The sequence below is a fragment of the Lithobates pipiens genome, unplaced genomic scaffold (genome assembly GCF_037356315.1).
Source record: "Lithobates pipiens isolate NorthernLeopardFrog02 unplaced genomic scaffold, aLitPip1_a1.2 Scaffold_13, whole genome shotgun sequence".
Classification (NCBI taxonomy): Eukaryota; Metazoa; Chordata; class Amphibia; order Anura; family Ranidae; genus Lithobates; species Lithobates pipiens.
In genome coordinates, this window is record NW_027507718.1 from 223,127,268 (window position 1) to 223,271,446 (window position 144,179).

At 45.6% G+C, this 144,179-nt stretch overlaps 2 protein-coding genes across 3 annotated transcripts; one reads left to right on the forward strand and one right to left on the reverse strand.

Annotated features, from left to right (window-relative positions):
* Positions 1-2,920: 2,920 nt before the first annotated feature.
* On the reverse strand, positions 2,921-58,676 carry APTX (aprataxin). 2 transcript variants are annotated; one of them, XM_077476260.1, is made up of 8 exons: positions 58,538-58,676; positions 47,208-47,342; positions 40,236-40,282; positions 26,217-26,522; positions 25,996-26,055; positions 19,356-19,582; positions 19,154-19,257; positions 2,921-3,414 (listed from the first exon to the last, which is right to left on the reverse strand). In XM_077476260.1, exons 2-8 carry the CDS (start codon positions 47,335-47,337, stop codon positions 3,263-3,265), a joined length of 1,026 nt encoding a protein of 341 aa, XP_077332386.1. In that variant the 5' UTR covers positions 47,338-47,342; positions 58,538-58,676; the 3' UTR covers positions 2,921-3,262. The 2 variants fall into 2 exon arrangements, with proteins under 2 accessions (XP_077332386.1, XP_077332387.1); XM_077476261.1 differs by lacking the exon at positions 2,921-3,414 and adding an exon at positions 14,081-14,864.
* Positions 58,677-58,692: 16 nt separating this feature from the next.
* On the forward strand, positions 58,693-83,746 carry DNAJA1 (DnaJ heat shock protein family (Hsp40) member A1). Its single transcript, XM_077476259.1, has 9 exons — positions 58,693-58,840; positions 66,400-66,572; positions 68,131-68,311; positions 69,005-69,109; positions 69,251-69,478; positions 72,861-72,975; positions 73,763-73,878; positions 74,072-74,172; positions 82,829-83,746. The coding sequence occupies exons 2-9, from the start codon at positions 66,441-66,443 to the stop codon at positions 83,054-83,056; spliced, it is 1,206 nt and encodes a 401-aa protein (XP_077332385.1). The 5' UTR covers positions 58,693-58,840; positions 66,400-66,440; the 3' UTR covers positions 83,057-83,746.
* Positions 83,747-144,179: the final 60,433 nt, after the last annotated feature.

Consider the following 144,179-nt stretch of genomic DNA (forward strand, 5'->3'; position numbering starts at 1 on the left):
CAGTAGAAATCGCATCAGAAGTAGAATTTAACCTAAACATAACAGCTGCTGGTATATCCACAGACAAAAGATCATGAGCACTCATGGCAAAATAGAGAGCCTGAGTATGGCACATATAAATCCACTGGAGTGACAACAAAATAGTACAATATAGTCATACATGCAGCAGATTTTAAACTCAATATCCCTTGATACAGTAGTCACCCAGCTAGCCCAGATTTGCAAAAAAATTCTGGACAACCTCTAGAAATATAGATCAATTTATACATAGCTAAGACCGTAGTTACTAAATTAATCCACCTGTGCAAACTAGGAGACATCTATTAGGGGTACAAATGTTAGGTAAGGCTATTTTCTCTTTCATAAAATCAGTGATGGACCAGAAATGGCCCACACTGGGACAAAGCCCATATCACCAGTAGCTGCATGGCATCTAATATTCCGCTGTCTTCATACTTTAATCCAATATGTTCTTCTTTCCATTCACCAGCCTAATGTCACAGAGAATTCCATTAGTAAGGTCACTTTTGTACATTTTTTTTCCCCCTAAAGTCCAGCTCCCCTATACACCAATATGGCATTCATGTACTTTTTTTGCAAAAATATCAATGCTTTCCATTAAATCTAGAATCGCTTACTTTTCTTGTGCTCATCCATGAATCCAGATATTGCGATTAGTAATGTCCGTCTTCCTCGCAGACTATAGGTCATGATACTGGAAGGAGTTGACCAGCTGACCTCATTAGCCCACACCCTGCATCATCCACCCTCCCATTCCCAGCTGCACGTTTTTTAAATGAAATAAAACCAATCAGTGATCAACCTTCTCACTAAATACACAATATACAATCAGATCGCATTGTGTATGGCAGGGATATGCAATTAGTGGACCTCCAGCTGTTGCAAAACTACAAGTTCCATCATGCCTCTGGGTGTCATGCTTGTGGCTGTCAGTCTTGCTATGCCTCATGGGACTTTTAGTTCTGCAACAGCTGGAGGTCCGCTAATTGCATATCCCTGGTGTATGGTCATCTTTATACAAGTACATAGAAGGCAGTGGACAGAAACACTCCAGCTGTCAAATACCAGTCACATCTGCATAGCAGGAGCTCGCATTATACACCTAAAATTACTAGCAAATACAAATCAGAAATACACTATAATCCTGAACCCAGCACTCAAATGGAACAGAGTTGAATGTACTTCCAGCTGCTCTTATAAAATAAAAACAAATATGCCCAATTTTAAATCCAGCATTAACAGCACTTCTTATGAATCTAGAATATCCACCAATATAGTATCTCATATAGTGCAACAGTCAAGACTCCTTAGAGCTTGCTTATTCAAAATAAAAACAGGACCCGACTCCTACTAGAACTGTCCATCAGTCCATCTATATATTTAGAGGAAGAGAGTAAGACATGAAAAGACTCCTCTCCTCCTGTTGGCAGTTCAATCTAATAAAATGCATAGAAGAGGAAGAAAGCTTCAAATCAACCAGTGATTAAAGTGCATTTAAAGTGATTAATTAAGCAAGCTATAAGGGGTTTTGACTATTGCACTATTTGAGATACTATATTGGTGGATATTCTGGATTCATAAGAAGCGCTGTTAATGCTTGATTTTAAATTAGGCATTATATAGATACATACACACGTTGCGCTTTCAGTGGCATTAATTGTTAACGGCGCACCAAACAGAAGCAAACACACATTTTGCCATACGAAATGACGATGGGCAAATGCTGCAAAAACGATAAAAACATGCAACCCACAAAATGCCAATATGTCCCATTAACCACATGTAACCAACAGGCTGCCCTATGCGTTTCACAGGAAACATGAGACACAAAATGTGCGCTCCCACTATGCTCAATGTTAATGGGGCCTGAAAGCGAAATTGGTGCGGTAACACAGAAATGCACTGCACCTAAAATCATAGTAAAAACGCACCAAGCTCTGCTCTAAAAAATAGCCCTGAAGCTTCTTTGGGGCAATTGCTGTGTGTGGGGCACCATTTAGGAGGATGGGCTGCCCTATGTGTGATGAGTGTGAAAATGCTCCAACCCCCCACCCCCAAAAACAAAACAAAAAAACGCATGTGGGAATAAGAGTTCTCGCTACGCAGAGATGTGAGCGGAGTTTGACAGCTGAGTGTTTCTGTCCCTGTATTTGTATACAGATGGCCATTCACTATGCAATCTGATTGTATATTGTGTATTTAGTGAGAAGGGTGATCACTGATTGAATCTCATTTAAAAAATGAGCAGCTGGGAGTGGGTGGATAATGCAGGGTGCGTGCTAATGAGGTCATCTGGTCAACTCCTTCCTGTGTCATGATCTCTAGTCTGTAAGGAAGAAAGGTATTACTAATGGAAACACCTGGATTCATGGATGAGCACAAGAAAAGTGACTGTAGATTTAATGGAAAATGTTGATATTTTTGCAAAAAAAAGTACATGAATTGTATATTGGTGCATAGGGGAGCTGGAATTTAGAAGAAAAAAAAAAGTGTACAAAAGGTGACCTTGCCCCTTAACCACTTCCCGCCTGGCCTATAGAAGATTGATGGCCAGGAAGTGGTTCTGTTATCCTGACTGGGCCTCATAGGACGTCCAGCAGGATAACCATGCTGGCGCGTGCCACGCCGAACGGCGGCTCTCCCTGTCGGGAGGGGGTTGGTTCTGTGCGGATAATCGGCACAGCCCATCAAATGTGCCACCACAGCTGCCAACATATAGCAACTATCATAAGATTTAATATTGTTACGGAGACTGCTCAAGCACCCATGACCGTGTCATTATTTCTATCATATACTGTCACTTTTGCTGGACAGTTTGGCCTGTATGGAAACCTGCAAAAATCTTATAATAAATGCTATCATTACATGTAGTAACTGCAAACAATCACAATACAATATGTTTCAGTATATTGTTTCTTATTGTTTAGGGCATAAGTTAAAAGTACAGTTAAGTCTCGTTCACACGAGGCAACCTAATATTTACACAGATGTGAAATTGGGAACAGAATCATAACTACGCGCACAAGGATGCAAGAACGCCTATGCATCCTCGTGTGGGTTAACTCCATGTGCAAAAGACGTTACAAAGATGCAGAAGCTTAGTAGAATAACTACAGATCATTATATGTTAACATACATGCATAAAACATTGTTTTTAAATTCACAACACTGATATTAGAAAAGGCTGGCAAACAAAACTTGCAATATGTACAGTCTGTGTGATATGTATTCTGTTGTGATGTTAAGTCCAGTGCTTCTTGAGGTGTTCCTTTAACTGAGGTATAGTGGCTTGCTGAACTTTGCACACATTACACTGAAGAGAAGATTTAAGGAGCTCGGATGCTCCATCTTTAACCTCCACTCTTCCTTTTATTTTTATCATGTCAATTACATCTATAAAAAAAAAAAACACACAATAATTAAGAAAACAAAAGTTTAGACTTAAAACGGATAAAATAAGTATTGAATAGGTCACCCTTTTTTTTTTTTTTTAGGTAAATGTATTTTTAAAGGTGCTATTGACATGAAATTTTCACCACGTTGGTAACCACCCATGCAATCCACACATACAAAGAAACCAAAACAAATAACTTAATTTCTGAACTTATGTGTAATAAAATGGAATGACACGGGGGGGAAAAAAAAAAAGTATTAAACACATGAAGAAAGGGAGGTGCAAAAAGGAATGTAATGCCAAGACATCAGCTGAAATCTATCAGTAATTAGAAAGCAATCCTGCCCATTATCAATGGAAATATCAGCTGGTTCAGGCTTAACTGATGTCTGATGAAACATCTTATGATGGGTAAAAGAAAATAGCACTCTCAAGACCTTTGCAACCTTACTGTTGCAAAACATACTGATGGCATTGGTTACAGGAGGTTTTTAAAACTCCTGAATGTTCCAGTGAGCGCTGTTGGGGCCATAATCTGGAAGTGGAAAGAACATACTTTCACCCTAAACTGGCCACGACCAGGTGCTCCTTGCAAGATTTCTGACAGGAGTAAAAAGAATTATCAGAAGCATTGTCCAAGAGCCAAGGACCACCTGCGGAGTGCTTCAGAAATACCTGGAATTGGCAAGAAAAAAAAAAAAACCAAGTAAATGCATTCAACCGCCATGGCCTGTACGCACGCTCACGATGCAAGACTCCATTGCTGAAGAAATAGCATGTTGAAGCTAGTTCATTTATTTAGACAAGCCTGTGGAATACTGGGAGAATATAGTCTGGTCAGATGAGACCAAAATTTAACTCTTTGGATGCCATAATACACACCATGTTTAGAGGTCAAACGGCACTGAACATCACCCCAAAAACACCATACCAACAATGAAGTTTGAAGGTGGGAACTTCATGTTGTGAGGCTTTTTTTTCAGCATACTGTGTCAGTCAGTGAACTTCAGAGAAAAGGATTTTACAGCGAGTACAAAAATCCTATTTTCTCTTTCGTTCACTGACTCGCACAGCTCCATTATTCTTGACCATAGGGACGTCCCTAAGCAGTGTCATAACGAAGGATGGGAACAGCATAAAAAAAAAAAAAACTTCACCCACAACCAGAAGTGTTCCCTAACAGGGGAGTTACCACCTTATCTAGCTGCATCAGAACTTGCGGTCAACAATGCAACAGTGCATTATATTCAAAAGTAACTATTTTCTTTAAAAAATAGAAAAAAAAAAAAAAAAAAGAGGAGTGCAGAATTGCAACACTACACGGCCGCCTGCAAAACTTTGCGGCCAAAGCAGGCATCCTATGATGCGCTTACATCCACTTTGTAGAATTTGGTAAAATTGTGAACGGACAACCAAGTCGGAGCCTTACACACTTGAGCGACTGACGCTTGATGTCAGAAAGCCCAAGAGGTTCCAATTGCCCTGGTGGAATGGGTCATGACAGGAAAGCGGGGCACCTGCCCCTTCAAGGCGTAGGCCTGTACCACAATCTGTCTGATCCACCTAGAAATGGTGGCAGACGAGACCGTAATTGTTCGTTTCGGTAGCTGGTCCAAAAAAAGCGGAGTCTGACTTCCGAAAGGGAGCCGTGACAGACAAATACACCATTAGAGCCCGGATCACGTCCAGGGAATCATTGATTGATGTGGAATGCTGAAACCACCTTCAGCAGAAAAGAAGATTGTGGACGCAATACCACCTTATCCTTCTGGATAACCAGATAGGGTGACTTGCAAGACAAAGCCGCCAGTTCCGAAACCCTCCTGGCCAATGTTATGGCCACTAGAAAGACCACTTTCTGGGAAAGTCAACAATGGAATTTCCCTGATGTTCTCAAACGGCAGTTTCTGAAGCGCCGATAACACCAGGTTCAGATCCCACGGGGGTAAAGGTGGACACACCAGAGGAACTACACGCTGGACCCCTTGAATAAAAGTTCTCACTAGAGAATGAGCCGCCAGGGGTCGTTGGAAAAAAAGACAGCCAAGGCTTAAAGCCAATTTCTGGTCTACTCGCTGTAGAAACCGCAGGATCCTGGAAATGGAATAGGTGTGCGGACGCCACCCTTTCTCTTCACACATGGAGATGTAGGCCTTCCAGGTACGATGGTATATCTTCCGAGAAGAAGATTTATGTGCCCTCAACATAGTTGAAATCAGAGTCTGATGGGCCTCAGTTCCTTATCACCTGGCTCTTAACAGCCATGCCATTAAAACCAGTGATGGTAAAGCAGGATGGAGAATTGGACCTTGACAGAGAAGGTCTTCTCACATCGGTAGGCCCCAGGGAGCGTCCGCAACCAGGCGTACTAGGTCAGCATACCAGGGGCGTGGAGGCCAATCTGGGGCAATCAATATTACTGGAATCCTCTCGGTCTCCACTCTGCGGAGCAAATGTGGTAGTAGCTTTAGCGGAGGAAAGGCGTAGATCAGTCGATACTGAACCCACAGAGCCGCTGACGTGGCTTCCCAAGGATCTATTGTCCCATTGCAGGCACAGTAGCCTGAACACCTCCGGATGCAGCGCCCATTCTACTGGGTCCAGCATCTGGCTACTTGGGTAGTCCGCCTGCCAGTTTTCCACTCCCGGGATGTAAATGGCCGATAGGGCTGGTACATGTCACTCTGCCCACTGAAGGATGTGAGCGACCTCCCCTGCTGCAGTAAAGCTTCTTGTTCCTCCTTGATGGTTGACATATGCCACCGCTGTGGCGTTGTCTGACTGGATTCTGATTGGACACCCTCGTAGTCTCAAAAAAAAAAAAAAAAACGCGCTACAGGGGTGCAGGAAAAATCACAAACAAAATGTTTTGTTTGTGATGTCTGTATCCTTTTAGTTTTGTTTGTGATTTTTCCTGCACCCCTGTAGTGTGTTTATTTTTTATTTTTTTTTAGCACTTTATAGATTTTGATTTATAAATTTGCACTACATAGTGCTTAAAGTATATTTATGCACGCTTAGTCTTTTCATTATTTGGTATCACCCCTGCGAGTGGCTTTACTATTAACCACCTTCAGACCGGACCATTTTGCTGGTAAATGACCAGAGGTCTTTTTACAATTTGGCACTGCGCTGCTTTAACTGGTAATTGCGCGGTCATGCAATGTTGTACCCAAACAAAATTTGCGTCCTTTTCTTCCCACAAATAGAGCTTTCTTTTGATGGTATTTGATTGCCTTTGCGATTTTTATTTTTTGCGATATAAACGTAAAAAGACCGCAAATTTTGAAAAAAAATGATATTTTCTACTTTTTGTTATTAGAAAAATCCAATAAACTCAATTTTAGTCATACATTTAGGCCAAAATGTATTCAGCCACATGTCTTTGGTAAAAAAAAAAGTCAATAATTGTATATTTATTGGTTTGCGCAAAAGTTGTCACATCTACAAACTAAGGTACGTTTTCTGGAATTTACGCAGCTTTTAGTTTACGACTGCCTATCTCATTTCTTGAGGTGCTAAAATGGCAGGGCAGTACAAAACCCCCCCAAATGACCCCATTTTGGAAAGTAGACACCCTAAGGAAATTGATAAGTGGCATGTTGAGCCCATTGAATATTTTATTTTTTTGCCTCAAGCGATTGAATAATAAAAAAAAAAATTTTTTTTTTTTTTACACAAAGTTGTCACTAAATGATATATTGCTCACACATGCTATGGGCATATGTGAAATGACACCCCAAAATAAATTCTGCTGCTTCTCCTGAGTACGGGGATACCACATATGTGGGACTTTTTGGGAGCCTAGCCGCGTACGGGGCCCCGAAAACCAAGAACCGCCTTCAGGTTTTCTAAGGGCGTAAATATTTGACTTCACTCCTCACTACCTATTACAGTTTTGAAGGCCATAAAATGCCAAGATGGCACAAAACCCCCACAAATGACCCCATTTTAGAAAGTAGACACCCCAAGCTATTTGCTGAGAGGCATGTGGAGTCCATGGAATATTTTATATTTTGCCACAAGTTGCGGGAAAATTACAAACTTTTTTTTTTTTTTTTTTCACAAAGTTGTCACTAAATGATATATTGCTCACGCATGCCATGGGCATATGTGAAATGACACCCCAAAATAAATTCTGCTGCTTCTCCTGAGTACGGGGATACCACATATGTGGGACTTTTTGGGAGCCTAGTCGCGTACGGGGCCCCGAAAACCAAGCACCGCCTTCAGGCTTTCTAAGGGCGTTACAGTTTTGAAGGCCATAAAATGCCAAGATGGCACAAACCCCCCCCCAAATGACCCCATTTTGGAAAGTAGACACCCCTAAATTTAGGGGTACACTAGTGAGACTAGGTAATAAATGGCGGGTGCCCTGAAACTATAAAAAAAATAACTAACCAACCAGCGTCACCTGTAACAGTTATATGGTGATCACTGGTGAAAGGGTTAACTAGGGGGCAATCAGGGGGCTTTATGCGGTAGTATATGGGGGTCCCTAGCGCTATAAAAAGCTGCGGCGAACCTAAATACCTGAAAAAAGAGAGGAGAAAAAGGGGCGGGACTTCGTATGGAGTAAGAAATAGTTGTAAAGTTAATTGGTGAGTATATAGGAACCTAAATACCTACCTGCCTAACTAGCGTCACCTGTGACACTAATACAGTGATCAGAAAAACGATCGCTTATTAGGCTGGGTTCACACTGGAGCGATGCGGGAATGCCACGAATCCGCGGCGGGTTCCCGCATCACATGCCTCCCGGCGGCAGTTCACACTGCCCTATGCGAACTGCTGGGAGTGTCAGTGAAATGTTAATGACACCCCCAGATCAGTTCGCATATCGCAGTGTGATCTGCAAACTCGGATCGCATGGTGTGAACACCCATGCGATCCGATTCTGCTGCGGACCAAAAAAAGGGTCCCGTGCGAGTTTGCGGCGGGTGCGACACGAATTCAGCCATACTATCTGTATGGCTGAACTCGAATTGCACAGAGATCGGATGTGATTTGCACTGCAGTGCGGTGCGAATCACATCCGTTCTCATAAACCGCTGCAATGTGAACCCAGCCTTAGTGACACTGGCGACGGGGGGTGATCACGGGGTTAAACCTTTATTGGGGGGGTTAGGGGGGTACCTTAGAACTAAAGGGGGCTAACCCTAACTGCCCTAATAGTTATTACAGTCACAAATGACACCCGCCGGGTGATCAGGGGGTTAAACCTTTATTAGGTAATAAATGGCGGGTGCCCTGAAACTATAAAAAAATAACTAACCAACCAGCGTCACCTGTAAGTTATATGGTGATCACTGGTGAAAGGGTTAACTAGGGGGCAATCAGGGGGCTTTATGCGGTAGTGTATGGGGGTCCCTGGCGCTATAAAAAGCTGCGGCGAACCTAAATACCTACCTGCCTAACTAGCGTCACCTGTGACACTAATACAGCGATCAGAAAAACGATCGCTTATTAGGCTGGGTTCACACTGGAGCGATGCGGGAACGCCATGAATCCGCATCGCATGCCTCCCGGCGGCAGTTCACACTGCCCTATGCGAACTGCTGGGAGTGTCAGTGAAATGTTAATGACACCCCCAGATCAGTTCGCATATCGCAGTGCGATCTGCAAACTCGGATCGCATGGTGTGAACACCCATGTGATCCGATTCTGCTGCGGGCCAAAAAAAGGGTCCCGTGCAAATTTGCGGCGGGTGCGACACAAATTCAGCCATACTATCTGTATGGCTGAACTCGAATCGCACAGAGATCGGATGTGATTTGCACTGCAGTGCGGTGCGAATCACATTCGTTCTCATAAACCGCTGCAATGTGAACCCAGCCTTAGTGACACTGGCGACGGGGGGGTGATCACGGGGTTAAACCTTTATTGGGGGGGTTAGAGGGGCACATTAGAACTAAAGGGGGCTAACCCTAACTGCCCTAACAGTTATTACAGTCACAAATGACACCAATGCAAAAAAAAAAAAAAAAGCAATTGGTGTCACTGTGACTGGGGGGGCAGGGGTAATTGGGGGGTGATCGGGGGGTAAAGGGGGGGTGTGAGTGTGCCTGCCATGTTCTACTGTATGTGTGGTGTGTTGGTGCAACTCACCGAACCTCTCTCCTCGGTGCCGGAACGAAAAATACCGACACGGAGGAGAGAATACATCACTTCCTCTCCTGTGTTTACATTACAGGAGAGGAAATGATGTCACGGGACATTTTCATTCGTCGGGAGCGATCGCGAGGGGGTGGCCATGAATGAATGGCCGTCCCCTCATCCGGGATCGCTCCCGAACAAATACCGACCGCCGCAGGCACCGGGCGGGGGCCCGATCGGGCCCCCGACCAGCGGGCAGGCAAGGACGTACATGTAAGCCCTTATGCCTGCCCGTGCCATTCTGTCGACGTACATCGTCGTGCGGCGGTCGGCAAGTGGTTAAGCTCTCACCAGACACTTGTTTTCAGACATTGAGCACTTGGCACTTTCATTGTTTCACCACTGGTTTATGATTCTACATCGATTTTGGATGAATTTATATTGCACACGGTGATTACAATATATTTATGTGGAGTGATTTTCAGCTACACTAACTTATTAATTTTTAGCTACACTAGCCTACATTTTAGTGATCAATTGACTTATTACTTATTTATTGATTTGTTAGAAATCACTCTTGGATATTGGCCTAGTCTGGTTACTCTTGTAGACCTTTAGAGTTGAGAATTAGACACACTCCCTACATTGTAAATAGAGCGAGGGATCAGCGCGACACCAACATACCCCCCTTCTCTGCCAACTGACAAAACCAGCCTGAATTTTATTTTGTGGGAGGTTGTTATAAATAGATCAGCAGAGAGAGATGAACTATTCAGGAAACAGCCTGCAAGTCTCTGCCTATGTGGAGTGGGAGTGTGTACTTTTTCTCCAATCACCTGTCTTGGCTGTATGCCCAGACTTCACTTCCAGTGCTGAACAGGAAGAAAAAACCTGTAACACAATATGCACTAAAGAATATATAAAGCTTATGTAGGGAGATTTGTTTCATCTCTGTGTATCATCTGAGGCTGTTCACTGAGTATATGTGAGGGTTTACATCCACTTTAACCTTCCACTGTTCACGCCAGGTAAAATAAGCCTTCCAGGTACAGTAATAGACCTTGGGAGAGGTCGATTTTCTGGCACTCAAGTGTAGGGAAACCAAATTAAGCAGACCCCTATCTCTCAAGACTTTGGTTACAGCCAGGCTGACAAAGAGGCGAATGAGAAGCTACATGAAACACCGGACCCCGAGACAGCAGATCAGGGAGGTCTGGTAAGAAGGGGGATGTCTGAGTACCACCTTCTTCTGGGCCAATTTGTGGCAATTAGCACCACAAGGATTCCCTCAATCCAGTGAAGCAAGCGTGAAATATTTTCATGAGGAAAAGCATGTATCAGGGAGAAATTATCCCAAGGGGTCACCAGAGCGTCCACTGCAAAAACCCTCAGGTCCTGTGACCGAGACATGAATCTTTCCAATTTGTGGTTGAATCTGGACTCTCCCCAGGTATCCTCCATCTCCTACAAATGACCTGAAACGCCTCTGGGTGCTGGGTCCATTCTCCCAAGTCTAGCTGCACTGGTTGAGGAAGTTGACCTGTCAATTTTACACACCTATAATGTGCACAGGAGAGGTGTATGAAGCACCGCAAAGATGCTGCTTGAATGACACTTTTTGATGTCCTGCCACAGCACCACTCCAGTGTGAAAGCTGTTGGGCTTTCACGTTGGAGTGACTGGAGAGGCACTTTATAGGCGCCATTTTAAGCGCTAGATCCTCTTTAAAGCGCCTCAGGGGTCTAGAGAAGGCCTTGTTTTATACTGTGTTGGGTGTGGATGGTATCTGGCAATTAGGAGGTAATATCAGGCACACGGCTAGCAGAGCAGAACTTTTCACACCACAATCAAACTGCTCAGCGGATAATAATGTGAACATGGCTACAGATGGAGTTAAAACAGCAGTGACAAATGATATATATATATATATATATATATATTTTTTTTGTAAAAATGTTAACAAGCACCAAACATTTTGTTATAGAAATCAGCTTGCTGTATTGCTTACAGCAACTCTTTCCTGATACTATAGCAATTTTTCTGGTTTTGGAAAACAAGTTGTTTTTTTTATTTAGAACCATAGACATATTTGGTCACAGCTACTATTGAGTAGTATCAGAATCCCAGGGTAAGGCCTGATGCAAAGAAAACTAAAATAATTCCTAACATCTGTGTGAGTGCCAATCCTATCTCTGCAATTAACAGAAGGGATATTGTTCTATTACCTAGGATCATTTCCCTTCTTAGAGATGCCTTTTTCTTGATCAGCTGTGAATATAAAAAGCTCACCTTTCCTGCAAACCTATCAAGATAATTATAGGAATGAAATGCTAGGTCATGTCTAATATTTGTGTACCAATTTTAAAGGGTAAATATTAGCCATTTTATACGTCTAAGCCCTTGTACACACGGTCGGACATTTCTGATGGACAATGTCCGATAGGACCATGTTGTCGGATAATCCGTCTGTGTGTGGGCTCCATCGGACTGTTTCTGTCGAAGTATCTGACGGACCAACTTTTCCAACTTGCCGGTAAAATTTTCCGACAACATGCTCCGATCGGACACAGTCCAATCATGTGTAGCCTACTCCGACGGACAAGGTGCCACGCATGCTCACAATCAAAGTCGGACGCGGAAGCGCTCGCTCAGGTAAAACTACCGCTCGTAATCGATATAGCACGTTCGTCACGCTGCAATGTTAAAAATTCTTTCATGCAGGGCATTCTCTTGTTCTTTACAATGCTGCAAGAACGAACTTGTTTTGATGCTCATATTCACAAACACTTCTCCCTTTACATATTTCTTTATTCTTTTTAATCATTTCAGCAATACAATATTTTAAATCGTCACATCTACCCAATTTTTTTTTTTTTGTCTAATTTTGTTTAATTCTCCTTTTTTGACAGTTTGCTCATCTTTGCATTTTTTGGGTGTGTTGTGTGTCAACTTACCACAACACCATTATTATCTTTTTAATTTTGTTTATCTTTTTTAATCTACAGGAGGTTGTTTGGTGTTGGTGCCCCTTGTTATTAATTTCACTTTGTATTTTTGAAATGTACCTGCCTACTAACAAATAAACCGTCTTTTTTTTAAGTAAAACACATACACTAGTATTTCTTCAAACAAAAAAAACCTTTATTTAGGTGTCAGTAACAGATAAAGAGGGAGGCAGCGCTGGACAAACTGGGGAGATTAGCGAAGCCTTTGGCCCCAGGGCACACATCAACTATTTAAACACAAAAATTGGTGGCCTGAGGAGTACATGTCTGAGGGAGAGAAGTCTGGTCCTGAAGTCCAAGAAACCTGGAACAGTAGCAGAGGAGGGAGGAGGGAGGAGGGAGGAGGCCACAGCTTACGGTAAGCTAATCAATGTATGTTGGCATATTTATAATACATGGTGTGTTTATTTTAGTTTTTTTTAGGTGATGTGGAAGAAGAATCACATTTTACCAGTGAAAGTGCCCAGATCCTGCGCAATTTAGAAATTATACAGAAAAACATCAATGATGTTCAATATAAAATGAAGATCATCATTTATGTTTTGGGGAGAGTTTGAAACACCCCAAACTAGCTCAGGGTTTTTTTTTTTTCAAACAACTTTTGTATTTTACTAAGGGCCAAATTTGGAAGATGCATGCAGTGTGTCAACATGTGCTATCTCCCATCATGGGGGGTCAATGTACGTGTTTTGTGGAAAGTGGCTCAGATGAAGGGGTTGCACCCCCAAAACATGTACATTGATCCCCCATGATGGGAGATAGCACATGTTGACACACTGTGTGCATCTTCCAAATTTGGCTTTTACAGGGGTGACACCCCATGTTATGAAGGCAATATCAGCCCAGTTTGTACATACTCATGTCTGATATTGTCTTCACTTTTCAAAGTTGAACTTTGTAAGTTTCTGTGTTCTGTATGTTATGCTTTGATACATGCCTGTTTACACAAAAACGCCAAGTTACAAAAAAAGTTACCGAAAATAATGTTTTCAATACACTCAATATGTTGGTTTGTTGTAAAACCCTTTTCTAAATGCACATGTGAATGTGCTTTGATTAAAAAGTTAAATTATCAACAATGTGTGGCTTCCTTTTTCAATGCACAAAAGCTTGATTTGTAGTAAAGTTGTTGTTTTCTGTGACAATGGGTGTTATTTACTAAAGGCAAATCCACTTTGCACTCCAAGTGCAGTTTCAGGTGCACTTTTGCAGTGCACTTGTAGTGCATAGTGGATGTGCCTTCAGTAAATAACACCCACAGTGATGTGTAAATTTCCCCAATCACCCCATTTTCCTGACCCCACATATTTCTGCCATGGTGCTGAAAATAAGCAATATTTTTGTCAGTAATACACTACATACATTAACAAAAACAAGGGGTGTGTGTAGCAGACCCACAACATAATAAGATTATCTGAAGAAGAGACTGTCACCTCATCTCGCTCAGAACTTGGGTTTGCACTGTTGTAGAAAAAGGCCCAACAAAAAAAAGCAAATATACCTAGGAGACACCTAAAACCAAACCAAGCAGTAAATGAAAAAACAAAGATTATTGTAGTTTCAAAGAAAATTTTATTTAAAAAATACCTCTCAGACATTGTCTGGCATATCAATGGCCCCCATACCCACAAAGTACTCCATATATTGGGTTCTGACCTCGCGGGTGCTTTGGGGGAGCAAGCCAGGACGAGCAGCTTCAAGGGCTGTGAGGTTGTCATTTTCAGGCAAGTCTGCATCTGGGCCAACCGAGACCACATAGTTTGCTGAATGTCTTTTCAAGAAATTGTGCAGAACACAGCAGGCAAGCACTATGTTATTGAGTTTATATTCCGCCGTGTGGATTGGCGTCAAAAATAGGCGGAACCGGCTGGCCAGTATTCCAAAAGTGTTCTCCACGACTCTTCTGGCTCTGGCCAGCCGGAAATTAAAGATCCTCTGATCCGGGGTGAGGGTCCTCATCAGGAAAGGCCACATCAGGTGGTTTGCCAGGGCAAACGCCTCATCCGCAACGAATACGAACGGAAGTTCTTGTACATTTTCCTCTGGGGTGGCAAGCCCAGACTGCCACTCTGGATACGCCAGTAGAATTCCATCCGTAAGAACACTCCACCATCCGACATCCGGCCATTTTGCCCCACGTCCACATAAAGGAAGTTATAGGTCGCTGACACCACCGCCAACATCACGATACTATTAAACCCCTTGTAATAATAATAGTACGACCCCAAGTTGGGGGGTGGGACGATGCAGACGTGTTTCCCATCAATTGCACCTCCACAATTGGGAAAGTCCCAATGGCTGGCAAAGTGGGAGGCCACAGTCTGCCATTCCTGTGGCGTTGAAGGAAACTATGGAGTGAAACAAAACAAAAAATTTGTAATTTGGCACATCAACATTGCAAGCAGATTAGACACAAACATTTTTGGTCAAGATCAGTATAACATTTTGTGAAATGAGTATTTAAAGCCTAAAGTATAAGGTCCCCTTATCAGAGTCATCACCCCCCCATCCTCCCCATCTGATGGGCCCTTGCAAAAAATGAGGGGGGGGGATGTTTTGGACAAGTAACCCTCTCCACTTCATTGAGAGCTGAATGCATAGTGTTTGATACTTTGGCCAGCCCCTCCTTACTTACACTATTGGCAGCCCACCGGACAGGTAAGAAGTGTTATAATACCAACAAAAAAAAAATGGAAGCACATTTTGAAATTCTGCTATTACCTATCAAGATAATAAGAGAAAAAAAAATAAACTGTAGCATTTGAAAGTATTGAGGCAGGCCCTTGCGCTTTGGTGAATTTGTCCATAAATCTGACCAGAAAAAAATAAAAAAAAAATAAAAAAAGGTAGGTAGAGTGTGTATTGGGTTTGGCAAAGTCAGCAGATAGAGGATTGCTATCAGCTGACCTAGCAGTTGGGGGGAGGGGGGTTCCTAATGAGTTTGGCCCAACAAAAATAAAACTAAAAATGGCACTCTGCATGAATTTAAGCACACACATAATATTTGTAGACATTTTAGGGGGTGTTTAGGGGAAAGCAATACTATGCTTACAAAAGCTGACAAAAGACATTGCTAAGTGACTAAACTATAGGGTTATGGGCCCAGAAGAGCATGGTGGGGAAGTTAGTGAAGGCAAATATGCATGAAGGACAAAAAGAACTTGAAAAGCTTCCAGCATGCATGAGGACAAAGGGGCAGAGCATATCAATTAGAGCATATTGCAATCATGGTAATTGGGGAATGAGGAAAGAAATACAAGACATTAGCAATCATTAAATACATAGAATGTGATGTTAAAGGATAAAACTTACCTTCATATAGTCCTTCTGTAGGACCTGAATGATGGCAGAACAGGTCTCTGGAATAATGATCCCCAGAGCCTAGGGGGAAAAGCCTGTGGAGAACTTGAGGTCCTGAAGGCTTCTCCCTGTTGCCAAGTAGCGCAACGTGACGATGAGCCTCTGCTCCGGAGTGATGGCTTGCCGCATGCAGGTATCCTGCCTGCTGATATAAGGGGACAGCAAAGCCAGCAGACGGTGAAAAACGGGGTCCGTCATCCGGAGATAATTCCTGAAATCATCAGGCTTATTCTCCCGGATCTCATGGAGCAAAGGCATGTGCAAGAACTGGCAGCCAATTCTTGGTCCGCAAATGCCTCCTCACCCTGTTCATAGACCGGGCTTGTGTGAAAGCTAAAAGGCCAACACCAAGCCCCTGCACAGCACAAACTCTACGACGAGTACGTACACGAAACATGGTTTAAAACGGTCGGCTAGTGTTGGAATTGAACATGAATTAATGTTATATTTCTAAAGTTTCTACACATCTGTTTGTACAACCAAGCTCAGCCATATTGACACTTGCAGTCCCACACGTTTAAAAGGTATAGAGGAATGTGGCACCAAACAGAATCAGCATAGCAAAAGGAGTTATCTTCAGCCCACCTGGTGTGCACGAAGCTTCAAATAGATTGATGCTGAAGACGGCCCAGGGCACATAGACTGCAATACTGTCCCCAGAAGCCAGGTATGGCAGGACAGTCAGTATTATAAGGAGGACTGTCACATGAACACTGGTCCAAAGCAAATGGGATTGGCAGTAGGATGTGGTTTGGATGGTGTGTGATTGTAAAAAAGGGATTGTTACAAGGAGCTCTCTCTGTTCGCTGCACAGAGCCTCTCACGAGGCTGTGTTTCTGCTGACCTGATGATTCGGCCATCTTGAGGCCTACTCTGGGTGATGGCTCCGGCCTAAACCTCATGAAGGCCCTCTCCTGGTCTGAGCCTAGCCGATGCAGCAAAGCCTCACGGAGGACCATGTGATAAGTATCTTTCATATTCTTGTATTATATGTTCTGATTGTAAGCTTTGTGATATTGTAATGTCTTTTTAATACTTTGTTAGCTTTCCTTATTTCCTTGGGAAATAAATAAGATAGTGTTTTCTAGCAGCAGTGTGTGTGTTTTCATAAGTAACCTTATATCAGTGTGCTTAGTAGGGTTTTATAAACTAGATAACTATGGGAAGAGACAAGGTAATAGTAGCGTGTAGAGTACTTAATGTCCTTCAGCTAGTCAGAACGGACAACAGAAAGCACCGATAAACAGCAATGCCTGAAAGAACGACCTGAAAAGCAGAAGCAAGCAGATAATAAGCAATGCATATCAAAGCGTACTATACCAAGATATAGTCCACAATGAGAAACAAATGCTTACTGACTACACGCACTGATAATCAGATACGCACCCACAAGCACAAACTGAAGAGCAGTAACGAACTGAAGAACAAATCTGAAAAGAACGAATCGTCTCTCACCAAACGTCTACTATCAGTTTTGCTGTGTTTGAAAAAATAGGCAAAAATGAAAAACGCCTGTAAACAAAAGGAGGCTAAACGTGAGTTACCACATTTAGAAGCATTTGGCACTTGAAATGCCTCTAAACTCAGCGTTTGCTTTCGAAAAAAAAGCCTCTAAACTCAACTGCCTAGAAACTACTATAAAGGACCCTGTGTACATGTACTGATAAGATAGCATAGAGAAGAGTCCAGGAGCAGTTGAGAAAAATGCCCAACTGCTCCTAAACGTCCATTTAGCAGCAGCAGTGTACATGAGGCCAATAAGTTACCGTATTTTCTGCACCATAAGATGCACTTTTTTTTCCCCCAGAAATATGGGGGAAAGGTCTCTGCATCTTATGGAGCGAATGCATGTTAGGCACCGCCCCCCCCCCGCGCCGATGGCAACGCCCTCCGCCATCACCACCAAAAGAGAGGCAGGAGAGCGGAGGACAGACCTCTGAAGCCCCTGTGAGAAGGGCCGGACTGTCCTACCTGTGACTGCAGTGCTCTCCTCCCTCTGTCCTCCAGCGCTCGTATGTCATGGAGCTGGGTCTGTGTGCAAGGTCCCGCCCCCCTAGACCGGCTTGTGTGATAATAGATTGAATCAGTATTATACCTAACACATGAGCCGGTCTAGGGGGGTGGGACCTTTCACACAGACAAAGCTCCGTGACATACGAGCGCCGGAGGACAGAGGGAGGAGAGCGCTGTGTTATCCAAGGAATGACCGTGGGCACAGAGGCTGCAATTGGTGGGCAAAGATGCTGCAGTGGGGGCACATAGAGGCTGCATTTATGTGCAATGGTCAGGTCGCATTTCATGGGCACTGGTAAATATTTTAGGACACCATTTGGTTCAGAATATTTTTTTTTCTTGTTTTCCTCCTCTAAAACCTAGGTGCGCCTTATGGTCATGTGCGTCTTATGGAGCGAAAAGTACAGTAAAGTCCTGCCTTACAGCGGATACCACAAGACACTGCTATTAGCCAGACAATCCTGCTTTTTTACAGCCCAACTTCAGAACTAAGCCATGCAAACTGGAATTCCACAACCCAAAAAGAGGGCTTAAAGTGTTACTAAACCCAGGATCCTGCATTCACTCTGGTCTCCCACAGTACACACAACATGGAAATGCAATCATTTTAGTAAATATAAATGGCTAAATACATTTTCTCAGCAGTATAGAGAAGTCTTGTGAAGATTTTTCATTCTGCTCTCACTGTCCTATCAGCAGATAGACTGGGGACTGCGGAAGAAGGGGAGGAACAGGGAAGACAGGATCAAACAGCCTTTACATAATGCAGAGGATTAACCCTGTATGTTCTACAGTGAGTACAACAAGCATGCTTTACTGCATATACAGACTGATTTTACTGTTTGGGATTTAGTAACACTAAGTAGTTAATAAGTGTATGTTCATTGGGTAGGAGAATGACAGATAACATGGATTAGCTTTGAAGTCATAAAGTAAAGCTGGCACCGCAGAGGATCACAGAGAGGAGTTTTCTATGGTGCCTGTTTAAAGTAACAACTTTTAATTTTAAATGTTAAAAAAAAGGCTTACTTTATTGCATCCTGCATTTGCAAAAGCAAAGCAACTTAATCTTCAGACATTTTTACAATCGAAACGTTCATACTGAATTCCAAAAATATTTATGATCAGCTGGTATACAAGGTGATTAGGGATTTGTTGTTAAGAGTCATCAGGTAAAATGCAACAGTAGTAGCAACTGCCATTAACTTAAAAATAAAAGAAAAAATAGAATGTTATATTATTCCTTGAAAAAGGCAACTCTTACCTTTAGAATCTAAAAAATATTCTGTAGTGAAAGAATTCCAGTGTTTCTTGTTTTTCAAGCAAGGAGAATCAAAATCTTGACTTATGACATGTAAATGAATATGACTATGTAGAGGAAAAAATAAACTATTACTTGCATACCGTAGGAAAATGACTGGAAATAATATTTCAGGTTACCCACACAAAAATGCAAAATATCTTACCTCATGCTTGGAATAGCATGGTACCCAAGCCTAAACTTTGCTCTACTCAGAGATGAATGTTCCTGTATAATATTCTCCCCAACTTCATACATGTGCTGTAACAAATTTAAATGTTCTGATCTAAGTGCTTTTAGACTGGAAATGGATTGCCATGGTAAAACAAGCCAGTGGTAGCGTGCCTTGGGGTACTTGTCCTTGATTACCACTACTTTATCATTTTTGAAGACCTTTATCAAAACAAGAAGAATATTCAACAATACTCAAACAAGGTGATTTTTAGCAACATAAAGCTCTTTATTCCAATTGACAAAATGCACTTATTAGTTATGTACAGTGATATCAAAAAGAACACCCTGAAAAAGGATACAGCTTTAGACAATACAGTAGATAATATGAAAGGAACCATACAGTGTACCCCAACAGAGAAAACATAGGATTTTGGTACTCACCGTAAAATCCTTTTCTCTGAAGTTCATTGACAGACACAGCTCCATTAAATCTTGACCATAGGGTTATTACGCCACCTTCAGGAGAGGACTAGGCAGAACATGCAATACATGTGAAAACAACAGAACTGTACAGTTACGCCCAGGGGGCGGTCCCTCTGGCTATAACCCCTCAGCCTGCTTCCTGCAGCTCAGTACATCAACAAGCAGTATAACATAAAATAGGAGGGGTGGGTGCTGTGTCCGTCAATGAACTTCAGAGAAAAGGATTTTACGGTGAGTACAGACATTGACAGACACAGCTCCATTAAATCTCGACCGTAGGGACATCCCCAAGCAGTGTCAGAACGAGGGGTGGAAACAGCAAACATAACTTCACCCACAACCAAAGGTGCTCCTCAACAAAGGAGTCACCATCTGAACCGACCACATCAGAACCTGCAGTCAACATATGCATCAGAATGCATTGAGAACCAAAACTCACTCTAACAAGAAAAAAACAATGTAAATTGCAACGATTACACGGCCGCCTGCAAAACCTTGCAGCCAAAGCAAGCATCTGAAGATGCGCTTACATCAACTTTGTAGAACTTTGTGAAAGCGTGAACGGACAACCAAGTCGCCGCCTTACACACCTGGGAGACAGATGCTTGATGTCGGAAAGCCGAAGAGGTCCCAATTGCCCTGATGGAATGGGCCATGAAAGGAAAGGGGGGCACCGGCCCCCTTCAAGGCGTAAGCCTGGACCACGATCTGTCTGATCCACCGTGAAATGGTGGTCGATGAGACCGCCAGCCCTTTTTTCGGAGCAGCTACCGAAACAAACAGAGAATCCGACTTCCGGAAGGGAGCCGTGGCCGACAGATATAGGCCCAGACCAGGTCCAGGGAATGGAGGGCCACCTCCCTAGGGTGTGTCGGCTTAGGACACAGAGATGGTAACACAATTTCCTTATTGAGATGGAAGGCCGAAACCACCTTCTGAAGAAAAGAAGGTTGTGGACGCAACACCGCCTTATCCTTGTGGAAAACCAGATAGGGCGACTTGCATGACAAGGCCGCCAACTCAGAAACCCTCCTGGCAGATGTAATAACCACTAGAAAGACCACTTTCTGAGCGTCAACAAGGGAATTTCCCTGATGTTCTCAAACAGCGGTTTTTGAAGCGCCGATAGCACCAGGTTCAGATCCCACAGAGGTAGGGGTGGTCGCAGGTGCTTACCAGGTGCTTAAAGGTGCTTACCAATAAGTGAGACGCAAGGGGTCATTGGAAAAGGACAGCCAAGGCTGATAACTGTCCCTCGATGGTGCTTAAAGCCAGTTTCTGGTCCACTCCTCGCTGTAAGAACAGCAGGATTCTGGTAACGGAATAGGTGCGGACGCCACCTCATCTCCTCACACATGGAGATATAAGCTTTCCATGTATGATGGTATATCTTCCGAGAAGAAGATTTTCGTGCCATCAGCATAGTGGAGATTACCGAGTCCGACGGACCTTGGTTCCTTAGCACCTGGCTTTCAACAGCCATGCCGTTAAAACCAGTGGTGGTAAAGCAGGATGGAGTATTGGACCTTGTGATAGGAGGTCTTCTCGCATCCGCCAGGGAGTATCCTTCACCAGGCATACTATGTCGGTGTACCAGGGACACAAGGCCAATCTGGAGCAATCAGCATCACTGGAATCCCCTCGGCCTCCACTCTGCGAAGCAGACGAGGCAACAGTTTGAGCAGAGGGAAGGTGTAAATCAGCTGGTACCTCTCCCATGGAGCCACCAACGCGTCTGACAAGTCTGCCCAAGGATCTCTTGACCTGGACACAAACCTCTGCACCTTTCGATTGATCCAAGAGGCCAGAAGGTCCACATCTGGTGTGCCCCACCCCAGGCAAAGAAGCCTGAACACCTCTGGATGCAATGACCATTCTCCTGGGTCCAGCATCTGTTGACTTAGATAGTCCGCTTGCCAGTTTTCTACTCTCAGGATGTGGGCTGGCATGTGTCGCTCTGCCCACCGAAGGATGTGAGCGACCTCTCGTGCTGCAGCAGAGCTCCTCGTTTCTCCTTGATTGTTGACATATGCCACCGCCGAAGGGCCGGAGACCTTCGCAAACGGAGCCACTGACTAACTGGCTCACCCGAATCTGCCGATCCAGGGATAATGGAGATTTGTCCCATTTGGACAATTCTTCCTCTGCAAGACTCTGTTGTGAAATTGGGAATACGGTACCGCCTCAAAGGAGGCTACCATGAGGCCCAGAACTCGCATGCAGAAACGCATCGACGACCACCTGCGGTTCATCAACCGCTTCACAACAGCTGTGAAAGTCTGCAGTTTGTCTTCCACGGAGTCCAGCAGTAAGCCTAGGTACTCCAGGCGCTGAGTCGGCACTAGTACCGACTTTGAGGTTCAACACCCACCCAAACTCCTGTAGAGTTTGCATGGTGATCGCCACATCCTCCCTCAATTCTGAGATGGAAGCTTCTCTCAGAAGGAGATCGTCTAGGTAACCCACGATTGCGATCCCTCGTTGTCACAACGCCAAAATTGGAGCCAATACTTTGGCCTGGCTTCAGCACCCAGAGTCTTTATCAAAGGGCAGAGCCACAAACTGGTAGTGCTCTTCCCCCACGGCATATGGGTATATGCAAGTACACGTCCCGGATGTCCAAAGACGCCAGGGAGTCGCCCTGATTGAGTGCAGCGACTACAGAGCGAACTGATTCCATTCTGAACCTTTGTACTTTCACAAAGCAATTGAGGGCTTTTAGGTCCAGGATTGGACATACCCCATCCTTTTGGGGGCTACAGATTGGAGTAGAATCCCTGAAACCTTACCAGTTTTTGAACAGGCACTTGCTGCCCCAAACAGGGCCTCCCGGCGAGCCGGGTGTAAAGGTATGCTGGAGGGAAAAAAAAAAAATCTTTTTGGTGGCCAAGAGAGGAACTCTATCTTGTAGCCCGATTAAATCAGTTTGCAGACCTATTGGTTGGACAGCCGAGAGGCCCAACGAGCTGCAAACTCCCGAAGGCGACCCCCCACCCGTGTGTTGGGCGGGGGTAAACCATCATGCAGTAGTACTTTTGCTCGCAGGCTTGCGAGACCAGGGGCGCTTTTGTCCCTCAGCAGTCGCTCTGTCGGACAGAGCGCTTACCTGAAGTCCTGGGTGGACAAAAAAGCGGAAAAGGAGGGCCCTTGGCTGCGGCGTGGCTCCTTACCCTTCTTGGACTGTGGGAGCAATGTGCTCTTCCCACCTGTGACATTCTTAATAATGTCATCCAAAGCTCCAAATAGCCGCTCACCAAGGAAGGGCAAATCCGTCAAAGCTTTTTTAGATGCCTAGTCCGCAGACCAGCATTTTAGCCAAATCAGGCGCCGCAGCACCACTGCTGATACTGATGTTCTGGAGAGCAGGGGAAGTGTATACAGGGCTGGATCACAGACATACTTAAAGTGGTTGTAAACCCTTACAAACCACTTTGACCTACAGGTAAGCCTAGATTAAGGCTTACCTGTAGGTCCAAGCAATATCTCCTAAACCTATATGGTTTAGGAGATATTTGCCCGAAAACAAGCACCGCTGTCTACGGCGCATGCGCTGTAGACAGCTGCGCGCCGTAGACAGCGGCGCGCAGGCGCACTGAGCACGGCATTCTCAGCGACGGAGCTGCCGCGCGTGTCGGCTCCCGTGCGCATGCGCGGGAGTGACGTCATCGCGGCTTCGCCGAATGACAGCGGCGGAGCTGCGAGACCCCACCAACAAGATGGATGCGGCGGACTACAGGGGACAGCGGCGACTTCGCTGGCTCCTGTGTCAGGTAAGTGACACATAATGGGCTACTATGCGATGCATAGTAGTCCATTATGCTTTGCCTTTGCAGGGAATGAAAGAGGAAGTAAACTCATCAGGGTTTACTTCCTCTTTAAGGCTGTGCACCAACTGGTCTGCTAGTTCTACACAGACTGGAGGAGACTGCTGCTTCTCCAATTCACGGTGCAATAGTTTTGCCCACTCAGTATGGGTCTGCGACACTAATGCCATAGCCAGTACCAGTCATAGCGCTGACCCCACTACCATAAACATGGACTAGGCCACTGCCTCGGCCCTCCTGTCGGTAGGGTCCTTAAATGCAGGAGCCCCTTCTACCAGAATTGTGGTTACTTTATTTAACCTGGATACTGGGGAGTCAACGGCCGGGGGAGCCGACCATTTTTTTAAGGAAGCTCTCTTCAAAGGGGTAACGCACTGCCATTCTTTTTGGGACCAAAAAGGTCCATTGTGGGCTTCCCAATTCTTTGTATATGAACTTATCAAAATAAGCTGGATACAGAAACACCTTAGGTGTACGGGCTTGCTTGCGGGACCCAAAAGGGACCACCACCTCAGCAGAGGATCCTGCTGCATCCTCTATTTTCAGGGTATCCTGCACAGCGGTGGTAAGTTGTCCAACTAGCGAGGATGGGGGGGGCAGGGGCCATTTTTTACCCCCCTTGCGCCCGCACCCCGCTTCCACCCTGGCAATGAACGTTTCAAGGACCGCCGACAGAGTCCAAAGGCACTGCATTATTTGCAGGCAAGCCAGTTGCAATTGCAGGGAGATCTGGGGCAGAAATGCCAGCTTCTGACGCCATGACACCAAGTGCTGCGCTGTGCTGTCGGTGATCACTGTATCAGCTCACAAGTGTCCAGGAGTAAAAACCACGCTGTTCTGAGGCACAGGAATCAGAGCTGGGGAGAAAAACCGCGCTAAGGCTACAAGAAAATGGCCACCAGCCGTTCTTGTATAGAAACAGGAAAATGGCCACCGGACTCCGAGAAAATGGCAGACAACCATGCTGCTCACAGAGACGAACAGAAAATGGCAGAGGACCATGCTGTACACAGAAATGGCGGCGGTCAGCGATATGGCGGTAGGAAATGCAGAGCCCACAGACACCAGCAGAGAGACAGATGACAGCACATGGACACAGCCAGTGCAGCCCCCAGCCAAGGCCAGAGCCCCCCAGAGGACCCCCAGCCCAGGTACATACACCGCACCACAGCCCAGCCATACAGCATCCCCCACAGGGGGGGGGATACAGGGACAGGGAGAGAGGAAAGGCAGAAAAGGGACCCCCTAATCGAACTCCCAGGGAATGCCCAGCTGTACTTACCGTCCGGACAAGCTGAAGGCATCCCATCAGACCCACACTCGAGCAGTATGGGGTGGCTGCTGGCCACGGCACACTGTGACAAAGACATCCGTAGTCCGGTCATATGTGTGCCCCGGAGTATGTAGCTCACCGGCCGCCCCTGGCTCCTGAGGGGCATGTTGTGGCCAACCCAGCACGTAGCTAGGGCCTGCACATGCTCGATGGCCAGGCTGGGGAGACTACGAGGATCTACATTATCCAGCCTGTCATCCAGCTGGCTGTTGATAGCAGATCACAGGATCAATATCTTGCGCAAAAGGCAAATTCCAGAAAAAAATCCCGCCTAGGTCCTTCTCCTTCACTAGGCAGAAAAAAACTGAGCTGCAGGAAGCAGGCTGAGGGGTTGTAGCCAGAGGAAACACACCCTGTACAGTTCTGTTTTCACATGCAATTCATGTTCTGCCTAGTCCTCTCCTGAAGGTGGCGTAATAACCCTACGGTCAAGATTTAATGGAGCTGTGTCCGTCAATGAACGAAAGAGAGAATACCCTCATCTCCCCAGTCATGTCTGATCTCCAACCCAGACTTTTTTTCTGATCGAGTAGGAATGCTGAGGCATGTTACATTGGGAAAATGGTGAATGTGCATTTTTTTTAATGCATTGTGTTAATGTGAATGGGCCTTTAAAGTTGCAAGTTCTAAGGGTTTTTCTGCTCTTTTTATTCAGGTAGAATTACCTCCTTTCACTGGAAAACACTGACGAGTGGTGACACCACTGACTGAAAAAAAAAACACTGAGCTGTCCTGCAGCTCTAAAGTCAATGCTTCACCAATTTTTGGGTCATATACCATCTTTATTGTAAGGAAGAATGTATACTGTGACATGTCATTCTATGAAAAAGCACTTCTTTAAATGCCTCCCTAAGAAAACAAAATCGGCACGCCTTTGCTCTGATGTCATACTTTGCTTCAGATTTAATGTGTCATCCACTAATGCACTTGTCTTTTCACTAATAGATTAGGGTTAGTCAATAAAAATAAATGATAGGTTTCTCTTTATATACCTGCATCTTGGGATCCTGCATAGAAACCTTTAGCCCTTGACTCCAGTGTCCTACTGCAGACTACAGAGAGGGAAAAAAAAAAAAAGTATAGAACAATCTTTAAGTACAAACATAAATTATACATGAAGAAAGCACACAAGGCAAAGTAAAGTACAATGATGGTACCAGAGTAACAGCACAGTAACCGTAAAGAGACAAGTTTTATGAAAAAAAAAAGGTACCTGAGAAGCATGTTGTTGCTGCTCAGCTGACGTATCATCTGCACTCTTGTTAACATCCAGCACGTCGTTAGATTGCATTTTTGAGCACTTTGTTTCTACGCTTTTATTTTGAGAATTCTCATGTGGCCTCTTGCTGGCGCCTTTCTTCTGTTGGTCTCTGGAATCAGACTGGCCTGATTCTCTTACAAATTCTACAGTGTAAGGATACAGCTTATTTACCACATATAAGACATGGCCAGGCTTCAGCTTTACTCCTTGATCTTTCTTAATGTCCACATTGTCAATACTAGTTGGGTTAGTTCCTATCTAGAAAGAAAAATAAAAAAACAGCCTAAAATAAGCTATATGAATCAGGAACTTGTCATATTAAAAGTTTGTGATTAGTATATACAGGCATTGGCAGATTTTTTTCATTTCTCCAATGTCATTATTCCCCTCATCCATAACACAAGAAAGCATGTTATGATACATTTTCTCCTAACCTGTTGTATGTGTAAGCAACTACTGCAACGAAAACCTTACAAAACTGCAGACAAACAAGCGCTCTTAATATAAAATACAATGCAATATCAGAGTAAAGGCTCATTCACACTAGTGTGGTAACGGCTTTTTCCCCCACTGGGAAAACATGAAGTCACTTCTAGGGCACATAGAAAACAATTGGTGTTCAATGTGCCCCTTTCACACTGCAACACAGCCCAGAGGTGCAGTGAGCTGCGATAAAAATACAGGCTTGGTTATTACTGGAAGGCACGGCATATCACCGTACAGCAGAATGTCACTTTGTGCACTTGGAATAAAGTTGCCAAGTAAATAAAAACGAGCATTACACCAGCCCTCACTGCACCCAAAAGGTTGTTCATACAAGAGCTTGATTGAATACCCAGTGTACGGTCAGCTTTAGAGTAGTAAAGAATGTCTGCTTGAACAACTATTCATTTATACAGTAACCAAAGCTACACAAACTAGGTGTTTATATGGGAAGGAGGTTGAATTTAACAGCAATACTGCCCTGTGGCAGCAGTGCAGCACTCAACAGCTACTACCCACTATAAAAAATATAAAAGTCAAATAGGCTACCTGCCATGCTGATTGTGTCTATGTCAAAGTGGAATACAGGCAAATGGCTATGTATACAAGTGTACAGTTTAACAGCCAAGGGATTTTGCATTTTTTTGTGCAGCAGCCAATCCTATGATATACACGGTGTAGCCAATCCTTTCATTTACTCCCACTTGTCACACTGTGCAGCCAGAAAGGTCAAACTACTACATTCTGGTTTTGCTTTATTACTTCCCAGTTCAATTTAATGGCTTTCTGGATTTTATCCCTGCTAATTGGTTAGTAGAAGATGCTGATGCATCGTTTACTAAGCAGTGTGGCGGGAACATAAACTGCATGGCTGAAACAGTTGTGCATGTTCTACTGTGTAGCAGATGTGTTATTCACAATTTTGGCTGTACAGAATTACAAAACCTTGAGCAAATAAAACAAAGATGTATAAAGATCTGCTTCAACAGCTAGAAAAGGTCACTAATAGTTGGGAGGTCTGAATTGCCCCCCCAAAATGTCTTCTTGCAATGGAAGTATACATCCAAAAAAACTGTTTGAAAAACACACACTGTAAAAAGTGAGCCAGACCCCCCATAAAAAAAAAAAAAAAAAAAAAACACATTCTGAAAGACAATACGTCATGGGTTAGGGTCAGAGACCAGTAGCTATAACAGAGAGGTTGTGACCAACCAGCAGGATAAGTACACAAACCGGTCACCCTGGCAGATGACATGGACTCACCCAAGGCACGGGGTCTAAGCCCTAACCGATCTTCACCAGAGCGGATGGTGGAGATGGGTTTTGCTGTGTGCTAATGCCAGGTTGCTGTCCTCAGGATCGCTCCATCAGAAGGTGAGCAGGCCAGGGTCTGGTAGCAGGTAGGGATCAAAGAGAAGCGTAGACAAGGAACAAGCCAAAGGTCAGTACCAGATGGTTGCAGGTTGAGATCAAGCAGAAGAATAGTTGAGAAACGAGCCAAAGGCCAATAACAAATGGTTGCAGCTTGGGATTAAGCAGAAGTGTCTTTCAGAAACAAGCCAAAATTTGACGAGTGGCAGCGAAGATATATCGATGGCAGCAGGAGTGAAAGGAGCAAGATATTGGCTGGAGAATAGCACAGTAATCTGGCAAAGAGGAAGTGCTGAGATGTGGCTTCAATCTGATGTTCTTGGGAGGAGCAAATAGTTAAAAATTCATCAGAAGGTACAAGGCGAGACTGTACTTCTCAGGTGGCACAGCGAGAAAAGCTACAGCCAGACACCGCAGAAGTTGCAGGTTCAGATGCAGACCCTGACAGTACTCCCCTCCTTCCAAGACGGCCCCTGGAAACCTCTGGTGGAACTCTTGTCAGTCTGGGAGCATGAGCATTCTGCTCAGGTTCCCAAGAATGTGTACATGTAGTGCTCTTCATGGTTGTATGTGAATAAAGCCATTTGGATCTCAATTTGGTGTGCAGCCATCCAGATTTTCCTTTAATTATTGCTTCAGCTGTGACTGAGCGAGCACCCTGCAGTGAGGAAATTATGCTGTTGGAGCTGGCTCACCTGTGAGCAGCATAGTGGACCTTTTGTAGATTTATAAAGAGAACGAGCAGCGCCAATCTAAGTCCAGCAGTATTAAGATAAGTTTAATGAAATGGTAGGCACATCTTAAATTGTCAGATGGATGACAAGAATCCAAAGAACGAACATCCAGACAGCGCTTCAGGGTCTTGCTCAGCGGTGCCAGTGGTTTCCAGTGTTCCGAGCTTTGACTGCAGAGCCCAGGAGGAAGTCATCACTCGAGGAGTTCCTAGTCTCAATGGGATCGTGCTGGTGACATGCACACGTTCAGAGCATGATATATAAATAGGGACCCAGGCGCTACCTCAGAAATATGTGTTCTAGGGTACACCCTTATCATATAGAGGTGTTCTGAGGTCTCTCTGCTATGTTGAGCCAATGGCCCGCCTAAGACAGGAAGAAGTTAGAGTCCTCCACATTATAAGAAGTACATTGATATCTAGAACAGGACTATATAGTCCAAAAGAGACTTAGGAAATTCTATGTACTTTTCCGTAACTTAGGTGTATGGTGATTACCACAGGGAGTAATCCGAGAGACCCCCCCCTTTTTTCTATACGCACCTACTAAATATATGAAGGTATTGTGTAATAGGGATAATTTAGGCTGGTGAGGTATATTACATCATTACTGCATAATTAAAACAGAGAACATTTTGAAAAATTAAAAAGAAGCAATAAGGTTAAAGGGACAGTATTATCCTATGTAAATCAGTGTAACTTCACACCTCAATGTCTCTATATAGTTCATTCAATCCGCATTAGGAATCTCCAAAAAAGTGTAACTGGTGTCTCAATCAAATCCACTGTAATGATTGGATACTGAATAGAGTCCACAAAAAATGTGCAAAATTGCAAAAATATCCAAAGTGTGCAAAAAATACAAGAAAAAAGTGTATATATGTACATAAGAATAAAAATAAAGAATGAATGAATAGATAAACCTGTGCAAAACCAAAGTGCAGTAGGAGCTGTGTTCAAAATTCCTTATAGTCTAATGTGCAAAATCTGCAAAATATCATTAAAAATTCCATAGGAGAAAGTTCTATATGTAGCGCATCTTCATACGACTAGACGATAAGGTGACTTTAGTCCTCATTCAAAGAAAAATCGGTGACTTCTGTGCTCGCCCCTCAGGTCCCCACTAACGGATCCCTGTACCCCCAGGGGGTTATGTGCATATAGTATCTCAATCTCCAGGCACTTGTCAGCCAGATCCTCTGCCTTGTTTCACTTCTTAATTCTGCCGGTGCTCCTTCATCAGGCATCAGACACCGGAAACCACTGGTGCCGCCAAGCAAGACCCTGAAGCACTGTCTGGATGTTTCTTCTTTGGATTCCTGTCATCCATCTGACAATATAAGATGTGCCTGTTTTTACCTTACCTTGAGTAAGTGCATTACCATTTGATTAAACGTATCTTAAAGTGGTTGTAAAGGGATTTTTTTTTTTTAAACAACAAACATGTTATACTTACCTCCACTGTGCAGCTCGTTGTGCACAGAGTGGCCCCGAACCTGGTCTTCTGGGGTCCTTCGACGGCTGTCTCGGCTTCCCCCAGCAAGTACTTCTCACCTTCATGCGAGCTCCCTCGCATGGTGAGAAGTACTTGCGGGCGCTCTCCCGAGATACAGTGAGCAGCTATAGACGCTGGCTGTATCACTCGGCCCCGGGTCATTGGATGTGATTGACAGCAGCACGAGCCAATGGCTGTGCTGCTTTCAATCCATCCACTCTAGCCAATCAGTGGCCAGGCTGAGCGGCGAAGAGGATGTCGGAGGCGAGCGTGGGACTTTCGAAGGGTCAGGTAAGTAAAACGGGGGGGCTGGCACTGTCAGATGATAAGTGTACTACCGCCCAAACTGGAAGGGTGGTGTAGAAGGAACCAATGTGCGTGTTTTGTGAGGGAATGGTAAGAGACCCTCACTACTATAACATAATAGTGTTTGGAATAAGCATCAAGTGAATATAAGGGCATAAACGAGAAAAGATCTAATAGTTAAACCTAGTGATTCTCAATGCGATTTTTTAGAATTGGCATAATCGTATAAAGTGATAGTGCTGAACAATGAGTGGGTCCGTGTAAATGTCTCCTACATCATAACGTGAATTAAATAATATACATAAAGCAATCAACAAAATATATAGTGGTAATTGATGCGATTTGTTAAGATTAACAAAATCGCATAAAAAGTGCCAGTGCTAGACAGTAAATAGGTCTGTGGAAATATCTACTACACCATAAAAAACAATATACATAAAACAGTCACTAACTCAATGAATCAATTTTGTGCAGAGAGTGGTTGATTGTGACTGACAAAAATCGCATAAGGTGCCAGTGCTAGGAAGAGGTTATAAAATAAATACGTGTGGGTGTCTTACTACCATATAATAAATAATATAAGTACAGTGAAGCAAATCCAATCGTGCAAAATTGGCAGAAGATAAATAATAAAAAACGCCTAAACAATATTAATGTTAGAGAAAGGAGAAAAAAAATATAAAATCTCTCTAGAAATAATCCAAAAAGGTTGTGCACAATAATTGAAAACTATATAAACAAATATAAAAAATTATATAGATTGCACAATGACATATCAAAATGTGTCCATTCAAACTTGTGCGACAACCGGTAGCGATTATATCGAAAATCGCATATGACAAGGAAATCGCATACGGTGCTGGTGTTTAGATTTATGTGCACTATAAAGTAGCGATGTAATCGGTGGTGGTAGTGGTGATGGTGAATATATCCCACGTGGTCCTGTGTACTCGAGATATGGGTGTCCCCTTACCTTACAGCTGTAAGGTAACAGCATGTAACATATGTATCCTCAGGATTCCTGGTAATCTTTATCCCTCGAGGTCTTGTTCCTGTGTCCCCAAATCCTGACGTCTCCTGCCTATTGCGCCGTGTTGGTCTCTTTAAATGGTCGCTCAGCAGTACTCAGCATGGGGGGGTACCTCGGCGGTTGGGTGTTATGTAAGGGGTTAAACAGATAAGGAGGAAGGGAGCCCCATAGCGTAGTAATTTTGAACAATATTGAAGTTTATTCAGATAAATGGTTAAAATACTCACAAACATAAATCTCATGTGTGGGGTATAAACGAGCCTCGAGCTCGATTGCGTCACTTCCGGTAGCGTCCCGACGCGTGTTCGTCACGGTCATGATTGTTATGCGATTTTGTTAATCTTAACAAATCGCATCAATTACCACTATATATTTTGTTGATTGCTTTATGTATATTATTTAATTCACGTTATGATGTAGGAGACATTTACACGGACCCACTCATTGTTCAGCACTATCACTTTATACGATTATGCCAATTCTAAAAAAATCGCATTGAGAATCACTAGGTTTAACTATTAGATCTTTTCTCGTTTATGCCCTTATATTCACTTGATGCTTATTCCAAACGCTATTATGTTATAGTAGTGAGGGTCTCTTACCATTCCCTCACAAAACACGCACATTGGTTCCTTATACACCACCCTTCCAGTTTGGGCGGTAGTACACTTATCACCTAATAACCTTGGTGCCTATAGAATCTATTAGCCTTTCAGGCTAAATTTCCCAATTTAGTACTGCGCATCACTACTTCTTGCCTTTTTTATCCTGTAATTGGGGTTCAAGTACCCCATTTTCAGTGTGTGCAGCGGTACAAAAACTAGATTTCATCCTGATTAGGCGCAGGAATAACTCCTTTTTATACTGGCACTGTCAGATGTTTTTTCACCTTAATGCATAGAATGCATTAAAGTGAAAAACTTACCTTTACAACCCCTTTAATACTGCTGCACTTAGATTGGCGCTGCTTGTTCTCTTTATATTTCTCCCAGAGGTTCTTCTACCCTTCAGCATGCTGCCTTCACAGTGCCAGCTACACTCCCTGTGGTAAACCACCCATGCTATGGACCCCCCTAAAAAAACAAAAAACGTTATTTTTATTCAATTACTGACCTTCTGCTATTCACCCTTCTGGCATTTTGGACTATATATTCATAATTCAGATATTTTAGCTCTTCCCTCATCTTGCAGTTGATATACCCTTGCATGGTAGAAAACACCTTAGTGCAACAATTATTGTGTTTTTTACCTTTTGTAGATTGCACTTTGTTTCTAAAGACCATCAAGAATTCTTTCAATCATAAATTCTTCTTCACCCTGTACCTTAACAGGTTGAGGAGGAGGTGGAAGAATTCTTCCATAAAAATATTTTCATGAAACGGTTTATATGTGAAAACTGGGTAAATCTTCATACTGTCAGGAAGTATTTTTTTTTGATAAAAAGGTGAGCTTATCCTTTAATTCAGGTTCTGACAGATTAAAAAGGTGACCAGAAGGTATTTCTGTCCCTGGGAGCAGTTCAATGGGATAATCATACAGGTGATGAGGAGGTAATTGGTCGGCATTCTTTTTATCACAGACATTTTGAAACCTATTGTATTGCGGAGGCAGGCTGTAATAACTGGGTAGTGACCACATCATTTGTGATTCCTTGATTGGTGGAGAACTCATTCAACAAGGTTTGCTACAATGTTCCTTGCAATGGGGGAGGGGGGGGGGAGATGTAAAATGTATAGTCCATGCCCCCGCAGTGAATGGGGAGATTATGGGTAGAAAACCAAGGAATGCCCAGAATGACAGGAAATTTTGGTCACAATCAGCTGAAAGTCTCACAATGGTCTCAAATTGGGATACCAGAGGAACCGTTTCATGGGTAACAGGTCCTGATGACAAAAGTGAACTATGAACTCCAAATTAACCAGCTCCCAACCAGCGCACGCCAATGTATGTCAGCAGAATGGCACGGGCAGGCATATTGGCGTACAGGTACATTTAATCTTTAATGCTGCCCTGCCATCGCGAGTGCCCTGCCATCGCGTACTGGTCGGGACCCCCGTGAGTCTGGTCGCGGGTCCCGCGGACTCGATCGCCGCGGGCATACCCGCGATCGTCTCACGGGGAGGCTGAACGGAGAGATGCCGTTGTAAACAGCATCTCCCCGTTCTGCCTAGCAACTAGTGACGTTGATCTCTGCTCCATGTGATTGGAGCAGAGATCAGTGTTCACGAAATGAAAGCCCAGCCCCCAACAGTTAGTAACACACCCCTAGGAACACTTAACCCCTACACTGGCACCCACTGGTTAACCCCTTCACTGCCAGTGTCATTTACACAGGAATCACTGCATTTATATAGCAGTGATTGCTGTATAAATGACAATGGTCCCAAAAATGTGTTATAAATGTCCGATGTGTCCGCCATGTCGCAGTCACAATAAAAATCACTGATCGCCGCAATTACTAGTAAAAAAAAATATTAATAAAAATGCCATAAAACTATCCCCTATTTTCTAAACGCTATAACTTTTGCGCAAACCAATCGCTTATTGCGATTTTTTTTTTTTACCAAAAATATGTAGAAGAATACGTATTGGCCTAAACTGAGGGGAAAAACGTTTTTTTTAAATATATTTTTGGGGGATATTTATTATAACAAAAAGTAAAAAATAATGCGTTTTCAAAATTGTCGCTCTATTTTTGTTTATAGCGCAAAAAATAAACACGGCAGGGGTGGTCAAATACCATCAAAAGAAAGCTCTATTTGTGGGAAAAAAATACGTCAATTTTATTTGGGATCCACGTCGCATGACCGCGCAATTGTCAGTTAAAGCGAAGCAGTGCCGAATCGCAAAAAGTGGTCTGGTCTTTGGCCAGCAAAATGGTCCGGGGCTGAAGTGGTTAATAGGGGAGGATTTTTCTTATTTGAATATTATTGCTGTGGGTGAGTTCTATTTCCATAAAGTAGAGAGTAAAGTAGAGTAGCAGAGCAAGGAGTTTCACAGCTGTCGGTGATGAGTTTGTTTGTGATGACAAAGTGGGATAGCAGAGAATAAAAACTTTGCTTCATGAATCAAAGCCTGAGTAATGGAGTTTATTTGTTCAAGCACTAGAACATCAGTCGCAGCAATTATTCTTTTGACTTTGATAGGATAATTAACTGTGTAATGCCCAGTGTCCCTACAATATAGACAGAAGTTTTTCTGAACATCTTCGCTTTCTCCTAAGTACATGCTAGTGGATCTTTTTAATAGCATCAACCTACATAGGTTCAGGAGTGTTAGAATCCAAAGAAACGTTTTTGAGCCTTCCTCCCTCCCCCTGTAAGAAAACTGCTGGCTGATGGCATTTTCAAAATGTACCTGTAAAGTGAAATTGAGGAATATTGACTTGCTTGTAAATCCCATATCTTGAAGTCCATTACAGGACACAAGCAAAGTATTCACAGACCCTTGGTTATAGGCTCATATCATTGGATACTGGCAAGCTTTTGAAAGCCTCCTGGGCACATCCCCTATAACCCTACCTCAGTCTGAGAGTCCTTAGTTTTGTAGCAAACAATGCAGAGTAATTACAGAATGGAAGGGAGGGTGACTTGTGTCCTGTACAGTACTGCAAGATACGGAGTCACAGGTACAGTGCCCTGCAAAAGTATTCACCATCTTGGCTTTTTACCTATTTTGTTACATTACAGCTTTTAGTTAATTTTTTTTTTTTAATCTGAATTATATGTGATGGATCAGAACGCGATAGTCTAAGTTGGTAAACTTATCCAAATCTTTGATGATCCCTAGGAGCACCATCAAATCCATCATAACCAAATGGAAAGAACATGGCACAACAGCAAACCTGCCAAGATATGGCCGCACACCAAAACTCGTGGAGCAGGCAAGGAGGGCATTAATCAGAGAAGCAGCACAGAGACCTAAGGTAACCCTGGAGGAGCTACAGAGTTCCACAGCAGAGACTGGAGTATTTGTACATAGGACGACAATAAGCCGTACGCTCCATAGAGTTGGGCTTTATGGCAGAGTGGCCAGAAGAAAGCCATTACTTTCAGCAAAAAACAAAATAGCATGTTTTGAGTTTGCGAAAAGGCACGTGGGAGACTCCCAAAATGTATGGAGGAAGGTGCTCTGGTCTGATGAGACTAAAATTTTACTTTTTGGCCAGAGAAAGCACTATGTCTGGCGCAAACCCAACACATCACCCAAAGAACACCATCATGCTGTGGGGATGTTTTTCAGCAGTCAGGACTGGGAAACTGGTCGAGTTGAGGGAAAGATGAATGGTGCTAAATACAGGGATATTCTTAAGCAAAACCTGTACCACTCTGTGTGTGATTTGATGTTAGGATGGAGGTTCACCTTCCAGCACGACAATGACCCCAAACACACTGCTAAAGCAACACTTAAGTGGTTTAAGGGGAAACATGTAAATGCATTGGAATGGCTTAGTCAACGCTCAGACCTCAATCCAATAGAAAATCTGTGGTCAGACCCAAAGATTGCTGTTCACAAGCACAAACCATCCAACTTTAAGGAACTGGAGCAGTTTTGCAAGGAGAAATGGACAAAAATCCCAGTGGTAAGATGTGGCAAGCTCATAGAGCCTTTTTCAAAGCTATTCGGCACTGCGTTGCTTTAACTGACAATTGCGCGGTCGTGCGACATGGCTCCCAAACAAAATTGGCGTCCTTTTTTTTCCCACAAATAGCGCTTTCTTTTGGTGGTATTTGATTACCTCTTCGGTTTTTATTTTTTGCGCTATAAACAAAAATAGATCGACAATTAAAAAAAAAAAAAAATGCAATACTTTTTACTTTTTGCTATAATAAAGATCCCCAAAAATATATAAAAAAAAAAAACCTTTTCTTCCTCAGTTTAGGCCGATACGTATTCTTCTACATATTTTTGGTAAAAGAAATCACAATTGGTGATTGATTGGTTTGCGCAAAAGTTATAGCGTTTACAAAATAGGGGATAGTTTTATAGCATTTAATAATTTTTTTTTTTTACTAGTAATGGCGGCGATCAGCGATTTTTATTGAGACTGCAACATTATGGCAGACAGACATTTTTGACACATTTTTGGGACCATTGTCATTTATACAGCAATCAGTGCTATTTAAATGCACTGATTCCTGTATAAATGACACTGGCAGTGAAGGAGTTAACCACTAGGGGGCGAGGAGGGGTTAAGTGTGATGTGTGTTTTTTTTACTGTTGGGGGGGCGGGGCTTGGCATGTGACATCACTGATCGTCTTTCCCTATAACAGGTAACAGACGATCAGTGACAGCCACACTAGGAAGCACGGGGAGAGGTTTGTTTAGACAAACCTCTCCTCGTTCTTCAGCTCCGTGTAAACCAATCAATATACACTTATTGCATTTTTTTCAAAATTGTCGCTCTATTTTTGTTTATAGCGCAAAAAAAAAAAAAACGCAGAGGTGATCAAATACCACCAAAAGAAAGCTCTATTTGTGGGGGGAAAAAAAAGGACGCCAATTTTGTTTAGGAGCCATGTCGCATGACCGTGCAATTGTCAGTTAAAGCGATGCAGTGCCGAATCGCAAAAAGGGGCCTGGTCATTTGGCTGCAAAATTGGTCCGGGGCTTAAGTGGTTAAGGGGGAAAAAAACTTCTGGTCCTTAAGTGGTTAAAAAATAAAGAAGAATTATTATGTTTTTTTTTTCCTGTCTGGGGATCTACACTTCTAGGAATGAAGAGAGTAAAAGTTGCAAAGTAGCACAAACGTTTTTAAATATATACACACACACACACACACACACACACACACACACACGCTCTACACTTCCATGCTTATTTAATTTAAATTGCAAATTGTATGTAGACCTAATACGTATTACATTATACAAATTTATTATTTAGCCTGCAGTAAAATAGATTTATGGTTTCTTGAACTTCAGCGAACTGAAACTGATACACTATAGGAGGCATGTCCAAAGTCTGGCCCATGGGACAATTGTGGCCTGCGTTCCAATTTAATATGGCCCCACTGTTAATTTGGATATTTATCTCTTTTGTGGCCCCCCAACGAATCCCCAAGGCCACAAAGATATACAGTGGGGCAAAAAAGTATTTAGTCAGCCATCAATTGTGCAAATTCTCCCACTTAAAAAGATGAGAGGCCTGTAATTGTCATCATAGGTATACCTCAACTATGAGAGACAAAATGTGGAAACAAATCTAGACACTCACATTGTCTGGTTTTTTAAAGAAATTATTTGCAAATTATGGTGGAAAATAAATATTTTGTCAATATCAAAAGTTCATCTCAATACTTTGTTATATATCCTTTGTTGGCATAAAATGGCCACGATTTTTCTGCGTTTTTTACCATGATTTTGTGGCATTTTGCCGTGATTTTGTGCAGGGCAAAAGGTCACCAATGTAAAAAGAAGAAAAACGCCCAAATCTGCCCGATTCAATCGACAAAAAAGGGTCCAGAACTTGTTTGAGCTTCAGGCGTTCGGCTTCAGGTGAGTGGAGATGTGAATTATCTCCATTGAGAATATATTTTTTCCCCTCCAGCGTTTTGTAGCTTCAGGCTTCAAGCTACAAAACCCTCAGGTGTGAATGGGGCCTAAGTCTTCACAAGGTTGTCACACACTGTTGCTGGTATGTTGGCCCATTCCTTCATGCAGATCTCCTCTAGAGCAGTGATGTTTTGGGACTGTCGCTGGGCAACATGGACTTTCAACTCCCTCCAAAGGTTTTCTATGGGGTTGATATCTGGAGACTGGCTAGGCCACTCCAGGATCTTAAAATGCTTCTTACGTAGCCACTCCTTCGTTGCCCAGGCAGTGTGTTTGGGATCATTGTCATGCTGAAAGACCCAGCTACGTTTCATCTTCAATGCCCTTGCTGATGGGAGGAGGTTTGCACTCAAAATCTCACGATACATGGCCCCATTCATTCTTTCATGTACACAGATCAGTCGTCCTGTTCCCTTTGCAGAGAAACAGCATCAAAGCATGTTGCCGCCACCCCCATGCTTCACAGTAGGTATGGTGTTCTTTGGTTGCAACTCAGCATTCTCTCTCCTCAAAACACGGCAAGTTGTGTTTTTACCAAACAGTTCTACTTTGGTTTCATCTGACCATATGACATTCTCCCAATCCTCTTCTGGATCATCTAAATGCTCTCTAGCAAACCTCAGACAGGCCTGGACATGTACTGGCTTAAGCAGGGGGACACGTCTGGCATTGCAGGATCTAGTGTGTTACTCATGGTAGCCTTTGTTACGTTGGTCCCAGCTCTCTGCAGGTCATTCACTAGTTCCCCCCTCGTGGTTCTGGTATTTTTGCTTACCGTTCTTGTGATCATTTTGACCCCACGGGGTGAAATCTTGCGTGGAGCCCCAGACTGAGGGAGATTATCAGTGGTCTTGTATGTCTTCCATTTTCTAATTATTGCTCCCACAGTTGATTTCTTCACACCAAGCTGCTTGCCTATTGCAGATTCAGTCTCCCCAGCCTGGTGCAGGTCTACAATTTTGTTTCTGGTGTCCTTCGACAGCTCTTTGGTCTTCACCATGGTGGAATTTGGAGTGTGACTGTTTGAGGTTGTGGACAGGTGTCTTATGCTGATAAGTTAAAACAGGTGCCATTAATACAGGTAATGAGTGGAGGACAGAGGAGCCTCTTAAAGAAGAAGATACAGGTCTGTGAGAGCCAGAAATCTTGCTTGTTTGTAGGTGGCCAAATACTTATTTTCCACCATAATTTGCAAATTCTTTCAAAAATTAGACAATGTGATTGTCTGGATTTGTTTCCACATTTTGCCTCTCATAGTTGAGGTATACCTCATATAATTGGTGGCTAACTAAATACTTTTTTGCCCCACTGTATACCGCATTTATTGTGCAGTTCTGGAGGGGACGGGACGAATGCAGTCAGATTACATACAGGAGAATCTCTTGTTTACTCTGCGGCCTCTGTAATAGGAAGGCCTGACGCCTGGGCTGGCATTGGACAACTGTTCTGACTATCATAGGAGGCGGGACTTTGTATTAAAGAGGCCATCGAGTAAACAGGAGATTCTCCTGTATGTAATCTGTCAGCGCTTGTCCCGCCCCCCTGCCTGTTCCCTCCAAGGCTGCAGATGGGCATGGATCAGGCTGCACTCGTGGCAATGGTGAGGCTGCATTGATGGGCACTGACCCTTATTTTGCTTCACAATTCTTTATTTAAAAAAGTATTTTTCCTGAAAACATCCATCTTAAAGTGAAGGTGCGCATTATACTCCTGTGCGCGTTATACGCCTGTGCGTATTATATGCCAATTAATACGGTATATCCAAATAACATGCCCAAGCTTATCCTTAGACTCTTCACTCAGGCAATAGTTGTTGGGCAGTGTATTAGGTAATTTGCATTTTAATGGTTCAACAAATGTCAAACAAAATGGTCGGCCTTCACACATGTTCACTTCATCAAATCTGGCCATCTTTGAAAAAACTTTGAACACCCCTGCATTATAGTAAGTTAAAATAATTTTTGGAATTATAGCCTCAGGAGAAAAGTACACAATTACCTGCTTGACCTTCACATAACCTTTGTTGCAATCTGATGTCAGCTGCACTGCAAAAAAAATTAAAAAAAATAAATTTGAAAAAAAAACATATGTTAGGATAATGAATCATTTTGAACTAGGATCCTCTAGTACTACCAAAAATTCACACTTCTCTTCCTTACAACCTTGGCAATAAAATGATGTATTATATATATATCAAACATACCAAAATTCCAATCCCTAGCTCATGTGATTGGATCACTGCTTATACTAGATGTCCACCCAGAGCATAAAGACAGATTTTAGGCATCACCCTGCTAAAGTCGTTTCAGCTTTTGAATTTTGGGGTGGCAGCTTTTCTGAAAATTTGATTAGGTGGTTAGAGTGTAAACAAAGTTCCTCCCTTAGCAATGTGTTTTAGAAATTGCTTGCAAAACCTACAAAAATATCTATAGTAGGGGCGGATCCAGAGGGGGGGGGGGGGTAACGGAGCAATTGCGTGAGCAGACCAGTCAGCGGGCCCGCGGACAGACCACTCAGCGGGTCGGAGGCTGGGGGCAGGCCAGTCAGCGGGCGGGGGATCAGAAAGATGACATCTCTCACCACCTGCCCTGCATCACCGCAGTTCCGCCCTCGCTGTGCAGCTGCAGGCAGCAGAGAGATTACATCATCTCTCTGCTGCCTGCCTTCACTCTGGGACACAGCACGTGACAATCCACACCTTAGCAGGCAAGTGACAATCAGCAACTTATGGCAGGTGACGTATGACAATTTGCATCTGTTGGTGGGTGAAATGACAAGTGACAATCCCCATCTGGTGGCAAGCAAGTGACATGGCAAGTAACAATTTGCATCTGGTGGCAAGTGACAATCCTAAAACTTGTGGCAAGTGACGTGGCAAGGGACAATCCACAACTTCTGGCAGGTGACGTGGCAAGTAACAATCCGCATCTGGTGGCAAGTGACAAGCCGCAACCTATGGTAAGTGGCTTGGCAAGTAACAATCAGCATCTGGTGGCAGGCGACGTGGCAAATGACAATCCCCATCTGGTGGCAGGCAAATAACTATTTGCATCTGGTGGCAAGTGACAATCCACAACTTGTGGCAAGTGACTTTGCAAGTAAAAATCTGCATCTGGTGGAAGGCGACATGGCAAGTGACACACTCGGGGCTCCCACTGATTCTGCTTTATGGCGAGTTGAACTATTTCATTTTATATAACAATGTAATAGAAATAATGTGCTGAAATCATCCCGATAAGACGTGATGATTGAAGCCCCAACATCAGCCACTGCCCTGATAAACTGCCTGCAAAAAAAAAAAAAAAAAAACAAATGTATTTTCTGCGGGCAATTTGGATCCGCCCCTGATCTACAGAAGTAAGCAAGGATACAAATTGCTATATAGATAAGGTGCAAGAGACTCTTTCCTCAACAAAACTGGAAATTACTGAGGGAAAAGGGTAATCGTTCTCAAGTTATATACACATATTCAAAGATTTTTTACAAACTTTATTGCGCCCTTACTTTTTCTGTACATAAGAAAAGCCATCCCAGTGAGCCAAGTCAACAGTTTGTTTGCTATAATCATATTCAGACTTAATATTGCGAAAAGCAGCAATACATTCATACAGCTAACCATTCACAAGTGTAAGAAACTGGACAACAGAACTCCACATGCACAAACACACAAATTAATATTAATAAATTTGTGTTAAGTGACAGATGCCTAGTACTGGTGGTAGCACACAATGTAAAAGCCACCACTGATGTAAGCTTTACTTCGGTGGCAATAAAATGGTTAAGGGTTGGTTTTACGGGGTGGTTTAGTGATGCTGAGCAAGAATTATTTGTTACGTACTTGTTTTTTGGGGGATGGGTGGGGGAAGGGTCAGAACTTTTTTTCAGAAAGTTTTTATTGCAGTCTAAGTCCCCATTGGCAATATTCGTCACTGTTTGTACTGGTGAACATGGTCACCAAAACAAAAAAGTTAAGGGAGGGTGGTTCTGATTAGCGACACTAATTATTATAGTTAGCCTTATAAAAAAGAAAGATCATTTTTTTTATATTATAAGGAACCTCTGATCATTAGAATTGTAATACTGGGTCTAGAGTGGGCTTCACATACCTCCATATTTTTTGCAGTATGTCCTAGTAGCCCTAAGACTTGGGGTTCTAACTATGTTAGTCTCTAAATGAGCTCATGCCGGACCCCTCCAGTGCTTCGCTTTTTATCATTGAAGCTGCTTTACTTTTCTTATCGTACATCACAGGACACAGAGCCATAGTAGTTACTATGTGGGTAATAGATCACCTTCAGGTGATGGACACTGGCACACCCTAAGACAAAAAGTGCACTTCCCTATATAACCCCTCCCACTACTGGGATTACCTAATTTTTTCGCCAGTGTCTAAGGTATTGGTCACAAGTAAAGATGTGCTGTGCTGAGCTCCACTGAAGCAATCCTTGCTGGGGCTAGCCATGCAGGCGGATCCATTCACAGTGTCTTTTAAGGCCGAATTGAAGGTACCCGGGCCTCGCGTCCGAAGAAACAAGGTCTTGCCTGTAAACGCTTCTCTTTTAGAGAGCTGGACCCCAGGATCCAGTACTTTTGGTAGTAAGGCCATAAAGTTTTACTGGCAGTAGTGCTATTACAGGTCCAGTATTGTGGGGATCCCCAGCTCCTGAAGGTTTAATGGAACCCACTGTGAAGGGTGAAGATTGGGTCTGTTGGTTTTAACACAGAAAACCCTGCGGCGGGAAAGGTAAGTGGAATTTTCTAAGAAATTTTTCACATTTTCTTATGAATATCTCCTTTAAATGTAGTGAATGTTGTCGTGCTATGTATCACCACGGGGGTTGTAGGGCTGTAGAGCACTTACCATCTCATGCTTCTCTGAGAGCCCACGATGTGTCCAGGAACCACAGTTTCCTTTCCTCAAGCCAGCAGCGGACCTCCAGTAAGTTTGGGGGGGGGGGGGGTTCCTCCCCACCAGACGCCCCCCGTGCTGTTTTTCTCCCCCTCTTCACGGGGCAGAAGAGCCAAAAATGGCACGCCTCCTTAATCGGCGGCTCCCAGACCCTCTTTCGCCATTTTCTTTCCCCTCACTGCTGATCCCATAGGATCGGAAGCCCACGCTCACGCGGAAAAAGCTCTTTTTCAAAAGGAGAGGGGTTGTAGGCGATGGGGTGTGGGGCTTAGTGTGACATTGGTGTCCTCCAACGCCCAGAGCGGGAAAAGGCGCTTAAAAAGGCACCATTGTTACTGCTGCAAGCTGCGGAGGGACACAAGAGCAAAATTGAAAGAGGTTTGGTGACACAGGCGTTCCTTTTGAAACATTTACTACTGCATCAGGCTGATAGCAGTGACAGGGCTGGACTATTTCTCAAGCAGTGGATGCATTCCTTCTGGTAGTACCTCTGCTTTGCGCATCGGGCTATGGTCGGGGGGGTAAAAACACCTAAAGAAAGGGCTCTAGAAAGTCTTCTAAAGTCAAACGGAAGCCTAGAACCATCTAAAAAAAAAAATGGCATTCTGCCCTGAGTGTAATAAGGCTGGTCAGAGTGAGCCATCAGGAGTGACGAGTGTTGCAGCTGCACTTAACACTGCAGCCCCTGTATATATTACTAAGGAGGTTTTTTATTCAACCATTTTAGGCTTAGAGCAAAAAATTGATGCTTTAATTGCATCCCAGATTGGGGCTAAGCGTAACAGGTCTCTGTCCATTGCTCAGGACCCTCCTGCTGAGGAACAAGCTTCCGAAGAACCTAATACGGAAGGATCAGGTTCGCAAGAAAGATTGTTGGTACAGTCTCTCAGTGAATTGGTCCTCTCCACTTTTTTGCTGCCAGTAGCGGAGTCAGTCGATGAGCCCACTTCTGGTTTGGGTTCACTAAAGCCTCCCCATGCTTTTCCTATCCATTCATGGCTAAAAACGCCTATGTATTCTGAGTGGGAGCATGCAGATAAACAGTTTTTTCCTCCAAAAAAAGTTAACACTTTATCCTATGGAGGAAGAGTTTAACAAGAAATGGGGGATTCCAGCAATTGACGCTGCTATATCCTCTGAATAAAAACCTGACTTGTCCAGTAGACAATGCTCAAATTCTGAAGGATCCAACATCAATCATCCAAAAGATTCCTTTTAGAAAACTATATTTCGCTCGCAGGTTCAGTGTTTCAGCCTGCACTGGCAGCAATCGGGGTATCTCGGTCCTTAAAGGACCAGTTTATAGAGGTACTCAAGGTTATTCCTGATCAGCAGGCCCAAAATTTGGCTGGGATATCAGAGGCATTGTGTTTTACAGTAGACGCTATGAAAGATTATATTCTCCAGGCCTCACGGCTTATGCTAGTGCTGGTGCATGTGCGTAGAATCTTATGGTTGAAAAATTGGTCAGCGGAAGCGTCACGCAAAAAGCGCTTGGCCAGCTTCCCATTTCACGGTGAACGGTTATTTCGAGACGATCTGGATAAATACATACAAAGAATTTCTAATGGTAAAAGTTCCCTTTTACCGGTTAAGCATTTTTCTTTTAGACAAGCTGCTTCTCCAGTGCCAGGAGCATCAGCCTCCAGGCAGTCACCATGGCCTCCACCGTCAGGTTCAAGAAGTAAACCTCAGGTTCAGTCCCAGGGTCAAAAGAAGCCCTGGGGGAGGAAACCCACAAAACAAAAAATACTAAAACCTCCTTGTAAAGGGGTGCCCCCGCTTGCTTGAGTGTGGGGGGGGGGGGGTTGTGACTTCTGCAGTTTTCCTGGGTCTGGTAGGAACAATGTCAAGACAGATGGGCGTCTTACTCAATATCGCTAGGTTACAAACTAGAGTTCCAAGAATTCTCGTCTCCTCGTTTTCTCAGATCAAACGTTCCCAGAGATCCAGTAAAAAAAAAAAAGAATTCTCCCTTTCTAGCTTTGCATCATCTCAAAGACTGATATCGGTCCACTTGGAAGAACGAGGATTAGGGTTTATTCAAACGTTTTCACGGTACCAAAACCAAATGGGGATGTCAGACCCATTTTAGAGTTCAAAGATCTAAACAGTTTTTTGAATACCTGCTCTTTTTGCATGGAGTCAATCCGATCAGTAGTCTCCATCCTACAAGGTGGAGAACTTCTGGAGTCAACTGACATCAAGGATGCTTATCTCCATGTGCTAATTTTCCCCGCTCACTAGAAATATTTACGCTTCGCGGTAGAAAATCTTCATTTTCAGTTTGTAGCTCTGCCCTTCGGTCTAGCTACTGCACCTCGAGTGTTTACAAAAGTCCTCGCTCCTCCTTTAGCCAGATTAAGGGCTCAAGGTATAACGATACTAGCTTACTTGGACAATCTACTCTTGACAGATCAATCGGTAGCCCGCATAAACCAAAGTTTGCCCCGGGAAAGGATCAGTTCCATAAGGGAACGGATTCAGTTGGTCAAAACAAAGAAGAATCCTTCTATTCGACTTTGCATGAAATTGTTGAATTGAATTTGCATGAACCTTGTTCTGTGGAAAAAAGGCCACTACATTCTCTTGATGTGGGTAGAGCAGTCAAGGTCTATTTGAAGGTGACCGCTTAGATTCGTAAAACAGATGTTTTGTTTGTGTTGCCAGACGGTCCTAAAAGAGGACAGGCAGCATTGAAATCTACTATTTCTAAATGGATTTGTCAAGTGATTGTTCAAGCTTATGGTTTAAAAAGGAAAATTACACCTTTTCATATTAAAGCGCCCTCCACATGATCGGAATTCTCATCGGAAAAAGCTCTGATGGTTTTCCCGACGGAATTCCGACAGAATTCAGCTCAAGTTGTCTTGCCTACACACAGTCACATCAAATTCCGATCACTTATAACGCGGTGACGTACAACGTGACTAGAAAAAGGAAGTTGAATAGCCAGTAGCTTCTGTCTCGTAATTTAATCTGAGCATGTGTGATTTTTGGCGTGTCGGAATTGCATACACCCGATCGGAATTACCGATAGAAAGTTTATGCATCGGGAAAATTGAGAACATGCTATAAATTTTTGGCTAGCGGAAATTCGGACAGCTAAATTCCGATGGAGCATACACACGGTCGCATTTTCCGATGAAAAGCTCTCATCGGTCTTTCTGGCTGGAATTCCGATCATGTGTACGTGGCATTAGTGATGCACTGCCCAAGAAGCACTAAGCCTCCATGGCTCAGATCTGCAAGGCTGCAACTTGGTCTTCAGTCCATACATTTACCAGATTCTATCAAGTAGATGTAAAAGGTCATGAGGACATTGCATTCTAGTCTCTTAGACTTCTGTTGGGTCTCCCTCCCTTCAGTTGGCATTGCTAGGAGACATCTCACATAGTAGCTACAATGGCCCTGTGTCCTGTTATGTACGATAAGAAATTAGGATTTTTAAAACAGCTTACCTGTAAAATCCTTTTCTTTGAAGTACATCACAGGACACAGACAAAACTGAGGTATTCCCAGTAGTGGGAGGGGTTATATAGGGAGGGCACATTTTGTCTTGGGGCGTGCCAGTGGCCATCACCTGAAGGTGGCCTATAACCCACATAGTAACTACTATGGCTCTGTGTCCCGTGATGTACTTCAAAGAGAAGGATTTTACAGGCAAGCTGTTTTAAATACACTATTATTTAGTATACAAGTTCACTTGAAGTTACAAGTGGGCAACAGTTGGGTGTATATGGTGAAAATTTCAGGATTTTCTTGATGAACCAGCCAAAATTTGCCATCAGCCCTATCGCCACCTTTCCATCTGACTAATATGGATTGAAAAAGTCAGGTGGAAAATTGTCAGCAGAAGAAAAAACTGCATCCACTTAGATGCAAGCACTGCTGGGGTATTTTGTGAGTGGAAGATTTGGCCATCCATGCTGTGTAGCAGATTTGCTGAAAAAATATGCAGGCTGAAGGGAAAAAAAAAAAATCTATACGTGTATGGCCTACTTAACCTGTTCTACAGTATATCTTGGCACCATACTATTCTGAAAATGTTAGCATGTTACCTTGCTGTCTGGAACATTTTTTGTCCACAATCTGAGTCTCCGGTCCTCGTCCAATAACCACTGGCACAGCATGTGGTAGTTTGATTCTACTACAGGTCTTTTCCATACCCACTAGCCAGCATTCCAACATTTTCACTGTTAAAAAATTATAATGTTGATCATTGAAATAAAATTTATAATAAATAAAAAAACAACAAAAAAGCATATATTAAACATTTAGAACATGTTTGAGAAAGTATGTATTCTTCTTTTTGGCAATTGTTTTTTTCTGTTATGGATGGATGCTGTTGACTTGAGTAGATTCTGTCTCTAAGGAGGTTAATAGTAGCATTCCGGTTCCACCCCATGTCCCTCATATCACTTGCCTTAGGGCTCAATTCACTAAGAGTTAAATATTGCACGATTATTTGCATTAAAATAACTCATGCAGCATTTATCTCAGGAACGTGCGATTCACAAATATAAGACATGTTAAATACCACATGAGTTCATTTTTTATTTTGTTGTATTTGCACGTTATTTTACTGCAGACAAGTTGCAGCGGGAACTGAAACATTTAGTGGTATTCTTACCACTGTTAAATGTGGCAGTTCAGCTCAGGGCTGCTGGTTGTGAAGGAGTCACCATCTTAACAACCATGACTCATCCCTGCTGTCAGCGGGGATCTCCCGCTGACAGTAAAAAATGAAGACAAAAAACACATGTGGTTCCTTCACAATCTATACCAGGCCCTCAGGCTCTCCCCATTTAAAGATTTGCCCTTTATTCATGTTCTGGTGTCAAATCAATTTTAGATCTTTCCACAAAAAAATAAAAATTAAAAAAAATAACCTGATAGAGGTTTTAAACTTTCCCTACTTCGTCCACAGTTCAAAAAAATAAATACATAAAAAAAGTAAAAATATGCACCGGATAACCTTCATTGCACAGTAAGGTCACAAATGAGCTCTTTAGTGCAGTGATGGCGAACCTTGGCACCCCAGATGTTTTGGAACTACATTTCCCATGATGCTCGTGCACTCTGCTGTGTAGTGGAGCATCATGGGAAATGTAGTTCCAAAACATCTGGAGTGCCAAGGTTTGCCATCACTGCTTTAGTGCATGCAGCATGCTGGAAAAATATCAGGTGAATTTGCAGAGTGCCAAAAACTGAGTGTAAATGCATGCCTCGTGCACAGAGCCAGTTTCATTTACTGGCCGCGAGATCCTGTGTAAAAGGTATCCATAGTGCATCTGGACTTCCATGGGAAACTGCTTATGTCTGTAAGAGCTGAGAATTATACATTCTGTGGAAAAACGGCTCCTCATGGTGTAGTATAAAGCAGTAGTTTTATTAAAACAAAGGTAGACTTGCATTTAAAAATGTAGCAGTACGAATAATCACAAAAACATCTGGTCACACATCAGTGAGACGCCAGATGACATCACTTCTGGTTACAGCCGAAACTGGAAGTTCTATTCAAGTGTCTCGCTGATGTGTAGGTTTGTGTGATTATTAATACATCTACGTATTTAAATGCAAGTCTACCTTTGTTCAAATAAGACTACTGCTTTACGCCTGGTTCACAACTATGCAGGTTGCAGTTTGCATAGTCCAGGTGCATTTTGCGTTTTTTTAAATACACGTTTTTGATCCACTGAAGTCTATGGAACCAAAAACCAGAAAAAAGTCCCTGGCCCTTTACACAGATGTGAACTACATCCATAGGAAACCATGTTAAATGGATTATGTGTTTCTGCAAAAATGCAGGTGTGAACCACGCCTAATACTACACCTTGAGGAGCTGTTTTTCTTGTTACATGTGCGATGACCAATGACGGAGAATAGTATATGGAGATTGCTTTGGCAGTTTGATGCGCATTACCTCTGAGCAGCCATTGGGATCTTTCCGTTAAGCACTCACCATCTTATTGAAGGACTACACATTATTGCTGTTGACATTTTTTGCATTGGACTTTGATTTATTTTGTTTTGAAAGAAAAAAAAAAAAAAAAAAAAGACGTTACTTAAGTTACTGGTAATGTCTTTTCCAAGAGTCTTTCAGGATAGCCACCTCTAAGAGACCACGGCTCCTCCCTTCTCAGGAAACACTGCCTCCACAAGAGCTTTAAGCCACTCATCCCCTCCAGCCCATCAGTTTTTCCACGAGAACCTCCAGCCAGTCTAGGGAGAGACAAGAACACATCATACCAACCTTAATTTTCCTGATGCTCGCATGTCCTAGTGGCGAATTGTTATTTGGGTGGGTAACGATGCTGTCCTGAAAGACTCTTGAAAGATGTTACCGGTAAGTAACTTCGATTTTCCCCCTTTCGTCTTTCAGGGCAGCCACCTTTGAGAGGATAAGCGAGCACGTACCCTAGGGTGGGACTACTGCTTGCAGTACTTTATGCCCGAAGGCCTGGTCCTGGGCAGATAATAAATCCAGCCTATAGTGCTTAACGAAGGTCTTAAAACTTGACCATGTCGCAGCTCTACAGATCTGTTCAGGTGTAGCATCAGCCCACTCTGCCTGTGATGTTGCCATGGCCCTGGTGCAATGAGCCCTGATATCTTCCAGGAACTCCACCCCTTTTGCCATATATGCCTGACTAATGGCCAACCTCAGCCATCTGGCTATTGTATGCCTAGAGGCTTTGGATCCCTTCCTAGCCTCTGAAAAGGAAACAAAAAAGGAATTGGACTTTCTAAATTGTTCCATACTATCCAAGTACCTTAAGACGCATCTCGTACTGTCTAGGCTGTGAAAAAATGCTCCTGTTCCCTCACAGGATTTGAGCAGAAAGTAGGCAAACAGATTTCCTGGCTCCTGTGAAATTGGAAGCCATTTTTGGCAAAAAGGTCGGATCAGTTTAAAAACTACCCCATCCAGAAAAATTTGAAAAAACTTTCCCCGAGAGGCCTTCCAGCTCACTAACCCTCCTTGTAGTAGTGATTGCTACAAAAAAAAAACAGACTTGAGAGTTAGCAATTTCACTACACAAGACTCTATAGGCTCAAAGGGTTCCCCTGTAAGAGCCTGCAGCACCAGAGAGATGCCACATGGAAAAGGGGTAGGGGCTAACTGGTCTTTGCCTACTTAAGGCTTTAAAGAACATAGATATCCAGGGGTTCACTGCTAGCTGTTCCAAAAAAAAAAAAAAAAACACTTAGAGCAGAAACCTGGCCCTTAAGAGAGCTGAGAGCCAGCCCCTTGTCTGCCCCATTTTGAAGGAACTCCAGTACTGCTACTGGGCTGTGAGCGCTAAAGGAGCTCTCTGCACACCAAGAATTGAACTTTTTTCTACAACTTAGCCCCTGTACACACGGTCGGTGATTTCGACAAACAATTCCGTCGGATCTTGTCCGAAACTGTTGCATACACACGGTCGGACTAAGTTGCCGAAAAATCCGATCATTCAGAACGTGATGACGTAATTTCGTTACGATGGGACTACGTTCAGGCTAGTAGCCAATAGCTTTGATGTAGGAATTTGATCTGAGCATGCGTGGCACTGGGTCAGATAAAAATTCTCTACACATGATCGGAGTATGTCCGATCGAACCAGTTGGTCGGGAAATATTTTCAACAAGTTGGAAAATTGGGTCCGACGGATATTCCGACGGAATCAGTCCGATGCATACCACACACAGTCGGATTATCCGACAACACGGTCCGATAGGACACATTCCGACGGATTCTTCGACCGTGTGTACAAGGGCTTAGAAGGGTTCGCCAATCATTCGGAGAACCCCTTACTACTCATTTCCTCCTCAGTAGCCAGGCAGTAACCTGGGACAGCAGATTGGACCTTGAGAAAAAGAGGTCTTCCCGGATCGGCAATATCCAAGGAGGTTCCACCGCCAGATCTTTTAGGACAGAAAACCATGGCATCCTGGGCCAGCGTGATGCTATTAGGATCAGGATCATGTCCTCCGTCTGGACTTTCCTCAAGACTGCGGACAACAGTGCAGAAGGAGGAAAGGCATAGCACTTGGTAAAACACCAGCTCTGAGAGAGCACCTCCACCCCTATTGCCCCATCCCACTGGTTCAGAGTGAGGAGTTTTTGCATCCTCCCTACATGGGGCCCCCCCAATTTTGGGTAATCATCCTGTAAGTGTTCTGACTCAGGACCTAGTCGCTCCCTCAGCGTCCTCCTGCTGAGGAAGTCTGCCAGCTAGTTTAACTCCCTTTTTAGATCTACTGCTGAGAGGGACAACACTGAATTTGGCCCATTTGAAAATTGTTTCCATCAGTGCCCCCCTGGTGGAACCAACGATACTACTTCCTGCTGTTCAGTTCTTCCAGGGAAGAAAGCAGCGCCACCGCCTTCTCAGCACACCTTGGCAGGTCTGTAACGAGAAGCCCAAGCCCGTGTGGCCCGCGTGGTGTGTGTGGTGTGGGGGGGCTTGAAAATTCCAGTCTGTACCCACTCCTTACAATTTCTAGGATGAATTGACTGGAGGTGAATGACTCCCACTGTGGGAGGAAAGATCCCAGTCTTCCTCCCTCCGAGGCTGGGCTGTTCAGGAGGGTGAGAAATCTCTCCCCCACGCCCTCTGCCCTTGTTGGTTCAAACTTTTTTCTGAGCCTCCGCCCTCGGAAACCCAAACTTCTTTTTTAGGCGAGGTTTCTTTTTAGCCTGTTCCCCCAACTTCCTCTTTAGGGGAAAAGCCTTCTTTTTGTCGGCTGTCTGATCAAGGATGGCCTCCAAATCTGGACCAAACAGTAAATCCCCCGTGAAGGGGACTCCGCAAAGCTTTACTTTGGACGCATTGTCCCCTTGCTAGGTTTTTATCCAGAGAGCTCTTCTGGCCGAATTGGCCAGGGCGGAGGACTTAGTGGACATGCAAACCGACTCCTCCGAGACATCTGCAATGTACGCTACCCCCTTTAAATGCATAGGAAAAGAAGAGAATCGTTTCCTTTACGGTTCTGGCCTCAATAAGTGCTTTTATGAGAGTCAGTCAGTGTTCCATGTTGTGAGCCACCACTGTGACTGCCATGGCAGGCTTAAGATTTCCTAGGGACAAATACTACGTCTTCTTGAGGAGGGAGTCTTTTGTCAATGGGGTCTGCTAACATCCCCATATCCTCAAAGGCCAGGTTTGTTTTTATGGACACCTGAGAAAAAGCTGCATCCAGCCTAGGTAATTTATTCCAGACTGCCGTTTCATCCTCCGCAAAGGGGAATCTGCATTTATATGGCCCTGGAAAAGAAAAGCTTCCGCTCTGGGTTTCACCACTCTTTTTTGATGGCTTCCACCAGGACGTCATGGACTGGAAAGACCCTCCTCTTCTGTTCTCCAAGACCTTTATAAATTTGGTCATGGAGCGACAGCGATTTCTTCTCTTCCCGGATCTCCAGAGTGGTGTGGATGGTTCCCAAGAGCTCCTCCAGGGAGAGCTTATATCGGGAGGTTCTGGTGGATTCACCATCCACCTTCTCTCCGTCTGACTCCCCTAGGGAGTCTGAGGATGCACTGTCAGGGTCTTCCTCTAGTGCCTCTCTGGTGCCCAATGGTGGAGGGACCTGCCGGCGGACCAGGTAGCATGTCTTGCTGGGCTGGCGGAGGATTAGCCGGGGGTTGCGTTGGGCTGAAAACGTGCAAACATCGATTTTAAAAGACTGGAAGATGCTGAAAGGCTCCGTAACGGACACTGCCAAATCTGTACCCTGCTCTGCAGAATGTTCCTTTACTAAACCTATGCATTCCCTACACAGAACCTTGGGCCAGGAAGCCCCCATAGTAGTCCTACATGATGGGTACTTCCTCCTGGAGCTGTGTGGGGACCTAGACTTTTCTGTGGACTTGCTCTGTAATGACAAAAGAAAGATCCCCCAGACACAGCCATCAGAATCTGCCAACGCAACGTAGAAATCCCCCCCAGGACCGACCACCACCAGGGTCTCAGAGGTACATCTCCTCCCCTCTGACCACCAAAGAGGTGAATTCACCCATGGAGCTAAACGGGAAAATGGTAAGGGAACACCACCCCAGGGTTTCTCTTACCCTAGAGTGGCTGGTGTTGGCGTCACAGATCGGAAAACATCAGTCTGACATGTGGTCCGCCTCAAGCTGATCCTCTTACTGTCACTAGAGCTGCTATGGAGCCCACACCAGCTATCACAGTGCTTGCTTTACATCCCACTTCAGCTGGAAGCCATGGGTCAAGCGGAAGTGCCCACCCCACGCCGGAACTGATATCACCTGACATCCGGCCCAGCCTTGAGCTCCACTCTGGTTGCCACAGAGCAAGGGGGACTCTGAAACTTCCAACATCACTTTCCCCAGGCAGCAGAAAGCAAGCGCCCTGACCTCCACCTTCACCAAGAGAGGACAGAGTGTGATACAGCTCTACACAGGTAACTGGCTCCCCAACCCAGCAGCCATGCGTAAGAGACCTCTGTCTCTCCATTTCAGGACAACACCGGCCTCAGTGTTTCCCGAAAAGGGAGAAGCTGAAGTCTCTCAAAGGTGGCTGTCCTGAAAGATGAAAAATAATTTTTTTCCATATGTTTTGTATATATTCCTTCATTATGACTGTATGATTATTGGTGGCGTTTGTGATTTAGCGCTGCACCATTAATATGCACATTTAGCATTGTTGGTGTTAGTGACACTACAGGAGTTTAGCAGCTTTACTACATCATTTAAAATTGCACTGCACTTATATTCCCTTTTGCTGCATTTATTTATTTTGTAATCTACACACTGAGTAGCGCATAAGTCTATTTTTTGGATATAATGCAAGAGCAAAATGACTGAAGGCAGAGGTCATTCTTCACTTGAGCTATATGGATGACACATTCAGGGGGAGATGTGAACATCAATAACATGTAATCTGCAGTGATGATATGGAATGACTAAAGGCCAAGGTAATTTGTGTTTCTTTGCTGCTGACGCATTGCCGATATTTTAGTGCTGGTCCTGAATTTACTAGGCAGCAGTGGAATATGGGGTCCCGTTTAGGCCTTATTGCACGGCCCTGAAGGCATCAGGGACATGCATCCGCCCGACTGTCAAAATGGGAGCAGCCTCTGTGTCTGTGCAGCCTCTGCACCCCAACTGACAGCAATAGAGCTGCATAGCCTGTGCAGGTAAACACGGCACTCCATGGTCATAGGGTCCGATCGGACCGTGTTGTTGGATAATCTGACCGTGTGTGGGTTCCATCTGACTTTTTCCATCGGAATGTCCGACTAACAACGTTTGAGAGCTGGATATAAAATTTTCCGACATGATCGTTTGTAAAGAATTCCGATCGGACAAAGTGCCACGCAAGCTCAGATCAAATTACGAGACCAAAGCTATTGGCTACTAGCCTGAACGTAGTTCCGTCGCAACGCGGATATTGCAAATATATGATTACTACCAGAAATGTCACCTTACCCAATGGACAATTCTTTAATCCACACCATTACGTCAATTGCTGCACGGTGGGTGTCGTCTATCTTTTATTATGTGAATGTGGCTGCTATTATGTGGAAAAAACTAAGCTGCCATTTTGGAAACGCATTTATCGCCACATTACCAACATTAAAGACCCTGACCTTCCTAACGGCCGACATTGAAGCACGGTCCACCCTGATCATACACCCAGTCTGCGATTTCTTGCTCTGGACCACATCCCGCCCAGTACTCGCGGTGGTGATTATAATAAATCATTGTTGCAAAGTGAATTGAGGTGGATTTTCCACCTCAATGCCACCTCAGCCCCCGGCCTCAATGAGGCTTTTAACTTCAGACCCTTTCTTGAGGGTTTTCAGTCTGGTGTTTGTGAACTGGATCTATGATAGCTTTTCTTGCTTTCCAATATATCACCTTTTTTTATTGTATGCAATCCGCTGATGCCTTTGACTTATTCTATATTTATCTCTATTTTTGGCCATAGGGAATAATAGAGTTTAACATCTATATTAAGTAGTTTGATCTTTACTATCTGATTCCACGGTTTATCTATTTGTCTAGGCCTATGCAGGTATTCATTACATTGATACACCTTCTACTATTGTCATGCCAACTCTTTTTTTTTTTCTAAGTTTTTGTTATGCATTGCTTGTATACAAGCCTGCACCTCTCCCATGTACCACTGGGGGGGCGCATCTTCCACTTCTTATACTTATACACATCTTGAATACCACATATGGTCCTTTTTCCCCCCCAATTGTTTACTTAATTATGTCCACCAGGGTTCGCTGCGCTGCCCGGCACGCGGGAGACTCGCATGCTCCCATAGTTTGTTTGGGATGCATGCCGTCGTTGTGCCCATCTGGCGCAGCTCTCCTGCTGTGCCACTGTTTGCGCTCCGTCCCGTGCCCTCTTCGTCGGCGGCCATTGTAAAATTCAAAAGCCGCGCCTCCTCCTTCGCCTGTGATAGGCGGAACACTGAATTTCCCAGCAGCCTGTGTTCCGCCTATCACGGGCATCTTCTCATCCTCGTACTACGGACGAGGATGATACGACGTCCGTGATAGGCGGAACACAGGCTGCTGGGAAATTCAGTGTTCCGCCTATCACAGGCGAAGGAGGAGGCGCGGCTTTTGAATTTTACAATGGCCGCCGACGAAGAGGGCACGGGACGGAGGCAAGGCAAGGCACGGCACGGGACAGGACGGGACGGGACGGGACGGGACGGGACGAAGGCAAGGCACGACACGGGACGGAGGCTCGGGACAAAGGCTCGGGACACAGGTAGGCTGGACACACACACACACACACACACACACGGATGGAGACACACACACACGGATGGATGGATGGATGGAGACACACACACACACAGGGATGGATGGATACACACACACACAGGGATGGATGGATGGATGGATGGAGACACACACACACAGGGATGGATGGATGGATGGATGGATGGAGACACACACACACACAGGGATGGATGGATGGATGGATGGAGACACACACACACAGGGATGGATGGATGGATGGACACACACACACAGGGATGGATGGATGGACACACAGGGATGGACGGACACACAGGGATGGACGGACACACAGGGATGGACGGACACACACACAGGGATGGACGGACACACACACAGGGATGGACAGGCATGTCTCACCCTCGGCTTATACACGAGTCAATAAGTTTGCCAGTTTTTTTGGGGGTAAATTGGGGGCCTCGGCTTATATTCGGGTCGGCCTATACTCGAGTATATACGGTATACTAGATCTTTTGAATATTATTATTATTATTGTCTTTGATATATTGGTACTAATGTGACTATACTTATATCCTAGACTATGTATATATGAGAGATATTGTATGCCTAAGAAAAAGGACGGGTGATCCGAAAAACATGTCAGCATCTCTCTCAATTCTACATATGTCGCAAACCAACTGTTAACCAAGTTTTGTCAAATAACTTTTTTTGATTACATATGTATTAAAGATGTACTATTAAGAAATGACTTAGCCACATTTTACCTACGGACTGGTCCATCTTATTCAAACATCCCTAGGGGTATCGGCTATGCCATCTTGTTTCTAGTATTGGAACGAACGAAAGTCATCACGTTCAGAACGATTAAATTTTCCGACAACTTTATCCAACTGTGTGTATGCAACACCAGTTTTGGACAAAATCCGATGAATTTTGTTGTCGGAATGTCCGACCTTGTGTACAAGGGCTAACAGATCTGAATGTAGAGCATAGTATGCCTGTGTGCATGATCCTCAAATTGTATCTATAACCAAACCTTTTTAAGTTTTGGATACAGTGGGAAACATTACAACATCTGGCTTTCATTTACTTGCTGTCTGGTTAAAAGGTTATCCCGAGAACAGGAAGCAAGCTGAAATTTTTCAAGTCTCTTTTACACTAGCGTCAAGGACTGCTTCTCCTCTAAAAACCAATCCATGCACAGATGCTGCCCAAACATCTCTCTGCAAATGAGAGAGCGATGCAGAGCCACCTACACTGCCAGAAGCTCCTAGAGCCAGGCCGGGTAGGTGAGAAGCGAGGAAGCTTTTGGGCGGATGAGGGCTGTGGAAGGAGAGTTATGCAGAGGTGGAGGATGGGGGGAGAGTGCTGCAGAGGTCAAAGCGAAGGTGGAGTGGAAGTACGATGTGGACCACCTGAAAGAGCTGAACCCTGCACTCTGTGCATAACACACTCCTGAACCCTTCACACAGCGCACCCCTGAACCCTGCACTCTGTGTATAACACACTCCTGAACCCTGCACTCTGCATAACACACTCCTGAACCCTGCACTCTGTGCATAACACACTCCTGAACCATGAATGCAGCGCACCCCTGAACCCTGCACTCTGTGCATAACACACTCCTGAACCCTGCACGCAGTGCACTCCTGAATTTATTACAGGATTACCTGTAGGTACAGTAAATTAAAAAGTGGGCTTTACTGCTGCTGTAAGCTTAAAAAAAAAAAAAAAAAAAAAAAAAAAAAATAAACTTACCTCACTGCAAGAAGAATCTTAAAACCTCTATTTTTTATTTATATATTTTAATCTGTTGCAGATTTTGCCTCACTTCCTGTCTAGTAAAACATTGCCCTCAGAACAGGAAGTGAGGGGAAATGTCCCTAATGGAGCCCTGGATAGCAGCAATCCAGGTGTTCTAAACCATCCTTCCCCGCTCTATCCAAAACTTAAAAAAAATAAAAAAGGGAGAGTATAGATACAGTTTAAAACGTTATTTTCCAATACAGTTTAGACCAGTGATGGCGAACCTTGGCACCCCTGATGTTTTGGAACTACATTTCCCATGATGCTCTGGCACTCTGCAGTATAGTGGAGCATCATGGGAAATGTAGTTCTAAAACATCTGGAGTGCCAAGGTTCGCCATCACTGGTTTAGACTATTACAATAAGCATAACTCCCAACTGTCCCTGATTTGGAGCAAAGTCCCTTGTTCCTCCTCGTTTGTCCTTTATTTTGGTCTGATCTATATAATCGTATATAAAATGCACTTTTTAATCGTCCAAAAAGCGTTTGCCAGTGCGAAACCTTTCATCCAACTTCTAAATTGCTGTATTTGTAAATTTTAAGAGCCAAGATAAAGGAATAGTAGTGGTAAATAAAAACACTTGCAACTTTAACGATTCTTTCTTTGTTGTATAATTCTTCTGTAAGGGGGCGTGCCAGGGGGTGTGTGCTTTATGTAATTTTGCAAATAGTCGTCCCTCATTGCCATTCAAAAAAAGTTGGGAGGTATGCAATAAGGGTGTCATTGGACCTTGCTAAACGATTGTACAGGAGCTACACAAAGCTTCCATACAACACGCAGCACCATGAGAAGAATATATATCAATTTTTTGCCTGTTTCATACTATATTCCATAATGTGTGGCCTCTTACCCAATGTGTAGCGCCCCAGCTGATAACATAAAGACGTGGGCTTTACTCAAGCCGCTACCGCACTAGCCAAGCTGCAAGCCACGTGTAAAGCGTACGATTCACAGCGACGTCACGCCGCTGCCAAGCACGCACAACGCTGCGTTCCACGCGAAGTAAGAAGTACACCTGTTCCGGTGACTAATAACGTCAGCCCTGGGCGGCCCCGCCTCCTCTTTTGCATAAGCTCCCGGATGCGGCTTTTGCGTTCGATCTTTCCAGAAGCTGCTGGTGAGAGGAAAGGCACTGGGACGGCGGTCTCGCTCGGTGAGTATTGGAGTCTGAGAGGGCGCTCGTTAAGTAATATTGGAGGGAGGTTATTTATTATAAGCGGTTGTCTGTGTCTAACGGTCCCGGTGTGTGACCTTTACTACGTTTCCACAATATCTCCCTTCCACTGATTCCTATTTATATGTGGAATATTGAGCCAGAGGTGAGCTGTAATATGTGTGTGGGAAGTGGTATACCGTGTGTGAATGGGCTTAGCGGCCTATTCGAGGCGGGACACCTTTGTTATAGTGAGGGGAATAGCGAGCTGCAATAGGAGAGAATCGGCGTGTAGGGCCGCTCCTCACCCATAGACCGCTCACCGGCCCCTTACCCACAATCCTCAGCGGCGGAGGACGACTGCTGCCAACCTAGAGACCTCTGCTCGCTAGGAGAGAGCATTCCAGGCCGGAATTCATCGTGTGGCCGTCTGCTGTGTAATGCCCGAAATGGCTTATCTCCAGCACACGTGGCTTTTTGTGGAGTCATCCAGTCCTAAGAGTTGCACACAACAAAAAATTGCGATACTGTGGGGTTTTGCTAAATGTTTTTAAAGGTGTATGTCAAGCAGGCCAAAGCCCATTGATTTAACGCTTTCAAGAAAACGGTGACAGGAATGTAGCTGTCACATTGCTTGTGTTCTCAATCAAATGGCTGATGTCATAACTGATTGCATGTGTCCATGGCAACTGCAGATCAAACAGAAGCCAAGATGGCAGCTTCCATGGCTGAAAAAGATAGGAGGGGTTAGATGTGCCTTCACATTTAGGCCCCGTGCAGAGATGTGTGGTGTTTGGTTTTTATTTATTTTTTAAAGAAAACATTGGTCCTCTGTGCCTTGTTACATAGTTGGTGAGTCTGAGGAAAAAAGACCAAGTCCACCTATGTGTATAATTATATGCCAATATTACCTTCTTTATCCCTGCATGTTGTGGTCATCGGGTGCTTATCTAATAGTTTTTTGAAACTATTGATGCCCCCGCCTGTGGAAGGGAATTTCACATCCTTTCTGCTTACAGTAAAGAACTTCTTTTTTTTTTTTTTTTTTCAACACCCCCCACCCCCACAAATGGTAAGAACAATCAAAATAAGCGTATATTGATTGGTTTGTGCAAATGTTAGTCTACAAAATAGGGAATACATTTATGGCTTTTTTTTTTTCTAGTAATAGCTGCAATCTGTGATTATTGCGGCGGACAAATTGGACACTTTTGATGCTTTTGGGACCAGTGAGATTTATACAGCGATCGGTGCTATAAAAATGTACTGATTTACTGTATAACTGTTGCTGGCAGGGATGGGGGTTAACACTATGGGGTGATCAAGGGGTTAACTGTGTTCCCTAGGTGTGTTCTAACTGTGGGGGTAATGGGATTGACTAGGGGAGGAGACCGATCCATGTTCATACTTGGTATGAACACATGATCTATCTCCTCTCCCCTGACAGAACCGGGATTTGTGTGCTTGCACACACAGATCCCGGTTCTCGCTCTGTCACAAGCGATGGCCCGGTGGTCATCGCGCCTGCAGGGCACTCGCATCTGCTCCAGGGACACGTGTGCACGCCTCCTAGAGCGTCTTAGAGCCAATGTACAGCTACGACGGCTTGCCCAGTAGAGCCAACCTGCCGCAGTTTAACTGGCTGTGGCGGCTGGTCGGGAACCTGGAGGGCTGCTGAGGCTTTTGAAAATCGCTGTAGTCTGTGCTAAATATAGTGATAGGCATTTTCTGGGTGCTGCTTTGGTGGCGTCTCTGCACACTGACCACATGGAATCCATCACTCTCAAAAAGATTAACTAATGTCTCCCCACTTCGGACAGTGTATGTATACCCTTCATGCTGATAAAGGCTTTCTAAGAGCTTTAGCAGCCCTCTTATCATAGACCAGTGAAGGCGAACCCTGGCACCCCAGATGTTTTGGAACCCATGATGATCATGCACTCTGCAGTGTAGTTGAGCATCATGGGGAAATGTAGTTCCAAAACATCTGGGGTGCCAAGGTCTGCCATAGACTTTTTGTGGGTGAAAAGGAAGTTTGGGTGGGCTATGCATGCATACTCCAAGAGTCAGGAAATGAATGGGGAAAGGTTTGGAAAATATTATTTACTGTTTTTCTGGGGTTGTGATGTAGGTGTTCATGCATGGGTATGAGCTTTGACATCCTTCTATAACCAATGTCATCGGTATGTTTTGCAACAATAGGTTGAGAACCACTTCTCAAGACCTTCACAACCTTTTCTCGTGCCATGACCCTTTTGATAAAATTTCCCAAGTGGTGGAGACCCCTAAGAGTAAAATTCTATTTGTAGCGTGGGTTGTCTGCATCCAAGGCATTGCTTTCTCTTATTCTTTTGCTCCCTTTTTCATTGTTCCTCCCCTTTATTTTCTCTCTTCCATGTATTCTCTATTTTTATTCCTCCTTTTTCTCCTTGGTGGGGGTGGCAGAGAGTTGGGATGAGTGGCAGTGAGGGAAGGGTTCTGATCAGCCAACTTGCGTGCTCTTTATCAAGGTCATCTGCTGATCTGACAACTGTAGTGGAGACTTTTAATGGCAACTATAATCACAGGTAGTGTTACTCCACTGTCTGACTTTTTGGTGTCTCATAGTGACACCCATACCAAAATCAGGCGATGGAGTCTCCTCCAGCCCCTCCCACTTCACGTTCCTCACCAGTCAGCGGACCTCTAGTCTCTGGCCCCAGCCATGCTGTGAACTAAATGGGCGGCTGCAAAGAGGCTAAATGGGCTGCGGGCTCCAGGAACAGCCCAGCAGGGTGGCCGTGAAAAGGCTTGGAGAGTGGTGCGGGCTTCAGGAACAGCCCAGGATTCGGTGACCCCTGGCAAATCGCCATTCGACCACCCCCCCCCCCCCCCCCCCCCCCAGGCCATCAGTTGAAACTGAACCAGCTGATATTAATTTGCACAGGCCCCTTTCACGCGGGACGGATCAGTGATGATCCGCTCGCTCAGCAGGGATCGCTCCGTTGTCCCCGCTGAGCCGGCGGCAGACAGGGCGGTCCTGACACACTGTGCAGGGACCGCCCTGTCAGCTTTCCGTTCTCCTCTATGGGGGATCGGATGAGCATGGACCGTCTGTCCATGTTCATTCGATCCGCTCTGCAGACGGATAGAAAAATAGGATTTACCTCAGTCTGCAGAATCGGACAATTGTGGAGGCGGACAATAGCGGGTGTCTGCGGATGCTCACCCAGACACCCGCTATCCCATAGGGATGCATGTATGTCCGTATTTCATCCGCAAACGGATGGATGAAATACGGACATACTGTCCGCATGTGTGAAAGGGGCCTTAAAGTGTATGTTAACTAGGGGTGCAATGGATCGTCACCGATCTGTGATCCAAACGGGTCACCCTGTTTGGATCGGCACATGCCTCGGCCTTGGGAAAGGCCTCGGCCTAGCTCCGGAGCAGTGGCCCTCTTTGTACACCCGGCGGCCGTTTACAATGTGATCACTCCGCCAAGTGACGGAGCGATCACTTGTAAACAAACCGACATCCTGTTATGAAGCCGGTTCCTCTCTCCCCTCTGTGTACTGATCTGTACAGTGGAGGGGGGAGATCAGATGGCAGCAGCGCTGTGGGCTGCTCTGTGACAATTGCAGTCAAAGCCATCCCTCAATACTCTGCCATGCCCTGTCAATATTAGTGGGGACTATATGGTGGTGGAATTTTCACAGGTTTCTGCAAATTAAACTATTTACTGATCTGAAAAAATTATCCGATCCGTGACACTGATCTGATTAACGATCCGATCCGTGAGTTTTTTTGATCAGTTGCACCCTTAGTGTTAACCCTAGAAAAAAAAAACCTTTAGGCTACTTTCACACTGGGGCGGTAAAGTGGTGCTGCTTTATCATCCTTTTAGTGCCGTTATTTGACCACTAGCAGGGTGGTTAATCCTCGCTAGCTGCCGAAAAAGGGTTAAAAGCGCCTGTTTGCTGGCGCTGCCCCATTGATGTCAATGGGCAGGGGAGCTTTAGGAGCACTGCAAAGATGCCGCTTGCGGGATTTTTTTTTTTTTTTTTTTTTTTACTGTCCTGCAAGCACACTACTCCAGTGTGAGCCTGAGGCTATGTAGTGCCCATAAAGTGCCTCAGTGTGAAAGTAGCTTGAACATTGTTTTTATACATTGTGTAAAGATTTATTTTTGTTTAACCACTTTAACTGCTGGTTGAAAGCTAAACTGTGGGTACCTTGAGTGGAGAGGTGCTGGAACTCTGTCCAAGTGGAAGTGGTGAGTTAAAAACGGGTTATAACAGGGGTCATAGTACTTGGTGGTGTGTGTGTATCATTGGTACTTGCGAGTGCACACGCTGGGAAGCTAGTTGTTGGGTAATTTTGGATAGGGTATAATCCCTAATCCTCGTTAAATTTAATGGGTATGATGCCCAGTGGTTGAGGAGAGATGACTTGTTGTACATCTTGTGGCATGTATGTGTTCCTTGATCATCCGATTGAGGGTGAATACTGCTGCGGAAAATGTAAGCGCATTGTTTCCCTGGAAGCCCAGGTTCTGATTGGGGAAGCAACTATCAGCACTGAAAAGTGCCTCCATAGAGCCAGGAACGTACACTGCAGGGTCCAGCACAGAGGCGAGCGAAGACAGAGGTGCAGGCACTAGCAAAGAGTAGATGGATGACAGTCTTGAAGGATAGAGGGGGAAGTGCCATTGAGGCCAATCCAGGGCTGGAGCATCCCAATAAGTACACTCCATTGAGTGACATTGTTGAAACCAGTCAGGGACCAGCACTGCTGGAGCTGAGGGACTCTCCTAGCTGCTGGGGGAAGAACTCATCCAGTGGGGGGGGGGAGCGCGATCAAAGGAAAGACAGATTCTTGTGGTAGGGGACTCAATTAGGCCAGAGAGGCCAATCTGTAACAAAGACCTGAAGCGCTGAACAGTATGTTGTCTACTGGGCACTCTGGTTTGGCACATCACTGATCTGGTGCACGTATTGCTGGGATAGACCAAGCTGTCATGGTGCATGCTGGCACCAATGACAGAGGCAGATGCAGTGTCCTAAAGAACAATTTTAGGGACTTGGGAGCTAAATTGAGGAAAAGGACCTCCAAGGTAGTATTCTCAGGAATATTACCAGTACATCGAGCCACACCAGAAAGGCTGAGGGAGATTGGGGAAGTAAATAAGTGGCTGAAGAGCTGTTGTAGTAAGGAGGGGTTTGGGTTCCTGGAGGACTGGGCCAACTTATCAGTCGATAACTGGTACTATCGAAGGGATGGACTGCACCTAAATGAGGAGGGTGCGGATCCGCTGGGAATGAAGATGGCCGAAAAGTTAGAGAGGGGTTTTTAAATGGGGGGGGGGGGGGGTCCAGAGGTCCAATCGCAATTTGGATTAGCAGCAAGAAGGATGGGAAGTGTTATCATAATGGGGGAGGTTTTATTATCCAAAGACTGGGTGGAGGGAACGGCGCATTTATCTAAGGCTCACCAGTTCCTAAATGTCTTGCAGGACAATTTTATGGGTCAGATGGTAGATGCACCAACTATAAATAAAGTGTTACTGGATCTACTAACTACCAACAATACAGACTTGATCACGGATGTGGAAATACAGGGCAATTTAGGGAAAAGCGATCACAGGTCAGTTGGCTTCAGTATAAATCACACATAAGGGAAATACAAAGACACTGAATTTCAAAAGAGCCAACTTCTCTAAACTACAAACCTTGCCAGAAGGCATAAGATGGGATAAAATCTTAGGAACAAAGAACACTGATGAGAGATGGGTTTGCTTTAAGAGCATATTAAATAAGGGCATTAGCCAATGCATCCCATCTGGTAATGAATTTTAAAGGAGCAAACAAAAGTCCTGGGTGGCTTGAATCCAGTGTAAAAATGCATATAAAAGCAACGGAGAAGGCCTTCAAAAAATACAAGGTTGATGGATAATCCGCATTCAGACTTTACAAAGAATACAACAAGAAATGTAAGGGTGCAATAAGGACAGCTAAGATAGAATATGACACATAGTGGAGGAGAGCAAGAAATTCTTTAAGTATGTTGGGGGAAAAAAAAAGACCATATTGGCCCCATAAAGAATGCAGAAGGACATATTTGGTTAAAAAGGATGGGGAGATGGCGAATGTATTGAATTTATTCTTCTCAGGCTTCAGTAACCAAAACTGCAGTGTTTATCCTCATAACACATCACAGGAAGCACCTCCCATGGTTAACGGAGGACAGAATTAATATTAGACTTGGGGAAACTTAGCATTAATACATCACTGCACCCAAGGGTACTTGGGGGAACTCGGTCAAGTAATTGCCAGACCATTGTTCCTAATTTTTACTGACAGTCTGACTGGAATGGTACCAGCTGATTGGAGCAAAGCCACTGTAGCACCAATATTTAAAAAGGGCCCAAAATACATCCCTGGAAATTGCAGACCAGTTAGCCGAGCATCAATGGTATATAAACTCTTGGAGGGCATAAGGGGCTATATACAAGACTTTAGTAATGAGAGCAGTATTATTAGCGGTAATCGGCATGGATTTATGAATAATCGTTCTGGCCAAACCAGTCTACTATTGGTTTGAACCCCATTTACATATGCTGGCACATCTTGCGCATGTGTTCGCTTTTGCACGTGAGCTCGCCTTGGATGGGGCTCTTTAAATGAGCACACCCTCCCATTTACAACCCTCGTAATAGAAATAAGCATATTGAGAGATCGGAGGTCTCATTCATCCTTTAAAAGCAAAAAAGTCATTTTGACTTGGAGGGGGTGGGGTCCCTTTTTAAGCATGAGAGGCGGAAGTGACAGATATCGCTCCAGACCTTAGAGGGCATAGCGCCGACTGAGGGCTATCTTGCATTCTTGACTTCCTGCCCAGCTGCCTATTGGATAACTTCTAGGTTTACCGTTGGCTCCGGTAAACCCGGAAGACACTGAAAAAAGTGATTCTGCAACTACTGTGCCGCTAGGACTACTTTTTATATGAAAGCCGGCCGCCTGCTGTAAATAAACCATGGTTATGGCGGCTAGCTGCTGCCATAACGCCCAGTATTTAATGTCAAATTAATTACATATATTTACAGGCAAATGGTTAAATTAACTAGGTAATACTGCCAGCTCTCTTCCACCTTTCGGTCAAACCATGCCAGGGTTGGAAGCAGATCTGTGCTGGCGTGGACAGTTTGCTTCTTCAAGACAGGCTTCTGTGCTGGACGACGCTCTGCCTGCATTGCATCTCTTGTACTTGTAGTTTGTCACCCTGCCTCCAGCCCTGCTTTACTTAATAGGGGCTCCAAGCTTGAACCATGCTTTCAAAACAATCGATGTGATTGAGATTATTTGGTTGTCTGTCCACTGATAATTGAGATATGCTCCATGCAAAGGGGAAGAGTAAGGGAGGCTGTGCAGTCAGATTGCTCATTAAAAACCTGAAGCTATTTTATTTTTTATTCTGTGGAAAAATAATTTGTGTGTGTGTGTGGATTTATGTATGGCTTCACAAATGCTTTATTGCAGTTTGTCAGATATTGTAATATTTCTTTTTATTTTATTTTGAAGGTTTGCATTGAAGAAACTGTTGCTTCTTCGCACTTTGAAAAATGGTCTTAGAAACTGGATACTATGATACATTGGGTGTTAAACCCAATGCTACACCAGATGAACTGAAAAAAGCCTACAGAAAACTTGCGCTCAAGTATCACCCAGATAAGAACCCCAATGAAGGGGAAAAGGTAAATTTATGTGAAGCAGAAGTGCTTTTCCATTGCTCTGAATATGCATTGATCAGCTTCCTAATACAGTACTATCACAGGATAGATGTGATAAGTGGTATTTTTTTTTTTTTTAAGCGGTACAGTAAAAAATAGGACAGTTTCTTGCTAATTGATGGCTCAAAATAACAAAAACTTATGGAAATGCTTTGTCTTCAGCCTGCAATCAGTTTTTTTTTTTTTTTTTTGGCTTAGTTTAACTTTAGTAGTGTTAGGCCTCTTTCACGCGGATGGATAGAATGGTGCTTTTAGCTGTGGGTTTTCTACCGCAGCTAAAAGCGCACAATGCTTTCCTATGGCCCCATTCACACAGCGTTTAGCTGCGATTTTGTTACATGCGGTTCAGTGCGCATAGAATTGAATGCATTCAGGTGCGATGTAGCACAGCTATATGCACATAACTGCAGGTAATCGCAGTCTTTTGTGTCAGCTGCGAATAGCAGCATGAGAAGGGATTCAAGGGACCAAAAAAAGGTTGCTATGGGAACAACTATATTGGATAACTGCAGCTGAACTCAACTGCACATAAACGCAGGTAATTGCACTGTACAAATGCAGCTGATCTTGAATTTCACAGAAAAAAAATAAACATGTTAAACTGCGGCAGAACAGCCATCCATGTGAAAGGTGCCTTAACGTTGCAGCCGTATTTAGGGTGTAACATGTTACTCGGTCATCACCCCTAAACCTCAGATGGGGGTTCTTCTCCCAGCACCTAGTTAGTAAGGTTGAATAGACATTAGTCCATCCACTTCAACCTGAGTGAGTGTCTACCCCTATCCCTGTACATTGCACACTCACATTGGTCCCTACCCTCAAGGAGCCCACAATCCAAGGTCCCCATTCATATACTAGGGCCAATTTTAGACAGAAGCCAATTGACCTACCTGCATGTCTTTGGAGTGTGGGAGGAAACCCAAGCAGGCACAGGGAGAACATGCAAACTCCAGGCAGGTAGTGTCGTGGTTGGGATTTGAACCAGCGACCCTTTTTACTGCTAGGTGAGAGTGCTAGCCATTACACCACTGTGCCTCCCACCTGCTGTCACAATTTTAAATTTGGTGGGGCACAGGAATCTGTATGGAAAAAATGACATATCCAGTCTGCTCCCCGCAGCAGATGGACTTGTAGCTTGAATGAGGGCTCACTGATTAGTATGCCTGTAATTGGTTCACACTGCCTACAGTTCAGGAACTGTCTGCACTTAGAGGTACAGCCAGAGAGCTATAGGCAGTGTGTGCAGGAGCTTGACATTGCAATGCACCTGCAGTGCTCTGCCTGTTCCTAAGGAATAAATAAATGCCTTTTTTTTTTTTTTGCAAAAATATGTGCATTTTTGTGTTTTTAAAAGGTGAACTTTGCCTTTGCAAACTCTATTATTGTATTTCTCTTATTTGCTTCCTTGGTACTGCTAAACCAATATGACAGAATAGCATTGTTTGCTGACTGCGCCAGAAGTTGAAATGTTGGCGCGTGTAATTGAACTATGAACATCTTTTTTATTTTTTTTATTTAACAGTTCAAACAGATTTCACAAGCATATGAAGTACTTTCTGATGCAAAGAAAAGGGACTTGTATGACAAAGGTGGAGAACAGGCTATTAAAGAAGGAGGCATGGGAGGAAGTGGATTTGGTTCACCCATGGATATTTTTGACATGTTCTTTGGAGGAGGAGGAAGAATGCAGAGAGAAAGAAGAGGTAATTGGTGTGCATGAACTTTTAAAGTGGTTGTTAACCCTGTTGCACCACTTGCACCTAAAGGTGATGAGGCTTACCTGTAGGTATTGTAAATATCTCTTAAACCTGCACAGTTTAGGAGATATTTACCCTATACGCTTGCGCTCTCATCAGCGCATACGCACTGAAGAAACGGCTTGCTTGTGCCATGACCAGTGGCTCCTGCGCACGGGAGTGACTTAACCGCCAATGCACACAGGGGTGACTCAATCATGTCTCCAGCCAATCGCAGCGACAGAGCCCACAAACCCAGAAATAACTCCGGGAGACGTGTCGCTGGTCACATTGGTGTACAGCGGGGGTATGCAATTAGCGGACCTCCAGCTGTTGCAAAACTACAAGTCCCATCATGCCTCTGCCTCTGGGTGTCATGCTTGTGGCTCAGTCTTGCTATGCCTCATGGGACTTGTAGTTCTGAAACAGCTGGAGGTCTGCTAATTGAATATCCCTGGTGTACAGGAACCGCTTTGATCTAAGGTGTATTTCATAATGGGCTATTATGTGATGCATACTAGCTCATTATGCCTTTGTCTTGCAGGTGTGTGTATGTAGAGAGATATATTATAAAAAAATCTCTCTCACTTTAACTGTAGCAAATGAATAACAGTCATTGCTGTTGGGTTGTATACTGAATGTGCATTATTTTATTTCCAGGTAAAAATGTCGTCCACCAGCTATCAGTCTCACTGGAAGATCTATATAATGGGGCAACAAGAAAATTGGCTCTGCAAAAGAATACCATATGTGACAAATGTGAAGGTATGTGGGTATAAAATGGTTTAAATGCAATAACATTGCCACCGCAGATGAGGTGTTTTTTTTTGTTTTTTTGTTTTTTTGTTTTTTTTTTAAATATTGCTTTAAAATAATGCTCAAATTTTTTTATTTGCTCTTATTTAGGTCGTGGTGGCAGAAAAGGAGCTGTGGAGTGCTGTCCTAACTGCAGAGGTAGTGGTATGCAGATCAGGATCCATCAAATAGGACCTGGAATGGTTCAGCAGATCCAGTCTGTATGCCCAGAGTGCCAAGGACAAGGTGAAAGGATTAATCCAAAAGACCGGTGCAAGAGTTGCAATGGGAGAAAAATTGTCAGAGAGAAAAAGATTCTTGAAGTTCACATTGACAAAGGTTAGTGTGGCTTTGAGAAGTACTTGTACAGTAACTAGAAACATACCAGAAGTGTAACTGCTTTTTATAGGAACTATTTTATTTTTTGTTTTGCTTAATGCGAGAGGGACAAGGGCACCTTGCTAAAATTGGCCATGCACCAAACTTTCCTTTGTAAAAACAGTTCAGATGCTTGACTCTGCTTTCTTGAGGATATCTGCAGATTGTACCATTTTTTTGCTTTTTTTTTCTTCCAGTGACACATTGCGGTCACAAACTATTCCAAGATTACTTTATTTTTTTTTTTAAGGGGTAAATTCACCTTCACAGAAAAATCTGTAAGGTGAACTTGCACAGGACCCTCTTTTTATCCTCGCTGGTCCCGCAGACCTGGAGTCCGGCGATCGCCTGCACTGATACATCGGGTCGCCACTTCACAGGTCCAGGGCTTCGAAATCCCCAGCAGCTCAATCTCCTAAACTTGCCAAGTGGAGAGGTATGTATAGGAGCATTCTAATTGGTTGACGCCGTCACATTTGCGGCGCCAACCAATCAGATCCCGCGTAGCCCGTCCTGTCACTGCAGACTAGAGCCGCTGGGATTTAAAATCTTCAGACTGGTAAAGCGGCTATGGGATCTGTCAGAATAGTAGATCCCTAGACTCCAGGTTAGCAGGACCAGGTGCGATGTGAAGGGTTCTCCAGTGTTCACCTTACAGATTTTCTGTGATAAACTTTAAGCGCTGATGTAATTTTTCCCAAAATAACTACTGTGTATACAGCCTTGGATGACCTCTTTACATTGGCTTTTTAGTGCTAGGAGATCAATGCTGTTTTCCAACCATAAATATAATTTTTTTTTTTCTCCTCTCTTCTAAGCTGAACTGTCTGTAGTGAATTGCTACTCATTATTTTACTGGGCATACTCGGCATAAATTGTGGTAGCTTCAAGGCTTGTTTACACCACTTCATTTTGAGCTCTGTTGAGTTACATTAGACTACAACCATGCCTTGAGGTGGGTTGCAGTGCTTTTTGTAACAATGCCGGCATGCTATGGTGTAAATATTATTATTATTTTTTTTCCCCATACCTCCCCTCATATCACTGCAGTAAATTAGAAATGAATTAAATTTTGTGATCAATAAAGTAGAGAAGTTGCTGAGGATCTGGAGTCCCTCACAAAAGGGATTTTGTGTTCCTGGGCTTTCTAGAGGACATGGTGCACAATGTCCACCACTTCCAGAATCCTCTTCTCTGGAGGTTTCTGATTTTGGGTCCTGATGGACAAAAAATCCTAAATCCTTTTTTCAGTGCACCCTAGCATGGTTGGGCTCACCAGAAGGTGTTTTTACCCCCAAAATGATCTGCTCAGCCATACCCCATGCATTATTGGAACACAACATCTGGAGTACTTGGCACTTAGTCATAGACACCATAAAGGTGCTGCTTTCATAACAAGTGCCTGTCCTTTTTGATGCCAGATGGTGTCCCTGAGGTCATTGAGAAGTCCCTATCATTTCAGGGAAAGCAACAGTCAAAGCAGAAGTTTGCAAATTAACATCCTGGAACTTTAGGCAATTCTATTCTTACACTGGTCATTTATACATTTTGGGGTCACCCCATCAGGATGCAGTCATTTAATGCCTTGTCTGTGACATACACCAACCATCAAATGGGGACAAGTCACACTGCTCAGGGAGCAGTGGGTCTCATCTGGTCTTAGGTCAAACTTCACATTCTGGCCCCCTGCAGTCAGAATGCAGATGAATCCAGGCGGAAGGCCCTTTTTACCTGTGTTTTGCAGAAATTGTCTGTAGTGGCAGGCACCAGATGTGGCTCTCTTGGCATACAGATTCTACAACAATGTGGACACATTTGTGTCCCAAATTGGGCATCTCCAGGCATTGGAAATGGATGCCCTGGTCACACTCTGGGATTGTGTGGTGTGGGTTTCTTCTTTTTTTATTTTTATTTTTTTTCATTGCAGCTTCTTCCCTTGCCTGATGTGCAGGCTTTACCCACTTGAGTCTCACCACTGTTTTAAACTCGCCTGCTGTAGCGGCAGTGTGTATGTCTATTAAGCCAACGGCTTTCAGGTGCAAGTAATATGGGCACATATGAGGCCACCCGATCACTTTCACAACATACCTTGTTTTAGTCCTGAGCTATTTCAATTCTGTAATCCCTACCCTCCTGAGGACAAATGGGAAGAGTGTTCATTCTTTTTTGGCTGAGAATCTGTAACGGCTCTCTGTATAAAATTATCCTCGCACAGTTCTGTCAGAGCTGCAGATTCCCCGCTCTCACTAAGCTCAGTGGGGAGAACTTCCACAGACACGAGTCTGTTTACATTGTGACGGCTGTGATTGGACACAGCAGTCATGAGATGCGGAGGGCCAATTACAGCTCCCATATCCCAATCTCTGCTCAGCTGGATGCTGTGATTATAATGATCACCGGATCGAGCCTCAGCGCTGTGAGAACTCATTCTGAGAACATTCCTCATTGTCCACTCAGAATGAGGAAAGGGCAACCTGGCCATTGTTATGTGCAGTGGGAGGTGATTAAGTACCTTAAGGGACAAGTGTATGTATTTTTTTTTTTTCCTTGATGAAAGCTTATGTGCATGGTGTTGCATAGATTGTTCTGTGTCACTCATAGTGCCTTACCCCCCCTAAAAATGTTATCGCCCATTTTGCTGATGGAGATAAAAGGTGCCGATAATGGCAAAGAATGTAACCTGGGTGTTTTGATGCGTTTTTTATTTTTTTCTGACCAAAAATGCAGCAAGCGGCCACCACTGAAGGGCAACAGACCAGTGTGAAGACAGAATTTAAAGTGCTGCATTTTTCTTGAGCTTTTTTTGCGCTAAGGGTGCTGATCATGGCCGACAATAAATTCATATGCATTTAAATTTGACAAGTAATTTTTTTTTTTATAGTACAATTTCTCTATATTCTCCCCCCCCCCCCCCAAAAAAACACCCTTGATTCTCCTATCCGTCGGGGGGGGGGGTTGTCAACATCCCTCCGCTATCCCCCTCCCGTCTATTCACAAACACACACACCCCCCCCCCCCAGGAGATGTTCTCCTGGCAGGGAGCTATAATCGCATGTAGTGGTGCACTGATATTTTGGTACCAATACTGAGTTGGCAAAAAAAAATTGGTGCACCTCTGCATGCGATTATAGCTCCCTGCCAGGAGAACATAATAATGTGATACCCCTGTCAATGCTGGTTGCAGGAAAGAATCTGTCTATGGCTGGCTTAATTTTAGCGGGAGTGGAAAAGTCCTATTTTATCACATGTACTATGTTGTGACTATATAATTTTTAGGTGAGGTATAATGTTTATGCTGGGAACATCTTGCAAGTTTTAAATTCTGCACTGTTCATTGCTACAGGTATGAAGGATGGTCAAAAAATCACATTTGCTGGTGAAGGAGACCAAGAACCCGGTCTGGAGCCAGGAGATATTATTATTGTACTTGACCAGAAGGATAATGCCATATTTACAAGGTAAATGACAAACACTGTGAGGGTTTTTTTTGTTTTTGTTTTTTCCCCTTTACAAATGTCTAAAGTATAAGCCTGTGTGTGTATTTTATCTTCTGTTTAAAACTAACCACCTAGTTTCCAAAAAAATGTTGGCAGTGGTCACAGGCCTCATTATACACAAGATTACTAAATGTATGGAGGGAGTGGACAATGCTTGTAACCTGCATGTAGCATCCTTTCCTCTGCTATGACAATTTCACTGCATTCCCTATTCCTACACATTCTGTCCCATCTATAAGGGACATGTATTTGGTAGGAGGAAAGTGCACATGATTTAGGGCCACAATGAGAGCAAGTCAGTGCTTAAAGGTGCAGGCAGCTAGCAAGGCAAATATGCAAATGGTGCATTGCCTTATGCAAAATATCAAATACGTTCTTAAAGTGGTTGTACAGACACTTTTACCTACAGGTAAGCCTATATTAAGGCTTGCCTGTAAGTGCTTGAAATATCTCCTAAACCTCCACAGTTTAGGAGATATTTACGAAAGACCCGAGCGCCAATGAATACGACAGCGCATGTGCACTTTAGCAAGGGAATACGTTTTAATGAATTGAAAACAAAAATTGGTAGTTAGCCCAATATTTTTTTTTATTTTTTTATAATGTGAGATGTTACCCCGCAAGAATCATGATCTTCCAAGCAAAAAATGTTTCTTATTTTGGGCAGAATCGTGCAGTGTGTGTATAATTATTTACACCCCCCCCCCCCATCAATAACTTGCATTTTATATTTTGCTCTGTATTGTAGACGAGGAGAAGATCTGTTGATGCACATGGAAATAGAGCTTGTAGAGGCTTTGTGTGGATTTCAGAAACCCATTGTAACTTTGGACAACAGGACCATTATTATTACTTCTCATCCTGGTAAGTTTGTCGTGAGCATTAGCGTTATGGTGTGTTTTTTTTTTTTTTTTTTTTTTTTTTTTTGCATTCATAATTTAATTCACAGCTGTTCAGTTTTTTGGCAAATTATGGAGTAACAAACTTTTTTGCCACTATAACAAATATGGGTATGGCATTATAGACTTTATTACATTTTTATTTTTTTGTTTTGCAGGCCAAATAGTCAAACATGGAGACGTTAAATGTGTGCTAAATGAAGGAATGCCCTTCTTTCGCCGACCATACGAAAAGGGTCGCCTTATAGTTGAATTCCAGGTAGGTTGATTTTAAGGATCTTCGTCTTCTTCTTCGTCTTCTTCTTCGTCTTCTTCTTCGTCTTCTTCTTCGTCTTCTTCTTCGTCTTCTTCTTCGTCTTCTTCTTCGTCTTCTTCTTCGTCTTCTTCTTCGTCTTCTTCTTCCTTTTTAAACATAGGGCAAGTTTACTGTCCTTCAGGCTTTGCAGAACCCAGACTGGCCAGTGTGAGTAGAAAATGTCCTGGCATCAGTGGGAGTAAACACTGCCCCATCGATTGTAAGGGGGCATAGTGGCCCATTGTAGGTTTTAGCAGGTGGAATCGTGCCACATGGCTGGCATCTATGGGAGGAATCGTGCTTCATCACTGTGTCAGTTGGAGGCACGTTGTCCAAAGGCCCGTAGTTTTGAGACCACTTAAATGGTTGGTTTGCTTCCCAGGAGTAACCAGGGTCTGACTATTGAGAATCTGGCAAGATTTGAAAATTGCTGTTCAGATGCTCTCCATTTACTCTGACAGAGAGCTATTTTGCAAAGAGTGAGCGAAAATTTTAACTATAGAAAATCATTTTCCTTCCACTTGACAATTATGTGCCACTTTGTGTTGGTCTATCACATACAACCAAAAACAAATGTATTGGGATTTTTTTAACATGACAAAATGTTGAAAATTTCAAGGGGTATGAATACTTTTTCAAGGCACTGTGTATATGTACAGTGGGGAAAATGTAGTAGTTTATCCCCTGCAGGTTTTTAGTTTGCCCACTTTCAAAGAAAATAAGGGGTCTCTAATTTTTATCATAGGTGTATTTTAAATGATATAGACAGAATATCAACCACAAATCCAGATAAAAACATAATACAAATGTTGAGTTACAGTTCAGTGAGTAAAATAAGTATTTGATCCCCAAGCAAATCAGGACTTGGTGGAGAAAACCTTGTTGGCAAGCACAGAGGTAAAGACGTATCTTGTAGTTAGTGACCAGTGCCTTACGAAGCAGATTAAGGTCATGGAGTGGCCTAGTCGGTCTTCAGACCCTAATCCTATAGAATATTTATGGAGGGAGCTGAAAATTTGAGTTGCCAAGAAACCTTAATGTGAATTCATGAAATTTTGAGCTGGGCACATATATCTGCAGTGTTTTACCTTTGTCCTGTAGCTGTCTCTTGCTCAGTTTTTGTTATCAGCCTGATAACTCCCCACAAGTTCTCGCATATATGATAAAAGCAGCCTGTGTTCTGTGTTGGAGAGGATGCTAAAGGTTAGCAGAACCCTGAACTATTCAACAAAGCTGGAAGTCTCTACTTATGAGGAGAGGGGGTGTGTGCCTTTTCCTCCAATCAGCTGTTTTGGCTGTATGCCCAGGCTTCACTGCGGTGCTAACCAGGAAGAGAAAATCTAACGTGCACTTTCTAAACCGTATATAAAGCTGAAGACGGCAGATATACATGTAAAACTTGTGTGGAGATTTGTTTCATCTGTGTATCATCTGAGGCTGTGTATATGAGGGTTCACATCCACTTTTTAAGGATTTAGAGAAGATCTATATAGAAAGGTGGACCAAAATACCTCAAGAGATGTGCAAACCTGGTCACCAACTACAAGAAATGTCTTTCCTCTGTGCTTGCTGACCAGTGTTTTTCCACCAAGTACAAAGTCATGTATGTTTTGCTTGAGATCAAATTTACTTGTTTTAATCACTGAACTACAACTTTCATTTTATAGCCTCTAATGTTGTTCAGGATTTTTGGTTGATATTCTGTCTACCATTTTAAAATACACCCATGATAAAACAAAAAAAAAAAATTCTGGACCCTTTTCGTTTAAGTGGGAAAACTTGCAAAATCTGCAGTGGAGGAAATTTGCCCGTGTGCGCTTTTTTTTTTTTTTTTTTTATTATTTTTTTTTTTTTTTTTTTCCCCAACCCCCCCCAGGTGTTTATCAAAACATCAAGTTTTATATAATGGATATGGGCTGAAAGTGCACACGTTTTTAATTTTGTGGGCACGTACATCCAAATCGGAGGAAGGGTTTAAGACTTTGCCAAAACCTCTAATAATAATAATAATAATAATAATAAATAAATAAAAAATCCGTTCTGGCAAAACATTCTTTGCATAAATGAAACTAAGATTAATCTGTACCAGAATGACTGGAAGAAAGTGTGGAGAAGGCTTGGCTGGGAATAGCTCATGATCCAAAGCCCACAACAGTCTATAAAACTTGGTGGAGGCAGGGTGGCGGCATTGGGTCATTGGTGTTTATCCCCTTCCCGCCGAGCGTACTCGGCTTCCGGGGGGTATACCGGGATGATGCCCGCACCTGCAGGCATCATCCCGGTACAGTTTTTTTTTTTTTTTTTTTTTTTTTTTTTTCAGCGTGCGATTGGCTTTCCTGCCATAACAACCGAAGCAGCTAAAAGCCGCTTGGCTGTTATGCCGGAGGAGCGGGAGGGGACGTCCCATAATCGGCTTCGTTCCAGTATCCTAATAGTAAACACGGAAGCAACGTCATGACGTCACTTCCCGTTTACTCGGCTGCCAATGGCACCAGTTTTAAAAAGATATACGGTATTCAGAATCACCGTTTTTGGCCATCTGAATACATTGAAGTGTAAAGAGTACCTGTCACCACCTATTACTGTCACAAGGGATGTTTACATTCCTTGTGACAGCAATAAAAGTGATCAAATTTTTTATTTTTTTTAAAAACAATGTATTTTCAAATAAATAAAATAAAGTTTTTTAAAGCGCCCCGCGAGCTCACGAAGCAAAGAACTCATACGGAAGTCGCGCCTGCATATGTAAACGGTGGTCAAATCACACGTGAGGTATCGCTGCGATCGTCAGAGCGAGAGCAATAATTCTAGCACTAGACCTCTGCAACGCTAACCTGGTAACCGTAAAAAAAAATTAACGCGTCGCCTATTGAGATTTTTAGGTACCGTACTTTGTCGTCATTCCACGAGTGTGTGCAATTATAAAGTGACATGTTTGGTATCTATTTACTCGGCGTAACATTCTTTCACATTATGCAAAAAAATTGGGTTAATTTTATTTCATTTTTTTAATTCATGAAAGTGTCCCTTTTCCGAAAAAGTTTCGTTTAAAACACCGCTACGCAAATACCGTGTGACATAAAATATTGCAACAATCAGTTTTATTCGCTAGAGTCTCTGCTAAAAAATATATATATAATATTTGGGGGTTCCAAGTAATTTTCTAGCAAAAAATATGGATTTTAACTTGTAAACACTATATGCCAAAAATGGGCTTGGTCATGAAAGGGTTAATGATGTGACCGAAGCAGCAGGGTGAATTATGCAGTGTTTAGAGATACTAACAGCCCAGATTTAGCCAAATGCAGCAAAATTGATTGGACAGCGCTTCACAGTACAGATGGACAATGATCCAAAATACAATGGCCGAATTAATCACCTGATCTCAACCTAATTGAGCATGCCTAACTTGCTTAGGCAGAAAGACCCACAAACCAAGAACTGAAGACAGCTGCACCTAGAGCCTGGCAAAGCATCAGAAAGGAGGAAACCCAGGGTTGCAGACTTCAGGCAGTCATTGCCAGTAAATGATTCTCAACAAAATATTAAAAATAAACATTTTTATTATTCATGTGTCCAATTATATTTGAGCCCCTGAAAATTGGTACCATGTATAAAAATGGTTGCAGTTCCTAAAATTAGTATTTTGATATTTATGTTCAATCCCTTCAATTAAAGCTGAAAGTCTGCACTTAAAATTTTAAATTGTTTTTAATTTTATTCTAGTGGAATACAGAGCCAAAAACACTTTTTCTGGGGGGGGGAAAAAAAACCCAATGGTGGTTTGAATACCACCAAATGAAAGCTAAACCTTTTGTTTGGGTTCAGTGTTGTAGGACTGAACTGTCACTTTGAATGACAGTGCAGAAAGCTAAAGTGGCCTGGGCAGGAAGGGTGTAAGTGTCCAGTATCGAAGTGGTTTAACAGAGTGGGTTTTTTGCAAGATAAGGGGTCATTATATATATATATATATATATATATATATATATATATATATATATATATATATATATATATATATATATATATATATATATATATATATATATATATATATATATAAATAAATTTTAAGCCCCTGTTCACGTCAGTGCGATTTGACAGATCAAATTGCAACCTATTGCTGGTAATAGGCACGTTTCCAATCAATGTGCCACACCGATTTGCAAAAGCAGTTCCTGCACTACTTTTGGCAACTTTAATGGACATCTGTGCATGATCCAGAACCAATGTTTCTGAAGTCTGACTGAAATGCATCTTTTAACCACTTAAGGGCCAGGCCTCTTTTTCGGACTTGGTGTTTCCATGTTTAAAACAGTTTTTTTTGCTAGAAAATTACTTAGAACCCCCAAACATTTTATATTGTTTTTTTTCTAACACCCTAGAGAATAAAATGGCGGTCATTGAAATACTTTTTTTCACACCGTATTTGCGCGGCGGTCTTAGAAGCGCACTTTTTTTGGAAAAAATTCACTTTTTTGAATAAAAAAATAAGACAACAGTAAAATTATCCCAATTTTTTTTTTATACTGTGAAAGATAATGGTATGCCGAGTAAATTGATACCCAACATGTCACGCTTCAAAATTGCGCCCGCTCGTGGAATGGCGTCAAACATTTAGCCTCAAAAATCTCCATAAGCGACATTTAAAAAATTCTACAGGTTGCATTTTTTGCGTTACAGAGGAGGGCTAGAATTATTGCTCTCGCTCTACCGATCGCGGCGATACCTCACATATATGGTTTGACCACCATTTTCATATGCGGGCGCAACTCACGTATGCGCTCGCTTCTGTGCGCAAGCTCGTCGTAACGGGGTGTTTTTAAAAAAAAAATTTTTTTTTCTTATTTATTTTAATTTATTTAATTTATTTTTTACACTTTAAAAAAAAAAAATGGATCACTTTTATTCCTATTACAAGGAATGTAAACATCCCTTGTAATAGAAAAAAGCATGACAGGTCCTCTTAAATATGAGATCTGAGGTCAAAAGGTCCTCAGATCTCATATTTGGGCTAAAATGCAACAAAAAAAAAAAAGAGAAAATCTGACATTAAAAAAAAAAATATATACCTTTAAGAGGTATGGGCGGAAGTGACGTTTTGACGTCGCTTCCGCCCTCCTATGGTATAGACGAGTGGGGGCCATCTTAGCCTCACTTGTCTCTATGCCCAGCAGACTGAAGGACCCGATCGCCTCCGCCGCTACCGACGGCTCCGGTAAGCGGCGGAAGGTGCGGGAGGGCGGCGGGAGGGGGGGTGGCACCTCTCCCGCCGCCGATAGCGGTGATCTCGCGGCGAATCCGCCGCGGAGACCACCGTTATCGTACAGCCGACCGCCGCCTGAAGAGATAGATATCTCGGTTGTGGCAGCAGCTGCTGCCTTTACCGAGATATCCCTCTTCAAAAAATGGACGTACATCGTCGTGCGGCGGTCGGCAAGTGGTTAAATTGTGCGACTTCGGCTGAACGTGCACAATTTCAAAGCCATGTTCAGTGTGGACGAGGACCACATTTTTAAAAGCATTTGGGGATGGGCTGGGCGACATTATTTTCAACATTAAGGAAGTGAACTAGGTTCAGAAGAGCCTTTTTTTTTTTTTTTTTTTTTTTTTAACAAAAATTTGCGTGGAACAAATTTTCCAGCAAAGGTATTGAATTTAATGTTGAAACTTTTTTTTTTTTTTTTATTGAAACCTTTTTGCATACATGCACATATAAGTACATTTTATGTGGGTTCAGATAATATGGAACAGATCACAACAATCCAATAACATCCAACCCTCTTTTTGGTCACACTCATGACTTGAGTCTCTAACAAGTAGTAATATGATGCATTCCGCAAGTTTAGCTGAGTATTGCTAGCTATGTGGAGACTAAACCTGCACCTCCTAGGGCTGCTATTTGAGATCTCGGGAACTGGTGATTCCATCCCCAATCTTCCCTATTGAAGTTTGTTATGCCAGCCCATCTTGTATCTTGGAAGCACTGCGTGATAAAGGTGAATCTGACCAAATGGGGTTTGTGGGTCAATGTGGGGATTATCCACCGGATCATTTGGTTGTAGAACTTGAATGGATGGGGAAGGGAATGAGTCAGGAAGTTTATAGGGATTAAGAGTATAGGGTGGGACAGAGAACTTATAAGTGTATCTCAGTGTAGGCAGGTATGTGGGGATCGTCCCCCCCCCCCCCCCCCAGGTCAAGCTATAAGTTGCGCAAGAGTGCTTTGCATTCCTCAGTTTGTTGAAACTGTAGCCAGCAGGCCCAGGTTTTCTGAAATTTGTGTGAGGTTTCTTTGACTTGGTGTATGATAGCTTCCATCGCTGCAATCCTAGTTACCCTCTGCAGCCACTCTGTAATGCTAGGAGTGTTGGTTGATTTCCAGCGTGTAGGGATGCATTGCTGCGTTAATCAGGTGGTGCATGAGGGATTTCCTGTATTGCCATTGGGGTAAGGATGTGTGGTGAAGTAGGAATTGGGCAGGGGTAAACTCCGGTGTATGTTGTTCTCGAAATAAGACTGCCGACCTCTGCCCAAAATGGTTGGATTCGCTTACATTCCCACCATATGTGTATGAGAGTTCCCTTGGCTTCTTCACATCTCCAACATGTGGGAGGGACGTGTGGGTAGCACTTGTGGAGATGGTCGGGTGTTCTGTACCAACGCAAGCACAGTTTGTATCTGTTTTCCTGTACCGATACATTTAGGGAGCCCTTATGTATGTTTAGCCAAATATTGTCCTATTCCTCCTGCGTTTAGTGTTACGTTCAGATCTTTTTCCCATCTTTGTATGCATGGGTTATCTAATTTAGAAGGCGTGGGAGATAGTATGGAGTATAGCTCTGAGATGACATGCCTTATGGGTTCCCTGCTGGTACACATAGTCTCCAAAAGGGGTGAGATCCCTGCTCCATTGTTGTGGCGTGGATGTCTTGAGTAGGAAATGTCAGATTTGGAGGAACTGAAAGAAAGGTATTACCCTGTCTGGAAATTGAGTCGGGAGGGCATGAAGGGGGATCAACTCCCCCTCTTTGACGAATGCGCCTGCTTTTCTAGCAGTTGTATTGCTGGAAAGTGCTGGACGGGTTGTCATGCCCGGAGGAAATTCCGGGTTTCCGTCCAGAGGGGTCATCTGGCCGGGAGTCGAAGCTACCTGTGTCTTCCAACAGATGTTTCGGAAGGTATTTGTTAGGGCATACTAAAGGGTGTTGCAAGATCTCTTGTGGCGTGGACCTTGCGCTTATCCATGGCAGGTGTTGTAATGGTAACGAGAGAGCTCCCTCCAGCCGTACCCATGCTTTGATTGTTCGTGTGTGTGTGTATATGCCAGTCGATGATCCTGGACATGAGGCAGGCCCAGTGGTATTGGTATTTTTGTACGTCCGGTAGTCCTATTTCCCCCCCCCCCTGCCTGACTGGTTTTGTCAAGGTGTCCCATTTAATGCGGGGAGGTTTGTCTGCCCACAGGAATTTCAAACAGTGGAGTGTTGGAGAGGAATGCTTGGGGAAGTTTAATTGGGATTGTCTGCAAAAGGTACAGAAGGGTGTTCATTTTCAGGATTGCCGCTCTACCAAACCAAGAGAACAATTGCTTATGCCAGTTCTGGAGGTCTTGCCTAATGGTGTTGAGAAGTGGGAGAAAGTTTCTGGGGTATAGATCTCCTAATTTGGCTGGTAGCTGTATTCCCAAATATGGAATGCTTCTCCCAGCTAAATGGAAAATTGACTTTGCATTGTTGGACAGTGGCTTCTGGTAAGGTGATGTTAAGGGCTTTGGATTTACTAAAGTTGATTTGGAGGTTGGAGATTTCTTTGAATAGGGAAAAGTCCAGTAGGAGGTTGGGTATCATGATGATCGGACTCGTGATGAATAGAAGCACATCGTCGGCGTATGCAGCCACCTTGTGTTGGACGTCATTTATCTGCACTCCTTTAATGGATGGGTTTGCCCCGATTCTTTGAAGCATTTGTTCCGTTGAGGATAAAAATCAGTGGGGAGAGAGGGCAGCCCTGTCTGGTTCCTTTGGACAGGGTTAAGGCGTCCAACAGGTGACCGTTGGTTTTGATTCTAGCCGTCGGGGACGAGTATAATGCCATAATATATTTTAGGAGTTGCTCTCCGGATCCCACCTTGCGTAGGTCTGCTAGCATGTAGTCCTAAGCCACCCTGTCAAACGCCTTCTCCGAGTCCAAGGAAAGAAAAAAAACGTGTGTGTGTGTGAGATCATCCATTGGTGTATGTTGATTGCTTTTAGGGTTTTGTCTCAGGCCTCTCGATTCGGGATAAAGCCAACTTGCTCTATGGACACTAAGGTAATGGAGGGAAAGCTATTGAATTTACACGTTTGTAGCAAACTTAGATCTATACTTGACAAATATTTTTAAATCGTGGGGCCGGGGGGGTCCACACTGGATGGACCACTTTTGTACCCAAGTCCTATAAACGCTGAAGAGTGATTATGATTGGAGACCCATTTAAAAATGGGCAAACTTGTGCATAGATTGGATGTGACTTTGTGCTAAACTTTTGTGGATTGTTTATTTTGGGACACATGGAAAGTTCAGTTTTTAATGGATCTTAACCCGTGACATGTACAATACTGTGCTTTTGCTTTTCTAGGTCAATTTTCCATCCAGTGGCTTCATTTCACCAGATAAGCTACCCATGCTTGAAAGCCTCCTACCTGCAAGAAAAGCCATTGAAGAGACTGAGGATATGGAGCAAGCTGAACTCATGGACTTTGATCCATCTCAACAGAGGCGTTCACATTACAATGGTGAGGCTTATCGTGATGACGACGATGATGATGGCCACCCAAGAGGTGGCGTACAGTGCCAGACTTCTTAGGTCAAGTGTAACTTGTGTTAATGCTCCAGGTAACTTAATGCTGGAAATAAAAAATAAAATAAAAAAATGCAATGCATTCTTTTGGCTTGAGGTCCACTTGGTGCCGGCATTTACTTTTGTTTTGAAGATGCCTTGAAATCATTGTGGAGCAGTGAATTCTAGGCTTCTTCTGTTGTGAAATTTTATTAAATCCTTTTTTTTTTTTTTTTTATGCGGACACTCGGTTTACCTTCATGTTTTAATATCTGATCAAATGTGTATCAATAAAAAGGATTCTGAGAAGTTTCAAACTTCCACAGCTTCGTACAGAAAAGTTAATTTTTGTTATACAATCTACCCTTGTGTATTAACTTATAAACTTTTGTCAACATCATTTAACTTTCACTTGTACTTTTACAATGGCTTCAGCAGACTTTGAATATCTGATTAGTAAAATTTATGCTCTGTTTACAGATTTAGTTTAAATAGACACGTTCTCAGTTGATGTATATGTGTGTTCAGTCAATTTTTATGGCCTTCATTTACCTGTCTTGTACAGTTTTAATTTATCATTACTGGTTTTTGTTCACTAACATTTACACTTGGTGATGAAGAATATGTACATGCTTCAGAAGTTTCACCCTTGCAAGTGAGTGTGAACATAGTCATGTTGCACTGTATTTAATAAAAGTCTACCTGATAAAATTAAAATTGTAGCATTGTTTTTCTATCACAAAATCTGCTTAACCACTTCCTGCCCGCTGTATGCAGAATGATGCCTGGGAAGTGGTTCAGTTATCCTGACTGGGCATCATATGATGTCCAGCAGGATAAGCCGCTATCACGTGCAGCCATGTGTGGTCAGTCTGAGACACTGCAGGTCTTAAAGAGCCTTGATTGGACATGATCAGCTTTGTCAAATCATAGCTGATCAGTGTAAATGGGAAGAGCTGTTTATCAGCTTTCCTCCACTCGCACTGTCAGACGTGAGCAAAAGAGAGCCGATTGGCGGCTCTCCTGGCGGGGATCTGCGCTGATTCATTATCAGCACAGCCCCCAGGATGTCCACCAGGGATGGCACTCTGTGCAGCTTTATCAGTGCCCATCATTGAAGGAGAAAACTTGCCTATTTACTTTTTGTAGCTGAGTACACAAGGGGTAAAAATCACCAAACTGGTCGGTTTGGCAGGAATAGGCTGACTTTCATCCCATGGTGTACAACCCCCCCCCCCCCCCCCCCCCCAGCTTTTTTTTTTTTTTTAATATATACAGGACACAGGCATGAGTATTCACACACCATGGGTTATATATGTGTCTGGCAGGTCACCTCCACTATAACCCTGCCCCAATCTTTATTTTTGATTAAAAAAAGCATAAAAGACAATAGTTTGTTACATTCAAGACGCAACAGGTACCAAATGTAAATAAATAAAACCTATTTCGTACAGAGTCATCTGACATATATGAACTACGGGAATACTGCTAGACATTGTTTTACCCTGGGAACATACGTTCACATAACCATGGCAAAAGTCAGTGATGGTGATGCTTGCTTAAGCAGTTATGATGGCGGGTTTAGAGAGAGGGTTTGCATTAGTCCCATATTTTATGGAACTTATCTGGAAATCCCTGGTGAGAGTTAAGGGCTTTTTTGTAGGGAAGGGTGAGATTCACAGCACTCTTCCACTGCTAGATGGTAGGGGGAGTAGAATGTATCAAATTGCAGAGCTAAAGTACACCTGTATGTGAAAAACAAATTGAGTAAAATATAAATGGATATAGAAACAATCCAAATACACAAACAGTGACCAGAGTCCCAGAATAAATGTCCACTCTAATTGAACTGAGATTTGAATTTTCAAACGGCACAGGTCACAGAAATTCTTGCAATTGACTACTGGATAATCGTTGAAGGTGGGTACTCTTACCAGATAGGTTGGACACATCCACCATATAGTAATGTGTCATCAAGGCTCAAAGGGGGCTCTGATAGCCCGATCAGACGGATTTCCGGCCAGATGATATCACCTCCGGGTTACTCATCCCAAACCTCGGTCCTCCGCAATCTCCAATTCAGTAGGGTGGATCGACTCCAAGACTCGGATACCTAATAGAGCTTGATCTAGGATGGCTCCACGGAAGCTCACCATAGAGGGGGAAAAGCACAAAAAAGCGCCTCTCATGGTGAAATTCAACCAATGACTGTTTATTGTAAACAAATTTCTTGAGTGTAAAAAAAAAAAAAAGCACAAAGTACATGAAAATCATGTGATGTATAAATAAAAAAGAGAAAAGCAATGGGGGGAGCAGGAATATGCTATCCCTACGTGGTTCGACCGCAGTAGTCTACTGGGGCATTACCCACATTTGCCATAATTAAATGGTAATTGGAGCTTGTGGAAGATGAACGCCCACAAAATAAACCCATAAGTGTACTCACACTACGTTAAGGACGCATCCATACAAAGGCAACCTGCATCACCACGTATACACAGTCACATATACCTGGCACACTCGCTTCCCTGCCAAATGCCGCCATTCATGTTTAGAATTTGTACAAGTCGCAAGCCTCGGCGAACACCTCTTAATGGAACACAAACATCAAAAGTCCGCTCCGCCTGCGTTCCATGATATAACCTGGAAACCGGAAGTGGATATATTCCCCCTTCGTGTTTTCCGATCCAACTGCATTGAAATAAAACAGTTTGCATATGGAACCTATCCCTAATCCAGTGTACAGTCACATAAACGTCAATCGGGTGGCAGCACGAGTGTATCGCCACCAGCATTCATCATCCGTGCTCCAAGCCTCAATTTCAAAAGCGTAAGTGAAGACATCATTTCCGCATACCGCCGTCTCATCCGGAATTAATACCGTTAACATCCTATGCGTTCCAGCAACTGGAACTCAATCCAGAAGTGATGCTGCCGCCATTCATGTTTAGAATTTGTACAAGTCGCAAGCCTCGGCGAACACCTCTTAATGGAACACAAACATCAAAAGTCCGCTCCGCCTGCGTTCCATGATATAACCTGGAAACCGGAAGTGGATATATTCCCCCTTCGTGTTTTCCGATCCAACTGCATTGAAATAAAACACAGTTTGCATATGGAACCTATCCCTAATCCAGTGTACAGTCACATAAACGTCAATCGGGTGGCAGCACGAGTGTATCGCCACCAGCATTCATCATCCGTGCTCCAAGCCTCAATTTCAAAAGCGTAAGTGAAGACATCATTTCCGCATACCGCCGTCTCATCCGGAATTAATACCGTTAACATCCTATGCGTTCCAGCAACTGGAACTCAATCCAGAAGTGATGCTGCCGATCCTGACGCGACTAGTGTCGTCAAATATGACATCGAAACCAATGTCCTCTCCTGCGTTCCAGAGGTGGAGCGCAACACGGAGAGGACCCCTATCGTCCAACGCGGCCTAACGTTAGCCCCGGAGACATGCAGGAGGATAAATGAATACAGCAAAAAACAAACCCACCAAAAAAAATATGTAATAAAAATATTTAATGAGAAATAAATGAATATGCCACACAATCCAATGGGAATGGGTTGTGGTGACATAACCAATCCCTAAAAAGTATTTCAGATAACCCCTTTTAAAGGCCTATCTACATAGAATAGAAACCAGGGAGTAAGGCCCAACACAAGCCAGGAAACATCTGTAAAGAGTAAAAGGGTGGCAAAAATGGTCTCTACAACTTCTATACAGTGAGGAGATATACTATAGAGTAGGTCTGAGCCGTAATTGGGGCTATCTGCACTCTGGCAGCGAACAGGGTTTCCTGCAAGAATATCGATAGATACTTCTCCTCTGGGAGGGGAAGGAGGCCGAGCAGGCATTGGCGTGAGCATAATGTTAGGGGAGACCCATGGAGTCATGGAGGAATTTAAAATTTGTGACCAGTATCACTGGATGCATGGGCAGGACCATATCAGATGATAGAAGGTGCTAACATTGTCACTACACCTGGGGCAGGTTGGGTCGGCATCTGGTTTGTAGTTGGATATACGGGCAGGAGTAATGTAAGATCTGTGGAGGATATATAGGTGGGTAAGTCGGGCTGATAATTTAGAGGATCCTTTTTTATTTATTTATTTATTTTTTGCAGGCCTTCAGTTTTTCCCCTATTGCTCATCGTCCATCTCCCCAGGTCAGCCTCCCATTTAGCTTTCAGCTGGCATGCATGGGTGGTGGCCAAGGGCAGAAAAAGATGATTATACAAGGAGGAGATTAATTTCTTGGGGTCTTCACCGAGAACCATGTCAGCCAGGATCACTGATTCCAACCTAGGGATGGAGGAACTGAATTGGGACTGGAGGACATGTTGGACCTGGAGGTAGCGGAATAGCATATGATTGGGAAGAGCAAATTCATCCTTGAGGGCCTGAAATGACTTAACAGCGCCTCAAGTGATGAGCTGGGACAAGTATATGATTCCCTTGGTTACCCATAGTTTGTCTGGGATGGTCATCAGTTCGGCAAGTTGAGGATTTTCCCATAGTGGCGTGTATGGGGGGAGACCCAGTTATGGCTAGCGCTCGCTGCCAGATTTTGCTGTGGTGTAGTAAGATGTCACCTATTGCCTGAGTGGGGAGAACCCTAGTGTTTGCAGAAGAGTATCTGGAAGGGATGGGCCACCACATCAGTTGCCGATGTACACACTAATATGGAGTAACGGAGCTTGTCATGCCTATTAAGATAGTAGAAATGGGACAATTTGGTGGCTATGTAATGCTAGGTTGTGTAGGGCCATGCCCCCCAGGCGAGTGGGATGTTTTAAAGTCTGCAATAATTTGTCTGGAGGGGCCCTATACAAATGTGAGTATGGATTCCATGGATCTGAACATGTGAGCTGGGATATATAGTGGGGCATGCCAGAATAGGTAGAGCAGTTTGGGGAGGAGGATCATCTTTACTAAGTTAACACGGCCCATAACTCCAAGGAGTAGTCTGGACCAGACTTTGGTTTTAATTTTAAGGAGATCGTACATTGGTTCTAAATTAAGATGTGTGTAGTCTGCGAGGAAGCGGGAGCATTGTACACCCAGATAGTTAAGCTGGTTGGTCCTTGCTAGGGGCAGAGCCTTTTGTGTGGCTGTGGGGGCTGTAATGTCTATAGGAAGGATTTGAGATTTGGACCAATTAATCTGCAGTCCCGAGAAAGTGCTGAATTTTTGGATTAGATGTAAGGCCACTATCATGAGGCACCTGAGTCTTCAAGATATAGGAGCATATAGGAGCACCTCAGACACTTGTCCTATGCGGAGACCCCTTCTGTCAGGATGTGCCTTTATGGCGATGGCCAAAGGTTCAACAGCCAGTGCATGCAGCATAGGGGATATAGGACATCCCTGGCGATTTCCTCAGGACAGAGAAAAGGGGTTGGATGTCTTGCCATTAACCTGGATCTGGGCAGTGGGATCCTGGTAGAGGAGCTGGAGCCACCTGTTGAACCTAGGGCCGAAACCAAATCTGCGAAGGCATTCCCACAGGTAGCTCCACTCCACCGAATCAAATGCCTTGGCGGCATCCACGCTGACCACCACCCCTGAGCCGACATTGTTTCATGAATAGTCTCCGCAGATTAAATGCAGTGTTTTTATTAAGCATGAAGCCTGTTTGATCGGCATGGATGAGGCTGAGTATTTAAGTCTTAGGGCTAGAATTTTGGCAAATATTTTGACATCTAATTGTAGGAGGGAGATGGGGCGGTATGATTCAGGGTAGAGGGGATCTTTTTCCTGGCTTTGGGATGAGGACAGTAAGGCTTCGCTCATGGTGCGCGGGAGTGTGCCGGACTCGTAAATATGGGAGTATAATGCTTGTAATTTGGGGAGGGGGATCTCCTGGAATTGAGAGTACAATTCTAATGGGAAACCATCAGAGCCTGCAACTTTAGATGTTGGTAAACTCGATATCGCTTCCGCAATACATTCTTCAGTGATGGGCACTTCCAGGAGTTCTATCAGGGGATCCGTGATCGAGGGGAAGTCTGTCTTGCATGAGTAGGTGTAGTTCACTAAGGGGGCGGCTAGTCTTCGAGGTGTATAAGTCGGAGTAGAAGTGTCTGAACTCATGGGCTACCTGTTCTGGGTCTGTAAGGGTGATTCCGGCTTTCGATTGGAGCTGAACCACCACCGAGGGGCTATGGTCTAAGTGGGCCATGTAAGCCAGAAGTCTCCCGGCCCGTTCACCATGTTCAAAGGTTCTCTGTTTGCTAAAGATGATGCCTTTTTTTTTTTTAGCTTTTTCGAAATGTAAGTGGTCTGTGAGTTTGGACTGTAGCCATAGTTGGCAGATTTAGAGGGTGTTGGGTCTACAATAAAAACCGGCTCAAGGGAGTTCAGCTTTACCTCAGCCTGTTGTAGGATAAGTTTAGAGGAGGCTTTGTGTCTGTTCGTGCAGAGAGGATCAAGCGGACGTGTGATTTAAATGCCTCCCACACTATCCCAACGAGGCCGTTCCTGTGTTGGAATGAAAATAGTGAGTCCACTCTCGCTGAATGGCCTCCAGGTCCGTAAGGACTGTAAGCCAGAATGGATTCAGCCTCCATGTGTGGGACGGAGGAGTAGAGGGCAAGCGAAGGGTGACCCAGTATGGCGAATGGTCCGAGAGGACCCTGACGCCAAACCCCACTGCAAGGAGGTCAGGAATCGGTGGGAGAAAGCATTATCATGCCTATACGAAACCTAGTGGCCTGTGAGGGGGTGAAACAGGTGTATGCAGGTGTTGTGGGATGTTTGAGTCTCCAGGTGTCTGTCATGGCAAATTCCAGAAAGAATCTACCAAACCTAGTCAGTGCAGGCCAGATTGGTGTCAGTGGGTGGGTGAAGCTTGTCTAGAAGGGGGGGGGGGGTCTATCACCATATTAAAGTACCCCATCCATATGGCAGGCACTGTGGGGTGTTGGGTCATGAAGGCCTCACCTGCCTTGACAGCAACGAATTGGAATGGCAGAGGAATGTAGAAGGCTAGGAGGACCTCGAGACCTTCTATGGAGACATGTAGGAAGAGGAACCTACCCTGCCGATCTGACTGTAGGCTGACGAGTTGGAACTGAACTGTTTTGGCAACAAGGATAGCAACACCTCCTAGAGTTGTTAGTATATGGGGCCTGGCATATGAGGGAACACGAGGCACCGGAAGTGACGTGGGGGAGCTTGCAGCTTGTTTGTTACTTCTTATTGTGAGTACCTTGATTTTTACTGTTTTGTCAATAAACATTTGGAAATACTACACTATTGTGCATCCCTCTTTACATCCCCCCCATGCCCCATTGCGAGGTTCATTGGATGTGGACACACCAGGGACAATAAGGGGACTCTGATTCCAGACTAGAGACACATCCGTGGATCTGGATACGTCATACTGGGAGGCTGCCAAGAAACACATTGAAATGTACACGTGCTGTTACCTTACAGCGGTAAGGTAAGGATACATCTATACATTACTCTGCACAGGAATCAGGAAATCGCCTATCATCAGCAGTTTATGCCAAAGGATTGTCACCAGCACTTTGTCATTTTATGCCAACACTGCTAATATACAGCCACTTATCTACCTTGCACCTTATATGGACACTACTTATCTTTTTTGCTTTCACCTATAAGAACATTTGCAGTATATACCTATATGGAGGAAACTTTTGTATGCTTTTATGATTTTACCTATTCCTTCAGGATTTATTGCAATAGTAGTGCACCACCTTTTTGAGCACCAGTTTTTCACTTCATGTGCACACCATATGGATATAGTTCCTATCACTGTTCTACTTAGAATCTTTTTGAGTGTTTTTTTTTTTATATACTTTTATTGTCTTATTTATGCACTTTTATTTGAATAAATCGCAGGGCATGCGACACGTTTTGATACTGCCTAGGACTGTATATATTGACCTTTGAACATTGCCTCTTTCAACCACCTCTTTCATTGAGCACCTTTGCACTTTATTACGCACAGTATTTACACACATACAGAACACAAGCATTTTAGGCAGAAACATACATTGAAGCATAGGCCCTGGTTCACATTACACAATGGAGCCCTGCAGATGGGCCGGAGGAAGTGGTAAGGCGTCTGCGGCAGACCTGCAAGGAGCCATGTGGGAGAGTGGGCTGGCAGATGAAATCGCTAGCAAACATATATTTTGCGGTACGCAATATGTTAGACACTGCAAAAATAGAACAGAGAAAAAATAAAAATATAATAACTGCGCCAACTCTGGACCAGCGTGGCATATCAAACTTGTGGCAACCCTCCTGGGGGCTGCTGCTGGCCAGGGAAGCATGTCTTAAGGCGGCAGTGAGGTACATCATTGTCTATGGGATGGGGAGATAAAAACATGGGAATGTAGTTGGGGTGGAAGTCCAGGTGCATCCTTGGCCGCCTCTGGGGGCGAACAAAGGTTATCAGAAGTGCACAATGGTTCTAGGTGATCTAGCATCCAGGTGTTGGGTGGGGGGGGGGGGGGGGGGGTGTGCAGGAATGTTATTCAAGAGTGGCTGGATAAGTGCTTTGTTGGAGGGGCTTTACATGGGTGTTGGAGCACCATAGGTAGTGGTGTAGCAGTCATGTAAAGGGCAGAGGGAGGGGGTAGAAACATTATGCAGGCACCTCTGAGGGTGCTGTAGGTGTAGCCAGGAGGGGTGTGAGAGAGGGTAAAGCCAACTCACGGTTTCTAGGAAGGGCATCCATGGCGAGGGACTCTGGGTTCCAGTCCAATGTGGTTCAGTGGTGAATGGACTCAAGCTGTGATTTACAATGGTGTAGGGGCAGCCGTCTCCAGCCATGGGACAACCGCTGAGGGGTCTTCGAAGAAATGAGCCTTGCCATCATGGATCATGCAAAGGCGTGGCGGGAAAAGCATGGCATAGGCTAGGTGGTGGTTGCGTAACTGGTGCTTGGCTTCTGAAAATTGTGCCCTCTTTTTCTGGACCTTGGTGGAGAAGTCTGGGAAGACTGCTATGTGTGAATTGCCGAATGAGATGTTGCCCTTTTCCCGGATGAGGCGCAGGATGGTATCCCGGTAGTTCAGCAGCTTCGCGATGAAGGTACGCGGGGGGGGGGCTCCGGGTGGCGTGGGCCTTGCAGCCAGGCGGTGCGCGCGCTCCACCAGGAACATGGAGAAGAATGCCTCCCTGCCAAGGTTAGTAATTAGGAGGTTTTCCAAAAACGGTGGGGGGGGTCCAAGCCCTCCGATTTTTCTGGCAGACCCACGAACTTGAGGTTGCAGCAGCGAAGCCTGTTTTCCATGTCGTCCTGCTTGTTTAGGATGGCATTTAGCTGGTATTGGAGCCATTCTGTGGTGACTTGTGGCGGGATATTGTCTTCCACTTGTCTGATCCTGTGTTCTGTCTCTGTCACCGTGAAGATATTTGCCAGCACACCATGGAACGACACAAATAGCGCCCAAACGGGTGATTTATTGTATGATCACAACACAAAGATAGTGCAATGTTTCGGAGCCACGCAGGGCCCCTTCGTCAGGCATGTGATATGTGTAGAGTGACAGTGAAAAATATTTAAAAAAAACATCAACCAATCAGAAAAAAGAGCAAAAAGTAGAAAAAAACAAGCTCCTCCCACCCCGAGTCATATGATGTCACAAATCCCACCAAAACAGTTAAATATTTAGACCTGAGTACAAATCACAAAAAAGTGTATATACCAAAGTAAGGGTTAATGTAATAATATGCTTTGAACACCAACCTATCATTCACATGTTTTTTGAATGAGAGATAATGGACCTGTGTTCTCTACTGGAATGATGAGTGTACTTTTCTCCCTTGACCGTGGAGTTTTTTGTTCTTTCTTTTTCCTTTTTCGTTTTTTCTTTTTTCTTATCCATGACAATGTTTTGATGATTGACCTATGGCATCTTTTTGGGGTGACTACCTCACCCACACCTTCCTTGTGATTCATTTACTTTTATGTTACTATGGCGACTATTGTAACCGATACTCTCCCTACAATTCGTGTACTTTGAATGTTATAGAATTTTGACCTTTTTTGTGTTTCAAGCCCTTCAGGTCCCCTGCATTGTTGTGGTTACTAACCCCCCCCCCCCCTCCCCCCACTTTTATTCTCTACCCCTCCCCCCTTCTTTTTTTTGTTCCCCCTCTATCTCCTCTAGTTTTTCTATTTCTTTATTTTTATTATCTATATTTATCTTTATTTCTATTTTATTTTAATTGTATTATCTATTTAATTTCATTTCTATTTTATTTTGTTTATTTTTATTTATTTTTGTTTTTAATTAAATTTTCATTTTTCTCTTTCTTTTTCTTTATATTTATTTTTATTTTTATTTTTTTCTTGCCTCTTCTTGTCCCCCTTCTTTCTCTCCTCTCTTTCTCTCTTTGTCTTTCATATACCTCTCTCGTCCTCCCTTTTTTTCTTCCTTTTCCATCCACTTTGTTTTCCCTCTAGGCTTATATTCCCTCGTGCCTTTCTGCCCCCTCTTTGCTTCCTTTTCTTTCCCAACTCTGTGGTCCACTGTTTATTTTCTTCCCCTCTCTATTCTTACTTACTGTCACTGCCTTTTATTCCATCGCTCTTTTTTTTTTTTTCACACTCATGGCTGCTGGCTCTTCGCATTCTCACTTTTTCTCCAGCCCTCCTCGCCTCATTGGCCACCTCCGGTGTTGTGGGCAGGGTCCGCCGACATTACTCGTTTCCATGACATCGGCGGCCCAACCACAACAGCGCGCATAGCTTCCCAGCCACTGCCGACGCATTGCGCATGCACGATCGGCGGTGGCTGCTGTATCCCCTGGCTTGGCATAGCACTGCAGCGTCCTGGGCTGCCTAGTAATCGCCGCTGTATTGAGCAAGCGCGGTTATGTCTATCAGCCGCAATCTGCCTCACAACCTCTTCTCCCGCTGACCAGTATATCCTGATGTTACCCACAGCTATTCTGTCTCCACAGTAACCAGGGCCAGATTAAGAACATCGTGGGCCTGGTGCTGAGGATTTTGGTGGGGCCTTTTATAAACAATAAATAAATAAAAATACAAACTATTTTTTGTGATAACAAATTAAATTAAAGAGAGAGAGGGAGGATGAGAGAGAGAGAAAGGGGGTGAAAGAGGGGTAAGGGAGGGAGGATGTGAGAGAAAGGGGGGGGGTGAGAGAGAGAGGATGCACATGAGCATGTGTGGGAATGACATCAACGCAGCCTGGCCAAGGCAAGTGACCGAAGGCACAGAACCCAGAAGGAAGACCGGGTGAAGATGGAAGTGCCCGGGGCCCCGCCGGTTGATCACAGCACAGCACTGGAGGGCTCAGTCTGACAATTTAAGTGTACCCTAATGTGCTAATATGCTGTGCATACTTGTACATTATGGCATAACCTACCCCAGGGCCTCTAAAAAGTTGTAATGTTAGAAAAGTTTACTACCGCTTTAATATCAGGAGCCTCTCATGGGGCCCCCTACTGACCCTGTGGCCCTTGGGCAGTGCCTAAGTGCATAGTTGTCAACATAAAAAAATATTTTCAGGGACGCTTTTCTTTACAAGTGCTATATTTATAGTAGCTGACATCCCCCATGTTCCTCTATACATCACAATAGTAATTACAAAATGAAATAAGTACTAATAATGGGGCAGAACAAATATGAGGACTGTGAGGTTTCCTTTAGTTGAACTGACAAAAGTGCCCATTCTAGAGCTGGTAACATTGAGGATATTCAGTATAATTTTAAAGAACAGTTTTTGTGGGTAAGAGGCATAGGGGAAGAGTATGGATGGTATACAAGTGGGAAGTATGTGCAGGTGAGGGAGAGGAATGTGGAGGGTCTAACAGTGGGCACTATGTACACGAGAGGAGTGCAGAGGGTATGGCAGAAGGCACTTTGTCCATGAGAGGAGTGTGAAGGGTATGACAGTGGGCAGTATGCACAGCAGAGGAGTGTAGAGGGTATGACATTGGGCACTATGTATAAGAGAAGAGTGTGGAGGGTATGAAAGTGAACAATATGTACAGGAGTGTGGAGGGCATGACAGTGGGCACTATGTACAGGAGAGAAGTGTGGAGAGTAGGACAGTAAGCAGTAATTACAGGAGAAGAGTGTGGAGGGAGGGTATGACGTGGGCACTATGTATAGGAGAGGAGTATGGAGGGTATGACAGTGAGTAGTATGTACAGGAGAGGAGTGTGGAGAGTATGACAGTGGGCGCTATGTATAGGAGAGGAGTGTGGAGAGTATGACAGTGGGCACTATGTATAGGAGAGAAGTATGGAGGGTATGACAGTGGGCACTATGTATAGGAGAGAAGTATGGAGGGTATGACAGTGAGTAGTATGTACAGGAGAGGAGTGCGGAGGGTATGACAGTGGGTGCTATGCATAGGAGAGAAGTGTTGGAGGTATGACAGTGGGCACTATGTATAGGAGAGGAGTATGGAGGGTATGACAGTGAGTAGTATGTATAGGAGAGGAGTATGGAGGGTATGACAGTGGGCAATATGTACAGGAGAGAAGTGTATGACAGTGGGCACTATTTACAAGAGAGGAGGAGTGTGTAGGATATGACAGCGGGCGTTATGTATAGGAGAGGAGTGTGTAGGATATGACAGTGAGCAGTATGTACAGGAGAGAAGTGTGGAGAGTATGACAGCGGGCACTATGTACAGGAGAGACGTGTAGAGAGTATGACAGCGGGCACTATGTATAGGAGAGAAGTGTAGAGAGTATGACAGCGGGCACTATGTATAGGAGAGAAGTGCGGAGAGTATGACAGTGGGCACTATGTATAGGAGAGGAGGATGAAGTAATCTGGGAAGGAAAAATGTAAAGGTTTGTGGAAGGATGTTTAGGGACTGCGTAGTGGTTAAGTGGGCCAGACATGGATTGAAATTACACCAATTAAGCAGAGACCAGCCATGGTCGATCTATGTATGGGCTAGCTGGTTTTACACAAGTCAACCTATTAACCAACTTGAGTACAACCAGCCTGTCAGGTTTTCCCCAAAACAATCAGTGCTGCCAGCTATAGTTAGCAACACTAATCATTGTATTGACTGGCAGAACACAATAACACTGCGGGAGTGATTACCCCCTTCACAGGTCAGCAGGTGAGAGGGTGTGTGGGGACAGGCTGAGGAGAGATACTAGTCAGTCCCTGGGTAGGCTCTGGTTAGTATCAGAGTCAGATACACACAGGTTCCATATGCCACGATTGTTAGAGCGAGAACAATAATTCTAGCACTAGACCTCCTCTGTAACTCTAAACATGTAACCTGTAAAAAATGTAAAGCAAAATCGTGCTAACTTTAGTGTTTTTTTTTTTATGAATGAAACAGTTTCTTTCCAAAAAAAAGTTTGAAAAATTGCTGCGCAAATATCGTATAACATAAAAAGTTGCAAAGACCACCATTTTATTCCATAGGGTGTCTGCTAAAACAATATATAATGTTTGAGGGTTCTGAGTAATTTTCTAGCATAAAAAAAATGATGATTTTTACATGTAGGAGAGAAGTCTCAGAATGGGCCTGGGTGGCAAAGGGTTAATTATCATAAGTTATCTACAAATAATTATTATAAGCACTGTGAGTTCATCCTCTCCATCTGCTGCAGAGTGTTCCAGCTTGTATTTATACTGTCGCTCTGTATGCAGCTTCTGACAGGCTGTGCAAGGAGCCCTGTATCTCTGGAACCATAGATGATAGCAGCCCCATATTTGAACCAGTGCTGGAGTGGGTCTTTAGCTACCTACTCCCCAAAGGTGGGGTCTCTGTGACTCCTGATCGCCGAGCTACAATTCTCGAAGTCGATCTTTTTTTTTATTTTATTTTTTTTATTTATTTTTTTTTTATTTTATTTTTTTTGGCAAATCTTGAGAAAGGGGCCTGGAGCTGCAGTTCCAATAGCCCCTATGTTAATCCGGCCCTGACAGTAACACAGTTTAAAGGTACTTCATGGCACTTAACCACTTCAGCCCCGGACCAATTGTCAGCCTAAGGACCAGAGGTCTTTTTACAATTTAGCACTGCACTGCTTTAACTGGTAATTGCGCGGTCATGCAATGTTGTACCCAAACGAAATTTTTCTTCCCACAAATAGAGCTTTCTTTTGATGGCATTTGATTGCCTCTGCGATTTTTATTTTTTGCGATATAAATGGAAAAAGAAAAAAATATATAAAAAATATAAAATTATTTTTATTATATAAAATACATTTTTATAAAAATATAAAAAATATATTTTCTAATTTTTGTTATAAGAAAAATCAAATGAACTCAATTTTTAGTCATACATTTAGGGCAAAATTTATTCAGCCACATGTCTTTAGTAAAAAAAATGTCAATAAGCATATATTTATTGGTTTGCGCAAAAGTTATAGCGTCTACAAACTAGAGTACATTTTCTGGAATTTACACAGCTTTTAATTTATGACTGCCTATCTCATTTCTTGAGGTGCTAAAATGGCAGGGCAGTACAAACCCCCCCCCCCCAAATGACCCCATTTTGGAAAGTAGACACCCCAAGGAAATTGCTGAGGGGCATGTTGAGCCCATTGAATTTTTTTTTTGTGATTGAATAATGACACAACAAAAAAAAAAAAAGTTTACAAAAAGTTGTCACTAAATGATATATTGCTCACACATGCCATAGTTATATGTGGAATTGCACCCCAAAATATATTCTGCTGCTTCTCCTGAGTATGGGGATACCACATATGTGGGACTTTTTGGGAGTCTAGCCACGTACGGGACCCCGAAAACCAATCACTGCCTTCAGGATTTCTAAGGGTGCAAATTTTTGATTTCACTCCTCACTACCTATCACAGTTTCGAAGGCCATAAAATGCCAAAATAGCACAAACCCCCCCCAAATGACCCCATTTTGGAAAGTAGACACCCCAAGCTATTTACTGAGAGGCATGTTGAGTCCATGAAATATTTTATATTTTGCCACAAGTTGCGGGAATATTACAATTTTTTATTTTTTTTGCACAAAGTTGTCACTAAATGATATATTGCTCACACATGCTATGGGCATAAGTGAAATTACACCCCAAAATAAATTCTGCTGCTTCTCCCGAGTATGAGGATACCACATGTGGGGGACTTTTTGGGAGCCTAGCCATGTATGGGACCCCGAAAACCAAGCACTGCCTTCCGGATTTAAATATAAAACGCTACCAAAAAAAACTGTTAGCGATCGCAGGGATCAGGCCTGACTCTGCGAACGCTGCAGTTATGTGTATAGTGTTTTGTAAGTGACAGTGATCAATCGATACTGCACTTGAGTGGGCTGGGTGGAGGGGCAAAACGCAGGTGCTAGCAGGTATCTGGGCTGATCCCGCTAACAATGCGTTTTTTTGGAACCCTAAACTGCTGGGGACGCTAGTAATAGATCTGATCAGATCAGATATTGATCTGTTCAGATTCTATACCACTACGGGAGGTTTATGCTTTGCGCGTGGGTGTTAGCGGTACTGGCACTAACCTAGCGCTGCCTGGGGCGACGCAGACCCTGACCCTAAAACCTAATTGATATCACCCGCCGGGTGATCAGGGGGTTAAACCTTTATTGGGTAATAAATGGTGGGTGCCCTGATGCTATAAAAAGCAAACTAACTAACCGAAGTCACCCGTAACACTTATACAGTGATCACTGGTGAAAGGGTTAACTAGGGGCAATCAGGGGGTTCAAATTTTTATTAGGTAGTATATGGGGGTCCCTGGCGCTATATAAAAACCTGACGGGGAACCTAAATAACTAACTGGCTAACCAGCGTCACCAGTGGCACTTATATGGTGATCGCTGGTGAAAGGGTTAACTAGGGGCAATCAGGGGGTTAAAACCATTATTGGGTAGTATATGGGGGTACCTAGCGCTATAAAAACCTGGCGGTGAACCTAAAAAAATAACTAGCTACCTAGCGGCACCAGTGACACTAATGCAGCGATCAGAAAAAGGATTGCTTAGTGACACTGGCAAAAGGGGATGAAAGGGTTAACTAGGGGCAATCAGGGGGTTAAAACCATTATTGGGTAGTATATCGGGGTACCTAGCGCTATAAAAACCTGGCGGTAAACCGAAAAAAATCACTAGCTACCTAACGGCACCAGTGAAACTAATGCAGCGATCAGAAAAACAATCGCTTAGTGATACTGGCAAAAGGGGGTGAAAGGGTTAACTAGGGGCAAAAGGGGGGTTAAAACCATTATTGGGTAGTATATGGGGGGTACCTAGCGCTATAAAAACCTGGCGGTGAACCTAAAAAAATAACTAGCTACCTAGCGGCACCAGTGACACTAATGCAGCGATCAGAAAAAGGATTGCTTAGTGACACTGGCAAAAGGGGGTAAAAGGGTTAACTAGGGGCAATCAGGGGGTTAAAACCATTATTGGGTAGTATATCGGGGTACCTAGCGCTATAAAAACCTGGCGGTAAACCAAAAAAAATCACTAGCTACCTAACGGCACCAGTGACACTAAAGCAGCGATCAGAAAAATGATTGCTTAGTGATACTGGCAAAAGGGGGTGAAAGGGTTAACTAGGGGCAAAAGGGGGGTTAAAACCATTATTGGGTAGTGTATGGGGGTACCTAGCGCTATAAAAACCTGGCGGTGAACCTAAAAAAATAACTAGCTACCTAGCGGCACTAGTGACACTAATGCAGCGATCAGAAAAACGATCGCTTTGTGACACTGGCAAAAGGGGGTGAAAGTGTTAACTCTAGGGGCAATCAGGGGGTAAAACACTAACTGCCCTGACAGTTCTTACTGTCACAACTGACACTAAATGCAGTGATCAGTAAATTAATGATCACTGCAATCAGTGACACTGTGACTGGGAGGGGGGGGGGATCGGGAGTGACAGTGTGCCTATGTGTACCTACGTGTCAGTGTAGTGTTGGTGCACACTTACTTTCTGTGTTCTCCTCGTAGTCCGGTCAAAAAGACCGCCCCGAGGAGAATGACATCACTTCCTCCCTGCCTGTGTTTACTATACACAGCAGGAGGAAGCTTCTCATTGGCCAGGAGCGATCGAGAGGGGATGGCCAGAAACCAACGGCCATCCCCTCATTCCGGATCGCTCCTGCAGCGAAACGGACCGCCGCATCCAGTGGGAGGGGGTCCGATCGGACCCCCCACCCGCTGGAAGGCGAGCACCTACATGTACGTGCTTGTGCCTGTTGGTGCCATTGCACCGACGTACATTGCCATGCGGCGGTCCTTAAGTGGTTAAAGCATATTATTACATTAACCCTTACTTTGGTATATACACTTTTTTGTGATTTGTGCTCATGCATCTTAAATATTTAACTGTTTTGGCAGGATTTGTGACGTCATATCATTCGGGGGGGTGGGAGGAGCTTGGTTTTTTCTACTTTTTGCTCTTTTTTCTGATTGATTGATGGCTTTTTAAATATTTTTCACTGTCACTCTACACACATCACATGCCTAACGAAGGGGCGCGGCTCCGAAACGTTGCACTATCTTTGTGTTGTGATCATGCAATAAATCACCCGTTTGGACGCTATTTGTGTCGTTCCATGGTGTGCTGGCAAATATCTTCACCGTGACTTGAACCAGTATACAGCTGGTTATTGCTACAGCACCCAAATCCGAGAGCACATACAGGAACGTGTGCGATGGGAATATGAAGTAGTACTGCCTCTGTCACCCTCTCCCTCAGTTTGTGAATGTCCTGACAGATGAGAGAAATGTCAACCTTAACCACCTCGATTTTAGATGTGAGGGTCATCTGGCAGAGGGAGACGGCGCCCAGGATGCGAGCAGTGTCGCCGGAGAGCGTGACTTCTTCCCCTGAAGCAGGTGCGCACCATCTTCCCCTACTGGGTCCTGCTCCTCGTGGCGGTATTTGTCCAGCTTTGCAAGCCCTCCCAGGGTTCGCTTCGGTGGCGACATGAGCGCAGGAGCTACACTGGATAATGTAGGTGATTTGTGCTGGGTTTGAGGATGATTTGGCCCCATAGGATCAGGTTAAAGGATGATTTGCAGCCGGAGCTCTCACTCTGCACTCCTCACATCATGCAGCTTCAGGCCACGCCCCCACCCTACCCCAATCTCGAGTCTTCAGTTTTGTGCAGTGGCTGAAGGTAAGGGACCTTTTTTAATCTTTATGGAGAAAATGCTTCCCCCCCCCCCCCCCCCCCCCAGATTAAAGGATAAGTTTGCCTTTTGTAATATTCTACACCCATACTTGGGACATATCATGTTACAAATCCACTCGACCTCAGAGTGACGATGCGTTTATTGCTTTGGAGCACGAACCAGCTCTTGACCCCAGTCGGAGCATGTGATTCTAGCTTTCATGCAAGCAACATGCAGCCTATTTGAATAAAGCAGAGTTCTCTTCATTGGTCATGTTTCCTTAGAAAGAATACAGCCTAAATATAGCCATCTTTGTCCAGGGCCAAACACTGCCACGCCTCTTTTCTACTATTCCCATTTCTCAACCTGAGGCTGCTGAAAACCAGGAATGATGAGGATATTAAAACAGTATTGGAGGTAGCTGCAGACAATTTTTCTTCCCCAGAATGTCACTATATTGATGAGAGCTTCACTTGCATTTTGCAACCCGAATGCCCTCTGACTTGGCATGTCCCTTTTGGGTACAAAGGCCTGCAGAACATTCCCTGTTCATGAACAAATAGAATGTGCAATCTATGACGCTTTGGAAGTTTTATGTTTTTGCTATTTGTCTTTTGAATGCCTGGTGGCCTGTTAACTACGTGACTGGTTGATCTCTGAGAGTGGGTATCTTTTGCATTTGGTAAGAGGCCAACTTCATTTGTGGCCCTTGTTCCCCAAGATACATTCACGGCGTTGGTGGATGGCTGAATGTTTTCACCTTTGCTTTATGGACTTTTTTTTTCTTTATCGTACATCATAGGACACAGAGCCTTAAGTATTTACTTAGTGGGTTATAGCTACTTTCAGGTGTTGACACTGGCACACCCAATACAGTAAGTTGACTCCCCTATATAATCCTCCTTCCAAGAGTACCTCCGTTTTTTCGCCAGTGTCTAAAGGTGTTGGCACGAGTGAAGATGTGCCCTGTGGAGCTCCAAAAGGGATCCATGCTGGATTTAAAAAGCTTCCACCACCAGATCCATCCCGTCACTGCAGCTCCAGGATGGTACCCGGGCCTCACATAGAAGAACGAGGTTTTGTCTGTAACGCTCCTCTTTGAGGGGCTGGACCCTAGGAACCAGGACTCTTTTTGGTCTTGCTACATTACCTAAAGCTGTCCTGAGGGGTGCTATACATGGTCCAAAGGAGTGGAACCCCTATTAAAAGGGCCCCAGTCTTTGAAGGTTTAACCACGCTGCCTGCCGTGATGGGTGAAGTTTGGATCTGTCTGTTTACAACAGTATCCTGCAGCAAGGAAAAAGGTAAGAAGAAAGCATAGGAACTGCAAAGTCCACCTATTACTTCTTTCAAATATATTGTAAAATGCCTTAAAAACTCCTCTAGAGGGAATAATAGTGTATAGACCCTGTTTAAATCTGTGCTAATACAGAGTGTGTCTCAGCAGCTGAAGGAGGGGGTCACCTCTCCCCCTAAATGAGGAAACTGAGTGGATAGGGATACATTTTATATTTAAACAAGCATAAATCTGAAAAGCTGATAAAAAAGGCTGTGTAAATCCCCTTCCCCCTCCCCCTGAGGTAGGGTTGCCACCTGTACGGGAATGACCCGGACAGTCCAGGTTTTGACAGCTGTGCCCAGGTTTCTCTCCTCTTGAAACCCGGACACAGCAGCATAGGCTCCAGCCAGTGTGGGAGGTGAGAGTTTATCATACCTCCAGCCCACCAACAGCATAGCCCCCCCACTCCTATAGCTGAGACTGTGCTCCACTCTGTGTCCCTCCAGCAGTGCGACCTCCGTCACTGGATGTGCACTCTACAATAGCACCTGCCCCCTGACGGCTCCTGTTCTGTGTGGTTTCAGTGGTGAGTGTTCTCCCCCGCCCACCTCAGGCACCTCTCCCCCCGTAAAAGTGTGGCTGTGCCGATCGGCAAATGCAGCCTGCTCTGAATGCGCTCTCTCTCCCGCAAGCAGCGCGCTCCCCTGGGCCCCCCTCCTTCCCCTGCTCCAGCAAGGCTAATGATTTTTGGCAGTCTCACTGCCAATGGTGAATGGCGACAGTGGTGAGTCAGTCCCCTGGTCCATTCGCCCCTGTCAATGCAGCGCTAGGCTAATGAATCCTAAATGCTGCAACTCACAGTGGCTCTCTTCCCCCAGCACCATGCCAGCCCCACTCCTCTGTCAGCCCCCTCCTCTGTCAGCCCCCTCCTCTGTCAGCCCCCTCCTCTGTCAGCCCCCCTCTGTCAGTTCCCTCTCCTCTGTCAGTCCCCTCTGTCAGTCCCCTCTCCTCTGTCAACCCCCCCTCTGTCAGCCCCCCTCTGTCAGTCCCCTCTCCTCTGTCAGTTCCTCCTCTGTCAGTCCCCTCTCCTCTGTTTGCCCCCCCTCCTCTGTCAGCCCCCCTCTGTCAGTCCCCTCTCCTCTGTCAGTTCCTCCTCTGTCAGTCCCCTCTCCTCTGTCAGCCCCCCTCTGTCAGTCCCCTCTCCTCTGTAAACCCCCCCTGTCAGTCCCCTCTCCTCTGTCAACCCCCCCTCTGTCAGCCCCCTCCTCTGTCAGCCCCCCTCTGTCAGTCCCCTCCTCTGTCAGTCCCCTCTCCTCTGTCAGTCCCCTCTCCTTTGTCAGCCCCCCCTCTGTCAGCCCCCTTCTCTGTCAACCCCCCTCTTCTGTCAGTCCCCTCTCCTCTGTCAGTCCCCTCTCCTCTGTCAGCCCCCCCTCTGTCAGCCCCCTTCTCTGTCAACCCCCCTCTTCTGTCAGTCCCCTCTCCTCTGTCAGCCCCCCTCTGTCAGTCCCCTCTCCTCTATAAACCCCCATCAGTACCCTCTCCTCTGTCAGCCCCCCTCTGTCAGTCCCCTCTCCTCTGTCAGCCCCCCCCCTGTCAGCCCCCTCCTCCATCAGTCCCCCCTTTATCAGTCCCCTCTCCTCTGTCACCCCCCCCCCTTTGTCAGCTCCCCCTGTAAGCCCCCTCCTCTGTCAACCCCCCTCTTCTGTCAGCCCCCCCTCCTCTGTCAGCCCCCCCTCCTCTGTCAGTCCCCTCTCCTCTGTCAGTCTCCTCTCCTCTGTCAGCCCCCCTCTGTCAGCCCCCCCTCTGTCAGCCCCCCTCTGTCAGTCCCAACTCCTCTGTCAGCCCCCTCCTCTCTCAGTCCCCTCTCCTCTGTCAGTCCCCTCTCCTCTGTCAGCCCCCCCCCCTCTGTCAGTCCCCTCTCCTTTGTAAACCCCCCCATCAGTTCCTTCTCCTCTGTCAGCCCCCCCCTGTCAGTCCCCTCTCCTCTGTCAACCCCCCCTCTGTCAGCCCCCTCCTCTGTCAGCCCCCCTCTGTCAGTCCCCTCTCCTCTGTCAGCCCCTCCTCTGTCAGTCCCCTCTCCTCTGTCAGTCCCCTCTCCTTTGTCAGCCCCCCCTCTGTCAGCCCCCTTCTCTGTCAACCCCCCTCTTCTGTCAGTCCCCTCTCCTCTGTCAACCCCCCTCTTCTGTCAGTCCCCTCTCCTCTGTCAGCCCCCCTCTGTCAGTCCCCTCTCCTCTATAAACCCCCCATCAGTACCCTCTCCTCTGTCAGCCCCCCCTGTCAGCCCCCTCCTCCATCAGTCCCCCCTTTATCAGTCCCCTCTCCTCTGTCAGCCCCCCCCTTTGTCAGCTCCCCCCTGTAAGCCCCCTCCTCTGTCAACCCCCCTCTTCTGTCAGCCCCCCCTCCTCTGTCAGCCCCCCTCCTCTGTCAGCCCCCCTCCTCTGTCAGCCCCCTCTCCTCTGTCTGTCCCCTCTCCTCTATCAGTCCCCTCTCCTCTGTCAGTCTCCTCTCCTCTGTCAGCCCCCCTCTGTCAGCCCCCCCTCTGTCAGTCCCCTCTCCTCTGTCAGCCCCCCTCCTCTGTCAGTCCCCTCTCCTCTGTCAGTCCCCTCTCCTCTGTCAGCCCCCCCCCCTGTCAGTCCCCTCTCCTTTGTAAACCCCCCATCAGTTCCTTCTCCTCTGTCAGCCCCCCTCTGTCAGTCCCCTCTCCTCTGTAAACCCCCCTCTTCTGTCAGTCCCCTCTCCTCTGTCAACCCCCCTCTTCTGTCTGTCCCCTCTCCTCTGTCAGTCCCCTCTCCTCTGTCAGCTCCCCCCCTCTGTCAGCCCTCCTCCTCTCTGTCAGCCCCCCTCCTCTCTGTCAGCCCCTTCCTCTGTCAGCCCCCTCTCCTCTGTCAGCCCCCTCTCCTCTGTCAGCCCCCTTCCTCTGTCAGCCCCCTCTCCTCTGTCAGCCCCCTCTCCTCTGTCAGCCCCCCCCCCCTCTGTCAGTCCCCTCTCCTCTGTCAGCCCCCCTCCTCTGTCAGTCCCCTCTCCTCTGTCAGTCCCCTCTCCTCTGTCAGTCCCCTCTCCTCTGTCAGCCCCCCCCCTCTGTCAGTCCCCTCGCCTTTGTAAACCCCCCCATCAGTTCCTTCTCCTCTGTCAGCCCCCCTCTGTCAGTCCCCTCTCCTCTGTAAACCCCCCTCTTCTGTCTGTCCCCTCTCCTCTGTCAGTCCCCTCTCCTCTGTCAGCTCCCCCCCTCTGTCAGCCCGCCTCCTCTCTGTCAGCCCCCCTCCTCTTCTCTGTCAGCCCCCCTCCTCTCTGTCAGCCCCCCTCCTCTGTCAGCTCCCCTCCTCTGTCAGCCCTCCTCCTCTCTGTCAGCTCTCCTCCTCTCTGTCAGCTCCCCTCCTCTCTGTCAGCCCCCCTCCTCTCTGTCAGCCCCCCTCCTCTCTGTCAGCCCCCTTCCTCTGTCAGCCCCCTCTCCTCTGTCAGCCCCCTCTCCTCTGTCAGCCCCCTTCCTCTGTCAGCCCCCTCTCCTCTGTCATCCCCCTCTCCTCTGTCAGCTCCCCTCCTCTCTCTCAGCTCCCCTCCTCTCTCTCAGCCCCCTCCTCTCTGTCAGATCCCCTCCTCTCTGTCAGCTCCCCTCCTCTCTGTCAGCTCCCCTCCTCTCTGTCAGCCCCCTTCCTCTCTGTCAGCCCCCTCCTGTGAGCTCCCCTTCTCCTCTGTCAGCCCCCCTCCTCCTCTGTCAACCCCCCTCCTCCTCTGTCAGCCCCCCTCCTCTGTCAGCCCCCCTCCTCTGTCAGCTCCCCTCCTCTGTCAGCCCTCTTCCTCTGTCAGACCCCCTCCTCTCTGTCGGCCCCCTCCTCTCTGTCAACCCCCCCTCCTCTGTCAGCCCCCCTCCTCTGTCAGCCCCCCTCTCTGTCCATCCCCCTCCTCTCTGTTTGCCCCCCTCCTCTGTCAGCTACCCCCTGCTCCTCTGTCAGCTACCCCCAAACAGCACGCACCTCCTCCCTTCTTCCCCTGCTCCAGCGGGGCTAATGTCCTGCAGCCAGGTCACACTGCACTGTCTGTGCACTCTCTTTCTCCCACCCAGCCGCCAGCACCGATGCCGCCAGAGGCAGTGAATGGAGGGCCACTGGACTGGTGTCCTAGCAACCAGGGACGCTTTTGCAGGAGAAGGCATGGTATTACAGACTCCACCCCCTAACAGGTTCACACACACACACACACATCTTTGCAGTGGCTCCTGGAAGGTAAGTTTTTTTTTGTCTCGCTGTAATGGGGGTCTCTATTGAGGGGGCACAGGCAGTGTCTGATATATAATCTGTTACTTTCCACGGCCCTACTGACACCGTCCACTGCCCTTCTGACACCATTCACTGCCCTACTGACACGGTCCTCTGCCCTACTGACACGGTCCTCTGCTCTACTGACACCATCCACTACTCTACTGACACCGTCCACTGCCCTACTGACACCATACTCTGCCCTACTGACACCGTCCACTGGCCTACTGACACCGTCCTCTGCCCTACTGACACCATCCTCTGCCCTACTGACACCGTCCTCTGCCCTACTGACACTGTCCTCTGCCCTACTGACACTGTCCTCTGCCCTACTGACACCATTCTCTGCCCTACTGACACCGTCCTCTGCCCTACTGACACCATCTACTGCCCTACTGACACCATCCACTGCCTTTTTGACACCATCCACTGTCCTTCTGACACCGTTCTCTGCCCTTCTGACACCGTTCTCTGCCCTACTGACACTGCCCTACTGACACAGTCCACTGCCCTACTGACACCGCCCACTGCCCTACTGACACCGTCCACTGCTCTACTGATACCATCCACTGCCCTACTGGCTGACAGTGTCCAATTTTAAGGTAGGCTAGTTTCATATTTTAACTGACATTTCTTTTATTAATCGAATCATATTAGAGTGTAGTACAACAAAAATTGCCGTGCGCCGTGAAAGTGTTCGGGTTTGGCTTGAAGAAAAGGTGGCAACCCTACCGTGAGGTGACTTGCTAAAGCACAGGAAAGGGTGTGGCACATAGACAGACAATCAGGCTCACACCTGAAAAAAGCTTAAAGCTGATAGTCTGGGAAACAGACAGTGTCTATCAGAGCAGCTGAAGTAACACAGGACACAGAAGCGCTGGTGCACGTGAGGGGTTTACACAGGCATTTGCAGTACAGGAAAAAACTTATTGTTTAGCATTAGATCATTCTATGCTACCACTGTTTTTCCTACTATTGTTCAAATAAATAGAATAGTTCTTAGAGTACCTTTGCTTTCTTTTCTTACATCAGGGGACACAGAGCCATAGTAATAACTATATGGGTTATATCGGCGTATCAGGTGCTGGACACTGACACGCCCCTTAAGGCGTGAACTTCCCCCATATAACCCCTCACACTACTGGGAGTCCTCAGTTTTTTCGCCAGTGTCTAAGGTGTTGGGCACAAGTAAGGTAAATGTGTTGTACTGAGCTCCACGGGTAGTAATCCTTTGATGAGAGCCAGTCATCCTGACCGGATCCATTCTGATGTCTTTGTAATGTGCTAAAGGAATGGTACCTGGGCCTCGTAATCCAAAGAAACTAGGTTTTGCTTGCGAATGCTTCTCTTTGAGAGCTGGGCCCTGGAATCCAGAACTTTTTGGTAGTGAGACCAATAAAACTTTACTGGCAGGGTCCTGTCGCAGGTCCAGGATTGTGGGTTAACCTAAGAGTTCCCCAGTTCCTGAAGGTTTCCTTTAAGGTCTCGGAGCTTACTGTGAAGGGTGAAGATTGTTTTTTTTATCTCTGATAAAACCCTGCTGCGAGGACTGACGCTGGAAACAGCAGAAGCTTTCTCTCTCCTCTCCTTCAAGCTGGCTCAGACCCTGTGGTAAGAGAAAGGGGGGTCTGATCTCTTCCTGGGCCCCCAGATTGGCGTTTTTTTTTCTTATTTGCATGCCAGAACAGCTGCCTTGTTCTTTTATAAAAATTAAAAAAATATTTTTGTACAGACCGCGGCTGCTCGATGGAGCGGAGGATTTACCTCCCCCCCATTATGCTGCAGGATGCTTGCGTGGGAAAATCAGTTCCTTTTTGAAAAAGGAAGAGGGGGTGGCGTATTCCACGTGGGGGTCGTGGCTAACAGCATCAGACGCCGGCCACACGTGCAGGAAGTTTTTTGTGCACCGTGAGAGAAGCCGCTGCCCAGCAGTGGAGGGGACAGAGCAGAGAGGTTGGCTGGTCAGGTTGGGTGACACAGGCATTTCTTTTTTGACAACATTGTACTGTATACCTAGGATTAATAACAGTTATTGTACTATACTATAGCCTAGCAAGTGTTACATTCTTTTACTGGTAGTGCCTCTGCTTTGTGCTGTAAGCTATGAGTGGCAAAGCGACCAGGAACTCCTCTAAGGGTTCTAAGGGGTTAATGGTATACAACAAGCTAAAAACTCTTCCAAAAGAATGTCATCTTCCCCTGAGAGGTATGCAGCTAGTCAGATGAGCCGTCAAGGGTAGAACACTTCTGTCCCTGTATATATCATACAAACTGTTTTTTTCTTCTACCATTTAAATAAATTATGGCTATGAGGTCTCTCCATAGTAGGACTAAACATAGCAGATTCCCATCCAGTCCTCAGGACCCTTTTGTTGAGGTGCAGGAGGCTGGGGATCAGGTAGATCTTCCCAAACATTGGAAGATACTTATCTTTCCTCATCGGAGGATCCTAACAGGGAGGGAGTAACTGCACAAGTCAGGTGTTTGTCTACTTCCTTACGTAACCCTTTTTTTGTGCCTGCAGCACAGGCTTTTGAGGTATCTACCTCTAATAAGGTTCATTTGAGCCTCCCCCACCTGGGGATGTTTTTTCCTATTCATGCATAGCTTATGTATTCTGAATGGGAACATTTCTATGAAGAAATGGGGGGTTCCAGCTATTAATGCTGCAATCACCTCTGTGAGCAGAGTCTCACATGTCCAGTGGATAATGCACTGATGTGGATCCAGCAAATTAAAGCGGGAGTCCACCGGGACTCCGCGTTTTTTTTTTTTTTTAAAAGCCAGCAGCTACCAATACTGCAGCTGCTGGCTTTTAAAATAGTGACACTTACCTGTCCAGCGCGCCCGCGATGTCGGCACCCGAAGCCGATCGCTAGATCGTCTGTCGGGTCCTGCCGCCGCCATCTTGGGTATGGGAATCAGGAAATGGAGCCTTTCGGCTTCATTTCCCGGTTCCCTACTGCGCATGCGCGAGCCGCGCTGCGCAATGAGGACGGTCCCCGCTGCCTCTGGGAGCTGTGTGTTTCCCAGCAGGCAGCGGGGCACTTGCTGAAGGGGGCGGGCGCTTGCAGAAAGGGGCGTAACGTACGCCCCTTTCCGCAGAGAGCTAGCCCGGAAGTGGGTGCAGTTACCTGGATTATCCAAGTAACTGCACCCCCCTCCCCCCTGAAAGGTGCCAATTGTGGCGCCGGAGGGGGGGAGGAATCCGATGAGCGGAAGGTCCATTTTAGGGTGGACCTCCGCTTTAAGGTTGGATTTTCCTTTTAAAGACATGATGTCTTTTGCAGTTCTTGCTGCAATTGGAGTATCTCAGTCCATTAACCATTTAACGTCTGCTCCACTATTTTGGTGGAGTACATTTTGAGTCACGCTAATGCATTGAAAAATGTGGACTCCAAAGGGTTAAGGAACAGGTTGTGAGATACCTGTAATTCTGCCTGATCAGCCCGGCAATGGGCTGGTGTATTTGACGCACTGTGTCTCACAGATGCTATGAAGGGTTCGATCGTTTAAGCCTTATGGCTTATACTTGGACTAGTGCATTCTCGCAGAGGTCCGTGGCTGAAATATTGATCAGCCAGAGCACTATGTGAAAACCCTTAGCCAGTTTGTGTCCCTTCCTGGGGTATGGCTATTTAGAGTGGATAAGTACACCCAAAAGGGTAAAGCTCTCTTTACCAGTAAAAGGAGGTTAAACATGTCTCATTTATTCGTGCTGCCTCTCCTATGCCTGGGGCATCTGCCTTTAGGCAGTCTCGACTGTCTCATTGGTTGGGTTCAGAAGAAAGTTCCCAAGGGCAGCACCAGGATCTTGGGGAGCAGAGAGCCCATAAAGCAGAATGCTAAAGCATTCTTATGAAGGAGCACCTCCACTCATTTGGGTGAGGGGAAAGGTCCTGCGATTCTCAAAATCAGGCAAGAACAATGTCAAGAGCAGAGGGATTTCTGCAATTTTTTCTCTAGGTTACAACTAGAGTTCCAAGATGGCTCAGTCAGCTTTTGATCTGAGGGTCCGGGATTTGGGTTCCTATTTGGGTGCTGCCTGTGGGGTCCTTGGGCTGCTGATGCGACAGTCTTTATGCAAGAGTTTCCTACTCCTCAGAGAATGTTCCTAAGGATCCAGAGATAAAGGAGAAGTCTCTCGTTCTGGCCTCTGGATCAGCTGTTAACCCAGTCGGTGATATCAGGAATTCCCTTAGTGGAACACTGGGTTTTGGCTCAAACCTTTTAGGGTGCCAGAGCCAAACAGAGAGGTAAGAGCCATTCTAGATCTTGGAGATCTTGGAGATCTAAATCGGCACTTAAACATCCGATCCTTTCATAATTAGATCGGCTGTGTCCATTCTGAAAGGAGGGGCGTTGCATATCTCCATGTGCCAAAGTTTCCCACTTACCAGAAATTTCTGCTGTTTGAAATATATAATTCATTTTTTAGTTGTGGCCCTGACATTCAGCTTAGCCACAGCACCACAAGCGTTCTGAAAGATTCTGGCACCTCCTATAGTCAGGTTAGGGCTCAAGGTATAGCGGTCCTAGCCTGTTAGAAGATCTACTTTTAATAGATCATTCAGTCTCATGTCTAAAACCAGAGTCTGATCTCAGCCATAAATATCTGAAATCTCTAGGTTGGATTCTCAACCTAGGAAGATTCTCCTTAAAATCATCAAGGAGATTATGGTACTCGGGGGCTGGTTATAGATACCATATAGAAGAAGGTATTCTTACCCCAGACGAGAATCAGTTCCATTGTAGGATTAATTCAACTTATCAAAACAAAGGAAAATTCCTTCATTTGGCTGTGCAGGAGATTTTTAAGGGACCTCCTTCAAGGCCGTCCCTTACATGCAGTTTTACTCAAAGACTACTTCAAGACACCATCCTGTCGGTCTGGAATAAAGAAGATTCAGGCCTTGTTTGTTTCCAATACGCTTGGCTCCCGACATAGGTCAGAGCCTAAATTGGTGTTTTTTATCCAGCAAAAGGGAAAATCTTTATTCTGGAGGGTGTTAATAACAGATGCCAGCCTTCTAGGCTGGGGAGCAGCCCTGGAAGAAGATTCTGTCCAGGGGCATGGTCCAGGTTAGAGGACCTTGCCTATCAACTTTTTTGGTAGTTTCAGGCGGTACATCTGGCCCTAGAATCTTGGTGGTCAGACTACGGGACTGTCCTGATAGGATTAAGTCTGACAAGGCCACAACGTGGCTTATATCGATCACCGGGGGAGGCACGAAAGGCCATGCAGCCCAAAAGAGGTGAATAATGTTCTAGCTTTGGCAGAACACAACATTCCTTGCCTATCGGCAATTAAAATTTTTCAGGCGCACTACTTGAGACGCCAACAATTAGTTCTGACAGAATGATCACTTCACCCCGACATCTTCCTAGCAATATGTCAGATGGGGTATTCCGGACATGGACCTATTTGCGTCCAGACTCATTAACAAGGTCGACAACTTTATGCCGAACAAGGGGTCTGCTAGCAGGCGGAACAGACGTTTTAGTCTTCCCATGGGATCAGTTTTTACCGATCTATGCATTTACTCCAGTTCTGCTACTTCCGCGCCTTCTCTGCAGGATTAAGCAGGAACAAAAGTAGGTGATTCTGGCAGCCCAGAGGGTCCCAGAAGATCTTAATTTACCGAGATCATAAAGATGGCAGTAGGAGTCCTTCGGACTCTGCCATTATAGCCAGACCTTCTTGCACAAGGTCCGGTATTTCATCCTACCTTATGGGAAAAAGGTTTAACAGGTTTGCTGTTGAATCCCACTCTATAAAAGATTGTGGGTGATCTCCTTTAGTAGTGTCTACTTTGTCTAATGCCAGGAAGCCAGCTTCCAGAATCACTTACTTTAGAGTCTGGAAGGCATAGGTTTCTTGGTGTGGATCCGGGGGATGGCACCCCAGGAAGTATGTCAATAGGCAGGATTTCTGATGTCCTGCATATAGGATCTGAAATGAAGCTGGTCTTGGCTTCTATCAGAGCCAGATCCCGGCCTTGTAAGAGTTTTTCCTATGGCCTCTTGTTTCTCACTCTTCATGCATAGCTTATTCAGGGGGTAACAGGTTTATTCCCCCTATCAAGGCACCTCTAAATCCTTGGGATTTAAGATTGGTCTTATCGGCTTTGCTGAATCAGCCGTTTGAACCTTACGAGAAATTCCCTTGATTCTTTTGACAAGGAGGATAATATTTTCTGGTTGTCGTTTCTTCTGCTAGAAGAGTATCGGAACTAGCAGCTCTGTCTTGTAAGAGCCATATTTCATCATGTATATTCATGAGGTTGTTTTATGTCCTCATCCTGAATTCTTACCAAAAGTGGTAACAGGTTTTCATTTAAACCAGGATATTATTCTTCCTTCTTTCTCCCCAGAGCCTTAATCTGGGGAAGAGAAAGCACTACATTCTCTTGATTAGGGATGAGCTTCGTGTTCGAGTCGAATATACGTTTGACTCGAACATCGGCTGTTTGCCCGTTCGGCGAATTCTGAACGTTATGGGCCGTTCACGCCAAATTAGTGTGGTGCTCACGGCCCACAATGCACTGCGCCTTCGCAGTGCATTGCTGGCTCATGTTTGGCCAAGCATGCACTGTGACCCCGCATGCTTGGCCAATCACAGCGCCGGCAGCGAGGAGAGCCATGATTGGCCACAGGCAGGATGCCTGTGGCCAATCATAGCTCAGGCTGTGTAGTACACGCCCCACACTATATAAGGCCGCCAGCGCGGCGGCCTTGTGTAGTGTGTTGGCATCTGTAGGAGTTAGTGGGTGTTCTGTGTACCTTCAACACAGTATACACCGATCGTTATCGGCCGATTTTGCATTCTTGCTCTTCTGTAGTGGTTGTTGTCTGCGTGTCCTGACCGCAGTATACACCGCTATATCCACCTATATAGCTAGCTATATTTCTCTTTTTTAATAGAGCTTGCAGTCAGTGGTAGGAGATTGTGCGTGCTGGCTGCGTGCTCTGACCTGTCCTGTGACTGTGAGAGCTACCAGAGGGGTGGAGGAGGAGAGGGAGCTGATGGCGTCGGCCAGCCCAGGTCCGGGGCCCTGTTCCCGGCCTGGGCCCACGGTTCATCCCCCTGGAGTGAAAGACCTCTCCAGGGAGGAGAGGTTGTTCCTGCAAACGCAGTTTGAGCTGCTGGACTGGACCCGGGCCCAGCCGGGAGAGGACCCTGGAAAGATGCAGAAGCGCCGGTCAAGGATCAAAGTCCTTGTGCAGAAGGCCACGTTGGCCTATGTGCTAAAGTCTGAGAGACCAGAGGACCTGCGGAATCGCAGAGACCGCTCAGCCAGTAGCAGAAGGGGGGAGTTCCCGGGAGGCCATTGAGGGCCTGAAGCATGAGTGCAGAGACCTATGGCGGCTGCTGGGCGGTCTCTGCGAACGCGGTGTTGGTAAGAGGGGCTTCCTCTCTGAAGTAAAGAAAGAGCTCCTGAGGGCGAGCCAGGAAGGATCTCAGGCAGCCAGGAGGAAAGGCTCTTCCCAGAGAGTGTTGCTGGAATCAGAGGAGAAGCTGCGAACCCCGGTGGAGGAAGTAATCTCAATGGGTGAGGAAGACCAGCGCCCCGAGGTGGAGACCAGCTGGGTGAGCGTGGCCCCTGGAGCCATAAGTGCGGAGGGTCCCCGGATCCCTGTTGTTTCACCTGCTCAGCCAGAGGCTGTGGAGCAGATAGATCCGGGTAGGGTACCCCATGATGCACAGGGAAGCTCGGGGGGAGAGGCAAGTCGGATGGATCAGCATGGAAGGAAGCTGGTGGTGGTCCTTACTAAGGGCCACCTGGAAGGACCTGTGAAGGCCGGCGGCTGGAGGTTGGTGAACGGTGATGCTGTGCGGGCCCCCCCGGTGGCCCCGGTCGAGCCCGCAGCGTCCGGGACAGTGCGAGGGGTGCCGGCCGTAATGGCGGCCCCCACCGCGGCCGCATGTAGTGAGGAGGAGGTGCCGGCAAGTACGGACTATGTTCGAAAAAAAATTTTTGGACAGACATCCTCTGCAGACACCAGGGAGGGTGGGGGCGGGGAGGTGGATGTGTAACTTCCGGTTTCCGGGAGTGCGGCCGGAAGTGACCTCCATGAACCAGAAGTGCCGCTTGCGGTGACCCCGGAGGTCGTGGAAAGATGTACTGAGGAGGTGGGGACACCCCGGGCCTCGGTGACCTGCTCCCCTGGGTCAGGTAGGGGCTTTGGGGGTCTCGGGGGCTCATCTGGTGGCTACTGCCTTAGGTACCCCGGAATCCTCCGATGGAGCTTTACCCGGTGGGCAGACAAGTTAGATGGAGTCCCCTATGGGGGAGCTAAGGGGAGAATGCCCAGCCCTAGACTTCATCAGGGAGCTGGAGGGGTCCCAGTGGCAGGAGCAGGATATGGCACAGGGGATGGAAGTGGCTTCCTCTCAAGCCCCCGCTGCTGTAGGGGGTGTGGCTACGTCTCCATCTACGGAGGTGGTTGGGAGCGAGGTGCCTGTTGGGGGGGGGGGGGGGGGGTGGAGGGTGGGAGTGGGGGGATGTGTGCTGCTCCGTCAGAGCCCATGGGCTCGTCTCAACGGGGGTCTGGCCCTTCTCCCACAGTCCCAAATCCCATCTTGGGCATGCAGGAAGAGACAAACCTCTTAGGTGCCCTGAAAGCTGGGCGCTCATTTGCCCAGGTGGCAGGTTCCTCTGTTCCTCTGGGCCCCCTGTATGGCCAGTTTGGTGCCCAGAACTTCAGGGCCCCCCCTGAGGAACAGCTCCAGGGGGCGCAAGTTTGGTCGAGAGGTGTCCGGAGAAGCGCAGGCGGAATGTGGTGCAGCTCAGGTGGGAGGGGACGTCCGCGTGTCCCAGTAGGGGTCAAGTAATTGACTACCTGCTGGGATTGCGCTTTAAAGTTTCTGATTTGTTCGCGGTCATACATCCTCCGAACAGCAAGGAGTTCGATGTGAGCTTCGTCTCCGTGGTCTCTATGGAACTTTTCCTGACCCTGTACGAGATCATCAGGAAGTCAGATCCATGGAAAGGTTTCCGTGTAGTACCTCTCTCGAGGCAGGAGGAGATAAAGAACGTGACCGTCTTGGTTAGAAACGAGTCCCTTCCTCCTGAGGACATCGCAACCTGGCTGGCATGGTATGGGCAGCTCCAGACAGGGTTGAGGAAGAATTTGGACGAGCGCGGGGTCTGGACAGGTGCTTGGTTGGTCAGGATCCGGCTCAAGCGCCACAACAACACCGTGGCGCATGTACCCGGGAGCGCGTTTATAGGGAGAGACCGGATCCTGGTCTTCTACCCTGGCCAGCCCCATCGCTGTTTCAAATGTGGCAGTCCCACGCACCTTAGCGCGGACTGCACTATGCCTCGCTGCGTGAGGTGTAATGGTTTCGGTCACTCACCTGAGGGTTGCAGACTTATAGTTTGCAACCTCTGTGGGGAAATGGGGCACCCTTTCAGCCGCTGCCCCAAAGCTTTTAGGGGGTGCCAGGCTGAGGAGGGTGCTCCAGGCCCGGAGGGTGGGCGGGTCCCTAGACAAAGTGGGGACCCCAATCCTTCTGGGTCACAGATTGAGGGCACCCCCTCACTCAAAGGGTCAGACCCCCCTAGGCGTGAGCAGGGGGCGATTGCTGCAGGGGCGGGTATGTCAGTAGGTTCCCCCGGCCCCGTCCGGTTCTGTGCCCGATGGGGCGACGGTAGGAAATCCAGCAGAGGTACAGGCTAAACCTAAAAGGCCCTCTGTTAAAAAGCATCCCCCCTCCCCCAGTCCCCCCCTCCCCCCCCCCTTGTTTCCCCTCTCCCTGCCTCCCCTTCCCGTCCCCTACCACCTTCCCTTTCCTCCCCTTCTTCTCCTCCCCCACCCGCCTCTCCTCCCCCGGATGTACCATGTCCGCCTCCGGCGGCCCTTCTCATGCCTCCTCCCGCCTCCACAGAGGTGATGGGTGGTCGGCAGGTTGGCCTGGGAGGCGGTATCCGAATGGACACCTCAGGGGTGGGTAAGGGGGTGAATAAGCACCCCAAGGATGTGTCCAGTGGGAGGTCAGATGGTGAGAGCGGGAGGGAGCCCCCCAAGTCAGACTGGGTTAAAAAAAGACAAAAAAACGGAAGAGGAAGGGCCTGGGGAAGGAGGGTGGCGAGGACCCCCAGCCTAGCACCAGTCTGGGAGCGGGTGGGGGATCCTCGCTCGCCCTCTGGAACCGTTTTGGGGTCCTATCCTCTGATTAGGATTGACTTAGGTATGTAATATAGAGAGGAACGTAAACTTTAATCACTAAGGATGACGGTACCCGCTCCAATACGTCTTGCGACGATTAATGTTGCAAGTGTGCGTTCTGCGGCGGCTAGGTTTTCAGCCTTTGATTTTCTTGGCCGTGTTGAAGCCGACATTTTGTTTTTGCAAGAGACCTGGCTGGCATCTGTGGCAGAGATGCACCTAGCAAAGAGGGAGTGGAGACATGGGCCCTCCCTCTGGTCTCTTGCGGCTGAGCCCTGCAGTGGTGTTGCGGTCCTTTTTAAGACCGGTGGCTTGTCGACGAGTGATTGAATTAGAAATCGGTAGGTGTTTGATTGTGGATGCAGTCGTGAGAGGGGAATTTCTCCGCCTCATAAATTTTTATGGTCCCCAGTCAAGGAGGGGGAGGAAGGACCTTCTTGCACTGCTGAAACCATACCTGTTTACATCCCAGCAGGTGGTCTTTGGTGGTGACTTTAACCTAGTCACCAGGTCAAAGGACCGGGCAGGCACCTCAGGCCCTCTGGGATATGATAGTATCTTTTTGAACTGCATAGTAAGGGAGGCCGGGTTGGTGGATGTGCACGTTCACCACTTCCCCAACCTCACTGGTTTCACATACTCCAGAGGTAGTAGTAAGAGTAGATTAGATTAGATTTTTTTGAAGGGGGATTCGTCCTTTGCGGCTCCTGTGCTGCATGCGGTCGAGTTTTCCGATCACTGAATGGTGTCAGTCACTCTGAATGTGGCAGACACCTCTCAGAAGGGTAGGGGCCTGTGGCGACTAAATGGGTCACTACTTGAGGACCCTGAAGTCAGGTCGGCCTATGAAGACTTCTTTATGGAACAAGCTTCACTCCTTGAGAGCGGCTGTTCTCGCCAGGAATGGTGGGAAGTAGTGAAGAAGAGGTCGGAGGGCTTCTTCCGTGAAGTTTCTGGTCGTCGGGCAGCTTCCCGGTACCAGGCCTACCAGAAGTTGCGCAGGCAGCTCGACCACTTGGTTTCTGATGGTGGCCCTCAGGACCAGATTTCAGGTCTGAAGCTTCAGATATAGGAGTGTCAGTATGAACGTCTCGCCTCCCTGGTTCTTGAGAGGGATTCCAGGAAATTCACCAACCCTGACCCCTACAAGAGCTGTGGTGACGCGGTGAGTGGGAAGGTCATACACGGACTGAGGGATCCCTCGGGTTCTTTGGTGAGGTCCAGGCCAGGAATCCTGGGGATTGTCAGAGCCCATTTTTCGGACCTCCTGAAGAAGAAGCCTTTAGACCTGGGAAGAGCCAAGAAATTTCTTGATGAGACTCCACTTGAGGTGGGGTCTGACCCCCTTGGCTCTTTGACAGAGGAGATCTTTGTGGCTGAAGTTGTACAGGCCATAGACTCTTTGTCCCTAAAAAAGTCGCCGGGACCCGATGGGTTCACGGCGGAGTTCTACAGGACCTTTAAGAGCCTTTTGGCTCCTTGTCTGAGGGAGGTGTTCAATGAATGTTTGGCATCTGGCCTACTAACTCCCTCGATGAGAAGGTCGGCCTTGATCCTTCTGTCAAAGGGGAAAGATCCGTCCCTGGTGGAGAATTGGCACCCTATCGCCCTTCTCTCCATGGATAGAAAGATCCTGGCAAAGATACTTTTTGTGCGTATGTCTGCAGTCGCAGGCAAGCTACTGTCTGTTTCCCAGCACTGCACAGTTCCTGGCCGCAGCACCTTTAGTGCTGTCCTTAACGTCCGGGAGGCTGTGGAAAGGTGCAGGGCAACGGGTGACGGGCGGTATCTGTTGGCATTAGACCAGGCGAAAGCTTTTGACCGGGTGAACCATGAGTACCTCTGGCTTCTCCTGGGGAGATACGGTCTGCCTGATCAATTCATCGATTGGCTCAGAGTTTTGTACAGGGGGGCTGAGAGCTTCCCTCTTGTCAATGGTTGGGTGGGTCCTACCTTTCCAGTGGACTCTGGTGTTAGGCAGGGCTGCCCTCTGAGTCCCCTGCTCTACGTCTTTGCGGTTGACCCCTTCGTAAGGAAGCTAGACTGCGGGCGCCTGAGGGGGGTCCAGGCGGAGCCCTGCAGTGGCCCGGACAAGGCGGTTAGGGTGGTGGCCTATGCGGAAGACGTCTCGGTAGTGGTGGCTAGCCGAAAGGAGGCCCAGTTTGTGGAATCGCAGATTGGAGATTACTCCGAGGCGTCCGGTTCGCTGGTCAACTGGACTAAGAGCGAAGTTCTCTGGTTGGGGAGGGAAGGTGAGCATTTTGCCCTCCCGGACGTGTTCCCCATGCCCCGGCCAGAAATTAGAATTTTGAGCATTCATTTTGGCCAGGGTGACTATCCCAAACTAAACTGGGAGCGCAGGCTGGTGATTGCCACCCGGAAGGTTAATGCCTGGAAAGGCTGGAAGCTATCACCGAGGGAAAGGGTGAGTTTGGTCAAAACCTATTTGCTTCCCGAATTCCTCTTTGTCAGCTACGCTTGTCTTCTGCCAAGGTCGCTCTATGCGCGGATCTGTGGTCTGTTCTTCCTGCTTTTGTGGGGAAACAGGCTGAATCTGATAAAGAGGGAGGTCACGTACCGACACAGGAGGGAGGGTGGGTTGGACATGATTAATCCCACGGTTTTCTTTACCGTGGTGTTTCTTAAGTTCATTTTTCAGGACGAACCCTCCCTGTGCGAGCGCTCATGTAAGAACTGGTTTATGGTTTTCCTGAGTGGGTGGGAGGGGGTGGTCGCCCCGGTGATCTACGGAGATCCCATGGGTACCTCCCCGCCTATGTTCCAACTGCCCTAAGGGTACTGAGGCGGTGGAGGATAATGGCCCTGGAGGTGGGCTCGTTGGGTCAGCGCGAGCTGTACCTACGGGTCATGACCTCGGACTTTTTGAGACCACTAGCCTTAAGGGATTGTCCGGACAGGGTTCTCAGGGAGGGACTAGCCCTCCTGAATTCCAAGAGAATTCCAGCCAAGTTCTGGGATCTTGCATGGAGGGCGTTCCATGGACGGCTCTATGTGAGGTCGAACTTAAAGTACCGGAGTCTTGAGGACAGGGGCTGTCCTCATCCCGAGTGTGGAGGGGCACTGGAGACCATGGACCACTTTTTGGTTGAGTGCCCTTTCAGCTTGGAGGTTCTGGGGGAGGTTGGGGATACCATTGGCTATCCCCGTCTCTGGGCCCTTACCTATTCTGTGAGGGTGTACGGCGACTTCAGGGCCCGGAGGGGTCATGAGTTATCGTCACTGTTTCTACTTAGTATAGTTTGCCTTTATTACACCTGGCACACGCGGTGCTTAGTGTCCACTAGGGGCAAGTTCCTGCCCATGCATGAGGTGGCGGGTGATATCTTTCGGGAGTTGGTGAAGGTGAGGTATCTTGAGGGAGAAAGAACGGGCAGGGAAAGGTGTGCCAGGTTGTGGAGAGGCTTTTCTTTCCAGCCACCTTGATGATCTTCCTCCTTCCTTTTCCCTAGGTGGGGAGTCTGTCTGTCCTGTCCCCCACGATTAGTCTTTTGGGCAATCTAATTTTAAAAACATGGTAGGCACTGATGGTTTCGTTACGTTCCTGTCTATAAGGGGTGTGTAGTGTATATAGATAGGTTATTATAGATATGTCGTTATAGATAAACTGTCCTAATCTGAATGATCTTGGACCGGAGGGGGTCTTTTCTTGTGATCTCTCTCCCTCCGCGCCTTGAGACGGACTTTTCTTTATAAGCTGATGAAGAAAGCATGTTTTCTTTTTTCTTTTTCTGTTTAAGTTGGTTTTTCCTTTTTTCTTTTCAAGAATGAGTATTTTTATGTCTTTGTTTGTAAATGCAACTGGCAGCAGTTTTTTTAAAATAAAAACCTCCACCTATATAGCTAGCTATCTTGCTCTTTTTAAATAGAGCTTGCAGTCAGTTGTAGGAGATTGTGCATGCTGTCTGCGTGCCCTGAACCCAGTATACACCGCTATATCCACCTATATAGCTAGCTATCTTGCTCTTTTTAAATAGAGCTTGCAGTCAGTTGTAGGAGATTGTGTGTGCTGTCTGCATGCCCTGAACCCAGTATACACCGCTATATCCACTTATATAGCTAGCTATCTTGCTCTTTTTAAATAGAACTTGCAGTCAGTTGTAGGAGATTGTGCGTGCTGTCTGCGTGCCCTGAACCCAGTATACACCGCTATATCCACGTATATAGCTAGCTATCTTGCTCTTTTTAAATAGAGCTTGCAGTCAGTTGTAGGAGATTGTGCGTGCTGTCTGCATGCCCTGAACCCAGTATACACCGCTATATCCACCTATATAGCTAACTATCTTGCTCTTTTTAAATAGAGCTTGCAGTCAGTTGTAGGAGATTGTGCGTGCTGTCTGCGTGCCCTGAACCCAGTATACACCGCTATATCCACCTATATAGCTAGCTATCTTGCTCTTTTTAGTTTCAAACATTTTATTGAAGTATAAGGAACAATACAATCAAGGTCAATACAGTAAATTTAATACAATCACAATCGGGAGTATAAACCAGCAGATACTGACATATAATTGGAAATAACAGTAAGTGTTGAGTAATATTGTTATCATAGGCAATCAATTTTTATCATTACAATGTAAATTAAGTCAAGTTGGAATGGCGAGTATGGGGCCAATGATATAGGTGGGGCGACATAAATAAGATAACGGGGTAGGAACGAGACATATAAGGGACTAATTTGCCTCCCGAGTGGGGAGTTGTACAAAGCGCTAGTTTTCAGTATTAGCAGGGTGCAGATTTAGAAAGTTTGGAGGCAGCACTTGGGAGATCTATATTCATATTCATAGAAAAGTCAAGTTAGTAGGCCACAATTGTTATGGGGGGGTTCACAGGGTTCCATCAGTGAGATCATTAGTGTTGAAAACAGCGCTTGTACCTTTCGTCCATCCACCCCCAATGGGAACTCACTGTGGAGGCGAAAGATACACCGTTTGAAATCTGTAGGTTTCAGAACAAGATCTCTCATCAATGGTTGGTGGGTTTATGAACCACCCATTTCGCAACACTAAGGAGCGAGTACATACAGGCCAGAGTAAGCAGAAGTTTAAAGTCATAGAAGGCTTCTATTGTAGGAGTTGTAAGGGAGGAGATGGGGGGGAGGGTATGGGAAATAGAGGGGGTGCATATAGTAGTAGGGGTGACGGAATTACGTTGGTGTGGAGCGTCTCAGGTCGGAGTGAATGAGAGATGGAGTAGAAGAGGACCGAAAATGAATCCAGCACGCCCAAAACTTGGCGTGTTTATCATGTGATTGGAAGATGAGTCTTTCCATTTCTTCGGTTCTGTTAATCTGTCGGTACCAGTCTTCCAGAGTGGGAGGTAATGTCGACTTCCACTGTCTGGGAATACATTGTGTAGCTGCATTTATCATATGTAGAGCCAGTGATCGTTTATAACTGCGGTTAGGTATGGGAGTGTGGTGCAAGAGGTACTGGGCTGGGGAGTATTCCAGTTGATAGGTTGTTATTTGTGTGATTTTATCGTGAACTCTTTTCCAGAATGTTTGAATCACCGGACAATCCCACCATACATGGAGGAAAGAGCCCACTGCTGAGTTACAACGCCAACATATAGGGGACACGTCAGGGAATATTTTATGAACCTTGTCGGGGGTGCGGTACCATCTAGAACAGAGTTTGTATCTGTTTTCTTGTGTGGAAACATTAATGGATCCCTTGTGTGTGTGGTTATAGATCGACATCCAGTCCTCATTTGTCAAGGTAGTGCAAAGCTCAGTCTCCCACACTTGCCGCATAGGGGTGTGCAGTGAACTATCTGTAGTGAGTAATGTAACCATCTTAGAAATAATGTGTGTTTGGGGTTCCGCACTATTGCACAGATTTTCAAAGGGGGTGAATTCCCTACACCAACACGAAAGTGGTCTGGTCGAATGAAAAAAGTGTCGAATTTGTAGGAACTTAAAAAGTGGTAATTGTAACTCTGGAAATTCGGCTATCATCTCCGGGTAGGATAGCAGAGTTTTATGTCGGAAAAATTGGTGTGCTCTATATGTGGGCTGGGGTTGCGATCTTGAGGGGTCACTGGGTGCAATGTCCGGCGGAAAATCTGGGTTGACAGACAGAGGAGTCATCGGGCCATTTGGAAGATGGAAGCCAAGTGTGTTTGATGTTCGGTTAATTGCACGAATTGAGGGTCCAACTGAGGGGTGTGTCATGCACGTCTCAGGGATACAGGATTTAGGAATCCACGGTAAATTGATCAGTGGGAGAGGAATCATTGTTTGTTCTAATTGAACCCAAGCTTTGGAGTCACGGTGTAGGTGCCAGTCTACTATCCTCTGCATAAGGTTGGCGTGGTAATAAGTGTGAATGTCCGGCACTCAGGGCCGGATTAACATAGGGGCTATTGGAACTGCAGCTCCAGGCCCCTTTCTCAAGATAGGCCCATTTGCCAAAAAAAAAAAAATAAAAAAAAAAAAGATCGACTTCGAGAATTGTAGCTCGGCGATCAGGAGTTTGGGGGGGTAGGTAGCTAAAGACCCACTCCAGCACTGGTTCAAATATGGGGCTGCTATCATCTATGGTTCCAGAGATACAGGGCTCCTTGCGCAGCCTGTCAGAAGCTGCATACAGAGCGACAGTATAAATACAAGCTGGAACACTCTGCAGCAGATGGAGAGGATGAACTCACAGTGCTTATAATAATTATTTGTAGATAACTTATGATAATTAACCCTTTGCCACCCAGGCCCATTCTGAGACTTCTCTCCTACATGTAAAAATCATCATTTTTTTTATGCTAGAAAATTACTCAGAACCCTCAAACATTATATATTGTTTTAGCAGACACCCTATGGAATAAAATGGTGGTCTTTGCAACTTTTTATGTTATACGATATTTGCGCAGCAATTTTTCAAACTTTTTTTTGGAAAGAAACTGTTTCATTCATAAAAAAAAACACTAAAGTTAGCACGATTTTGCGTTACATTTTTTACAGGTTACATGTTTAGAGTTACAGAGGAGGTCTAGTGCTAGAATTATTGTTCTCGCTCTAACAATCGTGGCATATGGAACCTGTGTGTATCTGACTCTGATACTAACCAGAGCCTACCCAGGGACTGACTAGTATCTCTCCTCAGCCTGTCCCCACACACCCTCTCACCTGCTGACCTGTGAAGGGGGTAATCACTCCCGCAGTGTTATTGTGTTCTGCCAGTCAATACAATGATTAGTGTTGCTAACTATAGCTGGCAGCACTGATTGTTTTGGGGAAAACCTGACAGGCTGGTTGTACTCAAGTTGGTTAATAGGTTGACTTGTGTAAAACCAGCTAGCCCATACATAGATCGACCATGGCTGGTCTCTGCTTAATTGGTGTAATTTCAATCCATGTCTGGCCCACTTAACCACTACGCAGTCCCTAAACATCCTTCCACAAACCTTTACATTTTTCCTTCCCAGATTACTTCATCCTCCTCTCCTATACATAGTGCCCACTGTCATACTCTCCGCACTTCTCTCCTATACATAGTGCCCGCTGTCATACTCTCTACACTTCTCTCCTATACATAGTGCCCGCTGTCATACTCTCTACACGTCTCTCCTGTACATAGTGCCCGCTGTCATACTCTCCACACTTCTCTCCTGTACATACTGCTCACTGTCATATCCTACACACTCCTCTCCTATACATAACGCCCGCTGTCATATCCTACACACTCCTCCTCTCTTGTAAATAGTGCCCACTGTCATACACTTCTCTCCTGTACATATTGCCCACTGTCATACCCTCCATACTCCTCTCCTATACATACTACTCACTGTCATACCCTCCATACTCCTCTCCTATACATAGTGCCCACTGTCATACCTCCAACACTTCTCTCCTATGCATAGCACCCACTGTCATACCCTCCGCACTCCTCTCCTGTACATACTACTCACTGTCATACCCTCCATACTTCTCTCCTATACATAGTGCCCACTGTCATACCTCCAACACTTCTCTCCTATACATAGCGCCCACTGTCATACTCTCCACACTCCTCTCCTGTACATACTACTCACTGTCATACCCTCCATACTCCTCTCCTATACATAGTGCCCACGTCATACCCTCCCTCCACACTCTTCTCCTGTAATTACTGCTTACTGTCCTACTCTCCACACTTCTCTCCTGTACATAGTGCCCACTGTCATGCCCTCCACACTCCTGTACATATTGTTCACTTTCATACCCTCCACACTCTTCTCTTATACATAGTGCCCAATGTCATACCCTCTACACTCCTCTGCTGTGCATACTGCCCACTGTCATACCCTTCACACTCCTCTCATGGACAAAGTGCCTTCTGCCATACCCTCTGCACTCCTCTCGTGTACATAGTGCCCACTGTTAGACCCTCCACATTCCTCTCCCTCACCTGCACATACTTCCCACTTGTATACCATCCATACTCTTCCCCTATGCCTCTTACCCACAAAAACTGTTCTTTAAAATTATACTGAATATCCTCAATGTTACCAGCTCTAGAATGGGCACTTTTGTCAGTTCAACTAAAGGAAACCTCACAGTCCTCATATTTGTTCTGCCCCATTATTAGTACTTATTTCATTTTGTAATTACTATTGTGATGTATAGAGGAACATGGGGGATGTCAGCTACTATAAATATAGCACTTGTAAAGAAAAGCGTCCCTGAAAATATTTTTTTATGTTGACAACTATGCACTTAGGCACTGCCCAAGGGCCACAGGGTCAGTAGGGGGCCCCATGAGAGGCTCGTGATATTAAAGCGGTAGTAAACTTTTCTAACATTACAACTTTTTAGAGGCCCTGGGGTAGGTTATGCCATAATGTACAAGTATGCACAGCATATTAGCACATTAGGGTACACTTAAATTGTCAGACTGAGCCCTCCAGTGCTGTGCTGTGATCAACCGGCGGGGCCCCGGGCACTTCCATCTTCACCCGGTCTTCCTTCTGGGTTCTGTGCCTTCGGTCACTTGCCTTGGCCAGGCTGCGTTGATGTCATTCCCACACATGCTCATGTGCATCCTCTCTCTCTCACCCCCCCCTTTCTCTCACATCCTCCCTCCCTTACCCCTCTTTCACCCCCTTTCTCTCTCTCTCATCCTCCCTCTCTCTCTTTAATTTAATTTGTTATCACAAAAAATAGTTTGTATTTTTATTTATTTATTGTTTATAAAAGGCCCCACCAAAATCCTCAGCACCAGGCCCATGATGTTCTTAATCTGGCCCTGCCGGCACTCCTAGGCCCCCTTTTGTCTTGGGAAGGATGAGTTTCGCCCAACTTAGGCGTGGGGATCTGTGAGACCATATAAAATTTCTGCACATCTTTTTGTAGGCGTGGAAAAACGCTTTGGGGAGATCAATAGGTATAGCTTGCAATAGATATAGCAATCTTGGGAGCATATTCATTTTTAAAATAGCAATCCTCCCAAACCATGAAAAAGACGTCCTGTGCCATTTCAGGAGGTCTTCTTGTATGTTCAGGAGCATTGGACCGAAATTGCATTCATATAATTGGGAGAGAGTGTTCGGGAGTTTAATACCCAAGTATGTTAATGTATGACGTTCCCAATGAAAAGGATAGTCTCCCTTACATTGTGTTACAAGCCGTTCTGGTAGGGTGACCGGTAATGCTTTTGATTTATCGAAGTTGATCTTTAAATTGTATATTGCGCAGAAAGTGTCCAAGTCGTGTAAGAGGTTGGGAATGGAGATGATAGGTTTGGAGAGAAAAAGCAAGATATCATCTGCGTAAGCAGCGAGTTTGTATGTCTTGTTGTTGACCGATATCCCGACGATGTTTTGATTTTCTTTGAGCATGTTAAGGAGCGGCTCTAAGGTAAGCACAAAGATGAGCGGGGAGAGCGGGCACCCTTGGCGCGTGCCATTGGTAATAGAGAAAGCGTTCGACAGGTGGCCATTAACTTTTATCTTCGCTGTAGGAGATGAGTATAGAAGCTGTATCATTTGTAACATCCGAGGAGGAATTCCAATATATTGCAATGTTGAGATCATATAATCCCATGCCACCCTGTCGAACGCCTTCTCAGCATCTAGGGAAAGGAAGAAGCCTTCTGTGCGAGATGTGGTGAGCCAGTGGTGAATGTTTATTGCTTTAATGGTATTATCCCTGGCTTCCCTGCCAGGGACAAAGCCTACTTGGTCAGTGGATATCAGGTCAGGGAGTAGGGGTGATAGGCGATTTGCTAGAATTTTGGCATATATTTTCAAATCAACATTGAGTAAAGAGATAGGGCGGTAGTTAGTGACTAAAAAGGGGTCTTTATCTGGTTTGGGTATTAGGGTAATATGTGCTTCTAGAAGATCTGAGTTATATCTATTAGATTGTGGAAGAGCATTAAAGGTCTCGACTAGGTGCGGGGACAATAGATCAGGGAAGGACTTATAGTATGCAGCCGTTAATCCGTCTGGGCCTGGGCTTTTTCCTGACTTTAATTGTTTGAGTGTCTCTTTGATCTCCGTTAATGAAATAGGGGTATCCAGCGAGGACATGTCTAGGGTAGTTAAGGGTGACGGGGCATATTGTGATAGAAAGTCATGTATAATATCGGCCCTAGGTGTGGCATCTGTTGTATGGGAGGCCTGAGGTAAATTGTATAGTGTTTGGAAATACTAAACAAATTGTTTTGCTATGGCATCAGGTGCGATAATAGAATTCCCAGCGGGGGTCACAATCTTATGTATGGTATGTAACATTCTGTTTTTCTTTAGGGCTTTCGCTAAGAATTTGCCAGCTTTGTTTCCAAATTCATAGAACAATTTGTGTGTGAGAGCAAATTTGCGCTTAACTGATAATTGTAATTCCTCTAAGAGCTCTTCTCTGGCCTTGGTAAGTTCAGTAAGACTGGAATTAGCAAGGGTGTGCTTATGTGTACGTTCTAGAGCATGTACTTGACGGTGCAGTGCAGCAATACGTGCCTCTCTGATTTTTTTCCGTTTAGCAGCTAGAGAAATGAACATTCCCCTCACTACACATTTATGCGCAGCCCAGATGGTTTCTTTAGAAGATTCTGAACCAGAGTTGTCTGAAAAGTAATGTTGTAAACAGTCTAGGATGGCTTGTTTGTTGTCGATGTCTAGAAGTAGTGAATCATCCAATCTCCAGACAGATGAACGCTGGGGTGTAGTCATCAGATTAAGGGTTATAGTGATCGGGTTGTGGTCTGATAGAAATGCGGGTTCAATAGTGGCTTGTGTCAAGTGGCCTACATCGGCTTGTGTAAGAAAGAGGTGGTCTATTCGTGAGTATTTGTTATGGGGGGGGGGAGTAAAATGTAAAGTCTTTAGTGGTTGGATGTAATATACGCCAGGTGTCGTGTAGGGTGAGGGATTGGAGTTCCAGTTTGATGGCCCACAATGCCCTGTATGTAATACAGGAGGTACCGTTGGATGTGTCGAGGGTCGGGGAAAATGGAATATTAAAGTCCCCCCCAAGGATGAGCATCCCATGTTGGAAGGCGGTTATTTGGGAAAGGGCGTCTCTGAAGAATGGTACATGTCTTGTATTTGGAGCATATATGTTAGCTACAGTAATAGGTCGATTGTGAAGGTATCCTTTGAGGAAGAGATATCGACCCAGTGGGTCTGATTGTACTGCTGTGACAGTGAGAGGGCAATGCTTTGAAATTAGCACAGAGACTCCTTTGGACTTCGATTCGGCCGTCGTGGCGTGATAAACAGTAGGGTAACGTGAGTCTTGTAGTTTGGGGATGGAGTCGGTCCTAAAGTGAGTTTCTTGTATTAGAGCTATCTGTGTGTGCGCTCTGTGTAAGGTGTAAAGCAGTTTTGATCTCTTCTCGGGAGTGTTTAAACCTCAAATATTGATCGAGTAAAATTTAGTATCAGTGGCAAAGTCAGATAGAGGTGTGTGGTCTGCTCGTGAGGAGTGTACGTCCGTCATATTAAGTGTAGTGCGGGTAAGTCAGAGAAAAGGGGAAGGGGGGGAGCGAATGGGAACGAGGAGAGTGGGTAGGAACTGACCAGTATTTATAAAGTCACTAAAGAGAGAAGAGCGAGCTTTGTGGCACTGTGGGAAGGGGAGGGGGGGTCAGACCACTTGCTCAGTGGTACAAGAAGTGGAACAGAGTAGGATGAACTAGGGAGCCCACGGCTCTATACGAAGGGGGTCCCGAGTGTCACCCTACAGTGGGGTTGGCTATAACTTAGCCTAACAACGGATCACAGGGAATTTGTCGAGTGGGTGTCTGTATGGCACCCCAGGACGTTGAGACGTGTTTGGTATAAGCAGGCATACATCATGGATGTTGAGCATGAAAATGAACTAACGATGGGGTAAGGGTCTACAGGGAGCCCCAGTGCGTGAGAAAACTGTGTAAAGATTATCACCTGTATATCAATCACAGGAGCGGACTTTTCAACATCCAAAGTCCAACGGACTGATTCCGTCAGACTATTCGATCGTGTGTGGGCTGCAACGGACTTTTGATTCGCCAAAGTCTGACGGACTTTAGAATATGGAACATGCTTCAAATTTTTCCGCCGGACCCGGTCCCTTCGAAAAATTCGCTCGTGTGTATGCTATTCCGACGGACTAAAACCGACGCTAGGGCAGCTATTGGCTACTGGCTATGAACTTCCTTATTCGAGTCGAGTCGTACGTCATCACGTTCGAATCCGTCGGAGTTTAGTGTGATTGTGTGTGGCCAAGTCTGCTCAGTCGAAAAGTCCGTCAGAACTCTGTCGGAACTCCGGCAAAACTCCGGAAGAACTCCTTCGGAAGTCTGTCGGACATAAGTCCTCTCGTGTGTACGGGGCTTTTGAGGCAAACTTGGGTTACAGAGCCTAAGACGTGTTGATAACGTATAGGGAGAACCGACTTGTTTGGTGTAAGTAGCAGAAGTATCAGTTAACACAAGAACAGAGAATCACCTATAGGAATTGATCTCTGGGAGTTGTAAATTGGAAGGAAGTAACTTATAAACCCAAAAAACATAACAACAAATCAGAGCAATAATACTTATCCATTAGGTAACCTACAAAGATCCAGTCTTATAAAACGGGCGTATGTTTGGGACCTGTGGTAGTTCAAGTCCTGCCCTCGACCTGGCAGTGTCACTGAGGGAATCCTGGTTGAATGAGCTAAAAAACAGAAGAACGACTCCTGGATTTGTAACAGTCAACAGCTCAGTGAGTAAGAGAGTACAGCCAGTTTTCTCAAAGCAAAGATGCCGAACATAAAAGCGACAGATGAGTATTCTATTGGAGTGTTGTTATCCAGTGCGGGATGTCAGAGAACAAGTTTGTCAGTAACCGAGAACGAACAGCATCATGAGGGTGTGTAGGACATATAAGCTATAAGATAGGTCCAACTGGTTGTCAGTCTGTTGACGAAAGTTGCCATCTGGACGTATCGAGACCTGGGCTTTTGAGGTTACAGAGCTAGTAGTGAAATGTGTATGCGGGTAAGAGGATGCCGCATAGCATAGGAAATGGGACGCGCGGCCCCCAATCATGCTGTACACTGTAGCATATCTCCATGTTCTATAAGAGTTGTAGCTCGAAAGCCAGGTCGAAGGATGATAACAGGCCGCCTTTTGGTTGTCTAAGTTGCGTCTTACAAGGCAGGTATGGTCTGAATCATCACCAAAGTTGAAGCAGGTGGCCGGCGAAACTAGGAATGGTGTCAAACAACAAACATAACGAAACAAAAGGAGAAATAAAGGGTAGTAACTGAAACGTGAGCACTGTTATTGCGCGGTCACCACCAACTTACTTAACTTGCGTGTAAAGGAGATATCCCATCTTGGTGGAAAGGTGGCGGATATAGGGTCAGGTGTCGAGATCCCGCCATAGTAGTGAAGTGAAGGAGATGGTAGCTCACTCAATAGTCTCTTCTTGCTCGACGAGCGCGTGGAGATGGAGAGGGGCTGTGATCTCTGTGGGCAATGTCAGGCGGGCGAAGTCCTCTGGGCCCAGAGGGGGATCTCCGTCTGCGGAAGGGAGAATCCTGAGTTTCCATTGGATCTGCGCGTTGTCTGGGCGCTTTGGGTATCAGTGGATGGAAGGAGGCATACCAGTTAGGAACCTCGACCATGGGGATATTTAAGATAGAGCAGAAGTTTGGCAAGTCTTCCGGTACCTTAAGGTGTGCTGTACGGCCTAGATGTGATGCTGCGAGGCAGAAAGGGAACTTCCACTTGTACAGTATGCCGCGTGTTTTCAGGACGTCCAACAGGGGGCGTAGACCTCTGCGATGTTGTAAGGTGATTCCAGAGAGGTCCTGAAATATTTGAATAGGCGTAGTACCAAATGATATGTTTTGTCTTGATCTGGCAGCTTTTAGGATGTCTTCCTTGAGACGGTAGTTGACCAGACAGCAAACGATATCCCTTGGGGGATCAGTATCTCTGCCTTTGGGCCTCAGAGCGCGGTGGATGCGTTCTATTTCAATGCTAGAATGAGGTTGTCTGTCCAGCACATCATTAAAGATGGAGGTGACGGCTGAGGCAATTTGGTCGTTTTCAACTGATTCAGGAAGGCCTCTAACCCTCAGGTTATGAGGCCTCCCCCTGTTGTCCAAATCCTCTAAATGTCGCTGAATATCCCTCATTTGCAAAGTGTGGGAGTCCAGTTTCCTCGTAGTCTTGCAGAGCGTTATTTCATGTTGGTCAGTGATCTTCTCCACAGTGTGCATGCGATCCGATAGACCTCTGATATCCACCCTGAGTTCCGCAATGGCTGCAGATAGTGTGTCCTTAATATCTGAGGCGATTGAGCGTAGGTCGTTCATGTTGATCGGTTGTGCGGGGGGAATCTCCTGTGTGTTATGGTCGCTCGTTCTTTGAGCTGCTGCGTTCCCAGCCGGGAAGGTGTCTGATAAGACAATCGTCCCCTGCGTGTTAGGACGAGAGTCTGAGGCCTGAGAAGTGTTGTGGCGGGAGGATGCCATGTTCCCTCGTTGTGATCTGAACATCTCCGGGATGTTATGAGGCGTTTGTCCGGCTGTATTCTCCCTCGGGGAACGAGATCTAGAAGCCGAGGACGAGCGGGAGGCAGTACCCATCGTTAGGTGGGACACAGCGGCGAGAATACCTGCGGTAAGCAGAGGGTTTCGTCCTGGGATGCCGGAGCTAGGAGCTTAAGCGACCGCTATCAAGCTCAGCCAGGCCACGCCCCCTCTATCTTGCTCTTTTTAAATAGAGCTTGCAGTCAGTTGTAGGAGATTGTGCGTGCTGTCTGCGTGCCCTGAACCCAGTATACACTGCTATATCCACCTATATAGCTAACTATCTTGCTCTTTTTAAATAGAGCTTGCAGTCAGTTGTAGGAGATTGTGCGTGCTGTCTGCGTGCCCTGAACCCAGTATACACCGCTATATCCACCTATATAGCTAGCTATCTTGCTCTTTTTAAATAGAGCTTGCAGTCAGTTGTAGGAGATTGTGCGTGCTGTCTGCATGTCCTGACCACAGTATACACCGTTATATCCGCCTGCATAGCTCTTCTCTAATTGAGCCATCTGCCATCTGCAGGAGTTAGTGGATGTTGTGTGTGCCTCCAGCACAATATACACTACCCAATTGCTGGTTTTCCCATCTCCCTTCAGGCCATTACCATGTCTGGAAGGCCAGCAAGGAGAGGCAGACAAGGCGCGAGCCGATAAAAGAGGGCAAGCAGGCTCTGTGTCTGGAGACAACAGTACTGGTCGTGGATGCGGTGCATCGTCATCATCAGCACGTGGCCATGGGACACGCTTGTCCTTCTTTTCGGCAGCTGGACATGTTGAGCCGCAACATGCCAATGACTTGGTAGAGTGGATGACCAAGCCCTCTTCATCCTCCTCATCCTCTCTCACCCAGGCCCAGGGTACTAGCAAAGCAGCTGCCAACGCATCGTCTTCCCTCCTCTCAATGTCATCATCAGTGACTCCTTCCCTAGACCCACCACGTCCTCCCGAGGAGTCTCCTGAACTCTTTGAGCACAGTGTTGGATACATGCTCCAGGAGGATGCCCAGTGTTTTGTAGGCTCTGATGATGATACTCAGCTAGAGGAAGGCAGTAGCGTGAATGCAGAGAGAGGGGATGCTCAAGAAGGACAGCAATCTGGCAGTCATGTTCCACAAGCTGCAGCATACTGCCAGGTTTGCTCCAGCGATGAAGAGGGAGGGGATGATGAGGGCACTGACTCCACGTGGGTGCCTGGTAGGAGAGAGGAGGAGGAGGAGGCACATGTCCAACGAGGCAGGATGCCCTTCGAGGGCCAGCTTAGGGACAGCACACCGACTGAATCACACCGCAGAGCTCCGCTTGTGCAGGGCGCTGCCTCTGCGCGTTATTCTAAAAGTTCTTCGGTGTGGGCCTTTTTTGAGACGAGTGCATCAGATCGCACTGCTGCTATTTGCAACATATGTCTCAAGCGTATCTCGCGTGGCCAAAACATCAGCCGCTTGGGCACCACATGCTTGACCAGACATATGTTGACCTGCCATGCAGCTCGTTGGCAAGCGTACCTCAAAGACCCACACCTAAGAACAAAGCGGACCTCTCCTTGCTCCTCATCAGCTGGGATCTCCAACCCCACTAGACCTTCAGTCCTCTCTGAAACCTGCTCTGAGAGGAATGAAGGTGTAGAATTAGGTGTGTCACAGCCAAGTGCTTCCGGGCACTCTGCTAGCAGTACACCCACGTCCGATTATAGCAGGCAAATGTCCTTGCCCCAGCTGCTGGACCGGCGAAAGAAGTTCACTCCCAGCCATCCACATGCCCAGCGGTTGAATGCTAGCTTGGCTAAATTGCTAGCACTTCAACTGCTGCCTTTTCAGTTGGTAGACTCGGCCCCCTTCCGTGAGTTTGTACAATGTGCGGTTCCTCAGGGGCAGGTCCCCAAACGCCACTTTTTCTCATGGAAGGCAATTCCATCTCTCTACCGGCATGTGGAAGGCAATGTCCTTGCCTCACTGGACAGGGCGGTCAGCGGTAAGGTGCATATTACCGCTGACTCATGGTCCAGCGGGCATGGACAGGGACGTTACCTGTCTTTCAGGGCCCATTGGGTCACTCTTCTGGCAGCTGGGAAGGATGCAGGACAAGGTGCAGTAGTGTTGGAGGTTGTTCCGCCACCACGCCTCCAAAATGCTACTATTGGTTGTGACACACCTCTCTCCTCCACCCCTCCTCTTCTTCTTCCTCCATGGCCTCTTCCAGTGCTCTGTCCTCAGAACCAGCGGTGCTCCGTAGGCATTCCAGGGGCTACGCAAGTACGCAGGCAAAACGATGCCATGCCGTGCTTGCGCTGGTTTGTTTGGGGGACAGGAGCCACACTGGGGCAGATGTTTTGTCAGCTCTGCAGGGGCAGGCCGAGAGGTGGTTGACGCCACGCCAGCTTAATCCAGGAATGGTGGTTTGCGACAATGGCAACAACCTTCTCTCCGCCCTCCGACAGGGACAACTGTCCCATGTTCCCTGTGTGGCTCACGTCCTTAACCTGGTGGTGCAGCGGTTCTTGGGCAGGTACCCGGGCTTACAGGATGTCCTGAAGCAGGCCAGGAAAGTCTGTGTGCATTTCCGCTGATCATTTAATGCCTGTGCTCGGCTGGCTGAGCTCCAAAAGGAGTTGAACCTGCCCAAGAACCGCCTTATATGTGACATGCCCACCAGGTGGAACTCAACGTTGGCCATGCTGCAGCGGCTGCACACGCAGCAGAGGGCCATCAATGAGTACCTGTGCGACTACGGCACCAGGACAGGGTCAGGGGAGCTCGGTTTTTTTCTCACCACGCCAGTGGAGCATGATCAGGGATGCATGCACTGTCCTGTCACCGTTTGAGGAGGCCACAAGGATGGTGAGCAGTGACAGTGCATGCATCAGTGACACTGTACCTCTTGTCCACCTCTTGGAGCATACGCTGCATGGAATAATGGACAGGGCACTTGAGGCAGAACAGAGGCAGGAAGAGGAGGACTTCCTTGACTCTCAAGGCCCCCTTTATCCAGACAGTGTTCCTGCTGTGCCACCCATCACACAGGAAGAGGATGAGGAGGAGGAGGATGATTGTGTCAGCATGGATGTGGAGGCTGGCACTCAGCATCAGCAACAGTCTTGTAGGGATGATTTACAGTTCCAAGAAACCCGTGGACTTTTACGTGGCTGGGAGGAGGTAGCTGCGGATCATGTTGTCCTTAGTGACCCAGAGGACTCCGGACCGAATGCCTCAGCTAACCTACGCTGCATGGCTTCCCTGATCCTGCAAAGCCTGCGGAAGGATCCTCGTATTCTTTGGATCAAGGAGAGGGACCATTACTGGCTGCCCACTCTCCTTGATCCACGGTACAAGGGTAAGGTTGCCGACCTTATCTTGCCGTTGCAAAGGGAGCAGAGGATGAGACATCTCCGGGAGGCCTTGCAGAAAGGTCTGTGCAATGCATTCCCAGAGACTGGGAGGTTACAAACTCCTGGTCCTGGACAACCTGTTGCTGAGGCATCGGTCAGAAGGAGCGGTGGATAAGGTGGCCGTCTGAATGATGCGCTCAGACAATTTTTTAGTCCGCAGCCCCAAGGTATGATTGGTTCCAGCAACCATCGCCAGCATCTGATTTACATGGTGCAGGAATACCTAGGGCAGTGTTTCTCAAATCCAGTCCTCAGGCCCCCCCCAACAGGTCATGTTTTCAGGATTTCCCTCAGATGAAATGGCTGTGGTAATTGCTAAGGCAGTGAAACTGATCAAATCACCTGTGAAAAATAATGTAAAACCTGAAAACATGACCTGTTGGGGGGGGCCTGAGGACTGGATTTGAGAAACACTGACCTAGGGGCAAGGTCAGACTTGGACACCTTCCCCACCAAAAATCCTCTGGCTTACTGGGTCTTGAGGATGGATCACTGGCCAGAGCTTGCACAGTATGCAATTGAGCTACTGGCCTGTCCTGCATCTAGCGTTCTTTTGCAACACACCTTCAGTGCTGCTGGTGGCTTTGTTACCGATCACAGGGTGCGCCTGTCCACCGACTCAGTTGATCGACTGACCTTCATCAAGATGAATCAGTCTTGGATCACCCACAGCTACCAAGCACCTGAAGCTGATGTAACCGAATAATTTTTTTTTAAATATCACATCCCTTCAAGACTGCCTATGCTAATGCTGAGTGACTGTCCATTTATGTTGATTGTCTATCCTCTTCCTCTTCCGCTGATATGTTGGAAGAACATTTTTGGTTCTGGGTGATGCCACCAGCCCAATTTTTCAGCCCCTGTTTAAATTAGAGTATATGGGAGAGGTTGCAGTGTTGTGGCACCAGCACCAGTGCCTAAGGCCCAATTTTTCAGCCCCTGTTTAACAGGGGCGTTTAATTACAATTTTTGATGCAATGCTTTGCAGCTGGGCTCATTCCTGCACTACAACTAGAGTATATGGGAGAGGTTGCAGTGTCGTGGCACCAGCACCAGTGCCTAAGGCCCAATTTTTCAGCCCTTGTTTAACAGGGGCGTTTAATTACAATTTTTGATGCAATGCTTTGTAGCAGGACTCATTCCTGCACCACAACTAGAGTATATGGGAGAGGTTGCAGTGTCATGGCACCAGCACCAGTGCCTAAGGCCCAATTTTTCAGCCCCTGTTTAACAGGGGCGTTTAATTACAATTTTTGATGCAATGCTTTGCAGCCGGGCTCATTCCTGCACTACAACTAGAGTATATGGAAGAGGTTGCAGTGTCGTGGCACCAGCACCAGTGCCTAAGGCCCAATTTTTCAGCCCATGTTTAACAGGGGCATGTAATTACAATTCTTGATATAATATTTCACAGCAGGGCCCATTCCTGTGCCCACCGAGAGTAACTGTGAGGACTTATAGTGTTGTGGCATCAGCACCAGCACCACAACCACCAAAGGCCCAATTTTTCTATCACCGTTCAACAATGGCATGTAATTACAATTCTTGATATAATTGTTCACAGCAGGGCGCTCCAGCGCCCACCAAGAGTCACTTTGAGGGCTTACAATGTTGTGGCAACACCAACACCTTGTTCCGCCATTTCTGCAGAGCATATAGGGCAGGCCCCTAATTTCAAACATCCAACTTACAAACGTCTCCTACTCGCAAACGGAAGGAGACAACAGGAAGTGAGATGAAAAAAGACGGACGGCAAAACAAATTATACAGGGGTGATAACCCTTCCCTATGTTTTCCAAAAAGTTTAAAAATAGATTTTTTGACTGGAGCTACACTTAAAAAATGTACCAGTTGAAAATTACAAACAGATTCTACTTAACACAACAAATCTACACAGTCCCTGTCTTGTTTGCACCGCCTGTATACTGCTGTTCTGAGTATATAGGGCCTGGGGGCCACACGTATTTCCTTTTTTTAATATGGGTACGGGGTTCCCCTTAATATCCGTACAAGACCCAAAGGGGCTGGTAATGGGCAGGGGAGGCTACCCATGCCATTTTTCTCAATGATTTTCATCCATATTGCCGAAACCAGATATAACATTAAAACCACAAGCAGTTTTAAATGACGATATTTCAGTTAAATGTAATTTTGTGCAGGGACTGTTCTAAACACGGGAAACACGTGCCACTTCACGGGCATACTATAGACACCCCCCAGGCACGATATTTAAAGGAATATTTCACTTTTTTTTTCTCTTTAATCATCATTAAAATCAGTGCTCCCACCAAAACGGCCATTTTTAAAAACATTTTAGGCATTGACCCATGTCCCCTGGGGCAGGAGCCAGGTCCCCAAACCCTTTTTAGGACAGTATCTTGCATATTAGCCATTAAAATTAGCACTTTTAATTTCGAACGTTCGAGTCCCATAGACTTCAATGGGGTTCTAAAGTTCGTACGAATTTTGGGTCCGTTCGAAAGTTCTGGTGCGAACTGAACCGGGGGGTGTTCGGCTCATCCCTATTGGGTATGTGTCAAACTTTGTCACTGCATTAATCTTCCTGAAGTCGTTACAGAACCTCCAAGTGCCATCTGGTTTTGGGACTAACACGATGGGGCTAGACCAGTCACTATTGGATTCCTCAATAACATCTAGTTCCAACATTCTTTTAACTTCATTGCTGATGTCTTTTCTCCTCGCCTCAGGAATTCTGTACGGTTTGAGCTTGACACGTACCCCAGGTTCAGTAACAATATCATGCTGAACTGCTGAAGTCACACCAGGTAACTGAAAATTTCTCTCTATTCCTTATCAGGAACTCTCTAGCTTCCTGTTTTTGGGAACATGACAAGGTATCTGGAATCGTGACCTCAGGGATCAGAGGAGACTCAGTACCCTTAGGCGTTACCGGGAAGGATGCCAGTCTATCCTTCCAGGTCTTTAACAGGTTTACATGGTAAACCTGCTCGGGCTTCCTTTTTCCTGGTTGATACACCTTGTAGTTGACTTCCCCAACCCTTTCAATTACTTCAAAGGGACCCTGCCACTTAGCCAGGAACTAGCTTTCAACAGTAGGAACTAGCACCAGGACCCTGTCACCAGGTGAGAAAACCCAGAGTTTGGCCCCCCTGTTCTATATTCTCTGTTGGGCTGCCTGGGCCTGCAGTAAGTGTTCTTTTACCATCGGCATGATTGCTGCAATCCTCTCCTGCATTTGAGCGATGTGCTCAATGACACTTTTATGGGGTGTCTGCTCCCCCTCCCAAGTTTCTTTGGCTATGTCTAAAAGTCCCCGAGGGTGTCTCCCATAAAGCAACTCAAACGGAGAGTACCCCGTAGAGGACTGGGGAACCTCCCTGATGGCAAACATCAAGTATGGTATCAGGAAGTCCCAGTTTTTCCCATCCTTGTCAACTACCTTTTTTAACATGTTCTTAAACGTCTTATTGAAGTGTTCCACCAAGCCATCTGTTTGAGGATGGTACACTGAGGTTCGCAACTGTGTCACCTTAAACAACTTGCACAACTCCCTAGTTATTCACGACATAAATGGGGTGCCCTGGTCTGTAAGGACTTCTTTAGGGATGCCCACCCGACTGAACACCATAAACAGCTCTTTGGCAATGTTTTTAGCAGACGCAGTGCGTAAGGGAACTGCCTCAGGGTAACGGGTAGCATAATCCATGATTACGAGGATATGCTGATGACCCCAGGCAGACTTGGGGAGTGGACCCACAAGGTCCATGGCAATCCTCTAAAAGGGCACTTCAATAATAGGTAATGGCACTAAAGGACTTCGGAAGTGGGGTAGTGGGGCTGACATCTGACACACAGGACAGGATTGAAAATAATTCTTAATATCTTTCTGCACCCGGGCCAATAAAACCTGCGCAACACCCTTTCGGTTGTTTTTTCAACCCCTAAATGGCCTCCTAGCAAGTGCCCATGGGTAAGTTCCAACACCACTCGTCTGTATGGCTTAGGGACCACCAACTGTTCAACCACTTCATCATTCATTTTACATACACGATACAGTAAATCCTCATTGCAGCTGAAATAAGGAAAACAGGGCCTGTCCCCTGGTTCGACAGGTACCTCATTAACCACTTGCTTACTGGGCACTTAAACACCCTTCCTGACCAGACCAATTTTCAGCTTTTGGTGCTCTCACACTTTGAATGGCAATTACTCAGTTATGCAACACTGTACCCAAATGAATTTTGTGTCCTTTTTTTCCCACAAATAGAGCTTTCTTTTGGTGGTATTTGATCACCTCTGGGGTTTTTATTTTTTGCGCTATAAATGAAAAAAGACCGAAAATTTTGAAAAAAAACGCATATTTCTTTGTTTCTGTGATAACATTTTGCAAATTATAATTTTTTTTTCATAAATTTTGGCCACAATTTATACTGCTACATATCTTTGGTAAAAATAACCCAAATTAGTGGATATTATTTGGTCTTTGTGAAAGTTAGAGAGTCTACAAGCTGTGGTGCGAATCATAAAAAATTGATCACACCTGATGTACTGGTGGCCTATCTCATTTCTTGCGACCCGAACAAGTCAGGAAAGTACAAATACCCCCCAAATGACCCCTTTTTTGAAAGTAGACATTCCAAGGTATTTACTAAGATGCATGGTGAGGTTTTTTATGTTGTCATCTTTTTCCCACAATTCTTTGCAAAATTAAGATTTTTTTTTTTCTCACAAAATTTTCAATGTAATAGGTTATTTCTCTCACATGGCATGTGTATACAACAAATGACACCCCAAAATACGTTTTGCTACTCCTTCTGAGTATTACGATACCAAATGTGTGAGACTTTTACACAGCCTGGCCACATACAGAGGCCCAATATTGAAATAGCACCATCAGGCATTCTAGGAGCATAAATTGCACATTTCATTTCTCAACCACCTATTACAGTTTTGAAGGCCCTGGAGCACCAGGACAATGGAAATGCCCACAAAGTGACCCCATTTTGAAAAGCTAACACCCCAACGTATAATCTATGAGGCATATTGAGTCGTTTGAATGGTTCATTTTTTTTCCAGAAGTTTTGGGAAAATGTGGAAAAAAAATGAAAACGCATTTTTTTTACGCAAAGTTGTCCATTTATAAGATATTTCCAACACTTTGCATGTACATAGCAAAAATGACACCCCAAAATACGTTCTACTACTCCTCCTGAGTATAACGATACCAAATGTGTGAGACTTTTACACAGCCTGGCCACATACAGAGGCCCAATATTGAAATAGCACCATTAGGCGTTCTAGGGGCATAAATTACACATCTTATTTCTCAACCACCTATTACAGTTTTGAAGGTCCTGGAGCACCAGGACAATGGAAATGCCCACAAAGTGACCCCATTTTGGAAAGCTAACACCCCAACGTATAATCTATGAGGCATATTGAGTCGTTTGAATGGTTCATTTTTTTTCCAGAAGTTTTGGAAAAATGTGGAAAAAAAATGAAAACGCATTTTTTTACGCAAAGTTGTCCATTTATAAGATATTTCCAACACATAGCATGTACATAGCAAAAATGACACCCCAAAATACATTCTACTACTCCTCCTGAGTATAACGATACCAAATATGTGAGACTTTTACACACCTTGGCCACATACAGAGGCCCAACATGCAAGGAACACCATCAGGTGTTCCAGGGACACATAGCATGCACATACCAAGAATTACACCCCAAAATACATTCTACTGAGAAAAGAGTAAACAAAAGATTACCTGTGGTTTTAGCAGCGCAGTTGTCCACAGGATGATAGCTCTGGTCCAGGCAGCAGGCAGGGACTTGGTCAGCAAAAGTGAACACAATTTTCCAGGCAACAGGCAGGTATACTGTCCATAGTCAATATTGGCAGCAGGCTGGGATACTGTCCATATACAGTCCAAGGTCAGTGCAGGCAGAGATCGTCAGCATTGCCAAAATATTGGTCCTGGTAGTAGGCAGGAACATGGTCCATCCATGTGGTGTGATCAGTTCATGCGACAGGCAGAGGCATGATGGTATAGGTCCTACAGGCAGCAGGCAGAAGTAGGGCCTTGTTCAGGACAGAATGGGGATAGGGGTAGAGGCTTCTCCCACCCAAATCTCTTTGAAGCCTCCGAGTCTCCAGACCCTAATCTAGGAATGAGAAAACAAAGGAAATTGTCTTCTTCATCCAAAAAACCTATTCTGGAGCCCCTCACATATGTGAGACCCCTGTTATGAATCCCACTAGTCCACAGAGGGTACAAGATCAGTCCAAGAGGCAGGCAAAAGGCATAGTCAAACAGTCCAGGGTCAGTTCCAGATCAGGCAGAGGTATGTACAGAATCAGTAGGCAGAAGCGTGGTCGAATAACAGTCCAGGGTCAGTTCCAGATCAGGCAGAGGTATGTACAGAATCAGTAGGCAGAAGCGTGGTCGAATAACAGTCCAGGGTCAGTTCCAGATCAGGCAGAGGCATAAACAGAATCAGTAGGCAGAAGCGTGGTCGAATAACAAGCCAGGGTCAGTTACAGAGCAAGCAGAGGCATAAGGGGTTTGAAGGTAAATGGCAGGAAGTGAGGGTTATGGTTACCATACTTCACTAATAATTCACTGAAGTATGGTAACGGCAGAAACAGTCACCTATGCAGAGGCCTGGTTGGGAAGGGCATTGGACACAATGATAAGTGGTGTCTCTTCTCACTCCTCGTTTGCTGCACACCCGACATTTTTTCTGATGTCTTCGGCCTGTTGGTCTGGGAGGGATTTTATCAGGAAAATGGCGTTCAGAGAGTCTGCTAATTACATCGGATCGAATGTTTTGTGGTGGGCCGTTGGGGTATATAAGGGCAGTGGTGATTTCCTCCTGGTAGCCAAGGAAGGGTATGGGTCTTTCCGTGGACTTACGATAAATTACATATGTGTTGTATATGGCCAAATGAAAGAAATAAATTGAAATTTTTTTATACCACTTGTATGTTCTTCTTGTGGCAAGATAGGGTTCGAGCATCTGGTCGTTCAAGTCAACACCCCCCATGAACATGTTGTACTCATGGATACAAGTGGGTTTTTGTATTGAGCCATCCCTCCTGGTGATCTCAACAAAAGTGTTGTTGTGGATCGAAGAAAGCATGTAGACATCCCTTCTGTCCCTCCACTTCACAGCCAAAATTTCCTCGTTCCGTAAACTCGCTGCTTCGCCTTTTCTTAGCCTTTTGTTGACGAGGCTTTGAGGAAAGCCCTTCCGGTTCGTTCTTACGGTGCCACATGCTGGAGTTTGCTTTCTATGGAGGTTGCGGAACAGGGGTAAACTGGTATAAAAATTGTCCACATACAGATGGTAGCCTTTCTCCAGGAGTGGGTTTATGAGTTCCCAAACAACTTTTCTACTCGATCCGATGTATTCGGGGCAATTAGGGGGATGTAGCTGGGTGTCCTTCCCTTCGTATACCATGAAGGAATATGTATACGCTGTGGCTCGATCACATAATTTATACATTTTCACCCCATAGCGGCCCTTTTGGAGGGAATAAATTGCTTTAGGCCCAGCCTGCCAGAAAATTTGATCAGGGACTCATCCACACATATGTGTTGGTCTGGGGTAAACAACTGGGGGAAAATCTGAGAAAAATTATTTATTAGTGGCCGAATTTTGTAAAGTTTATCAAAATTTGGGTCATTCCGGGGAAGGCACTGGGTATTGTCATTAAAGTGTAGGAATCTCATTATCGTTAGATATCTGGTCCGGGACATTATTGAGGAAAAGATGGGCATGTGATAGATGGGGCGGGATGACCAATATGCACATATTTCATTTTTATTGTTTAGTCCCATACAAAATGTGAGGCCCAAAAATTTTTTAAACTCCTCCACTGTTAGGGCTCTCCACTTGTAGGGACGGGCATAAGAGGACGTTGGGTTGCTTTCAATAAATTGTTGGGCCTATAGGTTGGACTGGACCACAATGGATTCAAGCATGTCCTCTGTAAAAATTAGGTGGAAAAAGTCCATCAGGGAAAAATTGTGTGTGTCCACCTGGACTCCTGGGTTGGCAGTGAAAGGGGGAACGTTAGCTTTTCCTGAGTTAGGAGGAAGCCACAAGGGGTTCTGGAGGGAATAGGGAAGGCTGGCATGGGACCTAACCCTTTGGGGCCGAGTTGACACCCCACTTGTACGTGGCCTTTGCCGAGGTACTGTGGTGCCGGTGGATGGCACTGGGTTGCCGGTGGATGGCTCTGCGTTGCTGGTGGATGGTACCGCCTCCTCACCAGTGCGCCTTCGTCTGACGGGCGGACTATCATCTTCCTCCTCTGAGGCTGTCATGGTACCGCTGCTGAGGACAGGCTCGTAGTCCACGTCAGACTCAGAATCTGAATATGAGGCGGAATCCGAAGCGGAAACCTCCCCGTTGCTCTCGTCAGCTGCAAGGATATCATATGCCTCCTTAGCTGAATACAATCTTTGTGACATTTTTATTGATCACAAATGGCACTGACAGGTGACGCTGATTTGGCAGGTGACACTGACAGGTGACGCTGATGTGGCAGGTGACACTGACAGGTGACGCTGATGTGGCAGGTGACACTGACAGGTGACGCTGATCACAGGTGACACTGACGTGGCAGGTGGCACTGACGACACGTGGCACTGACAACACGTGGCACTGACAACACGTGGCACTGACGACACGTGGCACTGACAAATGGCACTGGAGGCAGATGGCACTGGAGGCAGATGGCACTGGAGGCAGATGGGGCTGACAGATGGGGCTGACAGATGTCGCTGGCAGATGTCGCTGACAGATGTCGCTGGCAGATGTCGCTGGCAGATGTCGCTGACAGATGGCACTGGGGCTGGCACTGGCAGATAGCACTGGCAGATGGTGCTGGCTATTTGCTCTGGCTAATTGCTCTGGCAAATGGGGCTGGCAGATGGCACTGCAGCTGGCAGATGGCGCTGGCAGGTGGCACT

Coding starts and splice junctions, on each gene's coding strand:
- APTX (XM_077476260.1), bottom strand. CDS start 47,337: ATGTTGGAATGCTGGCTAGTGGGTATGGAAAAGACCTGTAGTAGAATC. Junction 26,056..26,216: donor AGCAACAACATGCTTCTCAG/GTACCTTTTTTT, acceptor CCCTCTCTGTAG/TCTGCAGTAGGACACTGGAG. Junction 3,415..19,153: donor ATATTTTTTAGATTCTAAAG/GTAAGAGTTGCC, acceptor TTTTTTTTATAG/ATGTAATTGACATGATAAAA.
- DNAJA1 (XM_077476259.1), top strand. CDS start 66,441: ATGGTCTTAGAAACTGGATACTATGATACATTGGGTGTTAAACCCAAT. Junction 68,312..69,004: donor AATGCAGAGAGAAAGAAGAG/GTAATTGGTGTG, acceptor TTTTATTTCCAG/GTAAAAATGTCGTCCACCAG. Junction 74,173..82,828: donor GCCTTATAGTTGAATTCCAG/GTAGGTTGATTT, acceptor TTGCTTTTCTAG/GTCAATTTTCCATCCAGTGG.